Source organism: Microcaecilia unicolor, chromosome 12, assembly GCF_901765095.1.
Source record: "Microcaecilia unicolor chromosome 12, aMicUni1.1, whole genome shotgun sequence".
Taxonomy (NCBI): domain Eukaryota; kingdom Metazoa; phylum Chordata; class Amphibia; order Gymnophiona; family Siphonopidae; genus Microcaecilia; species Microcaecilia unicolor.
Genome location: NC_044042.1, coordinates 109,724,984 through 109,869,162, shown reverse-complemented (window position 1 = coordinate 109,869,162; position 144,179 = coordinate 109,724,984).

The following is a 144,179-nucleotide window of genomic DNA, read 5'->3' as shown; positions in this document are numbered from 1 at the left end:
TGCCTCCCTCCCCCAACACCATCCCTGACATCTGCTATTTTTTATACTTTGTACAGCACAAAGGGAAGTGCATTTCTTTCTATTTCTCTGGTGCTTTTCTATCGCATACCATGTAAAATTAGTTTATCTTGTTGGGCAGAATGGATGGACCGTACAGGTCTTTATCTGCCGTCATTTACTATGTTACATGCAAGGCTGTCTTCTTGAGGTTTCAGTTTAATTTCTGTCTACATATTTTTATTTCTACTTTGTGGTGAGTTATTCTGTATGTGGTATCTGTGTTCTGCTTGTGTGACCGAGACTAGGTATTCAGTTAGCATGAATTTTGTATTGACTGATTTGAAGTAATTTGGCTTATTCAGTTTTCTCAATAGATGCTATAGTGGCATATTTGCTGACTGCCCTGTTGTAAATGTCACTGCATGCCATTGGCCGGAAATTCTATATGTCAGTGATAAATACTTCTGTCCGAAAAAATCTTTTGATGATCTAGCTGTCTGCCTTTATTTTCTGACAATTGTTATTGTTAGTGGGGTTCCTTAGGGGTCTGTGCTAGGACCGCTGCTTTTTAATATATTTATAAATGATTAAGAGATGGGAGTAACTAGCGAGGTAATTAAATTTGCTGATGACACAAAGTTATTCAAAGTCGTTAGCTCGCGACAGGATTGTGAAAAATTACAGAATGACCTTACGAGACTGGGAGACTGGGCGGCTAAATGGCAAAAGATGTTTAATGTGAGCAAGTGCAAGGTGATGCATGTGGGAAAAAAGAACCCGAATTATAGCTACGTCATGCAAGGTTCCACGTTAGGAGTTACGGACCAAGAAAGGGATCTGGGTGTCGTCATCGATAACACACTGAAACCTTCTGCTCAGTGTGCTGCTACGGCTAGGAAAGCGAATAGAATGTTGGGTATTATTAGGAAAGGTATGAAAAACAGGTATGAGAATGTTATAATGCAGTTGTATCGCTCCATGGTGCGAGCGCACCTTGAGTATTGTGTTCAATTCTGGTTGCCGCATCTCAAGAAAAATATTTTAGAATTGGAAAAGGTGCAGCGAAGGGCGACTAAAATGATAACGGGGATGGGACGACTTCCCTATGAAGAAAGACTAAGGAGGCTAGGGCTATTCAGCTTGGAGAAGAGACGGCTGAGGGGAGACATGATAGAGGTATATAAAATAATGAGTGGAGTGGAACAGGTGGATGTGAAGCGTCTGTTCACGCTTTCCATGCGATGGGGGCATGCGATGAAACTACAGTGTAGTAAATTTAAAACAAATCGGAGAAAATGTTTCTTCACCCAACGCATAATTAAACTCTGGAATTCATTGCCGGAGAACGTGGTGAAGGCGGTTAGCTTCGCAGAGTTTAAAAAGGGGTTAGACGGTTTCCTCAAGTCCATAAACCACTACTAAATGGACTTGAGAAAAATCCACAATTCCAGGAATAACATGTATAGAATGTTTGTACGTTTGGGAAGCTTGCCAGGTGCCCTTGGCTTGGACTGGCTACTGTCATGGATAGGATGCTGGGCTCGATGGACCCTTGGTCTTTTCCCAGTGTGGCATTACTTATGTACTTATTATTATTCATTCAATTTGGTTATATAGAGGAGGGGGTGTTAAATAATGATCCGTCCCAGATGTCAAATATGCCCAGGCCCCCCAAATTTCCTCTGGGCCCCTGGTTTTGCTGGCAGGGGTTAAGAAGTCTTGTTCAGTGCCAGTCTCCGGCGCCGTCACGTTTCCTGCCCTGCTCTTTCCCCTCACGTCCAGCACGCTCCTTTTGGTGAAACTGAGCATGCTGAATTTCACTAAAAAGAGCGTGAAGGACATGAGGGGAAGAGAGAGCAGAGCAGACAATGCAGCGGCACTGGAGACCGGTGCTGGACAAGGCTTCAGCTGGCTGGAGTTGGGGACCCCCGCCAGCCTAGGTATTTACTGCGGCAGTGGGTGGGGACTGACAGGACGGCGAGGCAGCAGCGGCAGGGCAGCAGACCAAAATGTACCCACCACCACCTCAGGCTATGGCCTCCTCCCACCATGAGGTTTGGCTAAGCCCCTGAAATACGCTAAGTATGCCATTGGTCAAAACAGAGAGATAAGATGGGAATCTGAAATAATAGGCCTTGAGTACCAGGCAGAGTATCTTAAACCAAATCCAGTATTGAATGGAAAGCCAACACAAGCCATGGAAGGGGGTCACAGAATCATATCTGCAGGCACCACAGAAGACATGAGCAGTCATATTCTGCAACATCTAGAGATGCTTAAGATGATATTAGTAATGGACAGAAGATTTAATGGACTATCTGGCAGGAACCCAAGCTTTCCCCTCCCCATTTTTCAATCCTAGTGTAGGCCCCTGATTCAAAGTCACAGACCACAGCTACCACTGGAGCCAAATCAACGTACGCTCTTGAATCCAGCTCTTGGGCCAGCCAAGGAAGGGCACTTTTAAGTCAAGGTGGTGTACTACCTGAAGGAGGACAAAATTATTTGTGGAATGCAGCTAGGTGACTCCTGCAGAAACCTGCCAAGTGGCTTCTGACTGTCCTTACCAAACAAAGCCGTGGGGCTAACTGAAAAACCAAAGGGAAACTAAGGCCAAGAGAAGAGAAAAAAGCTGTGTGAAAGACCTAAAATATGCAGTGAGCTTCAGAACAAAGTCATGTAACATAATAGCTCAAATGTTTGTGATGCGGGCAGGATGTGCACAGGTGTAACGCACATTCCTAAGAAGGACTGCCAACCATTTCATGCTGATCCAAGACTGGATTTATTCCCACTGCATGTAGCTCCTCCTGCTTTGTTAATAACCAAATGAGGGTCCTGAGGTGGGCAACAGCAGTTATTGACTGTCTTACTATGATATAATGCACCTTTTTCAACTATTTTATATTGGGGAAATATTCAGGTGGCAGCAGTGAACATTTTGCTGACCACTCCTGGCGTTATTCCTGGATATTCAGTGCCAGGCAATGTCCTTTTCCTTGGCAGGGATGAGACTATGGAATATGTTACCACAAGATCTAACCCACATATCCCCCCACTTCTCCTTCAGGAAGGCCTTGAAGACTTATCTGTTTGACAAATAGTTAGGTATTATGTCAACAGTTTCAGACCACCCGTGTAACTGTATGCGGCAGCGGCGGCCAAAAAGGCAAACAGTATGCTAGGAATTATTAGGAAAGGGATGGTGAATAAGACCAAAAATACTATAATGCCTTTGTATCGCTCCATGGTGCGTCCGCACCTTGAGTATTGGATTCAATTCTGGTTACCCTATCTCAAAAGAGACAAAGCGGAATTAGAAAAAGTTCAAAGAAGGATGACCAAAATGATAAAGGGGATGGAACTCCTCTCGTATGAGGAAAGGCTAAGGAGATTAGGGCTCTTCAGCTTGGAAAAAAAGAGACGATTGACATCTACAAAATCCTGAGTGGTGTAGAATGAGTAGAAGTAAATCTATTTTTTACTCGTTCCAAAAGTAATAGGCAGCCAACTCTGGAACGCCATACCTCGACACATCTGAAAAACCACTGAGCATCTACCCTTCTGAAAACTGCTGAAGACTTACCTCTTCAAACAAGTCTACGACCCGTCCTAACTCTCAAACACAACTCCACTCCACTATATCACCCACACTCCAATCCCTTCAACACATCTCTTACCACTGTCCCACTCAATGTAATTATCCCACTCTATGAAATTATGCCGTCCCTGTGACACTTTGTTCCATACTTTGTATCATTTCTATGACACATCGTACCATACTGAACCCACTGAACCTAATCTAAGTAATTATGTCATCTCTTTGATACATTGTCTCCATCCCTGTATTATCTCTGTGATACTTTGTCATCTCTTTGATACATTGTCTCCATCCCTGTATTATCTCTGTGATACTTTGTCATCTCTTTGATACATTGTCTCCATCCCTGTATTATCTCTGTGATACTTTGTACGCCGCACTGAACCTGCTATTAAGCGGGAACGAGCGGAGTATAAATGCCACAAATAAATAAATAAATAAATAAAAAGACTAGGGGACACTCGAGGAAGTTACATGGAAATACTTTAAAACAAATAGTAGGAAATATTTTTTCACTCAACGAATAGTTCAGCTCTGGAACTCTTTGCCAGAGGATGTGGTTACAGCAGTTAGCATATCTGGGTTGAAAAAAAGGTTTGGACAAGTTCCTGGAGGAACAGTCCATAGTCTGCTATTGAGACAGACATGGGAAGCAACTGCTTGCCCTGGGATTTGTAGTATGGAGTGTTGCCACAATTTGGGTTCCTGCCAGGTACTTGTGACCTGGCTTGGCCACTGTTTGGAAAACAGGATACTGGGCTAGATGAACTATTGGTTTGACTCAGTATGGCTACTCTTATATTCTTATGATTTCTTCATCCTATTACCATTTCTCGAGATGTCACTTTGCTCTATATGAACAACTTCACTTTCCTTATTGTAAACCGCTATGAATCCTTTATGGAAAAAGGCAGGATATAAGAATCCAACAGCATAGAATAGAATGTCCGGGCTTCAGAACTGAATATCTGAATTTTGCAGAGCTGGCTAATGATTAGCCAGTTAAGTCAGTATTCAGAACATAAGCAGCAATGGGTTGCCACATAAAGATAGGACTGGTGAAGTGCTGGAAAGCGAGTGCTGACTCCCCAAAATAGCTGGTTTTCACTTAGGCTCTAATCACTAATTAAAGCACCACTGAAAATTAGCAGACAGCCCCAAACAAGCAATATAGCGGACAGTGGTCGTTTCTGGCCAGTTAAATCATTTTGAATATCGGCTAATATAATTTAATAATGTTTCTTCACTCAACATGTAATTACACTCTGGAATTCGTTGCCAGAAAATGTGGTAAATGTGGTTAGCTTAGCGGGGTTTAAAAAAAGGTTTGGACGGCTTCCTAAAGGAACAGTCCATAGACCATTATTAAAATGACTTGGAGAAAATCCACTGCTTATTTCTGGGATAAGCAGCATAAAATGTATTGTGCTGTTTTGGGATCTTGCCACGTGACCTGGATTGGTCTGTTCCAGTATGGCAACATTTATGTACTTATGTAAACTTCTCTATTGTTTCCAAGTTTATTGAATGTTGATATACCACCAATGACATACCTTATGGCAGTTTACAATGATAAAATTAAAATTTCATTTGTAAGTAGCAACTTACGAAGGGGGTATTATTAACTATAATAAACCATATACCATTGGATTGCAACACTTACATACTACCACATAGGTACATTTTCATAAACAAGAATTCTCTCTTCTCTGGAAAGGCTGGAAGTAATTCATTAAATATTCAGCAACTGGTGGCTGTGCTAGGTTCATTTTCCTTCACGCTTTCTAATTCACAACTGTATATATACTGACTTAGCTGATAAGAGAGTTACTAGGCTAGTGTACTTCATACATGGCAAAAAAAAAAAAAAAAACAGAAGAACAGCAACCCTTGCAGTCAACACAGACAAGTCAAACACAGCGAGGGCGACAAAGGATTGAACAGCAGACGAGTCGTGTTTTGGCCAAAAAAGGCCTTCCTCAGGAGTCTTGGATAACCACTAAATGAAAATTGGACATAATAGGCATTACTGAGACCTGGTGGAAGGAGGATAACCAGTGGGACACTGTCATACCGAGGTACAAAGTATATCGTAGTGATAGGCTGGACCGGACTGGTGGAGGGGTAGCACTGTATATTAACGAAAGCCTTGACTCAGATAGATTACAAATTCAGCAGAACACAGATCACACCTTTGAATCATTGTGGGTAGAAATTCCATGTATAAAAGGGAAAAGGACGGTGATAGGAGTGTACTACCATCCACCTCGCCAGGATGAGCAGGTAGACGCAGAAATGATAAAAGAAATCAGAGACGCAAACAAAATGGGCAATGTGATAATAATGGGTGACTTCGATTACCCAAATATAAACTGGGTAAATGTAACATCAGGACACGCTAGAGAGGTACAATTCCTTGATGAAATCAAGGACAGCTTTATGGAGCAGCTGGTGCAGGAGCCGACGAGAGAAGGAAAAATTCTAGACTTGGTCCTTAGTGGAGCGCATGATCTGGTGAGGGACGTTATGGTACTGGGGCCGCTTGATAACAGTGATCATAATATGATCAGTTTTGATATCAACCTTGAAGTAACTATACATAGGAAGTCAAATACGTTAGCGTTTAACTTTAAAAAAGGAGACTATGAAAAATGAGAAGAACGGTTAAAAAAAAAAAAACTTAGGGGGACAACTGAGAGGATAAAAACTGTACAACAGGCATGGACGCTGTTCAAAAATACCATCCTGGAGGCCAAGGCTAAACATATTCCGCAAATTAGAAAAGAAAGACGGAAGTCCAAAAGACAGCCGGTGTGGTTGAAAAGTGAGGTGAAGGAAGCTATTAGGGCTAAAAGAAACGCCTTCAGAAAATGGAAGAAGGAACCGTCTGAAAATAGCAAGAAGCAGCATAAGGAGTGTCAAAGCAAATGCAAGGCGCAGATAAAGAAGGCCAAGAGTGATTAAGAATAAAAGATAGCATTAGAGGCAAAAAAACATAGCAAAATTTTTTTTCGGTATATTAAAAGCAGGAAGCCAGCAAAAGAATCGGTTGGGCCGCTGGATGACCGAGGGGTAAAAGGGGCGATCAAGGAAGATAAAGACGTAGCGGAGAGATTGAATGAATTCTTTGTTTCAGTCTTCACCAAGGAAGATTTGGGTGGGATACCAGTGTCGGAAATGGTATTTCAAGCGGACGAGTCGGAGAAACTTACTGACTTCACGGTAAACCTGGAGGACGTAATGGGGCAGTTCGGCAAACTGAAGAGTAGCAAATCTCCTGGAACAAATGGTATTCATCCTAGAGTACTGATAGAACTGAAAAATGAGCTTGCGGAGCTTCTGTTACTGATATGCAATTTATCCTTAAAATCAAGCGTGGTACCGGAAGCTTGGAGGGTGGCCAATGTAACGCCGATTTTTAAAAAAGGTTCCAGGGGAGATCCGGGAAATTATAGACCAGTGAGCCTGACGTCGGTGCCAGGGAAAATGGTAGAGGCTATTATCAAAAACAAAATTACAGAGCACATCCAAGGACATGGATTACTGAGACCAAGTCAGCACAGCTTTTGTGTGGGGAAATCTTGCCCGACCAATTTACTTCAATTCTTTGAAGGAGTAAACAAACATGTGGACAAAGGGGAGCCAGTTGATATTGTGTATCTGGATTTTCAAAAGGCATTTGATAAGGTACCTCATGAAAGGCTACAGAGGAAATTGGAGGCTCCTGTCCTATTGTGGATTAAAAACTGGTTGAAGGATAGGAAACAGAGAGTGGGGTTAAATGGGCAGTATTCACAATGGAGAAGGGTAGTTAGTGGGGTTCCTCAGGGGTCAGTGCTAGGACCGTTGCTTTTTAATATATTTATAAATGATTTAGAGATGGGAGTAACTAGCGAGGTAATTAAATTTGCTGATGACACGAGGTTATTCAAAGTCGTTAACTCGCGACAGGATTGTGAAAAATTACAAGAGGACCTTACGAGACTGGGAGACTGGGTGGCTAAATGGCAAATGATGTTTAATGTGAGCAAGTGCAAGGTGATGCATGTGGGAAAAAAGAACCCGAATTATAGCTACGTCATGCAAGGTTCCACGTTAGGAGTTACAGACCGAGAAAGGGATCTGGGTGTCGTCGTCGATAATACACTGAAACCTTCTGCTCAGTGTGCTGCTGCGGCTCGGAAAGCAAATAGAATGTTGGGTATTATTAGGAAAGGTATGGAATACAGGTGCGAGGATGTTATAATGCACCTTGAGTATTGTGTTCAATTCTGGTCGCTGCATCTTAAGAAAGATATAGTAGAATTGGAAAAGGTGCAGCGAAGGGCGACTAAAATGATAGCGGGGATGGGACGACTTATGTACTACAATTATACACGATGTCTAATACCTTGCTGCTTGGACCTCATAGAAGGATCATGGACATTAGTACATAAGTATTGCCATACTGAGAAGGACCAAAGATCCATCAAGCCCAGCATCTTGTTCCCGACATCGGCCAATCCAGGTCAAGGGCACCTGGCAAGCTACCCAAACATTTTATACAAGTTAATCCCGAAATTGTGGATTTTTCCCAAGTCCATTTAGTAGCAGTCTATGGACTTGTCCTTTAGGAAACCATCCAACCCCTTTTTAAACTCTGCTAAGCTAACCGCCTTTACCACATTCTCCAGCAACGAATTCCAGAGTTTAATTACACGTTGAGTGAAGAAAAATGTTCTCCAATTCGTTTTAAATTTACTACATTGTAGCTTCATCGCATGCCCCCTAGTCCTAGTATTTTTGGAAAGCGTAAACAGGCTCTTCACACCTACCCGTTCAACTCCACTCATTATTTTATAGACCTCTATCATATCTCCCCTCAACCACCTTTTCTCCAAGCTGAAGAGCTCTAGCCGCTTTAGCCTTCCTCATAGGGAAGTCGTCTCATCCCCTTTATCATTTTCGTCGCGCTTCTCTGCACATTTTCTAATTCCACTATATCTTTTTTGAGATGCGGCGACCAGAATTGAACACAATATTTGAGGTACGGTCGCACCATGGAGTGATACAAAGGCATTATAACATCCTCATTGTTGCTTTCCATTCCTTTCCTAATAATACCTAACATTCTATTTGCTTTCTTAGTCGCAGCAGCAAACTGAGCAGAAGGTTTCAACGTATCATCAACGACGACACCTAGATCCCTTTCTTAGTCTGTGACTCCTAACGTGGAACTTTATATGATGTAGCTATAATTTGGGTTCCTCTTTCCCACACGCATCACTTTGCACTTGCTCACATTAAACATTACCTGCCGTTTAGATGCCTGGTCTCCCAATCTTGTAAGGTCCGCTTGTAATTTTTCACAATCCTCCTGCGATTTAACGACTTTGAATAACTTTGTGTCATCAGCAAATTTAATTACCTCACTAGTTACTCCCATCTCTAGGTCATTTATAAATATGTTAAAAAGCAGCGGTCCCAGCACAGACCCCTGGGGAACCCCACTAATTGCCCTTCTCCATTGAGAATACTGACCATTTAACCCAAGTAAACTCAGTAACAAAGAAAATGTTCTATTCAATGTGGAAGCACAAACGATTAAAACCTTTCTTCCCAAGAGCAACCTTTCGATATCTAATACAATCAATGGTCCTAAGCCATGCAGATTTGCAACGGAATCTACACGAGCTGCAAGGAACAACTCATGAAAAAATTACAGACCGCCCAAAACACAGCAGCCAGGCTGATATTCAACAGAACATGCTTCGAAAGTGCCAAACCTCTTCGAGAAAAGTTGCACTGGCTCCCAATCAAAGAACGGATTACCTTCAAAATCTGCTCCTTAGTCCACAAAATCATATACGGCGTAGTCCCAGGTTACATGACAGACCTTATAGACCTACCAAGAAATGTCCTCTTCTCTTGGAACTTCTCAGAAAAGGACTCTCTGCAGTGTAAACCGGAAAAGGACAGACTTAAAGATCTCACTATGTATATATTGGAAGAAAGATAGGAGAGGGGAGATATGATAAAGACATTTAAATACCTATGCGGCATAAATGCAGAGGAGGCAACTCTCATTCAATTGAAAGGAAGCTCTGGAACGAGGGGGCACAGCATGAAAGTGAAAGGGGATAGGCTGAAAAGTAACCCGAAGAAATACTTCTTAATGGAAAGGGTGGTGAATTCATGGAATGGCCTCCCAGTGGAACTGGTGGACACGAAAACAGCTTGGGACAAATACATAGAATCTCCTAGGGAGTGATAGGGAAATAGACGGCATGGGTGGGCAGGAAGGATAGGCTATATGGTCTTTATCTATGTTTCTATGTGTGAGTGTGTGTGTGTGTGTGTGTGAGGATGTGGGTGAGGGTACATCTGTGTGTGTGTGTGTTTGTATGTTAGGGTGTGTGTGTGTGTGTATGTCTGTGAGAGAATGTGTGTATGAGTGTGTGCGAGGGTGTGTGTGTGAATGTGGGTGGGTTTACATGTGTATATGTGAGGGGATGTGGGTGTGTGTTTGTGAGGGTTTGAGTGTGGGTGTGTGAGTTTGTGAGTGGGTGTGGGTATATGTGCAGGTGAGTGGTGGGTTTGGATGTGTGTGTGTGAACATGAGGGTTTGAGTGAGGGTATGTTAGGGTGTGTGTGGGGAGGTGAGTGGCTGGGTTTGGGTGAGGGTAGGTGTGTGTGTGTGAAGAGAGAGAGAGAAAGAGAGAGAGAGTCCCTTTTGAGGAGTTCCTTCCAAATAAAAATATAAATAATTATTCCAATTACTGCTAGAGTAAAATGTAATACCAAACCTGCCAAGTGACTCCAGAGAACCTTTATAACCTTGCTAGTGGATTTGGACTCCAGTAAAAGAAATTCACCAGTCTCCTGAAAGTTGCCAAATAAAAAGGCAAAACAAAACAAAAGACAGTCACCCCCCTTCTAATCTCATCTCTCTGTCACAACATTTTGGGATAGTGGGCAGAGGATTTGCTGCTGCAGAGGATGGCGCGTGGCAGACAGAATATAATTCCATTGCCATTTTAAAGGTCCTGTTGGTTTCCAGCCTCTGTTAATGAAAACTGATCTGACTAAGCCAACTCTACTCTTTAAAATGACTTGCATGGAGTCGGTGAGTAAATACAGTCAGGGTCTCACTTCTAATTGACTTTTGATTTGCTGCTAATAATTTGGACCTCTGGGATAGAGTAAATAAGAGAGAGTAAAGAACCGTCCTCAGAATTCACCGTCACTGTTAGACATGATTGTATGGACAACCTGTCTACATCTCATTACATTTCAAGAGTCCTTGGGAACAGCTAAAGTGATGTGAAAAATGCTTTATTGAATAACTGAAGCAGTGCTTTTCCTAGCAGAGGTTTCAGCAATAAAACATAGTTTCTGATCCACTAAGAACTTGCATAGCCAGGGGAAGCTGAGATCCATTTTCAAAGGCATTTAACCACATTTAAAAGAAATTTAGGGAGAGGGAGGAAAACAGAGCACGCCTACATTCGAATGGTTATGTTTATTAAAAACTTGCTATACTGCAAAATACCAATAAAAAAAGGATCTAAGTGTTTTTCAATGAACTCAGAAAAACGCCAATTTCAGATAGGACAGAAAAGACACAGATTACAGCAATCCAATCAGGGAACATCATCTAGTCTGTACACTGGTACGGGGTTGGAACCCAGTAGGGAATATATCACACAGAATTTTGGAAAGCATCAGCCTTTTGAAATTGGTCTATTGAATCCTCCTTTGTCATTGGTATGACCCCTGACGCAGGTGCGGTGGCACCGAAACATGGCCCGTGTCGGGTCTTTCTTCAATCAAAATTCACTATTAAAGGATTTTTTAAATGAAAAAATTGTGTTCCCTTTCGTTTTTAAAGGCCCTTTGTGCTGTATTTTTGTGCTTGGTCTCTTTTTTTTGTACTTGGTCCCCTCTCTTTGTTACATTATCTTCACTTAACATGTAATTAAACTCTGGAATTCATTGCCAGAGAATGTGGTAAAGGCGGTTAGCTTAGCGGGGTTTAAAAAAGGTTTGCCCGGCTTCCTAAAGGAAAAGTCCATAGACCATTATTAAAATGACTTGGGGAAAATCCACTGCTTATTTCTGGGATAAGCAGCAGAAAATGAATTGAACTTTTGGGGGGGATCTTGCCAGTTATTTGTGACCTGGATTGGCCACTGTTGGAAACAGGATGCTGGGCTTGATGGACCTTTGGTCTGTCCTAATGTAGCAATACTTATGTACTTAACAGCCATACAAAAAAGAAAAAAGGGGAAAAATTGCTCCACAACAGAATTTTGACAGGTGGCCAGAGAAAACCTGAATTAGCACAAAGCTTGTTGAAAGAAATAGGCTTTCAGAAGAGCTTTAAACCTTGAGAAGGATACCTCATTGCACAGGATTCCAGGGAGACTATTCTAAAGAGAGGGTGTAAGACAGGAAAAAGTTGAGTGACGGGTATGTGGAAAGGCTGAAACAGCTTGGGCTCTTCAGCTTGGAGAAAAGATGGCTGAGAGGAGATATGGTAGAGGTATATAAAATACTGAGTGGAGTGGAATGGGTAGACGTGAATCTCTTGTTTACTATTTCCAAAAATACTAGGACTATGGGGCATGAAATGAAACTACAAAGTAGTAAATTTAAAACAAATTGGATAAACGTTTTCTTCACTCAACGTGTAATTTAACTCTGGAATTTGTTGCCAGAGAATGTGGTAAAAGCAGTTAGCTTAGCGGGGTTTAAAAAAGGTTTGGCTAGCTTCCTAAAAGAAAAGTCCATAAGCCATTATTAAAATGGACTTGGGGAAAATCCACTGCTTATTTCTGGGATAAGCAGCAGAAAATGTATTGAACTTTTTTGGGATCTTGCCAGATACTTGTGACCTGGATTGGCCACTGTTGGAAACAAGAAGCTGGGCTTGATGGACCTTTGGTCTGTCCCAGTATGGCAACACTTATGTTCATGAATAATGTGTCTAGGATTGGTTATCACTAGTCAATTAAAATCGAGAGATGTAAGGACACGGGCAGGGGTATATGGGGTGATCAGATTGGCAAGATAAGAGGGGTTCCCCATGTAGTACAGTTTATGCACAGGAATAAGAATTTTGAAAACAAAACAGAATTTTAGAGGGTGCCGGTGTAAGTAGCAGAGGTGAAGCATGATCTCATCTCTTTGCATTGCAAAGGAAACAGGCAGCATAATTTTGAAGGGTTTGGAGTCTTTTGACTTGGGAAGAAGGTAATCCTGCATAGACCACATTACAGTACTCAATTCAGGATACAAGTAAAGCGTGAAGCGCAGTATGTAACGATTGAAAATCAAGCATGTGACGAATAGTGCGTAGTGAACGTAAAGTTGAAAAAAAACAAGTCTGATTATTTCTGAAAAATGTATGCAGGCTATTTGACTCCTTCACCAACTCAAGAACATGCTTTCAATGTGCATGCTTTTCTCTTTGCTGAATTTTGTAGAATGCGCCTGGATTCAAAGCATCACATCATTTCCAATGACGCCAGCTGTTTGAAAGGCACCTTCACGAACAATCAGAGCTGCCAATTGGTCCAGCTGCAAATCTGAGCAAAATATCATTTCACTCAAAGGATAGTTAAGCTCTGAAACTCATTGCCAGAGGATGTGGTAACAGCAGTTAGCACATCTGGGTTTAAAAAAGGTTTGGACGAGTTCCTGGAGTGTCTGGATTGGCCACTGTTGGAAGCAGGATACTGAGCTAGATGGACCATTTGTAATGCTTTCCGCAAGGAGGTGAGCCCTTGTACTCGATGAGGGAAACCCCTCACCGGGCTGTCGGTTAAAACCGTGAGTTGCCCCTGTGTCTCCCACCGTTCCCCAGGGGTTGAGCCACTGAGTGCGGGTAGCCAACAGCAGAGAGAACAAAGTCCACAGGGTTAGATCAGGCAGCAGAGAACAGAAGATCCAGGGACAGGCAGTGGTCAGTACCAGGCAGCAGACAATAGCAGATCCAGGAACAGGCAGAGGTCGGTACCAGGCAGCGGTCAGTAGCAGGTCCAGGGACAGGCAGAGGTCGATACCAGGCAGTGGTCAGTAGCAGGTCCAGGGACAGGCAGAGGTCGATACCAGGCAGTGGTCAGTAGCAGATCCAGAAGCACTGCAACTAATCAGCGAACTGAGTAGAAGCCGAAGCACGGAAGGACTGAGGGCAGAGTCTTAAATAGTGTAGAAATTAGGCCCAAACTAGCACAGCTGAAATCAAGATGGCTGCCCCATCGGTGACTCTCTACGCCCAAATATGGGCTTCCTTCCTGAAGCTGCCCTACTCCAAGATGGCTGCCATAACTTAAGCTGCCCCCTACTAAGATGGCCGCCCAAACCTGGAACAAGCCCAAAACCAAGATGGCCGTCCGGCCGTCCGATCCTCGGTGCCCATACTCTGCATAGACAGGGAACGTGACACCATTGGTCTGACCCTGTATGGCTGTTCTTAAGTACAGGAGGGAGACTTCTTGGCCAGTCCTTGTTTTCAATGTACATCCCAAATCAGTGTGGCATTTGTAGTTCTCATAATGAAGATGTCTCATAATGGAGATGTTTTTCAGGACTGGCTTACAGTGGCAATCCTAGCCGGCATGACACCAGGGGCGGAGCGCCGATGCGCCCCGCCCCCCGGGTGCAGCGCGGCCCCCCCCCCCTGGCGAAATGACACCACCCCCCGGGTGCACGCTGCTGGAGGGGGGGTGCCGCGGCGTGCGCCTGTCAGCTGAGTTCGCTGACTTCGCTAACCGCTGCAGCTGCCTCTGCCGGAACAGGAAGTAACCTGTTCCGGGGCAGAGGGAGCTGCAGCGAAGTCAGCGAACTCAGCTGACAGGCGCGCACCGCGGCACCCTCCCAGCGGCGTGCACCCGGGGTGGACCGCCCCCCCCCCCCTTGGTACGCCACTACTGGCTTAAAATCTCCCTCCTGAAACTGGATAACTTGTCAGCTCTGAAAAACAGATAAACTGGGAGGCTCTGTAAAGTTCTTCTACAACTAATCTGTCACTTCTGATCCATTTACTGAAGTTAATTTTATTTTTAGCCACATTTCTGTCAACTGGCTCCTGAGTTGCCCCACCAGGTTGATCCAGTCCTGGGTTTATCCCATTGCATGCAGGAACTTGTAGTCTTGCTTTTCTTGAGGATTGCAATTCTGAAATAAGAACTACAAGTCTCTGCTTGGAATGGAGTAAACCCGGACTGGATCAATCCTGTTAGGGAAATTTGGTGGTTGAAGATTTCACTGGAGGTCACCTTTTGTGACTGTCAGGGGACGCTGTCTCTAACCCAGTGATTCCGAAACCTGTCCTGGGAGAACCCCAGTCAGTCAGGTTTTCAGGATATTCATAATGAATATGCATGAGATTGATTTGCATACACTGCCTCCTTGGTATGCAAATCTATCTCATGCATATTCATTGTGGATATCCTGAAAACTTGACTGGCTTGGGTTCCCCCAGGATAGATTTGGGAACCACTGCTCTAAGCATTGGTCTGCGCTCATGATCGCAGGTATCAATGAGGGGATGAGGGAGGGTCCCATAGCCCAGGATAGTGTCTTAGACGTTAGGGGGCAGAGTCTGCTTTTGAACTGCTGGACTGTGACTTTTGAATTTGTTTGTATGGATTTCTGGACCTTGTAATTCTGTTGTACTTTGCACTGTTCATGTGTCAGGATCTGCCCGAACTGATTTTCCCTTTGCCATTAAGTAACATAGTAACATAGTAGATGACGGCAGAAAAAGACCTGCACGGTCCATCCAGTCTGCTCAACAAGATAACTCATATTTGCTGCTTTTTGTGTATACCCTACTTTGATTTGTACCTGTGCTCTTCAGGGCACAGACCGTATAAGTCTGCCCAGCACTATCCTCGCCTCCCAACCACCGGCTCTGGCACAGACCGTACAAGTCTGTCCAGCACTATCCCCGCCTCCCAACCACCAGTCCCACTTCCCACCACCGGCTCTGGCACAGACCGTATAAGTCTGCCCAGCACTATCCTCGTCTCCCAACCACCAGCCCCGCCTCCCAACCACAGGCTCTGGCACAGACCGTATAAGTCTGCCCAGCACTATCCCCGCCTCCCATCCACCGGCTCTGGCACAGACCGTATAAGTCTGCCCAGCACTATCCCCGCCTCCCAACCACCGGCTCTGGCACAGACCGTACAAGTCTGCCCAGCACTATCCCCGCCTCCCAACCACCAGCCCCGCCTCCCAACCACAGGCTCTGGCACAGACCGTATAAGTCTGCCCAGCACTATCCCCGCCTCCCAAACACCGGCTCTGGCACAGACTGTATAAGTCTGCCCAGCACTATCCCCGCCTCCCAACCACCAGCCCCGCCTCCCAACCACAGGCTCTGGCACAGACCGTATAAGTCTGCCCAGCACTATCTCCGCCTCCCAACCACCGGCTCTGGCACAGACCGTATAAGTCTGCCCAGCACTATCCCCGCCTCCCAACCTCCAGCCCCGCCTCCCAACCACCGGCTCTGGCACAGACCGTACAAGTCTGCCCAGCACTATCCCCGCCTCCCAACCACCAGCCCCGCCTCCCAACCACAGGCTCTGGCACAGACCGTATAAGTCTGCCCAGCACTATCTCCGCCTCCCAACCACCGGCTCTGGCACAGACCGTATAAGTCTGCCCAGCACTATCCCCGCCTCCCAACCTCCAGCCCCGCCTCCCAACCACCGGCTCTGGCACAGACCGTACAAGTCTGCCCAGCACTATCCCCGCCTCCCAACCACCAGCCCCGCCTCCCAACCACAGGCTCTGGCACAGACCGTATAAGTCTGCCCAGCACTATCCCCGCCTCCCAAACACCGGCTCTGGCACAGACTGTATAAGTCTGCCCAGCACTATCTTCGTCTCCCAACCACCAGCCCCGCCTCCCAACCACAGGCTCTGGCACAGACCGTACAAGTCTGCCCAGCACTATCCCCGCCTCCCAACCACCAGCCCCACCTCCCGATCTTGACTAAGCTCCTGAGGATCCATTCCTTCGGCACAGGATTCTCTAATAGTATTATTTTGGAATCACCCCAACCAGGTGTTTGTCTAGGGATGGGCAGCCCACAAATATTCATTTTGTTTCCTGTGTCATTCGCAGCATTGTTCACTTCATTTAGTTTTGTTTTAGTTAGTCTTCATTTTCATTTCATGGTTACGAATGCGCCCTCTTTGCAAATAGTGCATGCTGTTATCGGCAAATGAAAAAGTACAATGTTGTGCTTATTCTGCTAGTTTTCATTTGTTATGACATGTAACGACTTGGGATATGTCACTGCAAACAACAACCCATTCCTAGTATTGTCTATCTCAGTGGTTCCCAAACCCTGCAGAGCTGCCAAGTCACCCAGTTCCAGGAGAGGGATTCTAGCCGATCCTGGATTTCTCACAACCCCATCTTCAGGTGTTATGGGTACAGGTTAAATACTTGGGTATCTGGCTCAATAAAGAATAAAATTAATAATATAGGGGTCAATATTCAGAGCAATGTAACCGGCCAGAAATGGCTCCTGGCTGCTTAAATTGCTTGGTCAGTTTGAGCAGGGACTGTTTCTCTATGTCAAATGTTCAGCGCTGCATGCATCTGGTAGCGCTATATAAATGCTACAAGCCGTAAAGTCCGTTACAACGGGCAAAATTTCTGTTGTATGTAATGAAATAGCAAATCGGGCAAGATTTTTTATTTGTGAAATGTAATTTAAAAGTTGATGAACGTAATGTCAGTTAATGTGTACAGTACACTTTTATATACTATGTTCTTTGTGTAAACAGCATTAGATCCTTCAGAATTTGAACCTTGTTATTGTTTGACTTATGTGATTTTCCATGTCCCTTATTGTTCAGAGAGAGAGAGAGCGTCTGTCTGAGAGAGCATCTGTCTGAGTGAGAGAGAGAGTGTCTGTCTGAGACAGAGAGAGAGAGAGTGCATCTGTCTGAGAGAGAGAGCGTCTGAGACAGAGAGAGCGTCTGTCTGAGAGAGAGAGCATCTGTCTGAGTGAGAGAGAGAGAGAGCGTCTGTCGGAGAGAGTCATCACCATTTCTCCCTTCCACTCCATGACCACAGTCTCCCTTGTGTTTTTCATCCCCAGCATCTGTCCCTCTCAAATATCTCTCTCTCTGCCCTCCTTGTATCAGCAATTTTTCCTGCTCTCCTGAATCACTACCCCTCCCCGTGCTCCCCTTTCTCTCTCTCTCTGTTCACTCCTGAACCCTCACTCCTCTCCCCCCCCCCCACACAGTCCACATTCTCTCTCTTCTTATACCTCCTCCTCTCAGCCCTCTGACTTCATCTTTAGTGCTGCAGGCATGCTGAAAGGAACAGCATGCCTTTATAGCTGCAGAGCTAAAGGCAAAAATTGGAAAACTGACAGGAGCAAGTATAAGGAGAGAGAACCACTGCTGCTGCCTACAGCCTCTCCAGTCTTGCCCCGGACCCAGTGGTTACTTCTGGGAGTGGGAAGGGGGAGCTGTTCCACTGTAAGCACAGCAGCTCACCCCCTCACTGACAAATGACGGCGATTGAAAGCGGGTCCCAGGAGTGAACGACCGAGCAGGGAAGGCAGTGGGAAGACTCACCGGAGAGACGGAGGCGAAATGTCGGAAAGTAATGAGCGAGTCACACCGTAAAAAAAAACCCAAAAGTGTCAAGAGCAGCACTACCTGCCCCCAGGGAAAGGAGGTGGCCTGCCAGGTGTAACATAGTAGATGACGGCAGAAAAAGACCTGCATGGTCCATCTAGTCTGCCCAACAAGATAAACTCATATGTGCTACTTCTTGTGTATACCTTACTACTACTACTACTATTTAGCATTTCTATAGCGCTACAAGGCATACGCAGCGCTGCACAAACATAGAAGAAAGACAGTCCCTGCTCAAAGAGCTATGTAATAAAAGTAAGCCAAGTATAGGACAATCAAGCCATTGTGACATCACTGATGAGGTTGGCTCTTATTGGTGGCCTGAGGCATTATGACATCACAATATTAGCTCTGGTTACAAGAGACTACTACTACTACTATTTATCACTTCTATAGCACAAGGCATACGCAGCGCTGCACAAACATAGAAGAAAGACAGTCCCTGCTTAAAGAGCTTACAATCTAATAGACAAAAAATAAATAAAGTAAGCAAATCAAATCAATTAATGTGAACTGGAAGGAAGAGAGGAGGGTAGGTGGAGGCGAGTGGTTACAAGTGGTTACGAGTCAAAAGCAATGTTAAAGAGGTGGGCTTTCAGTCTAGATTTAAAGGTGGCCAAGGATGGGGCAAGACGTAGGGGCTCAGGAAGTTTATTCCAGGCGTAGGGTGCAGCGAGACAGAAGGCGCGAAGTCTGGAGTTGGCAGTAGTGGAGAAGGGAACAGATAAGAAGGATTTATCCATGGAGCGGAGTGCACGGGAAGGGGTGTAGGGAAGGACGAGTGTGGAGAGATACTGGGGAGCAGCAGAGTGAGTACATTTATAGGTTAGTAGAAGAAGTTTGAACAGGATGCGAAAACGGATAGAGAGCCAGTGAAGGGTCTTGAGGAGAGGGGTAGTATGAGTAAAGCGACCCTGGCGGAAGATGAGACGGGCAGCAGTTTTGAACCGACTGGAGAGGGGAGAGGTGACTAAGTGGGAGGCCAGCAAGAAGCAGATTGCAGTAGTCTAAACGAGAGGTGACAAGGGTGTGGATGAGGGTTTTGGTAGAGTGCTCGGAATGAAAGGGGCAGATTTTACGGATGTTGTAAAGAAAGAAACGACAGGTCTTGGCAATCTGCTGGATATGAGCGGAGAGAGAAGAGTCAAAGATGACCCCAAGGTTTCGAGCTGAGGAGACAGGGAGAATGAGAGAGCCATCAACAGAAATAGAAAACGGGGGGAGCGGGGAGGTGGGTTTGGGGGGGAAAATGAGAAGCTCGGTTTTGGTCATATTTAATTTCAGGTGGCGTTGAGACATCCAGACAGCAATGTCAGACAAGCACGCTGAAACTTTGGTTTGGATGCAAGGTGAGATATCAGGGGTAGAAAGGTAGATTTGGGAGTCATCAGCATACCTTGATTTGTATCTGCCATTTTCAGGGCACAGACCATAGAAGTCTTGCCCAAAACTAGCCCCACCTCCCAAACACCAGCCCCGCCTCCCAATCTCGGCTAAGCTTCTGAGGATCCATTCCTTCTGAACAGGATTCCTTTATGTTCATCCCACGCATGCTTGAATTCCACTACCGTTTTCATCTCCACCACCTGCCACGGGAGGACATTCCAAGTATCTACCACTCTCTCCATGAAAAAAATACTTCCTGACATTTTTCTCGAGTCTACCCCCCTTCAATCTCATATCATTGTCCTCTAGTTCTACCGCCTTCCCATCTATGGAAAAGGTTCATTTGCGGATTCATACCTTTCAAATATTTGAACGTCTGTATCATATCACCCCTGTTTCTCCTTTCCTCCAGGGTATACATGTTCAGGTCATCAAGTCTCTCCTCATACATCTTGTAACGCAAATCCCATACCATTCTCATAGCTTTTCTTTGCACCGCTTCAATTCTTTTTACATCCTTAGCAAGGTATGGCCTCCAAAACTGAACACAATACTCCAGGTGGGGCCTCACCAACAACTTATACAGGGGCATTAAAACCTCTTTTCTTCTGCTGGTCACACCTCTCTCTATACAGCCTAGTAACCTTCTAGCTACGGCCACCGCCTTGTCACACTGTTTCATCGCCTTCAGATCTTCAGATACTATCACCCCAAGATCCCTCTCCCCATCCGTACCTAGCAGACTCTCACCGCCTAACACATACGCCTCTCTTGGATTTCTACTCCCTAAGTGCATCACTTTGCATTTCTTCGCATTGAATTTTAATTGCCAAACAATGATGTCCATAGCTGATTCAGACACACTCCTTGTTGGTGCCAGTGCCAACCAAGGGTCCCACAAGCCTTATCTCATACTTGTGTCATTGTAAATTTGTCTTACCTACTTCACCCCCAAAAGATGACGTGCAGATGTTCTCTGTAATGTCAGTGTGTCCTTGAGCTGCAGGAAACGTTCAGGTAGCCATGACAGTATTGCTCTAAAAAGATGGTTCTTGGCCTGCTCAGAGTTTGGTTCATAGGCCTCAGTACACAAAGGGTGATCCTGGTGTATCACCCTTTGTGTACTGAGGCCTATGAACCAAACTAACCCTATGAACACCCCTACAAACCCCTTGTGACAGTCTCATACTACTATCACTAAGTGTCAGGTTTACATATAAAGCAGTATGTGTGGCCACAACCCCATGATCTTGGCCAAACAGAACTGTGTAACCCTCCCCCTGCCCCCAAGTTCACAAAGGTTGTAACCCCATTGGAGTTCTGACCCACAGTTTGGAAAGCTCTGATATAAGGGCATATAAATTCCATATAAGTTCTTTCTGGAAGTTCATAGATATAATATGTATAGGCAACTTATGATGGTGTGCCTGGAAATTGTTTTTAATCAGGCTTGTGACACCAGTACAACTGGAAATATTTTGGTATCTTTGTTACATTTTCTTGATTTTTGATAACGTTTTTTGATACTTGAGAATCCCTCTCTCTCTCTCCACATGATGCACTGAATCATCACTTATCGTTCTACTGTCAATGCCATTAACCCAATTGTTTGATCTTGGCTTCAGATGTACTGCTCTTAACTGCGAGGTGTGCGAGGGGGGTTAGAAAGAGCGGAGGGAAAACACCAGGATATTTCGAGGGAGGGGACACAGTAAGTCAGCATTTTAAACTTGTAGTACTGCAACTGGGGAAAATTGGTTACAAAGCAGCCGTTCACCACGTCTTCCCGCTTTCGGCTGACTTGCTCAATTCTGGTGAGCGATGTGGTTGGGACTCTGGAGAGACCTGTGACGTGCTTTTCTGCGCATGCACGGCACGTAGTAGTAGTAGTATATTCAGCGGCACAAGGGCTTACAGCTTCTGAATATTACCACAGACCGCTAAACTCAAAGGCAGCTCTTTTGTGGATGGTCTGGGGAGGAGTCAGCACATATGTAGACCTGCCAAGTCTCCCGCTTTTGCAGGTTATCTCCTGCATTTCCGTTGGTGACCCGGAATCTCCCGCTGAGCAGCTTCTCCTTTCAGCAGCAGCAGGAGATGCCTTAATAAAACATCATCTCCTGATGTTGCAGGACCAGTCTCATGATAAAAGCTGTGGGACTTGTCCCGTGGCAACAGGAGATAATATTTTATTAAGGTGTCTCATGCTGCCTCTGCAAAGGGAAGTTACTGCTGGCACTTCATGAAAGGCTACAGAGGAAATTGGAGGGTCATGGGATAGGAGGAAATGTCCTATTGTGGATTAAAAACGGGTTGAAGGATAGGAAACAGAGAGTGGGGTTAAATGGGCAGTATTCACAATGGAGAAGGGTAGTTAGTGGGGTTCCTCAGGGGTCTGTGCTAGGACCGCTGCTTTTTAATATATTTATAAATGATTTAGAAATGGGAGTAACTAGCGAGGTAATTAAATTTGCTGATGACACAAAGTTATTCAAAGTCGTTAAATCGCGACAGGATTGTGAAAAATTACAAGAGGACCTTACGAGACTGGGAGACTGGGCGGCTAAATGGCAGATGATGTTTAATGTGAGCAAGTGCAAGGTGATGCATGTGGGGAAAAAAGAACCCGAATTATAGCTACGTCATGCAAGGTTCCATGTTAGGAGTTACGGAACAAGAAAGGGATCTGGGTGTCGTCGTCGATAACACACTGAAACCTTCTGCTCAGTGTGCTGCTGCGGCTAAGAAAGCGAATAGAATGTTGGGTATTATTAGGAAAGGTATGGAAAACAGGTGTGAGGATGTTATAATGCCGTTGTATCGCTCCATGGTGCGACCGCACCTTGAGTATTGTGTTCAATTCTGGTCGCCGCATCTCAAGAAAGCTATAGTAGAATTGGAAAAGGTGCAGCGAAGGGCGACTAAAATGATAGTGGGGATGGGACGACTTCCCTATGAAGAAAGACTAAGGAGGCTAGGGCTATACAGCTTGGAGAAGAGACGGCTGAGGGGAGACATGATAGAGGTATATAAAATAATGAGTGGAGTGGAACAGATGGATGTGAAGCGTCTGTTCACGCTTTCCAAAAATACTAGGACTAGGGGGGGCATGCGATGAAACTACAGTGTAGTAAATTTAAAACAAATCGGAGAAAATTTTTCTTCACCCAACGTGTAATTAAACTCTGGAATTCGTTGCCGGAGAAAGTGGTGAAGGCGGTTAGCTTAGCAGAGTTTAAAAAGGGGTTGGACGGTTTCCTAAAGGACAAGTCCATAAACCGCTACTAAACAGATTTGGAAAAATCCCAAATTCCAGGCATAACATGTATAGAATGTTTGTACGTTTGGGAAGCTTGCCAGGTGCCCTTGGCCTGGATTGGCCGCTGTCGTGGACAGGATGCTGGGCTCGATGGACCCTTGGTCTTTTCCCAGTATGGCATTACTTATGTACTTATGTTCCACAGGCTGCCTCAGCAAGATGTCAGCAGTGGAGCTGTCAGCAGGACAGGGCAGGGCTATAGGCGGGCTGGTGCCATGCCCTAAATCTCCCACAGGAAAAGCTGGCCCCCTTAGCAATATTCAACACTTAAAATGTCTAGGTTTAGCAATTAAATTGGCCACATAAAAGTCAGTCCTGTCTTTATGTGGTGTTGCTTAGATAGCTAAATGAATTTTGCACTTAACCACTCAGGAAATAGCAGGCCACAGAAGTCCAGATACTCAATGCCGATGCCAGGACATGCCCAGTATTGAAAACTGGGAATAATTTCACCAGTGGTTAAAAAAATGCTCTCTGCTACCGGCTAAATATCTACCGTACAACTGAGGTTGGTACTCACTATTTACTTTGATGGGGTAAATTAGAGACAGTTAAAATGGTTCTCACCCCACCTGCCCCCACTAAATTAATTATATAATCATGATGCTTCCCGGATTATGTCCAACAGAATTGTATAAACACATTGACTCGAAACTGACCAAATTTTTATGGAAAAACATCAATAGAAATCAAACAAAATAAAGATGGAAAAGAAAATAAGATGATACCTTTTTTTATTGGACATAACTTTACATTTCTTGATTAGCTTTCGAAGGTTGCCCTTCTTCGTCAGATCGGAAATAAGATCTGACGAAGAAGGGCAACCTTCGAAAGCTAATCAGGAAATGTATTAAGTTATGTCCAATAAAAAAGGTATCATCTTATTTTCTTTTCCATGTTTTATTTTGTTTGATTTCTATAGATTCTACATGGAATGTTGCTATTCCACTAGCAACATTCCATGTAGAAGTCGGCCCTTGCAGATCACCAATGTGGGCGCGCAGGCTTCTGCTTCTGTGAGTCTGACGTCCTGCACGTACGTGCAGGACGTCAGACTCACAGAAACAGAAGCCTGCGCAGCCTTCTACATGGAATGTTGCTAGTGGAATAGCAACATTCCATGTAGAATCTCAAATAGTAGCAACATTCCATGTAGAACCTCCAATAGTAGCAACAGAATCTCCAATAGCAGCAACATTCCATGTAGAATCTCCAATAGTATCTATTTTACTGTCATAGTAATGCTTGAAGGTTTTCACTTATATACACTGTCAGCACATTTGCTTATTTCCGATCTGAGGAAGAAGGGCAACCTTCGAAAGCTAATCAGGAAATGTATTAAGTTATGTCCAATAAAAAAGGTATCATCTTATTTTCTTTTCCATGTTTTATTTTGTTTGATTTCTATAGATTCTACATGGAATGTTGCTATTCCACTAGCAACATTCCATGTAGAAGTCGGCCCTTGCAGATCACCAATGTGGCCGCGCAGGCTTCTGCTTCTGTGAGTCTGACGTCCTGCACGTACGTGCAGGACGTCAGACTCACAGAAACAGAAGCCTGCGCAGCCTTCTACATGGAATGTTGCTAGTGGAATAGCAACATTCCATGTAGAATCTCAAATAGTAGCAACATTCCATGTAGAACCTCCAATAGTAGCAACAGAATCTCCAATAGCAGCAACATTCCATGTAGAATCTCCAATAGTAGCAACATTCCATGTAGAATCTCCAATGGTATCTATTTTACTGTCATAGTAATGCTTTGATGTTCCTCTCATATATACTATCTGCTACCACATTTGCTTATTTCCGATCTGAGGAAGAAGGGCAACCTTCGAAAGCTAATCAAGAAATGTATTAAGTTATGTCCAATAAAAAAGGTATCATCTTATTTTCTTTTCCATGTTTTATTTTGTTTGATTTCTATTGATAACCTTAAGAGTGGACTAACACGGCTACCACACCTCTCTACTTATGGAAAAATAAAAATCCTAGGGTAATCTTAAAAAGTCTGAAAGCTTCTGAAGAAAAGGGGAGAGGAAGTTTTCTCCGATTTCTACTCCTATCATATAGCTTATCAAGCTTATAGCTACGTCTTGCAAGGTTCCGCGTTAGGAGTTACGGATCAAGAAAGGGATCTGGGTGTCGTCGTCGATGATACGCTGAAACCTTCTGCTCAGTGTGCTGCTGCGGCTAGGAAAGCGAATAGAATGTTGGGTGTTATTAGGAAGGGTATGGAGTCCAGGTGTGCGGATGTTATAATGCCGTTGTATCGCTCCATGGTGCGACCGCACCTGGAGTATTGTGTTCAGTACTGGTCTCCGTATCTCAAAAAAGATATAGTAGAATTGGAAAAGGTACAGCGAAGGGCGACGAAAATGATAGTGGGGATGGGACGACTTTCCTATGAAGAGAGGCTGAGAAGGCTAGGGCTTTTCAGCTTGGAGAAGAGACGGCTGAGGGGAGATATGATAGAAGTGTATAAAATAATGAGTGGAATGGATGTGAAGCGACTGTTCACGCTATCCAAAAATACTAGGACTAGAGGGCATGAATTGAAGCTACAGTGTGGTAAATTTAAAACGAATCGGAGAAAATTTTTCTTCACCCAACGTGTAATTAGACTCTGGAATTCGTTGCCGGAGAACGTGGTACGGGCGGTTAGCTTGACGGAGTTTAAAAAGGGGTTAGATAGATTCCTAAAGGACAAGTCCATAGACCGCTATTAAATGGACTTGGAAAAATTCCGCATTTTTAGGTATAACTTGTCTGGAATGTTTTTACGTTTGGGGAGCGTGCCAGGTGCCCTTGACCTGGATTGGCCACTGTCGGTGACAGGATGCTGGGCTAGATGGACCTTTGGTCTTTCCCAGTATGGCACTACTTATGTACTTATGTACTTATAAGCTTGCTTTGACTCCTTTTGGTTAACTACTGATAAGGACATATATCTAAACCAACCTGACAGTTGACTAAATGCAAATATAGCCTGGAGAAACAGGGGTGATATGATACAGATGTTCAAATATTTCAAAGGTATTAATTCGCAAACAAACCTTTTCCAGAGACGAGAAGGCGGTAGAACTAGAGGAAATGAATTGAGGTTGAAAGGGGGTAGACTTCCTGACATTTTTCCTATTTTTTCACCATGAGGGTGGTAGATACCTGGAATGTCCTCCTGCAGGAGATGGTGGAGATGAAAATGCTAACGGAATTAAAAAATGTGTGGGACAAACACAAAAGAATCCTGTGTAGAAGGAATGGATCCAAAGAAGCTTAACGGAGATTAGGAAGCAACATCAGTAATTGGGAAGCAAAGCCAGTGCCAGGCAGATTTCTACAGTCTGTGCTCTGATCGTGGCTGGACAGATTCAGATTCAAAAGTTGGAGAACAAGGCCAGTGCTGAGCAGACTTCTATGGTCTGTGCCCTGATCGTGGCTGAACAGATTTGGTGGGCTGCAGAGAAGCTTTTCAGGGGCTTTGAGGACAACTTCAGAAATTTAGAACAAGGATATGGCTGGACAGACTTCTATGGTCTATGCCCTGAAAATGGCAAGGACAAGCCAAGACCAGGTATACACATATGAATTATCACATACCATATGTAATGAGTTTATCTTGTTGGGCAGACCGGATGGACCGTACAGGTCTTTATCTACCATCATCTACTACAGAGGAGGAGTAGCCTAGTGGTTTGTCTTCTAAACTTTGGACAATAACTTTATGCTAGATACACAAACTGCTCATTTAGAAAAATAAAAACAAATTGGATATTACTAGGTGGCAAACGCTGAACATAGCACTTTGGCACAACTTGCAATTTAAAATAAACCACACAACAATTATATGCCGTTCTTAGCAAAAAGATGGAATCTGGTCACTAAGAGGGAAGTTATCAAGGTATAATAAAAGGCTAGCTTCCAGCACACCTTGATTTGAGTGGAGGAGTGGCCTAATGGTTGGGCCCTGGCATCCTGGGTTCAATTCCCACTGCAGCTCCTTGTGACCCTGAGCAAGTCACTTAACCTTCCATTGCCTCTGTAAAAGAAGCCCTTGGCTTTTGTACCTAAGCCTTGCTAGCAATTCCCACGCGGCAAATGAGGAAGCCTAAAGGAATTGAATGGGCTTCCTCTCATTTGCCGCACCAAGAATAGGTAGAGCGGCTTTGTAAAAGGGGCCCCAAGATTGTAAGCAGTCTAGGGACAGAGAAAGTACCTGCGTACAATGTGTGATTGTCCTCCACCATGAACTTTTGATGGTTAAGTGGATTATAAATGCCAAAATTAACTTAAATTTAACACAGGAGTCAGAAACCTGCGGTATAATAATCCTACAAGTGTTAATGAGTAAGTCACCTGGCAAGAAGGGTTATTCTAATAGTCCAGTATTGAGGCTCCCAGACTATAGCAAAAAGGGGCCAGTGCTGTTGGCCCTGCCCCCTCCAGTCAAGCCCCCCCCCCACCCCCTGATCACATCTCCTCCCTCCAGTCAAGCCTTCCCACCTTACCCCAATTACACCCCTGAACTCCAATCAACCCCTCCCCCTCCACCACCATCCATTAAGACGTAGTAGCCCTGTACCTGATGGTCCAGTGGCTGTTGAGCAGGAATGATCCCAAGCCGCTGCTGCCCTGCTGGCACCATTTCCAAAATGGTGCCCCCAGCTGTAGGGGCATAAAACAGAAACATGCAATAGTGTAGCAGATCGAGCCTAATGGTTAGTGCAGTGACCTGAGAACCAGGGGAATTGAGTTTGATTCCCACTGCAGCTCATGGTCTATACTATGTAAACCGCTTTGAATGTAGTTGCATTTTTAAAGGTAATCAATAGAAATAAAACAATTTCCATTTCCCTTGTGTATAAAGTCCCATTTCCCTATTTGAGATTCTACATGGAATGTTGCTAGTAGAGGAGTAGCCTGGTGGTTAGTGCAGTGGACTTTGATCCTGGGGAACTGGGTTTGATTCCTACTGCAGCTCCTTGTGACTCTGGGCAAGTCACTTAACCCTCCATTGCCCCAGGTACAAATGAGTGCCTGTATATAATATGTAAACTGTTTTGATTATAACCAAAGAAAGATCAAGTCCCATCCCCCTTCTGCCCAATTTTCTTCCTACCACAATTCCCCCATTGATCTCAGGCTTTTCACACAATCCTTTGCAGCTGAGGATTCTCTGTGTTTATCCCAAGCCTTTCTTCCATTCTCTTACCAGTTTTGTACAACAGAAGGACGTGATGGAAAGTTACTACCATATCCCTGCTTCCACCAGCTCTGTGGGCTCACAGTATTATCATCAGGATCTCAATCGAAAATAATCTTTGCAGGAAATGTCTCTCAACACTAACAGACAAGAGTAATAATAACGCAAAGCTCAGCCTCACCGGCTCTGTCGAACACTGATATTCCTGCACATCTTAGCGCTTTACATCCTAAATCTTCATTCATTCCATCTGTCAACCCAGACGCTTCCACAATTATGTTTTCATTATATTTTAATTTAATTCAAATAATAAAAATGTCTGTGCATCCTACTTTGCTCACATAACATAATCATAAATTAAAATCTAGCTAACTAATGAGTGGCAGAGCAAAAATCTCTGGAGAACAAATGGGAAAATGGAAATGATTTTTTTTTCAACAGATTGTAAAACCCATTTAGCTACTTTAAAAAATGACAAAATGGATAAAAACTACCACACAAAATGGGCCTGTTTGAAACCAATTACTTTACACATGCACAAAGGTTAACTAGCGTCTATTGCAACTTGGTATTTACAGTGGCTGCCTGTACAGTTTTGAGTACAGTTCAACAGGATTCTTATTAACCACTATATCCCCAGAAAGAGGGCCCGATATGGTTTACAGAACAATGAATTGCATAACAAAGAAAGCCATCAAAATAAAACTTCTGTTCAAAGATAACAACATAGTAATTAAACAAAACTACCCAAAGTGCTTTCTCTTATTCTTCAGACTTTATATTCTATTGCTCCGTGGTATATGAAAAAGTCATTGGTGATTTACCAGCCATTGAGATGTGAATCGGGCCATGCGCCACTCTGTTCGGGGGTTATGCGGAAACCAAGGCTGCAGCTTTTTCAGTAGCAGCACCACTGATGTGGAATGCACTTCCGGGTACTTTATGAATGCGTGAGCGTTTTATGCAGCGTAGAAGCAATTATTGTATTTTTAGATTGTGGAAGAGAGTGTTTTTATCTATATTTTTGATTCGTTGGTATTTTGATTTGTTTTATGTTATTTATTATATGTGTTTAACATAATTTTATTTATTTGGATGTATTTATTACCGCCTTTTTGAAGGAATTCACTCAAGGCGGTGATAATCCGCCTAGGTTATAGGTAGATTAGAAGTTTTAAAATAAATACATTTGTAACTCTGTCTGTTGTTTTGTTCAGCTAGGTTCTCATTCACCAGGCGTTTCCCTCTAGAGATACAGAACTGAATTAAGGCCTCAGTTAATCAGGCCCCTAGGATTGTGTACTGTCCACACAATGAAGACTTTGCTCCAGCCTGGATGAGGTGACATCTTGTTCTGCAAGGCAAACTCTCTTGACAGTCTAAGTCACCACCATACATTTTAATAATGCCATTTGGAAATGTGATGCGGAAAACCTGGCTTTGGGGCCCAGGCTGGGTTTTGATCCCCAGACCAGCTGGCCAGAGATGGAGATGATGTGAAGGTAACACAGTCTCTGGGAAAGGAATCTCAGCCAGCAAACAATGGTGGAAGTGAGGACATTTCTCTGACATGTTTTTAAAGCATAGTGACCCCACTTTGAGGCAGTTCTTAAGGAGGAAAAGACATTATTCATCAGAGACCATCTTGTCACCAATGAAAGCAACGAAAGGTGTTGCAGCTCACCCTGGGAGCAGAAGTCAACAATATTCCAGTGGCTCCGAGACAAGCTTTCTAATGGAAATTTGTGGACTCGAATCAGCCATAATTGGCTTGCTGTGATTGTACATGCTGCATGTGTCTTTCAGACACATAAATAACTATAAATAACTATAAATCTGTTTAGACCAATATAGTTAATAGTTATTTAATGTTTTGCTCTCTATTTACTGATGTTTATTACATAGAAAGGCACCTGCTAATGTTGCAAGTCTTTCAACATACGAGTCTGAATCCCAGGCGCCAAGATTTCAATCATGCATAGGTGAATACAGACTAAACTGTTTCTTTTTTTTTTATTTGGCTTTTCTAATCCTTTAATCCATGTACTGCTGGTGCCAGGTTATCGGGTTTTCCATCAGTAGAAGAGCAAAGGGATGGATGCTCTTGCTTCACAGCCAGCCTGTCCTCTGTGAATGAGGGAGAAACATGGAATATGCCCAAGACATAGTCAAATAAACTAAGAGGTCACAGGGCGCAACTTGGCACTATAGGCTGAAAGCAAATTTTGAGCCGCAGAAAAGGGTGCAAGGCTGCTACTGGGTTCATTTCCACTGCAGCTGCTTGTGACTCTAGACAAGTTACTAGATACAGTACATCAACCAGCTAGAAGGATGCTTGGGTGCATAGGGAGAGGAACAGCCAGTAGGAAAAAAGAAGTGATGATGCCCCTGCATAAGACTCTGGTGAGACCTCATTTAGAATATTGTGTACAATTCTGAAGACCAAACGTTGAAAAACATATAAACAGAATGGAGTCAGTCTAGAAGGTGGCTACTAAAATGGTCAGTGGTCTTCATCATAAAGCATATGGGGACAGACAAAGATCTCAATATGTATACTTCAGAATAAAGGTGGAGAAAAGGAGACATAGCAGATGATGGCAGAGAAAGTCCTGCACGGTCCCATCCAGTCTGCCCAACAAGATAAACCCATATGTGCTACTTTTTGTGTATACCTGACCTTGATTTGTATCTGCCATTTTCAGGGCACAGACCATAGAAGTCTGCCCACCACTGGCCCCGCCTCCCACCACCAGCTCTGCCACCCAATCTTCGCTAACTTCTGAGGATCCCTTCCTTCTGAACAGGATTCCTTTATGTTTATCCCACGCATTTTTGAATTCTGTTACCGTTTTCATCTCCACCACCTCCCGCATTCCAAGTATCCACCACTCTCTCCGTGAAAAAATACTTCCTGACATTTTACTTGAGTCTGCCCCCCTTCTATCTCATTTCATGTCCTCTAGTTCTACCGCCTTCCCATCTACGGAAAAGGTTCGTTTACGGATTAATACCTTTCAAATATTTCAACTTCTGTATCATATCACCCCTGTTTCTCCTTTCCTCCAGGGTATACATGTTCAGGTCAACAAGTCTCTCCTCATACGTCTTGTAATGCAAATACCATACCATTTTTGTAGCTTTTCTTTGCACCGCTTCAATTCTTTTTACATCCTTAGCAAGATACGGCCTCCAAAACTGAACACAATACTCTAGGTGGGGCCTCACCAACGACTTATACAGGGGCATTAAAACCTCCTTTCTTCTGCTGGTCACACCTCTCTCTATACAGCCTAGCAACCTTCTAGCTAAGGCCACCACCTTGTCACACTGTTTCGCCGCCTTCAGATCCTCAGATACTATCACCCCAAGATCCCTCTCCCTGTCCGTACATATCAGACTCTCACCACCTAACACATGCATCTCCCATGGATTTCTACTCCCTAAGTGCATCACTTTGCATTTCTTCGCATTGAATTTTAATTGCCAAACCTTAGACCATTCTTCTAGCTTCCGCAGATCCTTTTTCATGTTTTCCACTCCCTCATGGGTGTCCACTCTGTTACAAATCTTAGTATCGTCCACAAAAAGGCAAACTTTACCTTCTAACCCTTCGGCAATGTCACTCACAAATATATTGAACAGAATCGACCCCAGCACCAATACCTGAGGCACTCCACTGCTCACCTTTCCCTCCTCCGAGCGAACTCCATTAACCACCACCCTCTGGCGTCTGTCTGTCAACCAGTTCCTAATCCAGTTCACCATGTCAGGTCCTATCTTCAGCCTGTCTAGTTTATTTAAGAGCCTCCTGTGGGGAACCGTGTGAAAAGCTTTGCTGAAATCTAAGTAGATTACGTCTATACCACGTCCCTGATTCAATTCTCCGGTCACCCAGTCAAAGAATTCAATGAGATTCGTTTGGCACAATTTCCCTTTGGTAAAACCATGTTGTCTCGGATCTTGCAACTTATTGGCTTCCAGGAAATTCACTATCCTTTCCTTCAGCATCGCTTCCATTACTTTTCCAATAACCGAAGTGAGCCTTACCGGCCTGTAGTTTCCAGCTTCTTCCCTATTACCACTTTTGTGAAGAGGAACCACATGCGCTGTGCTCCAATCCCATGGAACCTCTCCCGTCTCCAAGGATTTATTAAACAAATCTTTAAGAGGACCCGCCAGAACCTCTCTGAGCTTCCTCAATATCCTGGGGTGGATCCTATCCGGTCCCATGGCTTTGACCACCTTTAGATTTCCTAGTTGTTCATACACACTCTGTGAATGGTGCTATATCCACTCCATTCTCTGTAAAGCTCTGCGTATGACTGGTAGCGCTATAGAAGTGATTTATAGTGGTAGTAGTAGTAGTAATATGCTTTTGCCAGTCCATCGCAGTCCTTCTCCAGGATTTTCTTCTGTGAAAACAGAACAAAAGTATCTGTTTAGCAAATTTGCTTTTCCTTCATCATTATCTACATAGCAGTTCGCAGCATCTTTCAGTCTCACAATTCCCTTTTTAGTCATTCTCCTTTCATTAATATGCCTGAAGAAATTTTTGTCACCCCTCCTTACATTTCTAGCCATTTGTTCTTCCGCTTGCGCTTTCACCAGATGTATCTCTCTCTTGGCTTCCTTCAGTTTCATCCGGTATTCCTTTCCGTGTTCCTCTTCTTGAGTTTTTCTGTATTTAAGGAACACCAACTCTTTAGCCTTTATTTTCTCAGCCACTTGCTTGGAGAACCATATCGGTTTCCTTTTTCTCTTGCTTTTATTTACTCTCCTTACATAAAGGTTTGTGGCCCTATTTATAGTTTCTTTCAGCTTGGACCACTGCGCCCTTCCACTTCTCGTACGTCCTCCCAGCCCATCAGCTCCTTTCCTCAGGTATTCCCCCATTTTACCTAAGTCAGCATGCTTGAAATCCAGGACTTTGAGTTTTGAGTGGCCGCCCTCCACTTCAGCTGTTATATCAAACCAAACTGTTTGGTGGTCAGAGACAGAGACATTTAAATACCTACTCAGCATAAATGCACAGGAGGTGAATCAACTGAAAGGAAGCTCTGGAACCAGGGGCATAGAATGAAGGTGAAAGGGGACAGAATCAGAAGAAACCTGAGGAAATACTTAGTCATGGAAAGGGAGGTGAATTTCTGGAATGGCCTCCCAGTTGAAGTGGTAGAGACAACATAGTAACATAGTAACATAGTAGATGACGGCAGAAAAAGACCTGCATGGTCCATCTAGTCTGCCCAAGATAAACTCGTATCTTGAATTTGTACCTGTCTTTTTCAGGGCACAGACCGTATAAGTGTGCCCAGCAGTATTTCCCGCTTCCCGACCACCAGTCCCGTCTCCCATCACTGGCTCTGGTACAGACCGTATAAGTCTGCCCTCCCCTATCCTAGCCTCCCAACCACCAACCCCTCTTCCCCCCACCTGCTCCGCCACCCAATTTCAACTAAGCTTCTGAGGATCCATTCCTGCTGCACAGGATTCCTTTATGCATATCCCACGCATGTTTGAATTCCGTTACCGTTTTCATCTCCACCACCTCCCGCGGGAGGGCATTCCAAGCATCCACCACCCTCTCCGTGAAAAAATACTTCCTGACATCTTTTTTGAGTCTGCCCCCCTTCAATCTCATTTCATGTCCTCTCGTTCTACCGCCTTCCCATCTCCGGAAAAGATTTTTTTTGCAGATTAATACCTTTCAAGTATTTGAATGTCTGTATCATATCACCCCTGTTCCTCCTTTCCTCCAGGGTATACATGTTCAGGTCAGCCAGTCTTTGGTCATACGTCTTGGAACGCAAATGCCATACCATTCTCTTAGCTTTTCTTTGCACCACTTCCATTTTTTTAACATCCTTCGCAAGGTACGGCCTCCAAAACTGAACACAATACTCCAGGTGGGGCCTCACCACTTCCTTTCTTCTGCTGATCACACCTCTCTCTATACAAAAACAGTATCTGTATTTAAGAGAGCTTGAGAAAAGTACAAAGGGTCTCTAAGGGATTGAAAGGGAGAGTAGATGGCATGAATGGGCAGATTGGATAGGCCATATGGTCTTTATCTGCCTAGATCTTTCTCTGTTTTTATGTTTCTTTGACCTGGCTATTCAAATAGGCAGGTAGAATAGGAGAGTAGGTATCTGCTGTTTATTCGAGGGAGGGAGAGTGACAGTCATTACTGATTTGCTATTGTGATTTTTTAATTTGAGATTTTATTACTCATTATTCATGCTGGGACTTTTTAATTTAGGAGGAAAGGAATGGTGCATGATTAGTAGTTTTTTTGAGGCAGGAGGTTTATTTCATAAACAATTAGTTGCAATTCCTGGTGTGGTAAAAACAGCTTTTAATAGCATTGGAAGCATGGCTACTTTATAACTTTATGAGCTGGAATCATTTTAGTTAGAAAGACAGCATATAAATGTAAAGAAAGACATTTTGGTGATATATAAAGAAAGAAATGGCATAACATTACTGGCATGGATGTACGAAGAAAAGGAAGAGAAGGGTCAAGACATAAGAACATAAGCGTTGCCATACTGGGACAGACTGAAGGTCCACCAAGCCCGGCATCCTCTTTCCAACAGTGGCCAATCCAGGTTACAAGCACGTGGCAAGATCCCAAAAAAGTGCAATACATTTTATGCTGCTTATCCTAGAAATAAGCAGTGGATTTTTCCAAGTCCATCTTATTGTTTTTTCACTTACCCAGTGAAGTGAGGGCAGTGGCGTAGGAAGCGGGGGGCGGGAGGGGCGGTCCGCCCCGGGTGCACGCGCTCAGGGGGGGTGCCGGCCCCGCTGGTTCCCTGCTCTCTCTGCCCCGGAACAGGTTACTTCCTGTTCCGGGGCAGAGAGAGCAGGGAACTAGCGGGGCCAACGCAGCTCCGAGTGACATGCACTCGGGGCGGATCGGCCCTCCTGCAGGTAAGAATGCTGTCCGGGGGGGGGGGGGGTGTGCGCCGCAGAGGGGGGGTGCGCAGCGGCGACCTGCCTCGGGTGCCATTAGCCCTCGCTACGGCACTGAGTGAGGGGGCTGCTTCTGGCTCCAAGGTTACAGGCTAGGAAGGGGAGGGGGTTCAGAACTGTATCAAAAAAGTATGTGTGGAATCTGAATTTTCAAAGACTTACAAGTATAAAGATTGTCACTCATGGGAATAACTTTGTATCCTTTTTTGCAATGGGTAAAGTTACAACTGCATTTTAACCCAGACCTTCAAACTTGAGTTGTGTGCTTATCTTTTTTTGTTTTGGAAAATTGGGCTGGTTTGGTGTGAGCTTTTGTAAGCAACTGCCTAGATTTTAGGCAGCAGGAATGTATGTAAATGCCAGTATTTTAATCGATTACACGTGCATGTAAATGAACAATGTCTGGCTATGCTAAGGCTGCCAACTGGATCCAGATTCACAGGACAGGGTTGATTCAAGCCTGGGTTTACCCTGGTGCATGCTGGGACTTGTAGTCTTGCTTTTCTTAGGGAATGCCATGGAGAAATGAGAACTACAAGTCCCTGCATGCAACAGGGTAAACCCAGAGCTGGATCAACCCTGTCCTGCGAATCTGGATCCAGTTGGCAGCCTTAGCATAGCCAGACATTGCTCATTTATAAGCGTATGTAATCGATTATACGGTTAAGTGCTATATTCAGGACTTAAGTGCATCAACTAAAGGCCGGTGCTGGGCTGGCTTGTACAGTCTGAGTCCCACATAACGGTCTGGTTTAGGATGGGCTGGAGAGAGCTTCCATGGAAACTCCAATTATTAGGAATGTGAGGACAGTGCTGGGCTGACTTTTACGGTCTGTGTCCTAGAGACACTAAAGAAAGACCATGATTAAGTATATAATATCACATGCTAGACCTGTTTGACTTGCCACCCAGGAATGCTAAAAGATCATCCCGCACATTCCGTAATCTTCACTTCCCTAGTTGTAAAGGGCTAAAATACAGACTCACAGATGTGTCCAGCTTTTCCTACATTTATACTCAGTTGTGGAACGCATTACCGCTTACCCTAAACAATTTACGAACTAACCAACTTTTGTAAATCTCTGAAGACCTATCTCTTCAACAAGGCATACCACAACGATCAAGGAATGTAAAATGTAACACATCATCACTTTACTTGATATTCTGAATTGTTTTTTTTCCTATATCTGTTCATCCAACACTACTATGTCATCCATGATCTCTATGTAACACCAATTGTTATCTCCTACTCATAGGCGGTCGATGGCCCAACTGTTTGGGGAGGCTAAAGGGGGCGGGGTTAGGGGTGGCGCTTAAATCCATAATTGTCTGATAACGCACAGAAAAAAATAAATAAATAAAATAAAAGTCACAATTAATACCTTTTACTAAATTTAGATATTAGATATGTATCATATATCAAAGAATAAAGTGGTTGCTCAAAGCATATTCTAACCACAATCGCTCAACTGCAAAACACTATGCACAACTTTGTGCAAAAACACACTCAGAACCTTACTGTACCATAAATATTACACTGGGCAGAACCTAATACACCAATATACCACCCATACGGAAAATGCAGACCGTCAACAATATGAAACAAGGGATCATATCACAATTCTCATGTACAGCCACAAAACACCCTGATTCATGTTTAATGTGGGATAAAATGCCATAAATAAGTAAATAAATATAAACTTTTAATGTTCAGCATCTGATTCTCAAAGTGGACATATTCCAAACACTATAATGAAAATAAAATGATCTTTTCTACCTTTGTTGTCTGGTGACTTTTTCTGATCATGCTGGCCCAGTATCCGATTCTGCTGCTATCTCTTTGGTATGAACTCTCATGTACAGGTCAGGAAGTCATCCTCGTTAAATATCTCCCTGGCAACCCAGGACACTTCCAGCCAACCCCCCCCCCCCCCCCCCCCCCCGCTCTTCCAGTAGTAAGGTAAACAAATTAAACCATAAACCAATTTCTACAACTGGTTACACAACGCTTTCACTGCAGCTCCTGCTGTGAGGATGGAGGTAAATCAACAATTTAAACCCCCCAGAGCAGCGGGACTCCACAGTTGATCCATCCTGCTGCAGCAGGGGAGGCTTAGCCTCCCCAAGCCTCTTATACTGGGCGCCTATGCTCCTACTCTGGAATGGCAAATGCCACAACAGAGCATTGTAAGCCACATTGAGCCTGCAAATAGGTGGGAAAATGTGGGATACAAATGCAACAAATAAATAAATTTAATCTTAGATTGATAATGAATGTGAATGTTGGGCAGAATGGATGGGACTGTTCACCATTTCACCTCCACCTGGCTTATAAGTGCAGAGCCAATGGCAGAGAGATATTAAAAACACCCAGGAATGAACAGTCTGTAGGAGGTCACCATCCTTGGGGCAGATGTGTATACTGTAAATTTTCATTGACCGCCAATTATATACCTATTCCAGGGACCACTAATTAATTTTATTTAATGTATAGTATCACATGTCAGAGTCATCAAGTTGTGTATTGTATTATGCGACCCTGCCATCTGTATTATATAGGTAAAACAAAGAGGAAATTGAAGCAGAGGGTGGCCAAACATATCAGTAATATAAAAAAAAATTGAAAATGGAGGTTCCCTTGGTGTCTCATTAGGTCTCCGCAGGTCATACCGTACGTAGGTGACTTAAGATTCACTGCATTGCTTCAGGTCATTTTACAAAGAGGGGGGCAACATAACATAAAGAAGATTTATTGTTCATTGGATTACCATGGTCCTTAGAGGGTTAAATTTGGAGGTGGAATGGTAATTCAAGCAAGATATCTGATTAATTGCACATGCTATTGATCCATGGAATTCGTTTCCAGAGAATGTGGTAAAGGCAGTTAGCTTAGCGGAGTTTAAAAAAGGTTTGGACGGCTTCCTAAAGGAAAAGTCCATAGACCGTTATTACTACTACTACTACTTAACATTTCTAAAGCGCTACTAAATGGACTTGGGGAAAATCCACTATTTCTGGTATTTTGGGGATCTTGCCGGGTATTTGTGACCTGGATTGGCCACTGTTGGAAACAGGTTCGATGGACCTTTGGCAATACTTTTGTACGCTGCGTAGGCCTTGTAGCGCTATAGAAATGCTAAATAGTAGTACCGTGTTTCCCCGAAAAAAAGACATCCTCCGAAAATAAGACCTAGTAGCGATTTTGCTACATTTGTAAATATAAGGCCTCCCCCCGAAAATAAGACCTAGCAAACTTTTTTTTTGCAGCAGGGCCGCCGAGAGCCGGACAAGACCGCCCCTCGCCCCCCCACCCGAGGTTGCCCCCCCACCTGAGGTCGCCGGGCCCCCCCTCCATCCGCCCTCCGTCACTAACCTTAAACTCCTTTCACCTTCGCAGCGCAAGTTCCCAGCAGCAAGCAGCAGCAGGGCAGACCTCTCCTTCCTTCCATGCCCCGCCCTCGCCTGACGTTATGGTACGTCAGGCGAGGGCGGGGCATGGAAGGAAGAAGAGGTCTGCCCTGCTGCTGCTTGCTGCTGGGAACTTGCGTTGCGAAGGTGAAAGGATTTTAAGGTTAGTTCCGGAGTGACGGAGGGCGGGTGAGGGGGGGGGGGCCCGGCGACTTCGGGTGGGGGGGCGACCACGATCCCAGGAAAATAAGACATCCCCCCCAAAATAAGACCTAGCACGTTTTGGGGAGGATAAATTAATATAAGACAGTGTCTTATATTCGGGGAAACACGGTAGTAGTAGTAGTAGTACTTGGTTTTGGATGTAGTCTGTGAGGGCAATCTTGCTCAAGGGTTTGCGGTCTCCATGAGATGGGTGTGGACGTTTTCCCTCCAGTAAGCAGCTATAAGATTGTTGCTTTTGTTTTAATTTAGATTAATGGTATTTATATGATATATCATGGTTGCGTGATGAATGTTTTATGTGTGTGTTCTTTCAACAGGTTTCAGTGCGAAGAAATGCAAAGTGATGCACTTAGGGAATAGAAATCCACGGGAGACGTATGAGTTAGGCAGTGAGAGTCTGATAGGTACAGACAGGGAGAGGGATCTTGGGGTGATAGTATCTGAGGATTTGAAGGCAACGAAACAGTGTGACAAGGCGGTGGCCGTAGCTAGAAGGTTGCTAGGCTGTATAGAGAGAGGTGTGACCAGCAGAAGAAAGGGGGTGTTGATGCCCCTGTATAAGTCGTTGGTGAGGCCCCATCTGGAGTATTGTGTTCAGTTTTGGAGGCCGTATCTTGCTAAGGATGTAAAAAGAATTGAAGCGGTGCAAAGAAAAGCTATGAGAATGGTATGGGATTTGCGTTACAAGACGTATGAGGAGAGACTTGCGGACCTGAACATGTATACTCTGGAGGAAAGGAGAAACAGGGGTGATATGATACAGATGTTCAAATATTTGAAAGGTATTAATCCGCAAACGAACCTTTTCAGGAGATGCGAAGGTGGTAGAACGAGAGGACATGAAATGAGATTGAAGGGGGGCAGACTCAAGAAATATGTCAGGAAGTATTTTTTCATGGAGAGAGTAGTGGATGCTTGGAATGCCCTCCCGCGGGAGGTGGTGGAAATTAAAATGGAAACAGAATTCAAACATGCGTGGGATAAACATAAAGGAATCCTGTTCAGAAGGAATGGATCCGCAGGAGCTTAGCCGAGATTGGGTGGCAGAGCCGGTGGTGGGAGGCGAGGATGGTGGTTGGGAGGCGAGGAAAGTGCTGAGCAGACTTATATGGTCTGTGCCAGAGCCGGTGGTGGGAGGCGGGACTGGTGGTTAGGAGGCGGGGATAGTGCTGGGCAGACTTATATGGTCTGTGCCCTGAAGAAGAGAGGTACAAATCAAAGTAGGGTATACACAAAAAGTAGCAAATATGAGTTTATCTTGTTGGGCAGACTGGATGGACCGTGCAGGTCTTTTTCTGCCGTCATCTACTACGTTACTATGTTTAATTTGCTCCTCCTGAAGATGCATAGCGAAATGCGGTCCCGCATTTGTAATGTTGAGCATTACAAATGGCGGTGCGGCGACCGAGTTGGTGCCACATATTATGTGATTTGATGATTACATTGGTTTTAGTGATTTCAAGATTATTTGTGAGCGGCTACATTGAAATCCGATGACTACAGTGGATGTACAAAGCTAACGGGGAGATATCCAGTGATTTTAAAAAGCTGCATTTTTGTGGTTCAGGTTGTAGAGCGATTTACAAAGACACACTGCTGGATTTGGACTCCCTCTTTGGAGTTTATAAGACAGTTTTGTAGCAAAGGGACCCATCTCCACATCAGGAAGAAAAATCATTTTTAATACTTGACATTACTAAAGAGAGAGAGAGAGAGTCTTTTTTTTATTATTATTATATTCTGCAAGATAAAAGGAATGGATTGATTTATTTTTCAAAAGAACATAGGGTTTTAAAGAAATCCAACATAATTTTCTGGAGGTCGGCCTGTGAAAACTAGTATTTAGTGGCTAATGGTGTTCTAAAGCATTTCTTGATGCTTTTAGCGAGAAATTGTTTGGCAGTTCATTCTTTCTGTGCTTTAACAGCAGAATACGTTTTCTTTTCCTGCCCCTGTGTCCCCAGACTTGGCTTCTCGGTGCAGTAACAATTGACAAAGATGGTCAGTCAATAGCTGAATCGAGTGGGGGTAGGGATAGTAGGAACGAGAGAATACTTCCATACAAAATTCCACTTGAACTGCAGATTTGAAGGGTTATATCAGTCATATCAGCACCATTGCAGTGCTAAAAGTCTGCCACCGGCTAAAATACTGCAGGGGGATACTAGCATGACAAATATGCCCTTCAGCTCTAAAGTGGTGCAGGCCAAGGGTGTGCAGCCGTGCATCAGAACTGAATTATCTAGTGTACCTGAGTGTAACTCATCTCAAGCTACTACTGAAAAAGATGTGAGCTATATGCAAGGAAATAAATACAATAAGCTACACATACCACACTGACTCTCTCTTACCTAGCACAGGCTGAGGGAAAATTGAACTGTCAAGTCCATGTCTGCGTTGAGGGCAGAACCAGGACTGTATCTGGCTGTCTTGAGCAAATGGACCAAGTAAGGTAATAAGGTTGCAGTCTGGGCCCATTGGCTTGGTAACAGCTCTCTCTGCCTCTAATGTTCTGTTGTCTTTTAGGATAAATGACACATATCTTAACATTTTTGTTTTTCAGGTAAATAACTCCAAGCAGTGATTTAGCAGCAGTAAAAGGGGTCTATGAATGTTCTATCTGCTTCCATGATGACATTTGCCGTTACCTCATCTGCGTGGGAGACGCTACAGTAATTCATTGACTGGCTCAAGTCCCAGACTCTCCTCCATTCAGACAGGAAAAAAAACACTGAATGTAAGTCACTTGTCAGTCACAACTTGTTTTTCTTAGTCTGTAGATGCTTTGGAGCACAGTTAATAAAGCTGCATGGGCTTTAGCTAATGAGTGTGGCTATCGACTGCGTGACCCAAGTAGGGTGCAAGGCCTCTCATAAGAACATAAGAGTAGTCATACTGCGTCAGACCAGTGGGCCCATCTAGCCCAATATCCTACTGCCAACAGTGGCCAATCCAGGTCACAAGCACATGGTAGAATCCCAAAGAGTAACAAGATTCCAGAATCCTAAAAAGTAGCAACATTCCATGCTACCAATCCCAGGGCAAGGAATGGCTTCCCCATGTCTCTCTCTCTCTCTCTTTCCTCTGCCATCCTCCACCTGCTTGTACCCCCCCCCCCCCCCCCCCCCCCCCAAATATGATTCTCTGTCCTATCACCTCCTATCCTCTGCCTTGGAACAATAGAAATCCTATCTACCGGGCTGGCCCAGATGGTAATGCTAATCCCATCTGGGAGCTTCCATTACTCAGATCTGCCAGAGCTGAGGAGGGCAAGAGCTCATTGCCTGAGAATGAGCCCTAGATGGTTGAAGTGAAAGAATCAGGTTACATGGCCCTGTCCCAGGATGTTCACCACACCAAAGGAGTACATTCAAGGGAGTGAGAGTCTATCAAATAGAGAATGAAGGCTCATAGTGTCAGATCCCCCAGCTTGATTTCAAGACAAAAAAGGGAGCAGGAGAGAACAGTCAGCTTCATAAAGAGAGAAATATTCCCATCCCCCCACCTTTGGTACAAGGTAGGGAATTGTCATTACCTAGGCAAGGAAAATGGGGAAAGGTTCAGGACCTCAGGTTTACCATAGGGGGTGGACAATAGCTAAGGGGTCCTTTTACTAAGCTACCACTACTACTACTAATCATTTCTAAAGTGCTACAATATGTACGAAGCATTGTATACTTGAACATGAAGAGACAGTCCCTGCTCGACATAGCTTACAATATAATCAAGACAGACAAACAGGACAAATAAGGGATAAGGGAATTACTAAGGTGGGAATGATAAAACTGAACAAGTGAATGGGGGTTAGGAGTTAAAAGCAGCTTCAAAAGGGTGGGCTTCTAGCCTAGATTTGAAGACGACCAGAAATGGAGCTTGAGGTACTGGCTCAGGAAGTCTATTGCAGGCATATGGTGCAGCAAGATAAAAGGAACGGAGTCTGGAGTGTGTGGTGGAGGAGAAGGGAGCAGATAAGAGAGATTTACCCAATGAACAGAGTTCCCGGGGAGGAGTGTCCGAAATGGCCTTTGTGCACCCTTTTGCAGGTCTTTCCAATGCATGAAAGCCATTTTCACTGCAGGCATAAAATGTAATTTTTCAATTATTTAATTGTTTGATGTTATCAATAAACTATTTTTAACCGTACGTCCATCTCTGCGTTTGGAAAGAGCCTACCTTCCCCACTCCTCTGCTGTTCCATTGGACTTCTTTTGTGGGAATCTAGTGCACCTCCACACCTCGTGTGGTCTCTTCCTTGCTGCATTAATGGCCATTACCATTAGCACACGGCCATTTAAAAAACTGCCAGATTAGCAGTTACTGTCACCTATTTAGGAGGCGGTAAGGCCTCTGGCGTTAACCATGCACTAACTAGTTAGAGATAAATTCTATAATTGATCCTTTTACCAAGCGGCGGTAAAAAGGACCCTGTGGTACCGGTGGGGGCCGTTGTTGTCACGTGCCAGAGCCCTTTTTACTGCAGCGGATAAAAAGCCCCTAAAAAAAAAGATATGACTATGCGGTAAGATTATTCTTACTGTGCGGCCATGAGGGGGGGGGGGGGGGGGAAGCACTTACCACCACCCATTGATAACCCAGCAGTGTGCAACACTGATTACAGCTGGGCTAGGACTGTGCTAGAAATTAAGGAATTAATTTTTTTAGCGCCAGAAACGGCACATGCTCGAGGCGGAACTACTGCCGGTGGCCACATTGGGCCGGCAGTAGCTCCGGGTTGGCAAGTGGCAACCCTTTAGTAAAAGGGCCCCTCAGTGTGTCTAACAATTGACACCAAAAATGTTATGCACTGAGTGCTATCCTATAAAGGGTATGTGTTCTTTATAGAATAGCGCTTGGGACATAAACCACACCTAACTTTAGGCGCTGACAATTATGCCTGCTAAAAGAAGGTGTAAAGGCTGCCACCTAAAGGGGTCTTTTGCAAATGTGCACTAGTGCTTGGAGCGCACGCTAAGTTAAACACTAGACACACCCATATATTTCTATGTGTGTCTCTAGCGTTTAGAACATGTTTATGTGTGCTAGTGTTTACTGCACCTTAGTCAAAGGACCCTCTCTGTTATTTCCATTTCTGCCTGTTTATTTGTATTAATTGCTGTTTGCTTTATATTTGAATACTCAAAAATGAGGTACAAATTTAGCATCACAAGTGGTTTATGGTAATATAATAAAAATGTATAGTTAATAACCAGAAATCATGAGCCTAGTACTATATCCCTCAAATCCCCAGCCTCAAAAATGTGTAGATAAAAGAAAGCAGATTAATGACACATTATTAAAGTCTATCTAATCTAAAAATTATAAACTAGAAGAAAATAAATAGGGAACGGAATACAGACATGAAAATGAGTCTAATGGATCATGTGAACTCGCACAGCCCAGTGTCCACTCAGGGGGTCTATGTGCTACTGCCAATGTGTAAGAAAAGGAGCAATGCTTGGTGGATACTTGGAATGCCCTCCCATGGGAGGTGGTGGAGATGAAAACAGTAACGGAATTTTAAAATGCATGGGATAAACACAAAGAAATCCTGTTCAGAAGCTTAGCAGAGATTGGGTGACAACACCAGTAATTGGGAAGCAAAGCTAGTGCTGGGCAGACTTCTACAGTCTGTGCCCTGAAAATGGCAAGGACAAATCAAGGTCAGGTATACATATAAAGTAGCTCATACAATTAGTTTATCTTGTTAGGCAGACTGGATGGACCGTGCAGGTCTTTATCTGCCGTCATCTACTATGTTACTATGTTGTTGAAAGGGAGGTGCTCCCTGATGAGCTTAACTTCTCTTGAAAGCATATTCCATGAAGCAAAATGAAAGACATACATTTAGTTATTTATATATTTAGTTATTGGGATCGCTACCTCCTTTATAAAAAGAATAAACCAAGACAGTGTACAAATGGTACAGCATGACATAAAACTTACAATTTCGTTAACAATATAAATGACCAAATATAAACAAATACAATAAAGGAGGTACACTTAGACTCGGCAAATTTGAACCTAGTAATTGGACTAACATGGTACAGTATCAGAAATAGATACATTTAACAACACCATAGAACAATCATATAACAGAAAAATGATAAAAAGTTACCACAATACAAATGATACCATAATATTTATTTGTAGCATTTATACCCCGCTCTTTCCCGCTCGATAGGTTTAGTGTGGCTTACATGCTATGGTACAAAGTAGCACAGAGGTAATACAAAGTATGGAACAAAGTATCCGAGATGACATAATTACATAGGGTGTGGTACAAAGTATCACAGAATTAATACAATGCAAGAGACAAAGTATCAGAGATGACATTGTTACATAGAGTAGGTCAATAGTAAGAGATGTGGGGAAAGGAATTGGTGTTTGGGTAATACTAGTGTTGTGTAGTTGGGTTCAAGAGTTAGGATGGTTCATTTGGGTAGGCTTGTTTGAAGAGGTACAGTGGTGGAAATAAGTATTTGATCCCTTGCTGATTTTGTAAGTTTGCCCACTGACAAAGACATGAGCAGCCCATAATTGAAGGGTAAGTTATTGGTAACAGTGAGAGATAGCACATCACAAATTAAATCCGGAAAATCACATTGTGGAAAGTATATGAATTTATTTGCATTCTGCAGAGGGAAATAAGTATTTGATCCCCCACCAACCAGTAAGAGATCTGGCCCCTACAGACCAGGTAGATGCTCCAAATCAACTCGTTACCTGCATGACAGACAGCTGTCGGCAATGGTCACCTGTATGAAAGACACCTGTCCACAGACTCAGTGAATCAGTCAGACTCTAACCTCTACAAAATGGCCAAGAGCAAGGAGCTGTCTAAGGATGTCAGGGACAAGATCATACACCTGCACAAGGCTGGAATGGGCTACAAAACCATCAGTAAGACGCTGGGCGAGAAGGAGACAACTGTTGGTGCCATAGTAAGAAAATGGAAGAAGTACAAAATGACTGTCAATCGACAAAGATCTGGGGCTCCACGCAAAATCTCACCTCGTGGGGTATCCTTGATCATGAGGAAGGTTAGAAATCAGCCTACAACTACAAGGGGGGAACTTGTCAATGATCTCAAGGCAGCTGGGACCACTGTCACCACGAAAACCATTGGTAACACATTACGACATAACGGATTGCAATCCTGCAGTGCCCGCAAGGTCCCCCTGCTCTGGAAGGCACATGTGACGGCCCGTCTGAAGTTTGCCAGTGAACACCTGGATGATGCCGAGAGTGATTGGGAGAAGGTGCTGTGGTCAGATGAGACAAAAATTGAGCTCTTTGGCATGAACTCAACTCGCCGTGTTTGGAGGAAGAGAAATGCTGCCTATGACCCAAAGAACACCGTCCCCACTGTCAAGCATGGAGGTGGAAATGTTATGTTTTGGGGGTGTTTCTCTGCTAAGGGCACAGGACTACTTCACCGCATCAATGGGAGAATGGATGGGGCCATGTACCGTACAATTCTGAGTGACAACCTCCTTCCCTCCGCCAGGGCCTTAAAAATGGGTCGTGGCTGGGTCTTCCAGCACGACAATGACCCAAAACATACAGCCAAGGCAACAAAGGAGTGGCTCAGGAAGAAGCACATTAGGGTCATGGAGTGGCCTAGCCAGTCACCAGACCTTAATCCCATTGAAAACTTATGGAGGGAGCTGAAGCTGCGAGTTGCCAAGCGACAGCCCAGAACTCTTAATGATTTAGAGATGATCTGCAAAGAGGAGTGGACCAAAATTCCTCCTGACATGTGTGCAAACCTCATCATCAACTACAGAAGACGTCTGACCGCTGTGCTTGCCAACAAGGGTTTTGCCACCAAGTATTAGGTCTTGTTTGCCAGAGGGATTAAATACTTATTTCCCTCTGCAGAATGCAAATAAATTCATATACTTTCCACAATGTGATTTTCCGGATTTAATTTGTGATGTGCTATCTCTCACTGTTACCAATAACCTACCCTTCAATTATGGGCTGCTCATGTCTTTGTCAGTGGGCAAACTTACAAAATCAGCAAGGGATCAAATACTTATTTCCACCACTGTAAGTCTTCAGTAGTTTCCGGAAGGGTAGGTGTTCAATGGTTTTCCTGATGTGTCGAGGTATGGCATTCCAGAGTTGGCTGCTTATAACAGAGAAGTTGGATGCGTAGTAGGTTTTGTATTTGAGGCCTTTGCAGTTGGGAAGATGGAGATTGAGATATGTTCGAGAAGATTTGAGCCAGTTCCTGTGTGGAAGATCGATCAGGTTGGACATATAGCTTGGAGATTCGCCATGGAGGATCTTGTGGATCATTGTGTGGGCTTTGAAGTTTATGCGCTCCTTGATGGGGAGCCAGTGAAGTTTTTCCCGTAACGGTGTCGTGCTTTCGAATCGTGATTTGCCAAAGATGAGTCTAGCTGCTGTGTTTTGGGCAGTTTGGAGTTTTTTCATAATTTGGGCTTTACAACCGATGAAGATGCTGTTGCAGAGTCGGCATGGGTGAGCACTGTGGATTGTACTAGATTGCGGAAAGTTTTCTGTGGGAGGAATGGTTTTACTCTTTTCAGTATCCACATCATGTTGAACATCTTCTTCGTCGTGGCTTTTAAATGAGTTTCTAAAGTTAGGTGTTTGTCTAATGTTACTCCTAGAATTTTTAGATAGTCAGATATAGGGATTGTAACGTCAGGGGTGGTCAGGGTGGTTGGGATCTGAGTAGCGTGTTGTGATGAAAGGATTTGGCATTGAGTTTTTTCTTTATTCATTTTCATCTTGAAAGCGTTGGCCCATGATGTTAGGATGCTCATGGCAGTGGTTATTTTCTCCGAGATTTCTGTAAGGGTGGATTGGAAAGGGATGAATATGGTGACGTCATCAGCGTAGATGTAGGGATTTAGGCCATTTTTAGATAGGGATATTGCTAGAAGAATCATCATAAGGTTGAAAAGGATCAGGGATAGGGGTGAGCCTTGGGGGACTCCGCATTTTGATGACCATGCAGGTGATACTGATGAGGTTGATTTAACCTGATAAGATCTGGTGGTGATAAAACTTTTTATCCACTTGATGATGTTTCCGCCGATCCCTAGTTTGTCCAGTAGTTTCGTAAGAATATCATGGTCTACCATGTCAAATGCACTGGATAGGTCGAACTGCAGAAGAAGTATTTTGTTGCCAATTGAAATTTCTTGTTTGAACTTAGTTACCAGGGTGAGTAATACTGTTTCTGTACTGTGTGCAGGTCGAAAACCCGATTGTGATTCATGTAGTATGGAGAATTTTTGTATGAATTCGTTAAGTTGGGAGGTCACTCTATTTTCCATCAGTTTGGTTAGAAGAGGGATGGAGGCCACAGGTCGATAGTTGGTGATGTCATTCGCTGGTTTTGGGTTTTTTTTCGGTATCGGTGTAAGTAGAATATTGCCGTGTTCGGAGGGGAAGGAGCCTTGTTGAAGTAGAAAATTTAAGTGGGTGGTGAGTTCTGTAATAAATTGTTCTGGTGCATTTTTCATCAGATAATTGGGGCACGGATCCAGGTGGCAATGAGACTTGGAGAGTTTGGATAGTGTGGAGGAGATTTCCTCGGTGGTGAGAGGAACGAAATTTGTCCAGTAGTGATCTGCTGGGACCTCTTCAGAGTCAGGGTCTAGTTCGTCGAGGAAATTGTCAATATTGGTGTCATCTTGTGGAATTGTTTTGCACAGATTAGTGATTTTATCGTTGAAGTATTTGGCCATCTGGTCGGTGGATGGACAGTTTGAGGGTGAAGTTGTAACTGGGTTCGTGTTAAGAAGGCTTTTTATGATTTTGTATTGTTTTTTTTATGTTTGTTCCTGTGGTTGTGATTTGTTTTGTGTAGTAAGTTCTTTTGGCTCGTTTAATGTCATTCTTGTATTTCTTTTGTGTTTGTTTCCAAGCGTTAAGGGTGTTATTTTTTGATTTGCTCCAGATCTTTTCAAGAACATTCATATAACACAATGTCAGCATAATATGAATGGAAAACCTAATAGGTACACATTAGAACATAGCAACATAGTAACACAGTAAATGACGACAGATAAAGACCTGAATGGTCCATCCAGACTGTCCAACAAGATAAACTCATTTTACGTGGTATGTGATACTTTATATGGATACCCGAGTTTGATTTGTCTTTGCCATTCTCAGGGCACAGACCGTAGAAGTCTGCCCAGCACTGTTCTTATACTAAAAGTTCTGAAGCTAACGTCGAAGTCCCTTAAATTTATACTCCATCCCATCCATATCTATTCAGTTATGATCAGGGAGTAGACCGTAGAAGTCTGCCCAGCACTGGTTTTGCTTCCCAATTACCGGCGTTGCAACCCAATGTCTGCTAAGATTCCACAGATCTATTCCTTCTAAACAGGATTCCTTTGTGTTTATCCCACGCATGTTTGAATTCCATTACCATTTTCATCTCCACCACCTCCCGCAGGAGGGCATTCCACATATCTACCACCCTTTCCGTGAAAAAAAACTTCCTGATATTACTCCTGAGTCTGCCCCCCTTCAACCTCAATTCATGTCCTCTAGTTCTAACATAGTAATATAGTAAATGATGGCAGATAAAGGTCTGAATGGTCCATCCATTCTGTCCAACAAGATAAACTCATTTTACATGGTATGTGATACTTTATATGTATACCCAAGTTTGATTTGTCCCTGCCTTTCTCAGGGCACAGACCGTAAAAATCAGTCCAGCACTGTTCCTGTACTAAAAGTTCTGAAGCTAACGTTCACAGACCCTTAAAATTTACACTCCAGCCCATCCATATCTATTCAGCTACAATCAGGGCACAGACTGTAGAAGTCCACCCAGCATTGGTTTTACTCTCCAATTACTGGTGTGGCCACCCAATCTCCGCTACGATTCCATAGAGCCTTCTAAACAGGATTCCTTTGTGTTTATCCCACACGTTTGAATTCCATTACCGTTTTCATCTCCACCACCACCTCCCACGGGAGGGCACTCCACATATCATAACAGACCTCTGTAAGCCACATTGAGCCTGCAAATAGGTGGGAAAATGTGGGATACAAATGCAATAAATAAATAAATAAATATCTACCACCCTTTCAGTGAAAAAATACTTCCTGACATTACTCCTGAGTCTGCCCCCCTGCAATCTCAATTCATATCCTCTAGTTCGGTAGAAAAAGGTTCAATTGCGGATTAATACCTTTCAAATATTTGAATGTCTGTATCATGTCACCCCTGTTTCTCCTTTCCTCCAAGGTATACATGCTCAGGTCGGCAAGTCTCTCCTCATACGGTTTGCAACGCAAATCTCATACCATTTTTGTAGCTTTTCTTTGCACTGCTTCCAGTCTTTACCGCCTTCCTGTCTCCAGAAAAGGTTTGTGGATTAATACCTTTCAAATATTTGAATGTCTGTATCATGTCACCCCTGTTTCTCCTTTCCTCCAAGGTATACAATGTTCAGGTGGACAAGTCTCTCCTCGTACGATTTGAAATGCAAATCCCATACAATTTTTGTAGCTTTTCTTTCCACCGCTTCCAGTTTTTTTTACATCTTTAGCAAGATACAGCCTCCAAAACTGAACACAATACTCCAAGTGGGGCCTCACTAACGACTTGCAGAGGGGCATCAACACCTCCTTTCTTCTGCTGGTTATACCCCTCTCTATACAGAACATTGAAATGACATATTTCCATATTTATAACCTGTTTTAGTAAAAGTAGGTTACAATGAAACATACAGAATTAAAAATTCAAAAACACAAAACCACAACAATCATCATCTGATACTCCATGCTTGAATATAATCAAAGAGTATCATCCCCCCCAGAAAAGCCTTCCCAAAACAGTGAAGCTTTTATGTATCACTATATTTTATTAAGTAAACTACTTTGTCCTACTGGTTAGTAAAAGCGTTATATCCTGAATCAACAAACATAAACATACCAGTTCCACTCCACTCAGTATTTTTTTAGACCTCAATCATATCTCCCCTCAGACGTCTCTTCTCCAAGCTGCAGAGCCCTAGCCTTTCTTCATATGGGAATCCTTCCATCCCTTCAATTATTTTGGTTGCCCCTTTCTCACTTTTTTTAGATCTAGTGACCAGAATTGCACACAGTACTCAAGGCGCATCTCACCATGGAGCAATGTGGAAGCATTATGATGTTCTTTGTTATTTATTTATTTATTTATTGCATTTTTATCCCACCTAATCCCACCTATTTGCAGGCTCAATGTGGCTTACATAGTTTTGTTATGACATTGTCATTCTAGAATATCAAATACAGTTAGTCGTGTGCAGAGAAGAAAGAGGAAGTGATTAGACGGGTAATTGTAGAAGTGGATTTTCGTAGGTGGTTGGGTTGGGAAATTGGATCGGTGAAGCTATTAGTTCTCATTGTAGGCCTTGTTGAAGAAGTATGTCTCCAGAGATTTGCGAAAGTTATTTGCTTCGACAATTGATTTCAGGTCTGTGGGTAGAGCATTCCAAATCCACATGCTCGTGTAGGAGAAGGTGGTGGCATGCATCAGCTTGTATTTTAGTCCTTTACAGCTGGGGAAGTGCAAATTGAGAAATTTGCGGGATGTTCTTATGGCGTTTCTGGGAGGTAGGTCCACTAGGTTCAGCATGTAGATTGGGGCGTCAGCGTGAATGATTTTGTGTACCATCGTACATATCTTGAACGCAATGCGTTCCTTAAGTGGGAGCCAGTGCAGTTTCTCTCTTAGGGGTTTTGCACTTTCATATTTAGTTTTTCTAAATATGAGTATGGCGGCAGTATTCTGGGCTGTTTGGAGTTTTTTTGATAGTTTGTTCTTTGCAGCCTGCATATAGTGCATTGCAGAAATCCAGATGGCTTATTACCATTGACTGTACCAGGGTGCGGAAGATGTATCTCGGGAAGTATGGTTTCACTCTTTTGAGTTTCCACATGGTGTGGAACATCTTTTTCCTCGTGTTCTTCACGTGGGTATCGAGAGTGAGGTTTCGATCAATAGTAACTCCGAGAATTTTCAGGTTTTGTGAGACTGGAAGAGAACAGTATGGTGTGATTATGGTAGAGAAGTTTTTTTGTGTTATGTTGGGAGGTGAGTACAAGACATTGTGTTGTTTTCTGTTTACCTATTCCTTTCCTAATAATTCCTAACATTCTGTTTGCATTTTTTTTAAAGTCCTATGGGATAAAAGTTTAGAAATCTGCTGTTAATTGCAGGGGACTAGATACTGTACTTTTTTTTTTCTCTCTGCGGCAGGTTTTATATTCTAGCTAGAATGTGATGATGTATCCTAGCTAAAATATAAAAACATATCTATCTATTGCAGTGCCAAAAGGCACTGCTGTCAGTGCACAGCCTGCTGCTATTAAGGGATCCAGCTGTTCAATCCTTATTCCTCAGCCGCGTTTGTATACAGATGGCAAATAGTCCAACCACTTTAATATTCGATTAAAGCAAATCTCCGAGGGACTCACTGACAATGCATAATGTCTACATATGACTTTGGTGTTTCTGTGCATTATTAGAATGCCTGTCAAAACAAAAACAAGGGTGGTAGAAATCCTTCCAGCTACTTCATCCCTTTAGCCCTGAAAGATAAAGAGTTTTATTTTACCCAGTAAATGGAGGAAGAAAATCAAGGACCTCAAAACCCCATGGCTACTTGCTGACCTCCCACTTAGTCACCTCTCCAGTCGGTTCAAAACTCCGCTGCCCGTCTCATCTTCCGCCAGGGTCGCTTTACTCATACTACCCCTCTCCTCAAGACCCTTCACTGGCTCCCTATCCGTTTTCGCATCCTGTTCAAACTTCTTCTACTAACCTATAAATGTACTCACTCTGCTGCTCCCCAGTATCTCTCCACACTCGTCCTTCCCTACACCCCTTCCCGTGCACTCCGTTCCCTGGATAAATCCTTCTTACCTGTTCCCTTCTCCACTACTGCCAACTCCAGACTTCGCGCCTTCTGTCTCGCTGCACCCTACGCCTGGAATAAACTTCCTGAGCCCCTACGTCTTGCCCCATCCTTGGCCACCTTTAAATCTAGACTGAAAGCCCACCTCTTTAACATTGCTTTTGACTCGTAACCACTCGCCTCCACCTACCCTCCTCTCTTCCTTCCCGATCACATTAATTGATTTGATTTGCTTACTTTATTTATTTTTTGTCTATTAGATTGTAAGCTCTTTGAGCAGGGACTGTCTTTCTTCTATGTTTGTGCAGCGCTGCGTATGCCTTGTAGCGCTATAGAAATGCTAAATAGTAGTAGTAGTAGTAGACCCATTTGGTCAATAGGCAGCACAGTCAGACTTAAGCACTTTGAATGCTCTTGGGCAAAGAGCATTTTTTGCAATCTTTTTTTAGAGGGCCAATGCAAGGGTACCAGGCTTCTTAGGGCAGTCATGCCCACTTACTGATCAGACCACACTTGCGTTACTTGCTGATGTTCCAAATTTTCCTTAAGGCAGGAACCACGAGAATGGTCAAAGCTCAGTCACAGGAGTAACACTTCTCAAAGCTGATCTTGTACATCATGTACAGGCCCTAAGACCACAGGTTTTCAATGTTCTCACAGTGCCAGTCTCTAGTTGCCATTTGGCCAACCAACCCCTCCCCATCTCCAAATTGTAGACACCCTAGGGACAGGGAACTGCCTAGGTTCACCGTGCTTTTTTTGTAAGCCAGAGGCCTTGACTAAATGTTCTGCTGTGTGAATTCAAGCTGACCCTCAACATAATGCTTCTTTGAAAAAAGATCTGCTGAATGCAATGGCCTCCAACACCTAAATCTTCTTGAGAGAGGCTACTGATACATACCCAAAATATAGTTCATTCCCTAGGGAAAAAGCTGCACCAAACGTGACTACATCTGTATGATCCACCTTCTTTCTCCTGGCAGTCCAACCAAGGGCAGTGCCAGTGGTCTAGCAGTTTGCAGATACAATACACAGTTTACAAAAAAAACATATCATGGGGTGAAAACAGCATAGGGGTCCCGGAGCACACACTCACTGTATTTCTACCCTACTGGCCTGACGCTACTCTTTTGCTATACCCCATGAAACCAAGAGGAACCTGAAAGGTGTAAATAATGCAAAAGAAGTTCAGTTTTGCCAAGGGAATTCTAAAACAAGGGAACATGATTTGAAACTGCAAGAAAGAGAAACAGCAGGAAATATGTTTTCCTGGAAAATGGAGTGGAAGTGTGGAAGATCTCTCAGGCTGGATGATAGCAACTGAAATAGTAACAGAGTTTAAGAGAGCCTGAGAAAAGCACAGAGGATCCTTGGCTCCTAAAAGAGGAGATGAGCCAGAAGCACCACATGGTGGCATAGGTCTGAGAATTCATAACAATTTGGTCACCTCAATCAATAGTGGGTTTTCCGTCTACCTGAATGTATGGCAAGGAGGTTAATACGCAACATGCAAGTTCTAGCAGAAACACAAGTGGCCATGTGGTCAGGTTTATCTGATAGACAGCAATGGTAAAACTAATTAGCAGCTGGGTGTGTCTGGCAGGTTACAACTCCTGTAATGACTAGATACGTTTGGGAAGCTCGCCAGGTGCCATTGGCCTGGATTGGCTGCTGTCATAGACAGGATGCTGGGCTCAATGGACCCTTGGTCTTTTTTGTTGTTGTTGTTACATTTGTACCCCGCGCTTTCCCACTCATGGCAGGCTCAATGCAGCTTATGTACTTATGTACATAGAAACAGATGCTCACCAACTAAGGGGATAATTATATAAGGGACCTGGCAATTCTCTACGTGGGCACCTTCTTCAAGGCAGGCCGATGCAGCGTGGGGAGTGCCTAGTCTGTAATGGTTTCCATTTTGGGACATGGCAGAAAGGAGGGGCAAAGAGGAAGACAGGAATAACAAGAGAAATCTTGAGAGCAGGAATCTTGTCTACACATCCCTTGTTTTAATTATGCATCTCCCCAATTGAATATCGATTTCCATGCATGGCCAGACTGAGGGACAGGGCAATTTCATGGAACAGCAAGTAGGACAATTTGTTTAAAACAAGTAGGACTGTCCCACATAAAATGGGACAACTGGCTCCCCACCCTAGTCATGGGCTCAAACGTCCACAGAGCCAGTGTGACAGGGGTGTAGCATCCAGACTGGTTCAGTCTCTTTGACCTCACCTAATTGCCTTGCAGTACCCTGGAAACTGGTTTCAAATCCAATCTCAAATGCATTGCATGCAAGTTCAAAACAGGTTTTAAAAAACCCATTGACTAAGTAGATTAAAGGTGGTGTGCAAGAGGTAGGTTTGTAATATCAGAAGTCACACATTTTCTCTCAGTCCCCAGTGCACATGCTTTTCTGGAGAGCAGTTAGTGAAGGTCCCTTTCAGAGAGACAGTGACAAGCTGTGCCATCCTGTGCACGTTAATGAATTCATTCACACACCCCTCCCCCCACCCCAGAACAAGATCATGAATCACCCAGGAAACGAGTAACAGAGACGATTCATATTCTTTCATTTCATACAGGACATAAGTTGCATGGCACCATGGAGGCAAACAATGAAACGCAGTCCCCACAGGGTACACCATGGCCATTTTTATCTTAAGCAGAGATATACAATGCCAGATACATGCAGAATGTCACAGCTGCTTTCCCTTTTCATCCATGGCTGCCTCCAACCATCAAGTTCCAAAGTCTTTCCAGTCGCAGCTCTTCACCAGCTGGCAATTTGGGGGCCCTCCTTTCATTATTTAATCAGTCCCTGCAGTCCGGGCGAATGTGCCCACGGCTACTGTATGTGGCGCTGCCGGTAGGCAATTCTAAATTGTTCTTTATGATATAAATGCCCTGCCAAGCCCAGGGTTCTGCCTCTGTGATGTCACAAGGTTGCCTAGCAGCAGACCATAAAAGATATTCAGACTCTTTAATCTCCTCCCTACGCCCTGCTGCGCTTCACGTTAGCAGGTCTGCTCAGAATTCGAGACAAAGCTGGAGCTAATTAGCATAAGCTAATTTTAAGCAGGTTGTGATTCCATATATTACAGTATCGCCCCTGGAGCTGTTCTACTAGACAAGAACTGAATAGCACCAATGCATTTTTAAAAAAATGATTTTCCAATACTCCTGTGGCAGATAGCATTCCCGGGTGCCTACTCTCAAAGCTAAGAAAGGTTTAATGTCATTTATCTTATATGTACAGCATCACCAGTGCACTCCATACCATGTGAGAAAATTCATCTGGTCATGATGTTCCCAAACAGCTTACACGCTAATGAAATAGTTTGATGACTTTTTTTCTATACAGCTGCACAGACGTCAGTGGATTGGATCTCCAAGTTCCCATCTGTGGGCCCTTTCCACCTTGCCATGAGTGTTGAGCCATATAGGGAAGGATCTTGGAGAAATGGGACTTGGGTGGTGGTGCACCTCTGTGCCTGAAGCAAGCTTGCTGACTATTTTCCTCATTGATTGCCCTATGAAAAATCAGAATAAATGCATGCGAAACTAAGACTGGATCAACTTGTTTGGCTGTGCTGGGGTGAGATGGTAACCATAGGTGGATCCCGGTATTGTTGCTACCCGTTCAGCCAGTTAGAGTCCTTTGGTTTCTGAGTGGGGCTGTTTTTCACCCCGATTTTGTCAACTAAAACCATTCCAATTCAGTAAATCCTACACCCAGGCAGAGCTGGATAATGGATGGGGCCTTAAGTATTTAGTGTAACCCATTTTTGGTAAGAGGACCTACACCAGAGCTGAGACGGGAAATTTTCCGACAGTAAGGGGCAATTCTATAAAGTGTGGCCAAATTCTATAACAGCATCTGACAGATTCCATTATAGAATTCTAGCACAACTCAACATTCAGGAGTGCCCACTTACCTAGCGGGTGACAGTATTCTATAACTTAAGCATGTAATTGTTTGACACACCCATGTGCCTCCCCCTGTGAACGTTGCTTTGCAGTTACGCACAACAGTGACATAGCCATGGAGGACCTTGGGGGCCTGGGTCCCCCACTTTGGACTCAGGCCCGCTCCAAACCTGCAGTACCTGTTAATGGCTGGTGAGGATGCTAAAGCCCCCAGTCAGCCAAAGAAATTCACTACTGAGCTGTTCCCGTCCTCCTCTTCAGTGTTGCCAGGTGGGCGGTTTTACCGCCCAATTGGGTGGTTTTCCGCGACCCGCCGCAGGAAATTTTTGCCCGCGGCGGGTTGCGGTTTTTTGGGCTTCTTTTCTGTCTTTTGGGTGGTTTTTTAGGCGTTTTTTTCGGCCGCGGGGGCGGGGTTAGTGACGTTCTGGGCGGGGCCGATGACGGGGAGGCAGGGCCGATGACGGCGGGGGCAGGGTTGATGATGGCGTGGGCGGGGGTGATGACGCGGGGGTGGGGGTGTCAGGGGCGGGGTTTGAGTTTGGGCGGGTTTTGGGCTGGATTTGGGCTCCTTTGGGTGGGAAAAAATTTTCCACCTGGCAACCCTGCTCCTCTTGCTGTGCAGGAAACAGGAAGTCAGCAGCGTGCCTCCAGCCACCAACACCAGGATGCAGGGCTTAATTTCTGGCAGAATGGCCTGGAACACAGTTTCAACATTTCTTTTCAGTATCCTGGGAAGCAGTAGTGTTCTGCTAAATCCTCTCCATTCCCTTGCGAGGAACAGGACAGGAGGGGGTGCCTGCCCTACAGCACAGCAGAGAACATTCATTCTGCTCCCTAATCGAGCCCTTATAATAACCTAGTAACATAGTAAGTGACGGCAAATAAAGTCTTTAATGGTCCATCCAATCTGCCCAACAGTCACATTCATTATCAATTCAAGATTAAATAAACAATGAAAGTGATATTAAATATTTTATCATGGTCCTTCTTTGGTTTCTCAGACACAGACCAGAGAAGTCCACCTGGCTCTGTCCTTATGTTCCAACTACTGGAGCTGCCATCAAAGCTGACTCCAGCCTATCCAAATCTGTCATGTCAGCTGTGGGACACAGACCATAAACGTCTGCCTGGCACTGACCTCAAGTCCCAATTTACTGGAGTTTCCACCAAAGCTCTCTCCAGCCCATCCTAAACTGGATTGCTATATACAGGACTCAGATCATATAAGCCAGCCCAGCACCGGCCTTTGATGATACATTCAAAGTTGCCATCTAAGCACATGCAAACACATATGCAACCCATGCAAAACCATACATTTAAGTTGACATGGAGTGGAGGAGTGGCCTAGTGGTTAGAGTGGTGGACTTTGGTCCTGGGGAACTGGGTTTGATTCCCACTGCAGGCACAGGCAGCTCCTTGTGACTCTGGGCAAGTCACTTAACCCTCCTTTGCCCCAGGTACAAATAAGTACCTAAGCCGCATTGAGCCTGCCATGAGTGGGAAAGCGCGGGGTACAAAATAAATAAAAAAACACACATGCAGCCCTTTACATTTTTTTTATATCATTCATTTTCTAATTAGAGATCCTCTGTGTTCATCCCACACCTTTTTGAATTCCACTACAGTTCTTTTTTGTCCACCACCTCCCTCAAGAGGACATTCCAGGCATCAACCACCCTCTCCGTAAAAAAGAATTTTCTGACATTACTCCTAAGTCTGGCACCCTGCAACCTCAATTCATGTCCTCTAGTTTTACCACTTTCCCTTCTTCTCCTGTTCCCACCTGCCCCACGTCTGCCTTTATCCTCCCCAGCTCTACAGTTCCACTTCTTTTCTGTCTACAAATTAAGGCCTGCCGGGACTCCTCATGAATGCTGAGTTCACGCAAGAAATGGGCATGCTCGGAGAGTCCACTTCACTGGCTCCCTATCTGTTTCCGTATACAGTTCAAACTCCTCTTATTAACCTATAAGTGCATTCACTCTGCTGCCCCTCATTACCTCTCCACCCTCATCTCTCCCTACACTCCTTCCCAGGAACTCTGTTCACTAGGCAAATCTCTCCTAATTGTTGTACCCTTCTCCTCCATCGCTAACCCCAGACTCCGTTCCTTTTATCTCGCCGCACCTTATGCCTGGAATAAACTTCCTGAGCCATTACGTCAAGCTCCATCCCTGGCCGCCTTCAAATCCTGGCTAAAGGCCTACCTGTTTGATGCTGCTTTCAATTCCTAACTTGTCACCTGCTCGTAACCTTTATCTTGTCTTCCTCTCTTCAATAGTCCCTTTTCCCTATGTATCCTGTCTGTCTGTCCTGATTTAGATTGTAAGCTCTTTTGAGCAGGGACTGTCTTTTCTTCATGTTCAACTGTGAAGCGCTGTGTATGACTGGTAGCGCTATAGAAATGATTTGTAGTAGTAGTAGTTCTGGAGTCGGCGGCTGGATGCACGCCTCCAACTTCCTGTTTCCTGCAGCAGCAAGAGGAGGAGGGTAGCAGCTTTGAAGTGAATTTCTTTGGTTGGTGGGGCCTTGGCATCCCCACCAGCAAAAGTATTTTTAACATGCCCCTCCAGTTTACCTCTGGGCCTCCTCAAAATTGGAGAGTTAGCTACACCCCTGACGCACAGTATGACTTGCAGGTTCACATTATAGCAAACCACTGTACATACATAAACCACTTACGTGACTGAATCCCATATTCACATACGTGAGCACTAGCATTCTATAATCTTAGCGTGTAAATGGTGCTTACACTGAGGTACTAAATGGTATAGAATTAGGGGATAAGTGTCCCATTCAGAAAAGGACTAGTGTTCAAGTGTGCACATCTTAGAAGCATTTTCAAAGATATATGGCTTCCTGTGTGTTTTCATACTAAAGAAGGAAAAGGCAGGACACATGGACATTCCTTCTGCTGGTAAGTTTAGGTTGGTGTTTTATCTTGATAAATCCATATACCTATATGGAAACTGCTCTTGTGCCGACACCAGAATTTAATGAACTCAATTAAGACTGAAATGATATGTTGCCATTTATAGTCTGGTTTTATGAGTACAATTAATTCAAGTTGCTGTTAGTTTTTCTTGGTTTTGGATTTATTTGTTGTAGGCTTGTATTATATATTATTGTGTATGTTTTGGGACCCACTAAGGACATTGGATTTGCAGGATACTAATATATAAAATTTAAAGTAAAACTGGTTCATTTCTTTGTATGTCTTCATCTATTCTCTGCAGCTTGCCACACTGTCTTCCCAAGCACTGCCACTCTATGACTCGTCTGCATGTGTCCTGGGACTTTCTTTGCCATTGGGCAGAGATAATACAAGCTCTGATCTAGGACATGTTAGCATTTCTTTCTCTCTTCTTCCCCTGTTGTAGTTTATTCGTTCTGTTTGATCGTTACAGCCAGTCTTTTACTTGTCTCTTTAAACATGTTTTAAAAAAGAAAACATTTCTGTGGGGATTATTTGTCATTGGCTCTAACCCAACAAAGGAAGTGCATGCCCTTGAGAACCGAGATCAAGCAGCTAACAAACTGTCCTCTCTGAGGAAATTTCAGAGAACGATAGGAGATGCATAACATAGTAACATAGTAGATGATGGCAGAAAGAGACCTGCACGGTCCATCCAGTCTGCCCAACAAGATAAACTCATATGTGCTACTTTTAGTGTATACCTGACCTTGATTTGTATCTGCCATTTTCAGGGCCCAGCAGTAGCCCCGCCTCCCACCACCGGCTCTGCCACACAATCTCGGCTAAGCTTCTGAGGATCCATTCCTTCTGAACAGGATTCCTTTATGTTTATCCCACACGTTTGAATTCAGTTACCGTTTTCATCTCCACCACCTCCCTCAGGAGGGCATTCCAAGTATCCACCACTCTCTCCGTGAAAAAATACTTCCTGACATTTTTCTTGAGTCTGCCCCCCTTCAATCTCATTTCATGTCCTCTAGTTTCCATCTACGGAAAAGGTTCGTTTGTGGATTAATACCTTTCAAATATTTGAATGTCTGTATCATATCACCCCTGTTCCTTCTTTCCTCCAGGGTATACATGTTCAGGTCAGCAAGTCTCTCCTCATACGTCTTGTAACGCAAATCCCATACCATTCTCGTAGCTTTTCTGTGCACCGCTTCAATTCTTTTTACATACTTAGCAAGATACGGCCTCCAAAACTGAACAATACTCCAGGTGGGGCTTCACCAACGACTTATACAGGGGCATTAAAACCTCTTTTCTTCTGCTGGTCACACCTCTCTCTATACAGCCTAGCAACCTTCTAGCTACGGCCATCGCCTTGTCACACTGTTTCATCGCCTTCAGATCCTCAGATACTATCACCCCAAGATCCCTCTCCCTGTCCGTACATATCAGACTCTCACCGCCTAACACATACGTCTCCCATGGATTTCTACTCCCTAAGTGCATCACTTTGCATTGCATTGGATGGGATTCTTGATCAGAACTGGCAGCAATGTTAGCTGTTGCATTTCTTGCAAATGTTACCTCTTGCTCCTTTACTGCCCTGTTGAAACAGGTCAAAAAATAAATAGAGGTTCAGTCTATCCAAGTCTGGGGGCAAGACAGCATCCATAAAAAGAGATGATCAACTTTATAAATCTTTAGTGGAGGCCAGCAGTGGTCCTCTGCAACTTACAATATGACAAATGACCTGTATCAGGATAGAGGTTCCATTCTAACCAAATTCTACCGCCTTCCCATCTCCAGATAAGGTTCATTTGCGGATTAATACCTTTCAAATATTTGAACGTCTGTATCATATCTCCCCTGTTTTTCCTTTCCTCCAAGGTATACAGTACATGTTCAGGTCAGCAAGTCTCCCCCTCGTACGGTTTGCAATGCAAATCCCATACCATTTTCGCAGCTTTTCTTTGCACCACTTCCAGTCTTTTTACATCTTTAGCAAGATACGGCCTCCAAAACTGAACACAATACTCCAAGTGGGGCCTCACCAACGACTCGTAGAGGAGGATCAGCACCTCCTTTCTTCTGCTGGTTATGCCCCTCTCTACGCAGTCTAGCATCATTCTGACCATGGCCGTCGCCTTGTCGCATTGTTTCTTCACCTTCAGATCCTCCAACACCAACACCCCAAGGTCTCTCTCCTGAGTCAAGCTTACTAATCTCTCCCCTCCTATCCGTTATCTCTCTTTTGGGTTTCCGCACCCCAAGTGTATCACTCTACACTTCTTGGCATTAAATTTTAAGTACATGTGTCACAAAAGTACACATGTATGTAGTGATAGTACTCTGATATTAAGCTATATTCCCCTGAGTTTACAGGATTGTTATTAAATTTTAACTGCCTTCATTCAATGTACTCCAAACTGAGTTTAAATCTGTTTGATATTTATTAAACGACATATGTCCACAATCCTTCATAATATCTGCGATATTCACATCCACATGCCATCATTCAAACCATGTGTACTTTATTTGCAAATACATTTAGATGTGCCCATCATATATAAATCAGAAAACTGACTTTTTGCTCACATATAGTCCATATAAAGTCTTATATATCAAGATTTCACGAGGCAACAATTGTTCTTCAAAAAACCTGCTGCACAGTCCATCTTCCGATATTTAGCATCATTTTAGTTGCATTAAACCCATCACTCTCTCACAAATAATGTAGGTATACTCCTAGGTGAGAACAATGTTCTGCCTGTGGAAGGCTGTCGAACAGATACTTATGCAGAAATTCACTCCAGCTGAGTGTCTTTACTGGTCCAGGTCCTCAATGCGAGACCGCATTTTGTATTTCCTTCTTCAGGAGGAGCCATATGTCAGAATCTAACACATCACAAAACCAGTAAAACAAACGTGAACACATCACTCATTCATTACTCCACATTATCAAATTACTTAATGTGTAACCATATGTTTTAGCTGCTTACCATCGGGACTCTATTCCAAGCATGAGCTGCCAAGCATCACCTCAAGACTTCAGAAACCGCCCTAAGAAACGGCAGGGAATTTATATTGTACTAACCCCGCCCCCTGGGCGTGACGCTAAAATGCGTCACACCCATTCAATTTCAAGATTAAGTCCCCTGGGGGAAACTGTGTTCCACTAGTAAATGTAACGTTGTTCAACATTAAATAATTGAAAGCTATCATTCCCACCTCTGGCAGACCCCTCCATCTGGACTAACACAACGCATTTTACATCATCAATATTATGTCCCTTGGCGATCCAGTGATTAACCAACGGAGTGTCTTGTTTACTATTCCTGATATTACTGATGTGTTCTGCTAGTCTATTTTTTAGCTTTCTTTTAGTATGCCCTATATAATAAAGTGAACAAGGGCAGATAATACAATACACCACCCTTTCACTGTTACAGTTGGTATTCATTTTTAGATAGAAAGGTCTACCAGAACCGGGAATCGCTATCCATGTAGTGTCCATGGAGTGCTTGCAATATACACATTTACCACAAGGGGAATGGCGCCATAAATCGAATCTGGGGGAGCTGTTAAAGTGGTCATGGCAGTATGCATTGCAAGCCAAGCTAAACACGCTGTGATTGGCTCAGAGACTTCCAGGTCTCTCAGCTGATTGAAGCACTGCCAAAAAAAGACGTTTTTATTATTATGGGGCCAAAATGGACATTTTTTTCGGATGGGCGGCCTCAACTGTACTGTTCTGGATCGAGCCGCATCGGAGGGCACGGCGGCACAGGGAGACATATTTGGCATGCGCAGAGTAGCCAGCATAACGCTTGGCTGATCTGCGCATACTCAACCGGCCGACTATCCGACTGTTTAACGACAGAATAGAGAATGCAAGTGAGCTACAACAAGCAGCTCATTTGCATTCCTATTCTTTGATGCATACCCGTTCCTTACCGATTCGCTAAGGGAATCGGTAAGGAAAGGGCTTTAATGAGTCTTTAGTGCATCTTGCCCTAAGTGAGCAACACTCCACCCCCTTCCCATCTCTCCAGGGCAGAGCAGCTGAACAGCAGCTGTTTACCAAATCCTAAATGTGATGATAGGAACCAACACGGTGGGTGTTGTGGGTGCTTGAGCACCCTCCCCCCCAATAACGTGCTTGGTAGCTGGAGTAACACCCAACATAGATGTTTACCCCTGAATTCCATATATGGTGACCAGAGTGGTGTGCCCAAGATGCACACACAATTTGAATAATGAGCTATATTTACTAATAATTGGGTGCTAACATCCAATTTATGATGCTAATAGGCACACATTTCACTTTGCCCATGCATCTGACTTCACATTATTCTATAAGGAACGGTGCCTAACACTACAATTCTCTGTAATAATTGTGGTGCTTTAGTTTCAAGGCCAAGCATCTGGAGACTTAAAGCTTGTCATATCTGTCTTCAGCTCACTAGTTTAAAACAGGAGCTCAGCAAAGTAAAGCAGAAATTGAATGCACTTAAAGCAACTTCTAGGACTGCACAAAATCATACCAAATTCTCACCACTGCCTCAAAGGATAATACCACCTAAGAATATATGGTTCACAGTAGGCTCAGGCAGGCTTCGTTATGTGACACAGAAGCATCCGCCCTCACAAGCGTTGCCCCTACAGAATTCTTTTGCTCCACTACAGCACTGTGATGTTCCTGAAAATAAAACTGAGGCGGAAGAAAAAGAAAAAGCAAGGAAGGTGGCACAAATAGATATGAAGGTACCCAAAGAGAAAAGACACCCCCAAATCACTAAAACCGAAATACATACTAGGAAATGTAGATGGAAAGCGATGACCACAAATGCTCGCAGTCTAAGCAATAAAGTTCATGACCTTCAAGCCCTGATGTTGGAGGCAGACTTGGACATAGTTGCAGTCACAGAGACATGGCTCAACGGTTGCAAACATACCAGGCTATAATCTTTTCAGGAAGGATAGAGAGGGGCGTAAAGGTGGAGGAGTAGCTCTGTATGTGAGAAATGATATCACAGCGACTGAAATGACAGGGAACTGGGGAAAGGAAGAAGCGATATGGATCACCTTAAAAAGAGAGGATAGAACCTCTGTCCACGTGGGTGTTGTCTACAGACCCCCGACACAATTGGAGGAACTAGATAAAGATCTGATAGCTGATATTCAAAAGTTGGGAAAGAAAAGAGAGGTGCTGCTGTTGGGAGATTTCAATTTGCCAGATGTAGATTGGAAGGTTCCATCTGCAGAATCGGAAAGAAGTAGAGAGATCGTGGATGCTTTTCAAAGTGCTTTGCTCAGACAAAAGGTGACGGAACCCATGAGGGAGGGAGCGACGCTAGATCTGGTACTCACAAATGGGGATAGTGTATCAAATGTCCGAGTGGGTGCCCATCTGGGCAGCAGTGACCATCAAACGGTTTGGTTTGATATAACAGCTAAAGTGGAGGGCAGCCACTCAAAACTCAAAGTCCTGAATTTCAAGCGTGCTGACTTTAGTAAAATGGGGGAATACCTGAGGAAGGAGATGATGGGCTGGGAGGAAGTACGAGAAGTGGAAGGACAGTGGTCCAGGCTGAAAGAAGCTATAAATAGGGCCACAAACCTTTATGTAAGGAAAGTAAATAAAAGCAAGAGAAGAAGGAAACCGACATGGCTCTCCAGGCAAGTGGTTGAGAAAATAAAGGCTAAAGAGTTGGCGTTCCTGAAATACAGAAAAACTCAAGAAAAGGAACACATGGAGGAATACCGGATGAAACTGTAAGAAGCCAAGAGAGAGATACGACTGGCAAAAGCACAAGCGGAAGAACAAATGGCTAGAAATGTGAGGAGGGGTGACAAAAATTTCTTCAGGTATATTAGTGAAAGGAGAATGACTAAAAAGGGAATTGTGAGACTAAAAGATACTGCGAACCGCTACGTGGATAATGATGAAGAAAAAGCAAAATTTGCTAAATAGATACTTTTGTTCTGTTTTCACAGAAGAAAATCCTGGAGAAGGACCGAGATGGACTGGAAATAGTACAAATGAGAATGAAGTGGATAGAGCACCGTTCACGGAAGAAAGTGTGTATCAACAACTTGAAAAGCTAAAGGTGGACAAAGCCATGGGACCGGACGGGATCCTCCCCAGGATATTGAGGGAGCTCAGACAGGTTTTGGCGGGTCCTCTTAAAGATTTGTTTAATATATCCTGGCAGACGGGAGAGGTTCCGAGGGATTGGAGAACGGCGGAGGTGGTCCCTCTTCACAAAGTGGTGATAGGGAAGAAGCTGGAAACTACAGGCCGGTAAGCCTCACTTCGGTTAATGGAAAAGTAATGGAAGCGATGCTGAAGGAAAGGATAGTGAATTTCCTGGAAGCCAATAAGTTGCAAGATCCGAGACAACATGGTTTTACCAAAGGGAAATCGTGCCAAACGAATCTCATTGAGTTCTTTGATTGGGTGACAGAAGAATTGAATCAGGGACGAGCTATGGACGTAATCTACTTAGATTTCAGCAAAGCTTTTGACACGGTTTCCCACAGGAGGCTCTTAAATAAACTGGATGGGCTGAAGATAGGACCCGAAGTGGTGAACTGGATTAGAAACTGGTTGACGGACAGACGCCAGAGGGTGGTGGTGAATGGAATTCGCTCGGAGGAGAGAAAGGTGAGCAGTGGAGTGCCTCAGGGATCGGTGCTGGGACCGATTCTGTTCAATATATTTGTGAGTGACATTGCCGAAGAGTTAGAAGGTAAAGTTTGCCTATTTGCAGATGATACTAAGATCTGTAACAGAGTGGACACCCGGGAGGGAGTGGAAAACATAAAAAGGATCTGAGGAAGCTAGAAGAATGGTCTAAGGTTTGGCAATTAAAATTCAATGCAAAGAAATGCAAAGTGATACACTTAGGGAATAGAAATCCACGGGAGACGTATGTGTTAGGCGGGGAGAGTCTGATATGTACGGACAGGGAGAGGGATCTTGGGGTGATAGTATCTGAGGATCTGAAGGCGATGAAACAGTGTGACAAGGCGATGGCCGTAGCTAGAAGGTTGCTAGGCTGTATAGAGAGAGGTGTGACCAGCAGAAGAAAGGGGGTGTTGATGCCCCTGTATAAGTCATTGGTTAGGCCCCACCTGGAGTATTGTGTTCAGTTTTGGAGGCCGTATCTTGTTAAGGATGTAAAAAGAATTGAAGCGGTGCAAAGAAAAGCTACGAGAATGGTATGGGATTTGCGTTACAAGATGTATGAGGAGAGACTTGCTGAACTAAACATGTATACTCTGGAGGAAAGGAGAAACAGGGGTGATATGATACAGACATTCAAATATTTGAAAGGTATTAATCCGCAAACGAACCTTTTCCGGAGATGGGAAGGTGGTAGAACGAGAGGACATGAAATGAGATTGAAGGGGGCAGACTCAAGAAAAATGTTAGGAAGTATTTTTTCATGGAGAGAGTAGTGGATGCTTGGAATGCCCTCCCGCGGGAGGTGGTGGAAATGAAAACGGTAACGGAATTCAAACATGCGTGGGATAAGCAGAAAGAAATCCTGTGCCGAAGGAATGGATCCTCGGGAGCTTAGTCAAGATCGGGAGGCGGGGCTGGTGGTTGGGAGGCGGAGATAGTGCTGGGCAGACTTATACGGTCTGTGCCAGAGCCAGTGGTGGGAAGTGGGACTAGTGGTTGGGAGGCAGGGATAGTGCTGGGCAGACTTATACGGTCTGTGCCAGAACCAGTGGTGGGAAGCGGGACTGGTGGTTGGGAGGCAGGGATAGTGCTGGGCAGACTTATACGGTCTGTGCCAGAGCCGGTGGTGGGAGGCAGGGATAGTGCTGAGCAGACTTATATGGTCTGTGCCCTGAGGAGCACAGGTACAAATCAAAGTAGGGTATACACAAAAAGTAGCACATATGAGTTATCTTGTTGGGCAGACTGGATGGACCGTGCAGGTCTTTTTCTGACGTCATCTACTATGTTACTAGCCCGTAATTCTAAATGGGATGAGGCCATGGGCGTGTTAGGGCATTTCAAAAACTTAAACACGGAAAAATTATACAATACGGCCGCAGTGTACCTAACTTGGGCACCAACATTTACACTGGGTTTCAGCAAGCACAAGTCTGGGGCCTAATGTTAGACACGGGAATTGTCACTAAGCGAGATTCTATTCAAGCTGCATTCCTTTAATAGAACAGCCATCTGCATCAATTTTTTTGGCACCCAATTTTGAGCACCATTAACTGAATCTGGCCCTCAGCTCCCTGAGCCCTCCTGTCCTAGAGGTGACAGGCTCTATATCCTGTGCTCAACCCCTGTAACATAGGCAGCCGAGACCCTTCGGGCTTAATGGTATTTGTGATACAAAATAACAACAGGAAACATGGTATTTCTTAAAATGGCACAACTTGGCCGCAGCTTTATTTTAATTCCAATCATCATAACCCTGGGTATACCCAAGCCAATCAATCTTCCGGCTTACTATCCATTAGCAAGACTGGCCAACTAGATACAGAGCTCCCCGCAGCACAGCAAGGGAGCTCAACCGTAAGCGCAGATACCACGGCTGCCTAGCTTACTCCTTCAGGCTTCGGTACCCCACCAACAGCCTGGGGTAGCAAAGCTTGCCCCGGGTCACCCCCACCATCAGCTGCGGCCTGTTGTGCTGGGATCACAGTTTCTAACACGTTCTGCAAATCGTCATTAAATAGGTCATTTCCAATCGCGGATAGGTGAGTCCCATCCCTCCAAAAGAGCCCTTCGCACATCTCTTCGGCCCAATCGTGTGTCACCTGTCATCCGCCCATGGCCACGACCCAAGTCGCGATTTGCCTATTCACTTTCTTTCTAGGCCTGCCCCACAGTTTCCAGTGTTTGTGATGCCATCTAAGGATTATGTCGGAACAAATTATGATGGTATGGGGAAACAGGTTAGCAATTATGGACAGATCCCGCTTAATAGCACAGACCACTTCGATGCAGGGGACGGTTCCGATGTCTTTCCCGCCTAGGTGTATGACCATGGCTACAGGGGAGGCCAAGTTGGCTGCTTGTCGTTGGAGCACTGGGACCAACTGAACCCATTTCATACCTCCGACTCCCAGCCAATGTATTCGTCCACTCTTACCAATATGGCTACCCTGTAAGCCTCTCCTCTCAGTTCAGGACTCCCTAGGACTACATTTCCCATAACTTCTTGAGAAATCCCCCCCCCCCCCAAATGAGGACGTCTGATAACGCTAGAAAAATGGATAGAGACCCAAACACGGAGTGGCTATTGAACCCATGATAAAGGAAAGAAAAGGGGCCAGAGAAGCTTTATTTTTGCAGTGACTGAGATTGAAATTCTCCCAAATTGGAGAATTGGGTGGAGGAGTAGCCTAGTGGTTAGTGCAGTGGACTTTGATCCTGGAGAACTGGGTTCGATTCCCACTGCAGCTCCTTGTGACTGTGGGCAAGTCACTTAACCCTCCATTGCTCCTGGTACAAAATAAGTACCTGAATATATGTAAACCGCTTTGAATGTAGTTGCAAAAACCTCAGAAAGGCGGTATATCAAGTCCCATTTCCCTTTCCCTTCCCCAAATTAAACACTCGGCCAAAGAGGGAAATACAAGTAAAACACATCTGAAATAAAGGAATATATCATTCCATCTGTTTTCTTAACCGCTGGCCAAATTAAAAATAAATACAAACCGACTTGGGTTGATCTATTCTATAGGTTTAACATTGTTGGTGATGGACTTCCGGTCGGGACATGAGCTGAGCAGCAGCGTGTGGCTCGAGCTCTGAGACCCCTGTCCAAAAATTTAATCTAATCGGAAGGTGCCCAAAGTCAGATCTTGCAGAAAGTGGGGTAATATATGGACAAATACCTCAGCAGGTCTCCATTAGCGATGGCACAAAAATCGGCGAAAAAAGAGAAAATAAAGACGAACGCGCAGGAGACCAAGATGGCGGAAATACCCGCTCCGCAAACGGAAGGCTTTTCGGAAGCACAACTCCAGCAAATCACGATGGCAGTAGCGAAGGCATGGGACCCGAAATGGGCGGCAGTAGAGCACAAGTTGGAAGAACTTAATACAAGGTTAGATGGAGTGGGCATTCGAATGGGGGACCTCGAAACCCGAGTGTCGGCCCTGGAAGATGAAGGGCGCGGATATGGCCCAGACATAGCCACCCTCACAAAACAGCTCCACGAATACCACAACAAATTAGAGGATTTAGAAAATCGCTCCAGGAGGAGCAATATACGGTTGGTGGGGATACCAGAAACAATTCCTGAAAAGAATTTAACCACCTGGCTTGAAACATGGCTAGCCAAAGAACTAGCATTAACAGACACCATGGGGCCGTTCATAGTAGAACGAGCTCACCGCGTGGGACGCAAGGCTGAAGAACAAGCACGCCCGCGAGTAATTATAGCCAAGATATTAAACTATAGGCATCGGATGGAGATTTTGCAGGGATTCAGGATGCGGAGGGACTCTGACACATGATGGGCACAAAGTATTAATTTTTCAAGATTTCTCGACTGAGGTGTAACTGCGGAGGCGACAGTACCATCCGTTATGCTCTGCACTTGTGAATAAAGGCATAAGGTTTTCCCTCCAATTCCAAGCAACTTTGCGGATGTTAATCCAGGGTCAGTGGAAATCATTTAAAACGGTGACAGAAGCAAATAAAGCAGCGCTGGAAGAAGGCTTACTAGAAAAAATCTAGTGGTAACGCGATTCAGCAAGGCACCAGAGAAAAGGTACATTGGACAGAGTGGGCAGGGGCCTCATGTGCCTAGGGGGTCACTTCTCCACAGACAGGCTAGACCTGGAGCGAGAGAAGGGGGGTTTAATAGAGAGGGGGGGAGGAAAGCGGGAGGGGGGTGGGGGAGGAATAAGGAGGATAGAGGATATGGGGGGAAAAGAAATAGTAAGGATAGACAAAGGTAAAAAGATAGGGGTAAACAACGGGTTAAGCGGACTGCCAAATAGAACATACGAGGGGGAAACACGGGTAGCAGAATTAGCAGATAAACCAACCATAAGAGATCACAATGCCGGTTAGATTAACAACCTGGAACGTCGGGGGGATTAACTCCCCGATCAAACGAGCTAAAATCCTGACGGCCCTGAAGCGTCATAACGCGGACATAGCATGTCTGCAAGAAACACATTTATCAGACCTAGAACATGTCAAGTTGAAGAGGAGCTGGGTGGGGGAGGTGTTTTCCTTGGAGGCCCTCGGGAAGAAAGGAGGGATTGCAATTTTATTTAGGAAAGGATTAACATATAAGGCCTCCCGGGAGGACTCTGGGGAAGACGGGAGATATTTAATATTAAAAATATGGCTATCCGGTATGGAACTTATTCTGGTAACAGTCTATGGGCCGAACATTCATGACCCCTCATTCCTGAGGTCCCTGATGGCCAAATGTGCTAAATATAATAACAAAAGACTGGTAGTGGTGGGAGATTTTAATTTAGTGCTTAACCCTCAAATGGATTGCTCAAACAGAGACTCTTCCCATCACCTAGGCACAAGGGCTAGAGAATTAGGGTCGTTTTCTAAAACACTTAACTTGATCGACGCATGGAGAACATTGCACCCGACTGAAAGAGAGTATTCTCATAGGTCTAGAGCCCACGACACATTAAGTAGGTTGGATTATATTTTGATAGACAGTTTAACACTACCGCATTTAATAGGGGCAACCATTGGCCCGGAAGAAATATCAGATCATGCGGCCGTATGGATAGATTTAGAGCTGCAAGCAGATAACCAAAGTGGGAGAGGGTGGAGATTCCCGGCATACTTATATACGGATGAGAAATTTATCAAATATTTACATATGAAATGGGAAGACTACGCCCAGAACAATAGACAACATGTTCAGACGCAATCAGTCCTCTTCTGGGAAGCGTCTAAGGCGGTCTTGAGGGGGGAAATCTTGGCATATTGCAGCAAAAAGAATAAAAGTAGAGCAGCAGGAATCCTGTTATTAGAATCCAGATTGAAAAAAGCTCAGAAGAGATATACCCAGAATTCAACCAAGGTAAATCTAGACACAATGAAGTCACTGCAAATTGCCTTAAATACTAAACTACATGAAATTGAAAATAGATCGGCTCTATACTATAAATACAGACTCCATAGATTTGGGAATAAATCGGGACGCTTGTTGGCAGGAGTAATTAAAGGATGGGGGGGTTCTAGGACAGTGACCACAATACGGAATAGTCAGGGTAGGTTAACCAGCAACCCTAAAGAAATAACCCAAGTCTTCACTGAATATTTTCAGACTCTGTACACTAACCAAACACAATTATCAGAGACAGCTTTAAATGATTATTTGAGAAACGTTAGGATACCACAGATTACTCAGCAACAGCGGGAAGGCTTAAATTTGCCATTAACATTAGTAGAATTACAGAAGGCAATAAAAGAGTTAAAATTAAGATCAGCCCCAGGTCCAGATGGGCTATCAGGGGAGTATTATAAACTAATACCACCACAGGCACAAGCTCATCTACTAGCTTATTATGAAGAAGTGATTGAGATGGGAGAACTACCCGCACATGCCAATGTAGCATATATAACATTGATTCCAAAGGCGGGCAAGTCACCAGAAAGACCAGGGTCCTACAGGCCCATCTCACTGCTGAACGTAGAAGTCAAATTATTAGCAAAAATTATGGCAGAACGTTTGGCGCAGTGCTTGCCTGACCTGGTGGGCCAAGACCAAGTAGGGTTTATTCGGAGAAGGCGGGCAGTACACAATGTTAGAAAGCTACTGGTGGCCTTGTCGGTATGCAAGACAAAAAAAATACCGGTGTGGATACTAAGCTTGGATGCCGAAAAGGCGTTTGACCACGTCAATTGGGAATACTTGGAACAAGTACTGAAAAGAATGGGAATCACGGGATGGTTTAGGGAGGTAATAAAATCATTATATAATAACCCGAGAGCCAGTGTAATTGTCAATGGGGGGAAGGGCAATGAATTTCGGATTAGCAAAGGAACTAGACAGGGTTGTCCGCTCTCCCCACTCCTTTTTGTACTGGCATTAGAACCACTATTAAGAACTATTGTGGCCAATCAAGAAATACAGGGAGTTACAGTGGCGGGCCGGCAAATAAAAGTGCTGGCCTACGCAGATGACCTGTTATTGGTATTAACTGATCCAGCACACTCTCTGGGCTGTTTATTACAGGAAGTACAGAGGTTTGGAGAAATCTCGGGGTTTAAGCTAAACATCACGAAATCTTGTGTTCTTCCGGTGGGCACAGAAGGGGTGGAGAGGTGGACAGGTACGCAATCATTACAGTGGACGGAAGAACCCATAACATACCTAGGGGTAAAGATACCGGCAGATCTCAGACAATTATATACCATAAATGTAGTTAAACTGCTAAAAGAGACAGAAGACAGATTGGGCATGTGGGGATCCCTGCCTATCTCACTATTAGGGCGGATAGCCTTATACAATATGTGTATAACCCCGAAGTGGTTGTACGTTTTTCAGACACTACTACTGTTCCTGAAGAGACAAGACGAACAGAAACTAAATCAGTTGGTACAACGTTTTCTGTGGCGAGGGAGGAAACCACGCCTACCAGTAACTACATTAACCATCCCAGTTGAATATGGGGGCCTAGGATTGTTAAGTGTGAGGCACTTGACAGTGGCCAGTGGAATGCGACACATCAATGACTGGTTCAGGGGGACGACAGAATTTTCTAACACAGATCTGGAATTACAGCTGGAACCAAGGTGGCATTTCACAAATTATCTACACGTAGGAGGGACAGTAATTCCAGAAATCTTGACATATGCAATGATAATGCCCACTACAAAAGCAGTGTGGAGATGGATATGTAAGCTACATAAATTCTCCGCCAACGTCACACCCTTCCAATCTATATGTGGCAATATGGACTTTGAACCGGGACAGATACAGTGGGGGAAATAAGTATTTGATCCCTTGCTGATTTTGTAAGTTTGCCCACTGACAAAGACATGAGCAGCCCATAATTGAAGGGTAGGTTATTGGTAACAGTGAGAGATAGCACATCACAAATTAAATCCGGAAAATCACATTGTGGAAAGTATATGAATTTATTTGCATTCTGCAGAGGGAAATAAGTATTTGATCCCCCACCAACCAGTAAGAGATCTGGCCCCTACAGACCAGGTAGATGCTCCAAATCAACTCGTTACCTGCATGACAGTCAGCTGTCGGCAATGGTCACCTGTATGAAAGACACCTGTCCACAGACTCAGTGAATCAGTCAGACTCTAACCTCTACAAAATGGCCAAGAGCAAGGAGCTGTCTAAGGATGTCAGGGACAAGATCATACACCTGCACAAGGCTGGAATGGGCTACAAAACCATCAGTAAGACGCTGGGCGAGAAGGAGACAACTGTTGGTGCCATAGTAAGAAAATGGAAGAAGTACAAAATGACTGTCAATCGACAAAGATCTGGGGCTCCACGCAAAATCTCACCTCGTGGGGTATCCTTGATCATGAGGAAGGTTAGAAATCAGCCTACAACTACAAGGGGGGAACTTGTCAATGATCTCAAGGCAGCTGGGACCACTGTCACCACGAAAACCATTGGTAACACATTACGACATAACGGATTGCAATCCTGCAGTGCCCGCAAGGTCCCCCTGCTCCGGAAGGCACATGTGACGGCCCGTCTGAAGTTTGCCAGTGAACACCTGGATGATGCCGAGAGTGATTGGGAGAAGGTGCTGTGGTCAGATGAGACAAAAATTGAGCTCTTTGGCATGAACTCAACTCGCCGTGTTTGGAGGAAGAGAAATGCTGCCTATGACCCAAAGAACACCGTCCCCACTGTCAAGCATGGAGGTGGAAATGTTATGTTTTGGGGGTGTTTCTCTGCTAAGGGCACAGGACTACTTCACCGCATCAATGGGAGAATGGATGGGGCCATGTACCGTACAATTCTGAGTGACAACCTCCTTCCCTCCGCCAGGGCCTTAAAAATGGGTCGTGGCTGGGTCTTCCAGCACGACAATGACCCAAAACATACAGCCAAGGCAACAAAGGAGTGGCTCAGGAAGAAGCACATTAGGGTCATGGAGTGGCCTAGCCAGTCACCAGACCTTAATCCCATTGAAAACTTATGGAGGGAGCTGAAGCTGCGAGTTGCCAAGCGACAGCCCAGAACTCTTAATGATTTAGAGATGATCTGCAAAGAGGAGTGGACCAAAATTCCTTCTGACATGTGTGCAAACCTCATCATCAACTACAGAAGACGTCTGACCGCTGTGCTTGCCAACAAGGGTTTTGCCACCAAGTATTAGGTCTTGTTTGCCAGAGGGATTAAATACTTATTTCCCTCTGCAGAATGCAAATAAATTCATATACTTTCCACAATGTGATTTTCCGGATTTAATTTGTGATGTGCTATCTCTCACTGTTACCAATAATCTACCCTTCAATTATGGGCTGCTCATGTCTTTGTCAGTGGGCAAACTTACAAAATCAGCAAGGGATCAAATACTTATTTCCCCCACTGTATATGGGACATTTCGGAAGTGGAAGCGACGAGGGGTGGTATACCTCCTCCAAGTACTAACCACAGAAGGCAAGATTAAGAACTTTGCGGAATTGCAAGGAGAATATGGATTGCCCGACAAAGACAGATTTCATTACCAGCAGCTAAAACACTATGTACATTCTTTACCGTGGGAAGATCTCACGGAGGATGTACAAATAGAAATGTCAGATGCATTTTCCCTGGCAGCTCAGCAGGAAGTACCACTTGCATTTCACCACAGGTATATCAGAGATACGGCCGCAGAATTGGATTACAAAAAACTAGCGCAGCAGTGGAGTGCAGATCTGATGCAGACAGTAACAGAGGCACAGATAAAAGCACATATCCTGACCATGAGGCACGCCACTGCAGCCGCACTACACTGGGAACCGCAGTACAGGCTGGCTGTGCGGACATATATAGCGCCCAGACAAGCTTTTCATATGGGTGTGTCACCCTGGGGATCATGCCCCAGATGTGATTGTGCTGGAGCAACCTTGGGTCACATGATATGGAACTGCTCAGCAGTGGTGGAATTTTGGAAAGGATTGCTCGCTTATGTATCACAATTGTGGAATTCACCTTGGATTTATGATGTGGCGATTCTCTTTGGTCATTTCAGACTAAGCAAACCAACACAGAGGGGATATACAGAATTTGCTTCAAAGACGGTTATAATTGCTAAGCAAGTTATTCTGGCCGAATGGCTCTCGCCCAGGCCACCATTCAGACAACAGTGGAGAACACGAATGTTGATGTTGATGAGAGTAGAACGGATGGGCGTGAAGAACTGGGAATCGATAGAAGGGAAGAAATTTGAAGCGTGTTGGAGTCCCCTTTTAAACACGCTCCCGCAAGCAGCCCGCAGTTACCTGATAAACTTCTAAATGGGGAGGATGAAGAAGACGGTGGAACAGGGAACATGAACAGACAGAGTTGGAGGTTTTGGGAAGGGGAGCATAGGCTCTTTGGTTAAGGACTAAACAAACCCAATAACCAAGAAGAGAAGGAGGAAAAGGTGACGAGGGAGAGGGGGGAAGGGAAATGGAGGGGGGGGAGGGGAAAAAAGGAAATAGAAAAATCAAGATTTGTAACAAATGTAGTAGATCTTAAAAGTGGTGCACATATGAGTAAAAGGAAATGCTAATTCAAGTTGAGTTATTCACATTGATGTTAATGGGTTGAATAAATTAAGTAGAATTGGTAATAGAGACGAAGTAAGAGCCATAGAGAGAACTAATATAAAAACCTGGACTCAGACATGTATGTACCTGAAAAGAGAATGTAACCGAAGTAGAGCTTAGGATCAGGTAGAGGAAGACCTAAAAGACTAAGACAGAGAGAACGGTTTCAATATAAACAAAAGAGCTCAGAGTTATGATCAGGATTACTTTGACCTGTAGCAGATCTTATGTAATATGAATACATGTGTGTTTCAATGTTGAATATTGTAAATTTGAGCACTTAAACATAACATTGTTGGTGATATCTAATATGAGACTTCAGACTTTGTTGACATATTTAAAGAGATCACAATCTATTAAAGTCTTACCCGTGCTTACCCCTGCTGCCAATATGCACAGATCCCCACATACCGGAGGGGGGATCACAACACGACAAACCCCTAATGTAACTGCCGCGTGGAGAGAAGAACCGGCGGCCATCCCCTATGTCCTACCCACGTTCCTATACCAGGACCGCAGAGGTAGCGCAGCATGGTCTGGAAAATTAAAACCACGAAAACTCTGACGGCATGGATGGCAGCCATGGGATTTCCACCAGCCACCTCAGGATTGAAAGTTTTGCTTACCGTGCACCGCTGCCAATGGGAAGGGGGTTGCTCGCACTGCGCCGCTGCTACTGTCGGGGCTGGGGCTGCACGAGTCCCGATAGATGATGGCCGCCGTCTGAATCAAGCGCTTCCGTGCGGTTTTGCAGTGCAGGCCGCGGAGGTGAGAAGCTGCTTCCCCACTGCCCATGCAAGCTGAATGCCCAGACTCGGGGTTATATACCCCTTTTTCTCCCCACCCATCCCAGCGGGGTGCCACCACATGGTGGGAAGATTTCCCGCTGCTCCCTGCTCGCACCCTGCTGGGACCTTCGCGCATGCCCCCATCGGGGCACGGCGCCATGTTAATGGCGGCTCCGTGCACCCGGGGGGGGGGGGGGCACTGTGCCTTGCTTAATGCTCCATTCCTAGAGATGACAGGCTCTCTATCTGTGTCCATCCCCTGAGCCCTCCAGTCCTAAACGTGACAGGCTCCGTTTCCTTGTGCTCATCCACAAGACCCCTCCAGTCCTAAAGGTGACAGCTTCTGTCTCTCCCTGTCTGTATTCTGACCCCTCTAGTCCTGGAAGTGACAGACTCTGTATCCCTATGCCCATCCCCTGGGACCTCCAGTCCTAGAGATAACAGGCTCTATATCAGTGTCCATCCTTTGAACCCTCCATTCACTTCCTAGAGGTGACAGGCTCTTTATCCCTGTGCCCATTCCTTGAATTCTCCATTCCTAGAATGACAGGCTGTATATTTTGCTTTGGACAGCAGTAGAAACATGTTTTAAATAAATAAATCTGTACTTCCATCTGCTGAGCCCTCCAGTCTTAGCTGTAACAGACTTTTTGATAATCTATTATTTATTTAAACTTGGTATTCTGCTATATCACTGGTGCCATACAGTAGATAGCCCAAAATTAAATCAGACAGAAAGTAATCTATCAAAAGAGCAATAAATCCAAGTAACTCCTCTCCCCTACTGGCCACATATGCTCGCTTGCCTAGTCACATAAGACCATAAGAGTAGCCATACTGGGTCAGACCAATGGTCCATCTAGCCCAGTATCCTGTTTTCCAAACAGTGGCCAAGCCAGGTCACAAGTACCTGGCAGAAACCCAAATCATGGCAATACTCCATACTACAAAACCTAAGGCAAGCAGTACCTTCCCATGTCTCTCTCAATAGCAGACTATGGACTTTTCCTCCAGGAATTTGTCCAAACTTTTTTTTAAACACAGATGCACTAACCGCTGTTACCACATCCTCTGGCAAAGAGTTCCAGAGCTTAACTATTTGTTGAGTGAAAAAATATTTCCTCCTGTTTTATTTATTTTTTTTTAGATTTTGCTCACACCTTTTTCAGTAGTAGCTCAAGGTGAGTTACATTAAGGTACTCTGGATATTTCTCTGTCCGAGGAGGGCTCACAATCTAAGTTTGTACCTGAGGCAATGGAGGATTAAGTGATTTGCCCAAGATTACAAGGAGCAGCAGTGGGATTTGAACTGGCCACCTCTAGATTGCAAGACCGGTGCTCTAACCACTAGGCCACTCCTCCAGTATCCCCTAGTCTTTGTACTTTTGGAACAAGTAAAAAATCAATTTACATCTACTGGTTCTACACCACTCAGGATTTTGTAGACCTCAATCATATCTCCCCTTATCCGTCTCTTTTCCAAGCTGAAGAGCCTAGCCTGCGTATCAGCCTCAAACATCCTCATACTAGGCGACATCAACTTACACCTAGAAGATGACACCTTACCAAATACACGAGAATTCAAAGAATTCCTAAAACTCTGGGATCTGCAAACACCTAACATACAACCAACTCACGAAAAAGGACACACACTAGATATCATACTCGCTAACACAACATGGACACCCACATTATGGTCAGACCACCATAAAGCAAATGTCACTCTTTACTGGCGAAAAATACAACTAAACACAAACACCAAACATAAGCGAACAACCTACACTACGAGAGGAAAAATAGACCCCACAACATTCTGGCAACAGATCTACCAGAACGGATGGACTACAAACGCTGACACCACCCAATTCCTCCAAGAATGGGACGATATAAGCACAAGAACATTAGACAAAATTGCCCCAGTCCAAACTAGAACATCACACAGGAAAAATGCAAATCCATGGTTCACCAAAGAGCTAAAAAACTAAAAACACAAGTCAGGAGACTAGAACGAGCTTGGAACAAAAAAAGAGACGAACAAACACGAAACGACTGGAAACTACTCCGAAGAAAATACAAATATACCATAAAACAGACAAAAAGACTACACTACAAAACATTAATAGGACCAAACTACAAAGACACACATAAACTCTTCAACCTCGTGAACAAACTGTTAGACACCACACCAGTTACAACCAACGGCAAAGATACACCAAGTGTTGACAACCTTGCGACATACTTCAAGGAGAAAATTATACTACTATGACACAAAATACCCGCCAGCCCTACAGAATACACCACTCTTCTAGATTGTCTAGATCCAGAAGAAGGAACACACCCAGCAGACAGAACCTGGACCGAATTTGAACTACTGTCAGAAGACCTCATCTCGATAACTCTCAAAAGATATGCCAAATCCAACTGCAAACTAGACATATGCCCAAATAGCCTCATGAAATCTGCTCCTCAACAATTCATAATAGACCTAACAAACCATATAAACCACATGCTACAAAATGGACTCTTCCCAAAAGAAAAAGGAAAAATCTTACTCACCCCAATTCCTAAAGATACAAAGAAAAACACGAGCGAAATAACCAACTACAGGCCAATAGCATCCATACCACTAATAACCAAGATAACTGAAGGTATGGTAAACTAAACAACTCACAAACTATCTAGACAAACACTCAATACTCCATGATGCCCAATCAGGATTCCGTTCAAATCACAGCACAGAAACAGTATTAGTCACCCTCATGACCAAATTCAAACAAATAATTGCAACTGGCAACAATATACTCCTCCTACAATTCGACTTGTCAAGCGCCTTCGACATGGTTGATCATGGAATCCTACTACACATACTTGAATACTTTGGCATAGGAGGAAATGTCCTGAACTGGTTCAAGGGGTTCTTAACCATGCGTTCGTATCAAGTCACATCAAATTCAACCACGTCCAAAGCATGGACACCTGAATATGGAGTCCCACAAGGATCACCTCTCTCACCAACTATATTCAACCTAATGATGATCCCTTTAGCAAAACTCCTATCAAACCACAACCTCAACCCATACATATACGCCGACGATGTGACAATATACATCCCATTCAAACAAGATACCAAAGAAATCTCCAACGAAATCAATCAAAGTCTACACATCATGAACACATGGGCAGATGCATTCCGCCTGAAACTAAACGCAGAAAAAACCCAATGCCTGATACTCACCTCCCAATACAACACAAATGAATTCAACGCAATAAACACACCAACCCTAAACCTCCCAGTCTCAGAAACGCTAAAAATCCTTGGAGTCACCATCGACCGCCACTTAACACTCGAAACCCACGCAAACAACACAACCAAGAAGATGTTCTACTGCATGTGGAAATTGAAAAGGATAAGACCATTCTTCCCAAGATACGTCTTCCGCAGCCTAGTGCAATCCCTCGTCCTCAGCCACCTGGACTACTGCAACTCACTATACGCGGGCTGCAAAGAGCAAATACTGAGGAAACTTCAAACAGCCCAAAACACAGCAGCCAGGCTCATCTTCGGAAAACCAAGATATGAAAGGGTAAAACCACTACGAGAGAAACTACATTGGCTTCCACTTAAGGAACGCGTTACTTTTAAAGTTTGTACACTAGTCCATAAGATCATCTACGGCGAAACCCCAGCGTACATGTCTGATCTAATAGACCTACCACCCAGAAACGCTAAAAGATCATCCCAAACACACCTAAACCTCCACTTCCCCACTTGCAAAGGCATGAAATACAAGACGCTGCACGCGTCAACCTTTTCCCACAAGAGCCCGCAGGCTTGAAATACACTACCGCGCAACCTGAGAATGATTGACGATCAAGCTTCCTTCCGTAAACTACTAAAGACTCACCTGTTTGAACAAACTTACGGAAAGAGCCAACTCACATAGAGTCCATACTCACTATTCATCAATGCAATTTACATCCACTTTGATCCCTCATCCCTCACCCCAGTCTATCATACACTTATCCACGGAACTATGGACACCATATGTCTTTGTCTAACACTATCCTTTAGCTTCCCATTGTCCCCTTCCAATTATTTCTATGTTGATGTCCTATTGTCATATTCCTAATTTGATATTTGAATGTCTTGTATATCTTTGCACAATGTAATCCATAACCAAAATGTAACAAATGTATTTCTATTATTCATATCCTATTGTAAGCCACACTGAGCCCGCAAAAAGGTGGGAAAATGTGGGATACAAATGCAATAAATAAATAAATAGCCTTTCCTCATACGAGAGGAGTTCCATCTCCTTTATCATTTTGGTCGCTCTTCTTTGAATCTTTTCTAATTCCACTATATCTTTTTTGAGATACGGCGACCAGAACTGGATGAGGAAATATACTGGGAAAAGCTTGTGAAAAAGCTGAGATTTTAGCTTCTACCTGATAGAGTAAATAGCTAGGCTCCAGTTGAGTATCATGTGGAACCTCATTCCCTAAAGAGCAAAACAAACAAATGAAGTCCAGCGAGTAAACTGAAGCTTATCTAGTAGAAGAGAAAAGACCATTAGTAGGAAAGAAACATAACAACCGTGCAGATGATAGAATGTTAGTAAATCAGATTTTCGATGGGAAAAGTAGGGTTGAAGAATGGGTTTTGAGTGAAGTAGCCACCTAGTGGTTAGTGTAGCGGACTTTGATCCAGGGGAACTGGGTTTGATTCCCACTGAGACATTTCAAACTGTGTTTGTTGCTCCTATTTACATCATGCTTAGTACTTGACAGTACTAATTTGCAATCTTTTCTCTGATTTTTATTTTTACTTAGGGACACCTGATCTACTATGGTCTCTTTTGCAACCTCACTATCAGGATACCCTATCTTCCCTGTTTTGGTGATATCTTTGAAAGATACCTTATCCCGAACCATGCGCTTCTGAGTGACTGTCAGCCTTCCCCCCATTTCTAGTTTAAAAGCTGCTCTATCTCCTTTTTAAATGCCGATGCCAGCAACCTGGTCCCACCCTGGTTAAGGTGGAACCCATCCTTTTGGAATAGGCTCCCCCTTCCCCAGAATGTTGCCCAGTTCCTAACAAATCTAAAACCTTCCTCCCTGCACCATCGTCTCATCCACGCATTGAGACTCCGGAGCTCTGCCTGTCTCTTTGGCCCTGCGCTTGGAACAGGTAGCATTTCAGAAAATGCTACCCTAGAGGATCTGGATTTGAGCTTTCTACCTAAGAGCCTAAATTTGGCTTCCAGAACCTCTCACCCACATTTTCCTATGTCACTGGTACCCACATGTACCAAGATAGCTGACTCCTCCCCAGTATTATCTAAAATCCTATCTAGGTGACGCGTGAGGTCCGCCACCTTTGCACCAAGCAGGCAAGTCACCAGGCAATCCTCACGCCCACCAGCTATCTATATGCCTAATGGTCGAATCACCAACTACAACAGCTGTCCTAACCTTTCCCTCCCAGGCAGCACTTGGAGACATATCCTCGGTTCAAGAGGATAGTATATCCCCTGATGGGCAAGTCCTGGCTACAGGAGTACTTCCTACTTCACCCAGTGTGATGCTGTCCTTCTAGGAGACCTCCCTCCTCCAAGGTAGCACAGGGGCTGCCAAACTGCAGATGGGACTTCTCTACAACATCCCTGTAGGTCTCCTCTATGTACCTCTCTGTCTCCCTCAGCTCCACCAAGTCTGCTACTCTAGCCTCAAGAGAACGGACACGTTCTCTGAGAGCTAGGAGCTCTTTGCATCGGGCACACACATATGACATCTTACCAACTGGGAGATAATCATACATGTGACACTCAATGCAAAAGACTGGATAGCACCCCTCTCACTGCTGGACTGCTGACTCCATCTTAGTGTTTTTGAATTTTTCAATAATTTAAAACTTACTACAGTATTAAGGATATTAGCAAACTATTAAAGACTCATCTCTTTGAAAAAATCTATCGAAAGGATCAAAACACTTTCCTAGAGGAGAGACAGAAATCTACTCCATAATTCAGTCCTTTCTTCTCTTGCAATATGCATGGGGATCATTTTACTACTACTACTTAACATTTCTAGAGCACTACTAGGGTTACGCAGCGCTGTATAGTTTAACAAAGAAGGACGGTCCCTGCTCAAAGGAGCTTACAATCTAAAGGACGAAATGTCAAGTTGGGGTAGTCTAGATTTCCTGAATAGAGGTATAGTGGTTAGGTGCCGAAGGCGACATTGAAGAGGTGGGCTTTGAGCAAGGATTTGAAGATGGGCAGGGAGGGGGCCTGGCATATGGGCTCAGGGAGTTTGTTCCAGGCGTGGGGTGAGGCGATGCAGAAAGGGCGGAGCCTGGAGTTGGCAGTGGTGGAGAAGGGTACTGAAAGGAGGGATTTGTCTTGAGAGCGGAGGTTGCGGGTAGGAACGTAAGGGGAGATGAGGGTAGAGAGGTAAGGAGGGGCTGCAGATCGAGTACATTTGTAGGTTAGTAGGAGAAGCTTGAACTGTATGCAGTACCTGATCGGAAGCCAGTGAAGTGACTTGAGAAGAGGGGTGATATGAGTATATCGGTCCAGGCGGAAGATAAGCCGTGCAGCAGAGTTCTGAACGGACTGAAGGGGGGATAGATGGCTAAGTGGGAGGCCAGTGAGGAGTAGGTTGCAGTAGTCAAGGCGAGAGGTAATGAGAGAGTGGATGAGAGTTCGGGTGGTGTGCTCAGAGAGGAAAGGGCGAATTTTGCTAATGTTATAGAGGAAGAAGCGACAGGTCTTGGTTATCTGCTGGATATGCGCAGAGAAGGAGAGGGAGGAGTTGAAGATGACTCCGAGGGTGCGGGCAGATGAGACGGGGAGGATGAGGGTGTTATCAACTGAGATAGAGAGTGGAGGGAGAGGAGAAGTGGGTTTGGGTGGGAAAATAATAAGCTCGGTCTTGGCCATGTTCAGTTTCAGGTGGCGGTTGGACATCCAGGCAGCAATGTCGGATAAGCAGGCCGATACTTTGGCCTGGGTTTCCGCAGTGATGTCTGGTGTGGAGAGATAAAGCTGGGTGTCATCAGCATAAAGATGATATTGGAAACCATGAGATGAGATCAGGGAGCCCAGGGAAGAGGTGTAGATTGAAAAAAGAAGGGGTACAAGGACAGATCCCTGAGGAACTCCAACAGAGAGTGGGATGGGGGTGGAGGAAAAACCATGAGAATGTACTCTGAAGGTACAGTGGGAGAGATAAGAGGAGAACCAGGAGCGGACAGAGCCCTGGAACCCAAATGAGGACAGTGTGGCAAGAAGTAAATTGTGATTGACAGTGTCAAAAGCGGCAGATAGATCAAGGAGGATGAGGATGGAGTAGTGACCTTTGGATTTGGCAAGGAACAGGTCATTGCAGACTTTAGAAAGTGCCGTTTCTGTCGAGTGTAAGGGGCGAAAGCCGGATTGAAGCGGATCGCGGATGGCATGAGAGGAGAGAAAATCAAGGCAACGGCTGTGAACGGCGCGTTCAAGTATCTTGGAGAGGAAGGGTAGGAGGGAAATGGGGTGGTAGTTGGAGGGACAGGTAGGGTCAAGTGATGGTTTTTTGAGGAGTGGTGTGACTACAGCATGCTTGAAGGTATCAGGGACAGTTGCAGTGGAGAGAGAGAGGTTAGGATATGACAGATGGTGTGGGGGGGTGACAGTAGGTGAGATGGTGTTAAGTAAGTTGGTGGGGATGGGGTCAGAGGAACAGGTGGTGCATTTTCTGGTTGTTTCCAGACTTTTCCCCAATTTTGTAATATTTTTTCTCTTTGTTTCAAACATTTCTGTTAATAAACATTTTTAAAGCCTCTTAGAACTTTCTAATGCATACTAATCAACTTAACAGGTGTTCATTTGTAGGTTAACATGCATTAAATCACATTAGCGTGCAGTAATTTTTTTAAGGGGAGCAAATGGACTGAATTTGTGATAACAAATGCACATTGCTACTCTCCTTCTCATGTACCGATGGGCTAAATTAAGAAACACAGACATCTGAAGAGAGACTGAACATCTTTCTGAAGTCTCTTTGGCAGGATTCCCATTCATTTAGTTTTTGGAAAACAGTCCTGAAAGGGACACACTGCTTTCTGTTCATTTGAGGTGTGCTTCATTTGATAGTTTAGGACTCAGTGGAGAAATTAACTTAAAGTATTAACGAGTTCTATTAAGAGTCATCTGCTATAGCTACTTGGAGAAAGCACCTGGCAGTTCAAAATATCTTTTTGCTATTTCTAAATCAGGAGTGACCAATTCTGTTCCTCAAGATCCAAACAGAAGACTGGCTGACAGCTGCAATGAATAGTTTATAAAGGAAATAAACATTAGGAATAAATAAAAAATACAAGTTTTACAAAGCTATCATTAGATGCCTGGTCCATAAAATAATCACATTTCAGTTATGTGCAGGTTACACTTATGGTACATTTTGTTTTAAAATACAATGAGCATTTGAAATACACTGCATATAATAAGCATCATCTAATTACCAGGCAGACATCACAATGACAGTATAGTACTTTTTGTTTCCAGTACAAGCAGTGGAAAATGGCACTTTATTAAGGCGTCTCCTGCTGCCGGGGGGGGGGGGGGGGGGAGGTGTCTTGTTGGCACAGTGGCCACAGAATTTTGGTGAGCCAGGGAGTGGAGCGGGGCTGGGGATGTGCCTTAAAATCTCCCTCTAAAAAAATAAGGTCCTCTTGGCAGCTCTGCCGGCAGACCCAGTAGGTTTCAGGGTGCTCTAGCCCAGTGTTTCCCAAGTCGGCCCTGGATGCACATAGTTTTAGGCACTGGGATATCAACTCCTACCCTAGCTGAGATAATATTTAACCATCTCTCTCACCTCATGTGCACCTTTCTTTAAATTAATTCCCTTACTTTCTAACTCCTCTTACTCTCTTACCTATCTATATGTTCCATCTTTGCTTATACCGTTCACTATCAATTATAATGTTCTATTACCTATTGTGTTGACATTGTAAGTAGTATACTATCCAGCTTATAATTGAAAAAGAAAAACGCCTATATTGCGACCCAAATCGGGAGATAGACGTTTATCTCACAAAAACGAATAAGCGGTATAATCGAAAGCCGAATTTGGACGTTTTCAACTGCACTCCGTTGCGGATGCAGACAAAGTTGATGGGGGCGTGTCGAAGGCGTGGTGAAGGCGGAACTGGGGCGTGGTTATCAGGCGATCAGAGATGGGCGCCTTTCGCTGATAATGGAAGAAAAATATGCGTTTTTAGCGAGAATTTAGGGCACTTTTCCTGGACCCTGTTTTTCCACGAATAAGGCCCCAAAAAGTGCCCTAAATGACCAGATGACCACTGGAGGGAATCGGGGATGACCTCCCCTGACTCCCCCAGTGGTCACAAACCCCCTCCCACCACAAAATATGCCGTTTCACAACTTTTTATTTTCACCCTCAAATGTCATACCCACATCCCTGGCAGCAGTATGCAGGTCACTGGAGCAGTTATTAGGGGGTGCAGTGGACTTCAGGCAGGTGGACCCAGGCCCATCCCCCCCCCCCCCATCTGTTACACTTGTGCTGGTAAATGGGAGCCCTCCAAACCGCCCCCCAAACCCACTGTACCCACATGTAGGTGCCCCCTTTCACCCCTTAGGGCTATAGTAATGGTGTAGACTTGTGGGCGGTGGGTTTTGAGGGGGATTTGGGGGGCTCAACACCCAAGGGAAGGGTTCTATGCACCTGGGAGCTCTTTTACCTTTTTTTTTGTTTTTGTAAAAGTGCTCCCTAGGGTGCCCGGTTGGTGTCCTGGCATGTGAGGGGGACCAGTGCACTACGACTCCTGGCCCCTCCCACGAACAAATGCCTTGGATTTATTCGTTTTTGAGCTGGGCACTTTCATTTTCCATTATCACTGAAAAACAAAAACGCCCAGCTCACAAACTGTCGAATAAAACATGGACGTCTATTTTTTTTCAAAAATACGGTTCGGTCCGCCCCTTCACGGACCCGTTCTCGGAGATAAACGCCCATGGAGATAGACGTTTTTGTTCAATTATGCCCCTTCTATGCCATACTTTGTATTATTTGAATATTTTTTACTGCTGTAATTGTCTATTGCTCATGTTTGATTTATTCTTACTGTACACCGCCTTGAGTGAATTCCTTCAAAAAGGCGGTACATAAATCAAATAGATAAATAAACTAAGTGTATTCTATATACCATGCCTAAATCTTATAGAATACGCTTAGGCAAAAATAATTTCCATGTGGATTTTCCAGGTGCCTATATAGAATCTCCCCCATAGCCTATTCCACTAGTCCAGTTTAGAGTACCATCGCCTGAACCAAAATTTAAAAATGCTTTTCCTCAAAAAGTGTACGGATTCTTCTAAGACAATGTAACTATAAAAAAAAGTAGTTTTAATAACTCTGTCAATACGTGGCTTCAGAGATAAAGATGGGTCTAAAATGACTCCGAGAATCTTAGCAGTAGTTTCCAACTTTTAACATAAGCCTATCAGGAAAAGATAATTCTGAAGGGATATTGTGGCTTACCTGGTCTAACCAGTGCAGCTTTGTCTTGTCTCTATTAAGTTTAAATCCGTGTGCTGAACTTAATATTTCCAATTTTCTTATACATGATGTGAACGGCAAAGATAAATGTAATACATCCTGGATCGGTATTAATAAAAACATATCATTGGCATATGAAAAAAAATTAACACCAATAGACAAGAAATTGTAACAGAAAGATGTCATGTATACATTAAAAAGCACCGACGATAGCAGAGAGCCCTGTGGCAGTCCACATGGTGGAGTCCAGCTAGCTGAAATATTATCATATTTGGGTGTCATTTACTGAATCTACTCCTCAATGTCCAGGGCTAACTGGGCATATTCAGCGGCACTTAACTGGATAGTGACGCTGAAAATGCCCAGTTAGAGCCTAAGCCAAACCCAGCTAATTTGTGGCCAGTCTGGAACAGAGTTGGCACTTACGTGGTGAAGTGCTGAAATTCTGTGCTTAACCATGTAAGCACCACATAAAACACAGTCCTATCTTTAAGTACTGACTACTGCACTTAACCATATGTTTTAACTAGCAGCATATGCTGGCTATTCAATACTAACGCCTGGACATGGCCTGATACTGAACATTTGGAGATAAAGCCGGTAGTGGACAAAAAAAATACTGAACACTGTCAGCTAAATATCTACCCCGTTGCATTTTAAAACCTTTTGTACTCTGCTTAGATTATACAGGTTCTAAATTTAAACACATGCTCCACAGAGAATCACTTGGTGAGTGAGATATCTCCTCCGGATGCCGTCTTTGACTCCCATTTCCACTGCCCCCAGTAATTCCGCCCACATGCAAGACTGGAAGGGTAGACATAGTTGGTTCAAGCAGATGGCAGAGAACCTGGGAAGCCGGGGCTCTTTGTAACCTTGCTCATGTCACTTCACCCTCCATTGCTTCAGGTGAAAGCTTAGATTGCAAAACAAATGTCCTTCTAAAAGTTACCTCTCAAATAAATTATATATCTGTAGCATTTTTGGGTGTTTAGCTCAAGAAGGGGAAGCATGCTTCTTGTATTTCTATTTATCCCAAACAGACAGTTTGAAATACTCTATTTTGTCACAACTGTTATTATCCAATACATTTATGTGATAATAACCTGGTTGGTCAGTTTACTCGTCTTCAAAGTTTATGTGGCACAGTCCATGATTTCAATAACCAAGTAATATTTACGAGGCAACAGTTTCAGGAGAAATGTTATCCTGAATCTGTTATAAATTCAGCTTACCAACAGGCAAAAAACACAAATCAAGATATTTTGTAGAAATGTGGGGTGTGAAGGAGTTTGTGGGATGGTGACCCATCCCCTTAAGAATACATCACAGAATCAGAAACACCTTAAGCCCCATAGTCCCACCCAAAGAGGAAGTGACACAGAAGGGGTGGAACTGGGAGGGCAGCTGCCAGGCAAAGTTGCCAATTCCGTGGTGGCCAATCCAGGTCACAAATACCTGACAAGATCCCAAAAAAGTACAAAATATTTTATACTGCTTATCCTAGAAATAAGCAGTTGATTTTCCCCAAGTCCATTTTTTTTTTAACTTGAAAAATTTTTTATTGCATTTTGTTATAAATGTACATACATCACCATGTAACCTTGAATCAACAGCAATTATTATAACTTTCTCACATGTATGCCTCAATATTCACCTTAATCAGTTGCATACCGTGTTACATTTTATCATCTATTTACCAACAGAACCATATAACTTTGAGTAAACATCCATTGTGCTAGCTGTCTCTCCGTTGTGCCTCATTACACACTCTGATCAGCTATATTGGGTTGCTTCGTTTCCCGTCAGTTACATGTACATTCAACAGACCATAACTGACTTCCCTCCCCAGATCTTGGAGGCTTAACTTTGTTGCAGCAGGCAGACTATCTCTTGTCTACGATATGTCTTCCCGTGTTCAACTCTAGAGTCCCCCCCTGCTCCTTGTACCTTCTTCCCGTCATTATTGCCCCCCATGTATTTCCCCAGTAATTATGCCTATATATAGGATTTCCCCCTCCCTTCCTCCCTCTAAGTATTGCCCCCTATTCCCCCCTCCCCTTCCCTGGAATGCCTATCAACCTCTTTAGAGATGCTCTATCATGTGTTGTACCCTTTCCCATCCCTTCCTGCGTTTAAGTTCACCCTCCCTTCTATAGACCGTTAATCTCTCCATGTACCACAATTGCCTTACTTGGACTTTCCATTCCCCTATATCGGGGGTGTCCACGGACTTCCAGCCACACGCAATGAGACACTTTGCTGCTGCCAGTCCCCAGCGCATCATTTTACTCTCTTCCCACACCTCTCGTTCATTGTGCATTCCCAATAAGCAGGCCTTTGGATTACACACCAGGGATACCCCCATAGTCTTGACCAGCATTTTCATCACTGCCTGCCAAAATGGCGCCACCCCCGGGCAGGTCCACCATACATGTAGAAATGTGCCTATCTGTGACCCGCATCTCCAACACTTTGCTGAGGTCCCGGGGTACATTTTTTTCAACCTTTCTGGTGTGTAGTACCACCTCGTGAGGACTTTATAGGCATTCTCTTGTATCAATACACAAACTGAGGCCTTCTGAACGTCCCCACATACGTGTTCCCATTCCTCCTCTGTGAAGTGACAATGTAAGTCCCTCTCCCAGGCTCCCTGGAATGAGTATGCCCGCTCTTCCTCCCCCTGGAGGTAGCGGTACACCACTGAGATGGACCTTGGGACTTTTCTCAACAGGCTCCACAAGTTTTCCAACCATTCTCCCTCCCGTGGTGTTCCTCCCCTCCATCCCTGCTTCCCCATAAAATGTACTAATTGTGTATGCGCAAATCTTTCTCCCTCAAGGATCCCATATCTATCTCTCATCTCCTCAAAGGACCACAAGCCACTCCCATGCATCCCATCTCTAAATCTCTCCACTCCCCTCCGCTCCCATCTAGCAAACGTAGCATTCTCCCTACCCGCTATGAATTTAGGCTCCCACCTAAGGTGAGCCAGTGATGACACCGCCGCTGGGCGCCCCCTTCTTCTCCTCAACATTCCCCATATTGCCAATAGATGACCTAGAAAAGGGTTGCCCCTCCCTCTTTGCCCTCTCCCCAATACCTCAGAAGTCCACAATAATGACCTCAACGTCCTCTGTGGCCAGTAGGCTTGTTCCACTTGGATAGCAGGCTTCTCTATACTCCGTTCCCAATCCAGGATCATCTTCAATTGAGAGCCCCAGTAGTACCACTCAAAATTGGGGACCGCTCTCCCTCCCCTCTCCTTTCCCCCCCACAAGACCCTTCATGCCAGCCGCGGTCTCTTGTTTCCCCCAATAAATTTCAATATGGTACTCTGTAATCTTTTGAGAAATGCTTTCGGCACCACAATTGGCAGTGTCTGGAAGAGGAACAATATGCGTGGTAGTACATTCATTTTAATCACAGCCATCCTCCCGCACCATGATAGCCATTTGGTTTTCCATCTTAACATGTCATTTTGTATCTGCTCTTGCAAGCATCCGTACTTAAGCACAAATAACCTCTCTAGGTCCCCCGGCAATTGGATCCCTAGGTATCTAATTCTGTGTCTCGCCCACTTAAACTCAAACCGGACTCTTAGCTCTGTCTCTTCCTCCTCCCTTAAGGAGACTCCCAAAATCTCACTTTTGTCCCTATTTATTTTGAGCCCTGCATATTTCTCATACTCTTCAAATATCCCCAAGATAATCGGCAGAGTGAACCCCCGGGTCCTTTACATATAGTAACATGTCATCAGCAAACATCGCTACGCGGTGTTCCCGGTCTCCAATCCTCATCCCTCTTACCCCCGGGTGGTCTCTGATCGCCACGGCCAACGGTTCCACATAAAGGGCAAAAAGCAGTGGGGACAGCAGACACCCCTGCCTAGTGCCTCTACCAATCGAGAAAAAGGGTGAGTAAACCCCGTTGATATTCAGGCATGCCTTTGGGCTCTTATACAGTGCTTCCACCCAGCGACTAAAATTTCCTCCCAGGCCCATTCTCTGGAGTACTGCCCTCAAGAAGCCCCAATTCACCCTGTCAAAGGCCTTTTCAGCATCTATCGACAATATAGCTACCCCTGTTTTTGTGCGCTGTGCCTCCCACATCAAGTGTAGCGTTCTTCTGATGTTATCTCCTACTTGTCTTCCTGGTATAAAACCGGCTTGGTCCGAATCTATTAGTGTAGGTAACAGTCTGCCCAATCTGTTGGCCAATACCTTAGCTATGATTTTAGCATCCACATTGAGTAAGGAGATGGTTCTATAGGACCCATACTATGTCGGGTCTTTCCCCGGTTTAGGTATGACTGTCACTCCCGCCTCCATCATTGATCTCGGGAGCTCCCCTCCCTCCAGTACCCCATTACCTCAACAACAGCGGGCTGACCAACTCTCGAATTGTTTATAGAATCTTGCTGTAAATCCATCTAGTCCAGGCGCCTTACCATTGGGTAATTTTAGAATGACCCCCGTGATCTCCCCCTGGCGCATTGGTTCCTCCATCCTTTGGCGCCCCTCCTCATTCAAGCTCTGGAGAGGAAGCGAGTCGAGGTATCCCGCCACCGTCTCCGGGCATTCTCCCTCTGGAGCTCTATACAGGCCTTTATAATAGCTGAGGAATCCCTTCTCTATGTCGGGGTCCGTATACAGCCACTCTCCCATACCATCTTTAATTTTTTGTATCTTAGATTTTACCCGTTTCGCTCTCAAACATCTGGCCAGCATGGCTCCCGATTTGTTAGCAAACTCGAAGAACTGCTGCCGGATTCTCGTCCTCATATATTCCACCTCCTCCATCTGCCCCTGCGCTAGCTCCCCCCTAGTTTTCCGGAGCTCCTCCCACACCCTGGGGGACGGATTTCTCTGGTGCATTCGTTCTAGTTTGCATAATCGTTGTCTCAATTCCATCCTCTTCTGTCCCTGCTCCCTCTTTTTCCTTGCTCCCCATTTAATCAGTATACCCCTCACCACCGCCTTTATTGCGTCCCACAGTACCCCATCCCCTACTTCCCCTGTATCATTTATTCTCCAGTACTCCTGCAGACCAGTCTTAACTTCCTCCCTCACTTGTTCCTCTCCCAGGAGTGACTCTCCCCAAGTCCATTTTAATAATGGTCTATGGACTTTTCCTGGTTAATATTTATATTGATCATATTAATATTCATATTTACCTTAATATTCATATAAACCTTAATATTTATATTAATATTGTGTTATTTTTAAGCTACTTTTGGACTGGAAAATGTTTTGCCATCTGGCAACACTGCTGCCAGGAAGTATAAAAGGCAGGGCCAGAGCTGAGTTAGAGAGGCCCAGAAGAAAGCAGTGATACCCCACGGTATACACCTCCCCCACCTATGTGTAAACTACAGCGATTACAATCAGGTAGGCCAAGTCCAACTTGGAACTTCGCAGACTTTGTATTTTGACCAGAGTACTTGATAGAGCTTGCACTAGTAATTGAAGAGCCAGGCCAGAGTTAAAAAGAGTGTACTGTTGTGCCAAAAGACACGATTATATGATGTGGCCCTGCAGGAGCAGGCCACCTGAGGACATTGTCACATCAGTGGCATTCCAAGGGGGGGCGGTGGGTGCGGTCCACCCTGGGTGCATGCCGCTGGGGGGGGGTGCCGCGCGCGCCTGTCCTCCGTTGTTCCATGCTTCTCTGCCCCGGAGATGAAGCATGGAACAACGAAGGACAGGCACGCGTGGCACCCGGCATGGGCGGGTTCCTTCGCGGGGGTGTCCTTTCGCCGGGGGGGGGGCGGGACGCATCGGCGATCCGCCCCAGGTGCCAGCCCCCCCCCCCCCCCAGGAACACCACTGTGTCACATTCAAGGATTTTGCTTTGAGTTTGCCTTCTTCCTCCCTGTGAATTAAACAGGACCCCTTGCCCAACTCCTTCAATGATTATTTGCCTTTACCTGCAACACCGCTGTCTGGTCTGTCTTACATGGGCTCCAGGCCCGCTACCACCTAGGGAAAAGAAAAATCAGCTTTAACTTGTTTTACCTTATCCTCAACGTGCATTTTTGCTAAAGAAAATCTTCATGAAGATTGGTATCTCCCTAAGGATACATTTGATATTTTAGTCATCCCTGCACTTTACTTTTCAGTGATGAGAATTGTAGACATTTTAAATGCAATTTGTGAAGATGCCCCAGAATTAAAAGATTTTATACACCTGCAGTTAAAGTTTTGGCATAAGTTATGGACAAGAACAAATTGTAATACTAGTTGGGGTTATGTAATCATGCATTAAAATTTACAATGGCAAAACTATTCAAGGAAACAGTGTCATTACTAGGACTTTGGTGGACAGAATTACATACCATGAATAATTTGAAATTTTTCATAGCACGGTTTGCATGGGGAAGATTTTTCAAGATATTTAAGCAAAAAAAAAAAAGAACAGGAGTATATTTTTAGATATACTCTTAAATTAGTGGTTCTCAAACCTGGTCCTGAAGGTTTTCAGGATATCCACAATGAATATTCATGAAAGAGATTTGCATGCAGTGGAGGCAGTGCATGCAAAGCAGGGCCGTGCCGATGCGGTAAGCGAAGTAAGCACCGCAGGAGGGCGCCGCCGCAGTGCTTACCCTCGCCCCGCCGAGGCCTTTAAATCTTTCACTTGCAGTCGCAGCAGCGTCTGTGAAAACGGAGCACTGCCGACGTCTCCCTTCTCTTGCACTCGTTGGTTCCCTCAGTGTCCCGCCTTCTTCTGACGTCAGAAGAAGGCGGACACTGAGGGAACCAAGAGCGCGAAGGGAAGGGAGACGTCGGCAGCACTCCGCTTTCACAGACGCTGCTGCGACTGCAAGTAAAAGATTTAAAGGCCCCCAGGGCGCGCAGCGATCATCTTCACGGGGGGGGGGGCGCGCGCCAACTGTTCTTCTGCGGGGGGGGGCGCCAACATTTCATCTGCGGGGGGGCGGCATAGACCCTTGGCACGGGCCTGATGCAAAGGGCCTTACTCTGTCCCTGAACGCCCCAAAATAGATGGTTTTTCTCTAAGCACTAACCAGCCACCTTTGCAGGCACTAACCAGTTAACCACCCTTCAACATCTTCAGTCCTTCTGTGACTGTTCTCTTGTGCTTGACTGCTTAAATATTTTAAATTTAAATGCTTTACTTTTTGTCTATTAGATTGTAAGCTCTTTGAGCAGGGACTGTCTTTCTTCTGTGTTTGTACAGCGCTGCGTACACTTTGTAGCGCTCTAGAAATGTTAAATAGTAGTAGTAGTAGTAAGTGTCACCGAAAATGACAGGAGCTGTTTCTGGCCAATTAAATCACTTTGAATATCAACCCCATATGTTTTACTGATAATTATTACAAAATATTTTTTTCTTTATTATAGAATGGTTCCCGATGAAGCTCCCTGTTTTAGGGTGAACCAGTGCTTTAGTTGGACATGATCCAGGAAATATTTAGCTAATGGCAGAGGTTCTAGAGGTTGTGGCAGCAGGTTTGAAGCCAGAATCCCCAGGGCAAGATCAAGTGGTTACGGTAGGCCTGAAGGGGTGGAAGGCCCCTTTGAGAGTGGGCAATGCTAGAATGGACAGGGAGGGAAGGGGGTTGGCTCTTGGGGGGAAGGAGGGGCAGGACCAATGCTCTCTTCTGAAGGGGGGGAGCCCAATGCTCTTGAGGAGGAGGAGGGAGAGAGAGGGAGCCAAAGCTCTTTGTGTGGGGGTGGGGGAAGAGGGGACCACAGTATATTCAGGCTGATATCCAGAAGTTACCTGGGTATTAGTCGACATTCAGTAACCAGTCAAAGATAGGACTGCTTTTTATGCAGTTACCAATCCGGACTCTGGCACTGAGTATCACTGGTGCCTGAAAAAGTTCTGGTTTCACCCAGACTCTGCTCTTGAACAACCTGGGCACTATCCAGATAGTACAGGAGTGGTCAGTGCCGATATTCAGTGACACTACATAGTAACATAGTAGATGATGGCAGAAAAAAGACCTGCACGGTCCATCCAGTCTGCCCAACAAGACAACTCATGTGTGCTACTTTTTGTGTATACCCTACTTTGATTTGTACTTCTTTTTGTTTGTTACATTTGTACCCCGCGCTTTCCCACTCATGGCAGGCTCAATGCGGCAGGCAATGGAGGGTTAAGTGACTTGCCCAGAGTCACAAGGAGCTGCCTGTGCTGGGAATCGAACTCAGTTCCTCAGTTCCCCAGGACCAAAGTCCACCACCCTAACCACTAGGCCACTCCTCCACTCCTATTTGTGCTCTTCAGGGCACAGACCGTATAAGTCTGCCCAGCACTATCCCCGCCTCCCAACCACCGGCTCTGGCACAGACCGTATAAGTCTGCCCAGCACTATCCCTGCCTCCCAACCTCCAGTCCCGTCTCCCACCACTGGCTCTGGCATAGACCGTATAAGTCTGCTCAGCACTATCCCTGCCTCCCAACCTCCAGTCCCGCCTCCCACCACCGGCTCTGGCACAGACCATATAAGTCTGCCCAGCATAATCCCTGCCTCCCACCACCGGCTCTGGCACAGACCGTATAAGTCTGCCTAGCACTATCCCCACCTCCCAACCTCCAGCCCCGCCTCCCACTACCGACTCTGCTATCCAATCTCAGTTAAGCTCCGGAGGATCCATTCCTTCTGAACAGGATTCCTTTATGTTTATCCCACGCATGTTTGAATTCCGTCACCGTTTTCATCTCCACCAAGCATCCACCACTCTCTCCATGAAGAAATACTTCCTGACATTTTTCTTGAGTCTGCCCCCCTTCAATCTCATTTCATGTCCTCTCGTTCTACCGCCTTCGTATCACTGGTGCCTGGAAAAGTTCTGGTTTCACCCAGACTCTGCTCTCGAACAACCTGGGCACTATTCAGATAGTACAGGAGTGGTCAGTGCCGATATTCAGTGACACTATTCGGTTAAGTATCTCCTGCCTGGTTAAACCACTTTGAATTTTGATCCCAGTTTTTCCTTAGTATTTTGGAGTTGGACCCTTTAAGTTATAAATCAAAATTAAACACTTGTTTTGCATTGGAATTATGTATTAACATGTTTTAACTCACCAAAAGAGCATGCCCAAGCAGCAGGTCATGCTCCTTGGGGTGAGACAATGGAGGAAAAGGAAAGAAGGTTTTTTGTTTTTAGGTAAGAGTTTGAGAGGTCTAGTGAGGGTTTGGTTTTGGGTTTTAATTCAGCAAAGTATGGTGTGTGTAGGGGAGGTGGGGGAACCGATACTGGTGGTATGGGGATGGAGGACTCAGCAGAGGTGAGATAGGAGGGTGCAGAGGGAAGGTAGAGTTTTAGTTAATTGTGGGGTTTTGAGAAGGGAGGCGAGGGGCAGGGGTTGGGGGAGGATTTAAGAATATTGTTGAATTGTGGGGTAAGTCAGTGTTGTTTGCTCATTTGGTAGAACATTTGGACTCACAGCTTCGTTTCCTAACCAAACCTTAGCTCCGGGAAGGGGAGGAGAATATTCTTACTGCTGATCTACAAGTTAATTTACAGTTGTAAAAATTGGGGGGGTGGTGGTTTTTCAAGAGGTATTGGGCCGCAGCAAATGTTTTGCCCGTTTTTACAATATTCGGACGTGTTTAAGGTGACTTCCTTGGGTCCATTTTATGTTGTGTTATTTTATTGCCCTCCGTCCTTAACTAATGCTGTTGGGATTTTGTTTTACAGAGTATTGCAGATTTTTTCAACAGTTTGTGAACTTGATTCTTGGGGATTTTAATGTGCATAGAGAAGGTGGGAAGGATGTTATAGCTTTTCCATTTTTAAGTTTTATGGCGGATTTAAGGTTTCAATTAATGAGTCAAGGGGGTACCCATATCGCAGGGCATGCCTTGGATGTAGTGTTCTAGAGGGAGGGAAGGGGTTATTCAGTAAAATCTTCTCCACTTGTTTCATCTACATGGTCTGATCATTTAGCGGTTCTGTTTAGAATGGGGGGGGGGGGATTGAGGGGACAGAACTTGGGAATAGTTGGTAATAGGGAGTTGGTTAGAGATTTTTCTGAGGTTGACTTGGATGTGTTGCCTCCACTGTACAGTGAATTCTCAGCTGAGTTTTTTGGGGGGGAGGGTGGTTCCTTGGGGGAACAGGTATTAGAGTGGTCCCAGGTTATGGAAGCCGTGGTGGAGGTCAGTCCCTTGGAGGTTGGGGGGGGGGCGAATTGTTTGATGGGAAAACAATGGTTTCTTTTGGAATTGCTCTCGTTAAAGAGGCAATTGAGAGCACTGGAGAAAGACTAAGGAAGAGGTTGATAGATTAGTCTTGGAAGAGCAGCAGCATTTTTATGCAGCCCAAGTTAAAGGGTGCCCTCAACTCAACTCAGGAAGTTTTTCAAATACTACAGGGAATGCAGATCACTGTGCGTGCTAGGTTGAGTTGTTAGCAGGGTGTTTTTTTCATCAGAAGATAGGTGAGCTGCGGGAGGTGGTTTTAGTTGAAGAGAGGCAGGATGAAAGGGAAGGTAAATTTGATTGAGATTGGGAGGAGAAGGTACAGAGAGTCTAGAGGGGCAGAGGGTGTATGGGGGTGTTTAGGTACCCTATAAGGGAAAGTTTTGAAAACTGTTTGAGAGGGTTACGGGAAGGTCTGGGGTTAGAATATATGCCTGGGACATGGATTGAAACCTCTCCTGTATGAGATGGTTTGTAAGAGCTTGGAGGAGGGTATAGTGACAGAGGAATGGAAAAAGGCAATGGTACGCCCAGTACTAAAGGATAAGATCAAAGATGGTACACTATTTCTGGGATAAGCAGCATAAATGTTTTCTATTTTTTGGGATCTTGGCAGGTATTTGTGACCTCAATTGGCCACTGTTGGAAACAGGATGCTGGGCTTGATGGACCTTTGATCTGTCCCAAAATGCCAACGCTTATGTACTTAATTACAGGCCAATTTAGAATTTATGCAACCTTGCAAAGGTGACTGAGAAACTAGTTTTGCAACAACTGTTGGAGTATATAAGGCATACTGAGGCCCTTAGTCCATTTCAATCAAGGTTTCGGAAGGGCCATGGGACGGAAACACTTTTAGCCCTCTTGCTTTCCGATGTTAGAGATAGTTCAGATTCTGGGAAGGTGGCTCTGGTGTTCTGTTTGGACCCGGCATCCGCTTTTGATGTCCTGTAAGGGTTTATATTTATGCAGATGACATTCTTTTAGTAGGATATTATCATCATCCCCCGCTGTAGATTTAACATCAATGAATAATTGTTTGGTATCTATTGCGGATTGGTTGAAGACTCAAAGATTGATATTGAATGTAGGGAAGACCAAGGCTTGTTGGTTGTCAGGACATTTGACCAGCCCAATGGAGATGCCTGAATCTTGCAGGTGATACATATTGGATTTAAAGCTTTGCAGATGTTGCATGTAGCAAGATCATATTTTAATATCGACAGTGCATGTTTTTTTTTGCACTCTTTTGAGATTGCAAAATTGGATTATGGATATGTGATTTATTTAGGCTTGCCTAGATATTTATTAAAGAAATTTGAGGACATTGCAAAATGCGGCTATTCGTCATTTAGGATGAGTGGGCATTAAGTAGCACTTTACACCTTTGTATATCCAGTATCACTGGCTGCCATTGGACTACAGAATTTTATATAAAATTTTGATAAATTGGAGAAATAATAAAATTATATATTTGTAGTAGATGACTGTTGTCTAGTTATGCACAATGTCAGTGTTATGTATGCTACTTTTCTCCTGTGTATGTTTGATTGTGCAGAATATAAATTTTTGAATAAAATAAATAAATAAAACTTACATGCTACGGGGCCTGTTTTATAACAGCACATAGGTACCTTTATTTATCTTTATAATATAGATGTCTTTCTGGACTTCTCACATAGGTCTGGTTTTACAGCAGTGTTGGCAGAAGTGTTTTTGGATATGAAAGTACCGTATCTATCCCCTAACTCTGTTGGGAAACCGAAGAAAGTGCAGAAAAAGCTCAACATTAGATGCTGCCTTACAGCTAGTCTGCTGATGCTTCCCCAAGTGATATCTGCAGATGAAGAGGAAGCAGGGCATCGCAGCCTGAAAAATTAATTTAAAAAAAAGTCAATGGGTTCCAGCACAGAGGACAAAAGGACAGTTTTTTTAAACAAAATGGAGGGCAAACTTTTAATTGAAGGTATTGGATTTCTATGCGCCTCAGGGCTTACCATGTAATTTAACAAACTTTTTAAATTCATATCTTTCCTCCTTTGCATGGAAAGATAGATTTTTTTTTTTTTTACTTGCTATAGTTCACTAGCAGAAAGTTGGTAGTTGGGTTGAGTGATGTGTCTGATCCCACCACTGAAGTCCCAGATGCTGATTATCAGGGAGCTTATGCCCAAGCAGATGAGTTTTGCCAACCTGACCAGACAAGGGTCAGTAAATGCCATTGGATTTGGAACTAGCTTACTTTGGGAACTGCCCCCTGTCGATGCTCCTGATACTTTCCATTATGTGTAGCTGCAGCAGAGCTCAGATGCTTTCATGCCGCCACACAATCTCAAGACTAAGCAGCAAAAGTGGGAAAAAAATCTTCTCCAAATGTTTCAACTTGATCTAGTTTTCAAAGGGTGATGGGTGCATTCTACTTTAAAAAACTGCCACAGCTACAGGGACCTTTGTACCTACGTTTAGTGCTGATAGGTTTTCTAGGATAGATAAAATTAATTTGAAAACACAATTTACATGCACTATTAACCCGACCTACCCAGCCCAAAACTCTCAGAAATATGTGGGCTATGGAACTATGGACATACTTTTAGTTAAGTGCAATTTTCAGATGGCCAATCTACCTAAGTAAATGTCTTTGAAAATTGCCTTTATTTATTTATTTAGATTTTGCTCACACCTTTTTTCAGTAGTAGCTCAAGGTGAGTTACATTCAGGTAAACATAGTAACATAGTAGATGACGGCAGAAAAAGACCTGCGTGGTCCATCCAGTCTGCCCAACAAGATAAACTCATATGTGTATACCTTACCTTGATTTGTACCTGCCTTTTTCAGGGCACAGACCGTACAAGTCTGCTCAGCAGTATTTCCCGCCTCCCATCACTGGCTCTGGCACAGACCATATAAGTCTGCCCTCCATTATCCTCGCCTCCCAACCACCAACCTCTCTTCCCCCACCTGCTCCGCCACCCAATTTTGGCTAAGCTTCTAAGGATCCATTCCTACTGCATAGGATTCCTTTATGCATACCCCACGCATGTTTGAATTCCGTTACCGTTATCATCTCCACCACCTCCCGCGGGAGGGCATTCCAAGCATCCACCACTCTCTCCGTGAAAAAATACTTCCTGACATATTTTTTGAGTCTGCCCCCCCCCCCCCCCCCTTCAATCTCATTTCATGTCCTCTCGTTCTACTGCCTTCCCATCTCCGGAAAAGATTTGTTTGCGGATTAATACCTTTCAAGTATTTGAACGTCTGTATCATATCACCCCTGTTCCTCCTTTCCTCCAGAGTATACATGTTCAGGTCAGCAAGTCTCTGCTCATACGTCTTGTAACGCAAATCCCATACCATTCTTGTAGCTTTTCTTTGCACCGCTTCCATTTTTTTAACATCCTTCGCAAGGCACGGCCTCCAAAACTGAACACAATACTCCAGGTGGGGCCACACCAACGACTTGTACAGGGGCATCAACACTTCCTTTCTTCTGCTGATCACACCTCTCTCTATACAGCCTAGCAACCTTCTCGCTACGGCCACCGCCTTGTCACACTGTTTCGTCGCCTTCAGATCCTCGGATACTATCACCCCAAGATCCCTCTCCCCCCCCTCAGTACCTATCAGACTCTCACCACCTAACACATAAGTCTCTTGTGGGTTTCTACTCCCTGAATGCATCAATTTGCATTTCTTCGCATTGAATTTTAATTGCCAAACCTTAGACCATTCTTCTAGCTTCCTCAGATCCCTTTTCATGCTTTCCACTCCCTCCCGGGTGTCCACTCTGTTGCAAATCTTAGTATCATCCGCAAATAGGCAAACTTTACCTTCTAACCCTTCGGCAATGTCACTCACAAATATATTGAACAGAATCGGCCCCAGCACCGATCCCTGAGGCACTCCACTACTCACCTTTCCCTCCTCCGAGCGAACTCCATTTACCACCACCCTCTGTCGTCTGTCCGTCAACCAGTTCCTAATCCAGTTCACTACTTTGGGACCTATCTTTAGCCCATCTAGTTTATTTAAGAGCCTCCTGTGGGGAACCGTGTCAAAAGCTTTGTTAAAATCTAAGTAGATTACGTCTATAGCACGTCGATGATTCAATTCTCCAGTTACCCAATCAAAGAATTCAATGAGATTCGTTTGGCACGATTTCCCTCTGGTAAAACCATGTTGTCTGGGATCTTGCAACTTATTGGCTTCCAGGAAATTCACTATCCTTTCCTTCAGCATCGCTTCCATTACTTTTCCAATAACCGAAGTGAGGCTTACCGGCTTGTAGTTTCCAGCTTCTTCCCTATCACCACTTTTGTGAAGAGGGACCACCTCCGCCGTTCTCCAGTCCCTCGGAACCTCTCCCGTCTCCAAGGATTTATTAAACAAATCTTTAAGAGGACCCGCCAGAACCTCTCTGAGCTCCCTCAATATTCTGGGGTGGATCCCGTCCGGTCCCAATGGGAGGAGTGGCCTAGTGGTTAGGGTGGTGGACTTTGGTCCTGGGGAACTGAGGAACTGAGTTTGATTCCCAGCACAGGCAGCTCCTTGTGACTCTGGGCAAGTCACTTAACCCTCCATTGCCCTATGTAAGCTGCATTGAGCCTGCCATGAGTAGGAAAGCGTGGGTACAAATCTAACAAAAATAAAAATAAAATATACACCTGTTTAGTATTTTTCTGTCCCAGGAGGGCTCACAATCTAAGTTTGTACCTGAGGCAATGGAGGGTTAAGTGACTTGCCCAAGATCACAAGGAGCAGCAGTGGGACTTGAACCAGCCACCTCTGGCTTGCAAGACCTTTGATCTGACTATAAACAGATTGGGCCTCAGGGCTGTCACATCAAGTTGTCCAAAGTTTATTCCTGGTGCAGTTTCATAGACCTCCAGCTTTCGTGTCACATCTTTGCCTATTTTTGTCCCAGGCTTCTTCAATTTTGTTAGTGCTTTGGTTTAAAAATGTGTGCGAGTGACAATTTTGGATTTACAGAGGCAAATGAGTGATTGGCACAACTCCTTACCCTGGAAATGTGGGTTATGCAAATGATCAGAAATGACAGCCCTCCTTTCAACAATGACAGGCAGGATTACCCCCTGTTGTGTTAGACCTTAGTACCACTGAAAATAAACCTGATCCCTTCCAAAAACAAAAAAGAAACTGGTAGATGGGACAGTGAGGGGAACAAAAGCATTGCCTGCATCAAGCACACCTGTATCTCGTCTAAGGATTCCATTAAAGGTGTGCTGTACAAGTTTGATCTCACCATTTCTTTTCTAATTTAATGTCTATCAGGTCGGCAGCGGCTGTAATAATACTGTGAATCAATAAATAAACAGTATGACAGAGTTCAGGCCTAAAATACTCATGCCTCTGAGATCTAATGGAAACAGGCATCACAGCAGTAGCAGCAGGAATTGAATCATTCCATCTAATAGACTGTGACAATCACTCAGATTCTACAGGTCTAATTTACAGCCCATTTAATAACTCAAACTCATGAAACCTATTTGAGAAAGGTGAAAAAAAAAGGTGTGCATATATTGTAAAACAAAACCTGAAATTAATAATGGGCTACATTAATCTACCTGATTAATGGCTAAAATGGCTAAAGATGTTAAAAGAAGTGACAAGACCTTTTTCAGATATATTGGAGTAAGGAGAAAAGATAGGAATGGAATTGCAAGACTGAAAGATGCTGAGAATGGCTAAACAAAGACTTCTCTTCTGTGTTCATAGAAGAAAATCTTGGAGAGGGACCTTGGTCAGCTGCCGAGGCAGTATCGTGTAATGGAATGGATATTGTGCCGCTCATGGAAGAAAGAGTTTATAAACAGCTTGAGAACCTGAAAGTGGACAAAATTATGGGACAGGATGGGATACATCCCAGGATACTGAGGGAGCTCAGAGAAGTCCTGGCATGATCTCTTAAGAATTTAATAGATCTTTAGAGATGGGAGAAGTTCCCCAGGACTGGAGATGAGTTGATGTGGTCCCTTTTCACAAAAGTGGAAACAGGGAAGAAGTGGACAACTACAGGCTGGTAAGCCTCATGTTGGTGGTGGGAAAAATAATAGAATCACTGGAGAAGGAAAGGATAGTTAACTTTCTAGAAGCCAATGGATTACAGGATCCGAGGCAACGTGGCTTTACCAAAGGAAAATCCTGCCAAACAAATCTTATTGACTTCTTCGACTGAGTGACCAAAGAATTAGATGAAGGACACACTGTAGATGTAATCTACCTGGATTTCAGCTGTCACGTCTGTGGCCGTGACCACCCTCAGACTTACCTTATTTCTGGGGGTCAGCTTCTAAGCTGGCTTCTGCCTATCCTTTCTGGAGTAGTTTTCCTTCTGTGTGCTGGCTGCTTCTAGCATGGCTCTAATTACTCCACTCTACTGCACCTGGGGGTGCTGCCTGTGTACCTCTGTCTCCAGCCTGGCTCTGTTTGCTCCTCTGTGCTGCACCTAGGTATTCTAAGTCTCTCTATGTTCTGTATGCGCTCTGCCTGCTCCTTGGTTTGTGCTCCTCTCACCCGCTGGTGGCCAGAGCCAGTGGCTGCCATAGTTTGTCTTGCTGTTCCTACCCATTCCAGACTTTAGCCCAGTCCGGTCCGGTTCTTCCAGGCTGCCGGACTTGTCTCTCTTGTTTGTGCCTGGACAGCCTCCGTAGTTGCTTACTGATGGCTGCAGCTGCTCCTCAGGTGTTGAAGGGTTTTATTAATCACTTAGAGACTGCAGCCTTTGCATCGTCTAAGGTCCCTGGTATGTTAGAGTGCTCTGTGCACTGCTACCTTGTCCAGTTCAGTGTGAGTTTCTAGCTTGTTACTAGTAGCTTGGGCATAGCTTTTCTTGTTGGCTTGTGTACAGCTTTACTAGTTCTCCTGTGTGTTGTGTTGTGTGAGTTCCTAGCGTGACTAGTTAGCTTGGGCATAGCTTTCTTGTTAGCTTGTGTACAGCTTTACTAGTTTTCTTGTGTTTAGCTTTCTGGTTTTCCTGTTTGTGTTTTTTTTTTTGTTACATTTGTACCCCGCGCTTTCCCACTCATGTCAGGCTCAATGCGGCTTACATGGGGCAATGGAGAGTTAAGTGACTTGCCCAGAGTCACAAGGAGCTGCCTGTGCCTGAAGTGGGAATTGAACTCAGTTGCTCAGTTCCCCAGGACCAAAGTCCACCACCCTAACCACTAGGCCACTCCTCCACTCCACTCCTTCCTTTGCTTCTGGAGCTTCAGCCCTAGTCCTGTCCGCTGCCAGTACTCCTTGCTACTGGAGCTCCAGCCATAGTCTTGCTACTTGACCTGACCATTGCCTGAATCTGACTACTCTCTGCCTGAACCCCGATACTTGCTGCCTGCTGCCTGACCCAACTACTGCCTGAACCCGGATATTCTCTGCCTGTGGCCAGACCTGACTATTGCCGTAACCCGGACATTCCCTGCCTGTCTGCCTTGCTTTCGCCTAGGTGCCTGGGGGCACTTCTGTATCTTGATTCCTGTTGTTCCTGCTTGCTAGTTCCAGTTCTGGTTTTCCTGTAAGCCGTACCGGCTGCCCGAACCTGAGGGCTCAACCCTTGGGGAACGGTGGCTAAGCGTAGGTGAAGCCTAGGTCCAGTGTGTTCCTGTCCAGTGGGTTCTGGTCCCATGTGTTCCAGTCCAGTGGGTTCCAGTCCAGTGCTCACCCGTCCGGTGCGTTCCAGTCCTGTGTATTCCAGTGCAGAACTCCAGTCCGGGATTCCAGTCCAGCCTTGCCTCATCTCTGCTTTGAAGGTGACCTTGCCTGCCACTGCCGCTCCATGGTAGTGGTCCAAAGGCTCACAAACCCAGTGCTTCCAGGGAAGAAGCCTGACAGAATGCAAAGGCCATGAGTCCAGCGAGATCATCCGTCCAGCGGGGCTTGCTGCCCATGACCTTGTTCCTTAGGGACAATCCGGACGTAGTTCTTAATTTGTGGTCGGATCCCTATATCAACCCAATTTTTTCTGTGAATCATTTTTTGACCCTCCGCGATTACCGGAAGAAACTTTTGTCTGACCCAACCCTGAGAGATACTTTGGAAGCGGCAGCCGAGAGAAAGCGTCTCCAGTGGCGTCTGGTCCGCCATAGCCCAGTTTCTGATATTGATCCTTCTACTCTGCTTTTTGAATTCCGCCTCAGACTTCTCGAGGAGCCAGTACTGCGGGATACTCCTGAAGCTGAGGCCAAAAGAAGATGCCTTGGGATTCCTCCGCTCAGGACTCCTCAGCAGAGCAGCCTGCGTTACCATAGTGGGTTAATTCCTATTCAAGATTCCAGTCCACCGGCGCTGAGTCCAGTCCGAGGGGAGTTTCAAGCGGAGCCTTCGAATCCCGTTCGAGTTAAGCCTCAGAGTTCAGTCCGAGGGACGGTCCTGACCAGGTCTCTGAGGTCAGGCTGAGTGGGACGTCGGACCAAGCCTCTGATTCCAGTCCAAGCGGTGCCGCCACCTAGGCGCCTGAGTCCAGTCCAGGGGGTGCTTCATACTGAGCCTCTGATTCCAGTTCAAGTAACACTTCCAGTTAAGCTTCTGAGTCCAGTCCGAGGGAAGCTTTCGGTTGAGCCTCTGATTCCTGCTCAAGTGGTGCTTCTGGCCGAGCCTCCAGTCCTCGTTCAAGTGGCACACCCATTGAAACCCCTGAGTCCAGTCCGAGGGGTGCTGCTGACGGAGCCTCCGAGGCCTATGCAAGTGGCGCTCCAGGTCGAGCCTCCGTTTCTAGTACAAGTGACCTGTCCAGTCAAGCCTCTGAATCCTGTTCGAGTGGCGCTTCAGACCGAGCCTCTGATCCCTGCCCAAAGGGTATGTTCTGCCAAGCCTCAGCTAAACTCCAGTCCGGGTCCCAGTCCAGGTTCAGCTCCTGTTCAGAGTTCCTGTCCAGCGGGTTTCGGTCCCGTGTGTTCCAGTCCAGTGTGTTCCAGTCCAGTGGGCACCCGTCCGGTGCGTTCCAGTCTTGTGTATTCCAGTACAGAACTCCAGTCCGGGGTTCCAGTCCAGCCTTGCCTCGTCTCTGCTTTGAAGGTGACCTTGCCTGCCACTGCCGCTCCACGGTAGTGGTCCAAGGGCTCACAACCCAGTGCTTCCAGGGAAGAAGCCTGACATCAGCAAAGCCTTTGATACGGTCCCTTCACAGAAAATTTACAAGCTGAGAAGACTGAACTTAGGACCCAAAGTGATGAACTGGATTGTTTATCAATGGGACATTAGCATTACTGGTAAATGGAATTGCTCGGAGGAAAAGAAGGTGAGTAGTGGAGTGTCTCAGGGGTTAGTGCGGGGGTCAATTCTATTTCATATATTTGTGAGAAACATTGCTGAAGGGTTAGCAGGAAAAGTTTGCCTTTTTGCAGATGACACAAAGATAGCCAATAGAGTGGATACCCTGGAGAGAGTACAAATCATGAGAAGGGATCTTCAAATGTTAGAAGATGGTCAAGGGTCTGGCAGTTAAAATTTAATGGCACCAAAATGTTTTGCTTGGTTTTAATTGATTTTCGTTTTCTATTGTGTATAAATCTACCAACTTAAAGAAACCTATACTTCAAATGTCTGTTACAAACTATTATAATAATTGTGTGATTAGTACTCAGTATTGGGTGTATTACACTTGACCAAAGTCACATTGTATGTAATACCACCATCATAGCACCATGGTCCATCCCTGCTTACTGGTATTTACTATTGTGTTATTCAATAGTCCATTTTTCACTATAAAGCTTACAATAATCGCCAAAGTTTCACTTAGCTTTAAGTGGTAGACTTCCTCCAATGCGATGGTATGCTGTTCTCTGGTATAACTTCCAATGGTGATCTCCCTCCGGTGCAGTGGTATGCTGTTTTAAATTAATATTGGTCCAGTGATACTACAGGTACTACTGCCACCTGGCCAAGACGAGCAGATGGACGCAGCAATGACAAGGGAAATTAGGGAAGCAAATAAAAAGGACAATCAATGTAATATTAATGGGTGACTTCAATTATCCGGATACAGACTGGATTAATGAAACATCGGTACACACAAGGGAGGTGAAATTTCTTGATGAAATCAAGGATGGCTTCCTGGAACAGCTGTTCAGGAGCCGACAAGAGAAGGAAAAATACTAGACTTAATCATTAGTGGAGCTCATGATGTGGTGCAGGGGGTAACGGTGCGAGGGCCACTTGATAACAGTGATCATAATATGATCAGTTTTGATATTGGCTATGAAGTAAGTGAACTCAGGAAATCAAATACACTAGCATTTAACTTTAGAAAAGGAGATTACAATAAAATGAGAACGATGAAAAAAAGACTGAAGGGTGCAGCTGGAATCAGGCGTGGATGCTGTTCAAAAACACCATCCTAGAAGTACAGGACTAATATATTCCTCGTATTAGAAAAAGAGGAAAAAAGACCAAACGTCAGCCGGCGTGGCTAAACGGTAAGGTAAAGGAAGCTATTAGAGCCAAAAAACAATCCTTCAGAAAAATGAAGAAGGGAACCGACTGAAGACAATAAGATAAAACATAAGGAATGTCAAGCCAAATGCAAAAAGGAGATAAGGAGGGCTAAGAAGAACTTTGAAAAAAAGTTAGCGTTAGAAGCAAAAACACATAGCAAAGTTTTTTTTAGGTATATTAAAAGCAGGAAACCGGTTAAAGAATCGGTAGGGCCGCTGGACGACTGTGGTGTTAAAGAGGCGATCAGGGAAGACAAAGCCGTAGCGGAGAAATTGAATGAATTATTTGCTTCAGTCTTCACTGAGGAGGATTTGGGAGGGATACCGGTGCCGGAAAAGGTATTTGAAGCAGACAAGTCAGAAAGACTAAATGATTTCTCTGTAAACTTGGAGGATGTAATGGAGCAGTTCTGCAAACTGAAAAGTAGTAAATCACCGGGCCGGATGGTATTCATCCCAGAGTATTAATAGAGCTGAAAAATGAACTTGTGGAGCTACTGGTAGTGATATGCAATTTATCACTAAAAACAGGTGTGGTACCGGAAGATTGGAGGGTGGACAATGTAACGCCAATTTTTAAAAAGGGTTCCAGAGGAGATCCGGGAAATTATAGACCGGTGAGTCTGACGTCGGTGCCGGGAAAAATGGTGGAGGCTATTATTAAGAATAAAATTAAAGAGCACATACAAAAGCATGGGCTACTGAGACAAAGTCAGCACGGATTTAGTGATGGGAAGTCTTGCCTCACAAACCTACTGCATTTTTTCGAGGGGGTGAACAAACATGTGGACAAAGGGGAGCCGGTGGATGTTGTGTATCTAGATTTTCAGAAGGCGTTTGACAAAGTGCCTCATGAAAGACTCCAAAGGAAACTGGAGAGTCATGGGATCGGAGGCAGTGTACTATTATGGATTAAGAGCTGGTTAAGATAGGAAGCAGAGAGTAGGGTTGAATGGTCATTATTCTCGATGGAGAATGGTAGTTAGTGGGGTCCCTCAGGGGTCTGTGCTGGGACCACTGCTTTTTAACATATTTATAAATGACCTTGAGATGGGAGTAACTAGTGAGGTAATTAAATTCGCAGATGACACAAAGTTATCCAGGGTCGTCTCGTCGCGGGAGGAGTGTGAAAGATTACAAGAAGACCTCTTGAGACTGGGGGATTGGGCGTCCAAATGGCAGATGAAGTGCAACGTTGACAAGTGCAAAGTGATGCATGTGGGAAGGAGGAACCCGAATTACAGCTATGTTATGCAAGGTTCTGCTTTAGGAGTTACGGACCAAGAAAGGGATCTGGGAGTCATTGTGGACAGGACGTTGAAATCTTCAGCTCAATGTGCTGCGGCGGCTAAGAAGGCGAACAGAATGTTGAGTATTATTAGAAAACAGATAGAAAACTAACATGAGGATGTTATAATGCCGTTATATCGCTCCATGGTGCAACCGCACCTGGAATATTGTGTTCAGTTCTGGTTGCCTCATCTCAAAGATATAAAGGAATTGCAGAGAAGGGCGACAAATGATAAAAGGGATGGGATGACTACCCTATGAGGAGAGATTAAGATGGCTAGGACTCTTTAGCCTGGAGAAAAGGTGGCTGAGGTTTACAAGATAATGAGTGGGGTAGAGCGGACAGATGTGAAGCGTTTGTTTACACTTTCTAACAATAATAGAACCAGGGGACACAAGATGAAATTAGAATGTGGTAGGTTTAAAACGAATCGGAGAAAGTTTTTCTTTCTCAGCGCGTAGTTAGACTCTGGAACTCATTGCTGGAGAAGGTAGTGATGGCAGCTGGCCTTGCTGAATTTAAAGGGGGTCTGGATAGATTCCTGAAGGAAAAGTCCATTGTTCGTTATTAAATTTTGGGGTTTTGCCAGGTTCTTGGGGCCTGGATTGGCCGCTGTCGGAGACGGAGTGCTGGGCTTGATGGACCTTGGGTTTTTTCCCAGCATGGCGGTGCTTATGTGTAGTGTGGCGCTATTTATAATACCATCTCCCTTAAACCTCCCTTGCTTGTTTGCGGGTTTGGTGGATTTTTGAGGCTTGGTGCCAGGACAAGGAGATGACTACTCTTTGGGCATTGGTAGCGGAGATTTTGGATTTTTTTCAGGGAGGTCTTGAAAGGGGACTGGCCTTGGCTTCCCTAAAGGTATAGGTTTCTGCCTTAGCCTGTTTTCAGGGCCCTATTGGGGGCAACCTCTTATCCTCTTTGCTGGATGTAAGCCGGTTTCTGAGAGGAGTGAAACTGCTGCACCCTCCTAGTTGTCTGATGGCTACTCAGTGGGACCTTAACCTTGTTTTGTCCGAGTTGCTTTCAGCTCCTTTCAAACCTCTCAAGTTCTTCTCTCAAGGATCTGACATTGAAGATGGTCTTCTTGGTGGCCATTTCGTCCACACACAGAATTTCTGAGTTGCAGGCTCTGTCTTGCCGACAGCATTTCCTGCAGGTGTTTCCAGAAAAGCTGGCTCTGCAACCAATTGCATCCTACTTGCCCTATGTGCTTTCGTCTTTTCATGTCAACCAATCCGTGGTGCTGCCAGTTCTGGGCGATCCGAAAGGGGTTAAAGCCCAGCGACAACTTTTCCACCTGGATGTGCAGGTGTTTGTTGGCCTTCATGGTGGCCATAACAAGGGTGCTGTGGTGTCCAAGGTGTCAATCGCTCGTGGGCTTAAGGAAGTCTTGGCTTACATTCTCGGGAGTCAGCCCCACTAAATAGACCTGGCAGGCTTGGACCGCCCACCGGATAGCTAGACATTCTTTCTCAATGTTTGAGTAATTAGTCTCATGAGGCAGCAGCTTCCTACTCAGGTACATTATCAGATGTTCTTCTCCTTGTTGTTCCTGAGACAACACCGCTCCTAGCCCTACCCCTGAGGCATCCGTTTGCAAGACAAAGACTTTAGAGAAATCAACTGCTTTCAGCACTGGCTCATGACACAAGGCTTTTTTTTTTCAGGACATCCAACGCCTGTTTCTCCTCCCATCCCCACCTCAACTGGTGCGGGTTACTACTCTTCAGCATGTCAGTGAGGGGGGTGGACAGGGTGGAAAAGTGGGGAATGAACCTTCGATAATACCCAATAAGTCCTAAAAAAAACCCTTCAACTGTTTTTTCTTGTACCGGGTTGGGGAAACTCCTGTATACTTTTGACCTTATCTAAGAGTGGCCGCACCTCCCCTTGACCCACCCTATAGCCTAGGTATTTCACCTGACGCTGGGCAAAGTGACACTTTTGGGGGTTCAGCGTTAACCCAGCTTCCCTAAAGGACCTCAGGACTACCCAGACCCACGCCACATGGGTTCCCCAGTCCTTACTGTGAATTACCACGTCATCCATGTAGGCTGTGGCGTACATTTGATGGGGGTCTTTGCACCCGGTCTAGCAGGTGCTGGCAACTAGCCGCCGCCGAGTTTAATCCGAAAGGTAATCGAGTAAACTGGTACACCCCTAGGGGAGTACTGAAGGCCGTTTTAGGGCAAGCCTCCTTTGAAAGGGGTATCTGCAAATACCCCTTGGTCAAGTCCAGAGTGGTGAGGAAACGGGCCGAACCTAGTCTATCCAATAGCTCATCTATATGAGGCATAGGATAGGCATCGGTCCTGGAGATAATGTCAAGCTGACAGAAGTCAATACAGAACCTCCAGGAACCATCAGCCTTAGGTACCAACACCACCGGACTGGACCAGGGGCTATTAGACTCCTCAATTACCCCAAACCCCAGCATTTCCTGTACTTGCCTACAGACCTCCTGTCTCTTCTGCGGGGACAACCTATAAGGCCTCTGTCTAATCACCCTCCCCTCCTTCGTTACAATTTCATGCTCTAGAAGCCCCGTCTGTCCTGGACACGGGGTGAAGACATCCCCAAATTCCTCCAGAAGCTGTTTCATCTCCCATTGTTGAGCGGGCTCCAATTGGGAATTAATCTCGGGTACCCCTGGCTGAAAAATATCATTTATCTGCGGACCTACAGTGGTGGAAATAAGTATTTGATCCCTTGCTGATTTTGTAAGTTTGCCCACTGACAAAGACATGAGCAGCCCATAATTGAAGGGTAGGTTATTGGTAACAGTGAGAGATAGCACATCACAAATTAAATCCGGAAAATCACATTGTGGAAAGTATATGAATTTATTTGCATTCTGCAGAGGGAAATAAGTATTTGATCCCCCACCAACCAGTAAGAGATCTGGCCCCTACAGACCAGGTAGATGCTCCAAATCAACTCGTTACCTGCATGACAGACAGCTGTCGGCAATGGTCACCTGTATGAAAGACACCTGTCCACAGACTCAGTGAATCAGTCAGACTCTAACCTCTACAAAATGGCCAAGAGCAAGGAGCTGTCTAAGGATGTCAGGGACAAGATCATACACCTGCACAAGGCTGGAATGGGCTACAAAACCATCAGTAAGACGCTGGGCGAGAAGGAGACAACTGTTGGTGCCATAGTAAGAAAATGGAAGAAGTACAAAATGACTGTCAATCGACAAAGATCTGGGGCTCCACGCAAAATCTCACCTCGTGGGGTATCCTTGATCATGAGGAAGGTTAGAAATCAGCCTACAACTACAAGGGGGGAACTTGTCAATGATCTCAAGGCAGCTGGGACCACTGTCACCACGAAAACCATTGGTAACACATTACGACATAACGGATTGCAATCCTGCAGTGCCCGCAAGGTCCCCCTGCTCCGGAAGGCACATGTGACGGCCCGTCTGAAGTTTGCCAGTGAACACCTGGATGATGCCGAGAGTGATTGGGAGAAGGTGCTGTGGTCAGATGAGACAAAAATTGAGCTCTTTGGCATGAACTCAACTCGCCGTGTTTGGAGGAAGAGAAATGCTGCCTATGACCCAAAGAACACCGTCCCCACTGTCAAGCATGGAGGTGGAAATGTTATGTTTTGGGGGTGTTTCTCTGCTAAGGGCACAGGACTACTTCACCGCATCAATGGGAGAATGGATGGGGCCATGTACCGTACAATTCTGAGTGACAACCTCCTTCCCTCCGCCAGGGCCTTAAAAATGGGTCGTGGCTGGGTCTTCCAGCACGACAATGACCCAAAACATACAGCCAAGGCAACAAAGGAGTGGCTCAGGAAGAAGCACATTAGGGTCATGGAGTGGCCTAGCCAGTCACCAGACCTTAATCCCATTGAAAACTTATGGAGGGAGCTGAAGCTGCGAGTTGCCAAGCGACAGCCCAGAACTCTTAATGATTTAGAGATGATCTGCAAAGAGGAGTGGACCAAAATTCCTCCTGACATGTGTGCAAACCTCATCATCAACTACAGAAGACGTCTGACCGCTGTGCTTGCCAACAAGGGTTTTGCCACCAAGTATTAGGTCTTGTTTGCCAGAGGGATTAAATACTTATTTCCCTCTGCAGAATGCAAATAAATTCATATACTTTCCACAATGTGATTTTCCGGATTTAATTTGTGATGTGCTATCTCTCACTGTTACCAATAACCTACCCTTCAATTATGGGCTGCTCATGTCTTTGTCAGTGGGCAAACTTACAAAATCAGCAAGGGATCAAATACTTATTTCCACCACTGTAGCTCCTCCTCACGTTCTTCCCTGGATTGGGCTTGCAATCCCTCCCTTGCGATCCAGGACTTCATCATGTTCACATGGAAGGTTTGAATGCTTCCCTTTTCACTGGCCACCTCAAACGTGAGGGGTCCAAGTCGCCCTCTCACTGTCCACGGCCCCCTCCACCCACCCTCAAATTTATGGGGTGACTCTGACACTAAGATCAAGACTCAGTCCCCTTCCTTAAACTCCCGCCATTGAGTTCCTCGGTCATAATAGGCTTTCTGCTATTCTTGACTATGCCTCAGATTTTCCTGGGAGTACTCCCATAATCTATTGAGCGTCCCTTTCAAGTCCTGCAAGTAGGACACTACTGATTTGTCCACTGACTCTGGAGGGACCCACTGCTCCTTTAAGATGTCCAAGATCCCCCTTGGTCGCCTCCCAAACATCAATTCAAAGGGGTATACCTCCAAGGAGGCTTGGACACTTTCCCGAAATGCATAAAGCATGAAGGGTAGGAGCTTGTCCCAGTTCTCCTGCTTTGAGCCCAAGCCCCTCTTCAGCATTCCTTTAAGTGTTTTATTAAACCTCTCCACCATCCCATTAGTCTGTGGATGGTAGGCTGAGGTACGAATATGCTTGATCTGGAATGCTTCCCAAACCTGTTGCAAAGTGTGGGACATAAAGTTTGACCCTCTATCAGTTAACACTTCCCTGGGGAATCCCACCTCACAGATTTTAATTAATTCAGTGGCAATCATCTTGACGGAGATATTCCTCAACAGCATAGCCCACGGAAAGCAGGTAGCCATATCCATAACTACTAACACATAGCTATACCCTTTTCCTGACTTGGTAACTGGTCCAATAATGTCCATAGCCATATGGGCTATGGGCTGGCCCACTCTGGCAAGGGACATAGGGGTGCTCGTTGGGGCACACTGTCCGCTACCTTCTGGCAATTGGGACAGGACTGGCAATACCTTTCCACCTCCTTATAAATGCCCGGCCAGTAGAATCAGTCTAATACCTGAATTAGGGTGGCTTGGGTTCCCTTATGCCCCACAAGGGGGTGGTCATGGGCCATCCGTATCAACAAGGGCCTAAATGCCCGGGACACTACTAGTTGTTTCCCCTTTTCCGGTTTCTCCCAGGTGGGCAGGATTCGGTACAATATTCCCTCTTCTACTAGGAAGCTTGGGGAACTCACCCCTCCCTCTTTGCGAGCACCCTCCCAGGCATACTCCAGTGTAGGGTTGACCTCCTGTTCTCTAGAACAATGGGGAAACTGCTCCTTAAGCGACCCTGCATCCCTAGGTAGGTAGCTCTCCCTTTGTACCCGTTCCAAAGCCTCTCTCCTTTCCCTTTGCTCCGCCCTTTTTTTTGTTTTTTCTTTCTGGGTCTTCCCCGGGGCTCCTAGTACCCCCTCCTGGAAAGGGAAAATCTGGGCCAAGCCCGGCTCTGTCTCTGATTCCCCCCGAGCCTGAGCTCAGGTAGTTACCATCACTTCCTTCCTTCCCAAACATTCCGCAAACGGGGGCCAGTCCCTACCCAAGATCATTTCCTGAGGGAGCTGGGGCACAACAGCTATCACCACTCTTAGCCTTCCTGCAGGCCCCTTGATGCTCACCCAATGGTGTGCGTACCGGGTGCTGACTCCATGGATACATTGGATATTCACCTCTCCCTCATAGGTCTCCCCTCGCTCTCCTTTTTTCGCCCTTATCTTCTCCTACAGCATCCTTGAAACCATGGATTGATCTGCCCCAGAGTCAAGTAGGGTCACCACCGGGATTCCCTCCACCTCCTGGGTATAACCTGAATTAACCCTGGGGAAGCTCCGCGAGGTCCACTCCACCCTACCCGGACAGCTACTCCAGAAGTGTCCCTTTTGCCCGCAGCAATAACACAGCCTGTCCTGAGCCCCTCCCCTTTTCCCTTTCCTGAGCCCAAAGACCTTGGGATAGGGAGGGGATAGCCCTACCTCAGGTAGTCCACCCTTAACCTCGGGAGTAGCAGGCCTCGGGACGCTCGGAGAGATGGAGGCTTGCTTCTCCCCTTCCTGGGTCCCTCCCTGGCCTACCCCAATGTTGGGCCTCCATACAAAACTCCAGGCCTAATACTGCCTCCTCTAAGGTCTTGCACCCCCTCCTCACTACCGATACCCTTATGTCCCCAGGTACAGACTGTAAGAATTGTTCTACCACCACCTCCTGCAGTATATCCGCAGTTGTACGCCTCTCAGGCAGTGGCATAGGAAGGGGCGCTCCGGGGGGGGGGGGGGTCGCGCCGTGCTGCACCCGGGGGGGGGGGGGGGGGTGCGCAGCAGCGACCTGCCCCGGGTGCCATTAGCCCTCGCTACGGCACTGCTCTCAGGTTCTAGCCACCTCTTAGCCAGGTCCACCAACTTGGTCGCCAGGGCCCTAGGGGATTCCCATTTGCTCCATTGTGTGGACCTAAATTGTCTCTGATAGGCTTGAGCACTCAGCCCATACCTATCCCTAATGGCATCCTTCAGTTTCACATAATCTGCCGCCTCCATGGGTGGCAAATCCCAGAAAGCAGCTAGAGCCTTCCCGGACAGGGAAGAAGCCAACCGAATGGCCCACTGTTTCGGAGGCCACCTCGTCACTCCGTCCACCCTCTCAAAGGCACATAAAAAGTCATCCACATTGTCTCCTTCTGACAACTTGCCCCAGGTAAGCCACTTCATTGACAAAGGTCCTCCTATACCTCCTTCAGATGGGCTCCGGCTTTGCTCTCCCGCTCCACCCGAGCTCCCCTGAGGACTGGGGCCCCTCTGCATGTAATCCTGGAACATGTCTAACTCCGGTTGCTGCTGGGCCCGAGTGGCTGCCAAAGATTCCCCGATCATCTTTTCTGCTAATTCCTGCTGTTTTTGGAATTGTAGCGTCATCCACGTAAAAATCTCCTTGGGATCCATACCTCTCTCGGGCCACCACCTGTGGGAAAGGAAAACACATAGACCTCCAAGTGTGGCACCACTTCTCCAGGTCCCTCCCCCAGGACCCACACTCACCGCCTCCCTTGCCCTCGATTCTGCTTACCAGAACCAGAAACGGGTCTGGGCCTGTCTCTGCATTGGCTCTCCCCACATCGCTGAGGTTTCTTGGCCGCTGCTCCTTCGGACGGGCTCCCTGCCCCTTTCCATGTGGAAGTTCGCTGACCGGATCCCACCACTGCCACCACTTGTGAAGGATCCCTCCACTCCTTTAAGGGAAACTCTGGCCTCCAGCCCAAGTTATACGTATGATAATCCACCAAGATACAACATCCCCAAGATGTGCCCTCCAACCTGGGGTATGTCAGCAGCACTATTTCAGCACAGCTCCCGAAATATATAGTCAGGAAAATAACTCCAGCAGTTCAAGAATGTAATTCCAAAACCAAACAGTTAACCCCCCCCCCCCCCCAGTAGTTTTAATAATGCAGTTCCAAAAGCAAAACAGTTCAGGAATTTCAACAGCTTCAAAAATGCAGTTCATAAACACCCAGCTCAGAAATCCCCCATCAGTTTCAATAATGCAGTTCAATACAAACAGGGCATGAATCTCAGCAGTCACAATGATGCAATTCAAAATAAGCAGTTCAAAACCAAACCGCTCATGAATCTCAGCAGTCACAATGATGCAATTCAAAATAGGCAGTTCAAAATAAGCAGTTCAAAACCAAACCGCTCATGAATCTCAGCAGTCAAAATGATGCAATTCAAAATAGGCAGTTCAAAAACAAAGCTCATGAATCTCAGCAGTCACAATGATGCAATTCAAAATAAGCAATTCCTAAAACAAAAACCGTTCCAAAAAAAACAAGCAGTTCAAAGAAAACAAAGCACTTCCAAACAGGCAGTTCAAAAACAAGCAGTTTAAAAATCCCACCAGCAGTTCAGAGGGAGAGCCTCCAGGGGTCCTACCCTTCTCTGGCCAGCTCTATCTCTTGGGTTCCTCCCACTTGACCCCCACGCTTCCTGGCTCCTCCACGATAGCCACTGCCTTCCCTTTTTTACCAAGACCCTGCAGCAAGCGGTTACCTGCTGTTTGAACTTTCCACCTTTGGATCTTGCCATAGCTGCAATATCCATCGGCTCCTCTTGCCTCACTTCCTCCTCCTTTTCTTCCCCCTTCCATTCCATGGGCTCCCCACTCCACCCATTCTCCAGCTGATCCTCCTCCCCCTGATCAGTTCTGTTTAGAGGCTCCCCCTCCATTCCTGGCCTCCCGAGTGTGTCTTGGGTTTCACCTTTACCTGCCTTTCCCTTGGGCTCCACTGGGGGTTGCCAGGATAGAAAGTCTTTGATTCTGTTGTAAGACCTCCTCCAGGGCTGCTGGGAATCATAGTTTTTACCCTGCCTCCAGCCCTCTGGGGAAAATGATCTATGCCTTCTCCTGACATGTGGAACTCCCTGAGCTAAGAATCTGGGTTGTCCCCTCCTCTGGGCCTTATCTTCTCCGCAAGTACCCCCCCCCCCCCGTTCCCTTATCCCCTTCTTCACAGTAGTTGGGGGGGCTACTCCTTGTTCATTGGGGGGTTGGTTGCAGTGGTGAGTGTGTTTCTGTTCTGTTTCCAAGTCCATATGTAATTCTATACAAGTGTTTCGCTCTCGGCAGCTTTGCATAAGTCGCAGTAGCGGTCCGAAGGAGAGAACAATTGCAAACGGGGTCTAGCTATCTGTTTTGGTAGTGACATAGTGGCTGCCTGGGTGAAGGCACAGGTCTATTGTACAGGACTTAGAAATTGTGTTCTCAGTCTCCATCTGCTGATAGGCGAGCATAACCCACATGTCAGCAGCTGGACCACTCTGGAGGGCCTAAAGGAAAGAAAATTAGCAGGTAAGACCCTTCACTATCAATTATAATGTTCTATTATGTATTGTGTTGACATTGTAAGTAGTATACCATGCCATACTTTGTATTGTTTTTAAATATTCTTACTGCTGTAATTGAGTATTGCTCATGTTTGATCTATTCTTACTGTGCACCGCCTTGAGTGAATTCCTTCAAAAAGGCAGTAAATAAATCCTAATAAATACATAAATAAATAAATAAAATAAATAATTTCTCTTTTTCTACAATTAATCCATTTTAACACTCCCCTGATACAGGCATTTTATACTACAATATGCAATCAAAATTTCAGTTTTCATTTTAAAGCAGTTTTTTTTTTCTTCCATAGATTGTTACTTTTGTGATTTATGATATCCCCAATTTAATTTCACATTTCTAACCTACTTCTTCAGTGGTAACCTCCCCCTCTCCCCCCCCCCCACCCCCACAATTCAAAGCAGCTTACAATAACTTCCCACTGCAAATAAAACAAAGCACGCACAAACACCTCACTGGTTAATCCAATGCAAAATCCAGCTCACAATTCTTACAACTAAAATAGCAATTGCACAAATTACATACAGTGGGGGAAATAAGTATTTGATCCCTTGCTGATTTTGTAAGTTTGCCCACTGACAAAGACATGAGCAGCCCATAATTGAAGGGTAGGTTATTGGTAACAGTGAGAGATAGCACATCACAAATTAAATCCGGAAAATCACATTGTGGAAAGTATATGAATTTATTTGCATTCTGCAGAGGGAAATAAGTATTTGATCCCCCACCAACCAGTAAGAGATCTGGCCCCTACAGACCAGGTAGATGCTCCAAATCAACTCGTTACCTGCATGACAGACAGCTGTCGGCAATGGTCACCTGTATGAAAGACACCTGTCCACAGACTCAGTGAATCAGTCAGACTCTAACCTCTACAAAATGGCCAAGAGCAAGGAGCTGTCTAAGGATGTCAGGGACAAGATCATACACCTGCACAAGGCTGGAATGGGCTACAAAACCATCAGTAAGACGCTGGGCGAGAAGGAGACAACTGTTGGTGCCATAGTAAGAAAATGGAAGAAGTACAAAATGACTGTCAATCGACAAAGATCTGGGGCTCCACGCAAAATCTCACCTCGTGGGGTATCCTTGATCATGAGGAAGGTTAGAAATCAGCCTACAACTACAAGGGGGGAACTTGTCAATGATCTCAAGGCAGCTGGGACCACTGTCACCACGAAAACCATTGGTAACACATTACGACATAACGGATTGCAATCCTGCAGTGCCCGCAAGGTCCCCCTGCTCCGGAAGGCACATGTGACGGCCCGTCTGAAGTTTGCCAGTGAACACCTGGATGATGCCGAGAGTGATTGGGAGAAGGTGCTGTGGTCAGATGAGACAAAAATTGAGCTCTTTGGCATGACCTCAACTCGCCGTGTTTGGAGGAAGAGAAATGCTGCCTATGACCCAAAGAACACCGTCCCCACTGTCAAGCATGGAGGTGGAAATGTTATGTTTTGGGGGTGTTTCTCTGCTAAGGGCACAGGACTACTTCACCGCATCAATGGGAGAATGGATGGGGCCATGTACCGTACAATTCTGAGTGACAACCTCCTTCCCTCCGCCAGGGCCTTAAAAATGGGTCGTGGCTGGGTCTTCCAGCACGACAATGACCCAAAACATACAGCCAAGGCAACAAAGGAGTGGCTCAGGAAGAAGCACATTAGGGTCATGGAGTGGCCTAGCCAGTCACCAGACCTTAATCCCATTGAAAACTTATGGAGGGAGCTGAAGCTGCGAGTTGCCAAGCGACAGCCCAGAACTCTTAATGATTTAGAGATGATCTGCAAAGAGGAGTGGACCAAAATTCCTCCTGACATGTGTGCAAACCTCATCATCAACTACAGAAGACGTCTGACCGCTGTGCTTGCCAACAAGGGTTTTGCCACCAAGTATTAGGTCTTGTTTGCCAGAGGGATCAAATACTTATTTCCCTCTGCAGAATGCAAATAAATTCATATACTTTCCACAATGTGATTTTCCGGATTTAATTTGTGATGTGCTATCTCTCACTGTTACCAATAACCTACCCTTCAATTATGGGCTGCTCATGTCTTTGCCAGTGGGCAAACTTACAAAATCAGCAAGGGATCAAATACTTATTTCCCCCACTGTACAATGAAATAAAAATTTCACCCTCCCTTAAATATTTACATGCTGTTCTACATTAAAAAAAATAAGCAATGCCATACAGGTTCAGACCGAAAAGTATCCTGTTTCCAACAGGTTCCATTCAGGTCACAATTACCTGGCAACATCCCAGGAGAATAAAAACAGATTTCATATGCTTTTCCCAAATATATGCAATGGATTTTCCCTAGTTCATCATAATAATGGTTTATGGACTTTTCTTTCAGGTACTTGTCCAAACCTTTTTTAAAACCTGCTAAGATAACTGCTTTTACCACATTCTCTGGCAAACTCCAGAATTTAGTTACACATTGAGTAAAGAAATATTTTCTCCAATTTGTTTTAAATTTACTACTTGGTAGATTACTACTTGCTGTCTCTTAGCATCTTTTTGTTTGTTTGTTTCCTTCTTCTGTGGTGGTATTGTTTCCCTCCTTTTGTTTCTAGAGTCTATATTTGTGCTCCCCCACTGCACTAGCTTCTGGACAGTGAACCCATACATGACAAAGTTTACAACCTCACTTGAATTTGTGCCTTGACTGCTTGTTTTATTTCACAGTGATTTTCTGGTAATACTGACTGTTGAACATTGTTGATATAATCTGCAAATCAAATGAAAAGGGAATTCACATTACTTCAGCTGACCTTTCAGGCAGGAATGTGTTGGCCACACAATTTTATGAATGCGAACAATGAATGGAATGAAAGTACTTGAGATTCAAGGGCTTAACAGTTTATACCCAGTTTTATCGATCTTGAGACAAAATTAATGTTTTCCATGAAAAGTTAAAAGGCTCAAAATCAGGAGTCATCCAGCTGTGTTTAATTATAGGAACACTAGTAAAAGAGGCCCGTTTCCGACAGAAATGAAACAGGCGCTAGCAAGGTTCCATGCCCCCCTCCCTACCTCTGTCTCTCTCCTCTGAGTTCCAGGACCCCCTCCCCTTTGAGTTCGAGGACCCCCCTCTACTCCACTCTGAGTTCTAGGATCCCTCCCCTCCGAGTTCCACACCCCCATTCCTCCCTCCCTCCCTCCCTCTCTCTCTCTCCCCTCCGAGTGCAAGCACGACCTGTCCTCCAGCAGCCCCTCGCCTTCCTAAGTGCCGGCAGTAATTTAAAAATTCTTACCTCGGGGTCCAGCGTCAGCAGTGAAGGCGAGCGGCGCTTCAGACTGTCTCCCCATCTGTCTCAGCTCTGCCTCTGGTCCCGCCCTTCCGGAAACAGGAAATGAGGGTGGGACCAGAGGCAGAGCTGAGACAGATGGGAAGGCAGTCTGAAGCACCACTCGCCTTCACTGCTGACGCCGGACTCAGAGGTAAGAATTTTTAAATTACAGCCGGCATGCAGGAAGGTGAGGGGCTGCCGGAGGGCAGGTCGTGCTTGCACTCGGAGGAGAGAGGGAGGGAGGCGCGGGGGCGTGGAACTCAGAGGGAGGAGAGGGGGCGTGGAACTCGTAGGGAGGAGAGGGGGATGCAACTCGAAGGGGGGGGGTCCTGCAACTCAGAGGGTAGGAGAGGGAAGGAGGGAGGGGGCATGGAACTGAGGGGAGGGGGCTGGGAGGAGAGGGGGAGGAGGAGAGGGGGCCTGGAACTCGGAGGGAGGACAGGGGGGAGAACAGGGGGGAGGGAGGGGGCGATTCTCTACTCACCTCCAACGTTCTGTGGCTGGCATCCCTTCCCTCTCACTGATCCGCCCTCTGATGTCATCGCCAGGGCGGATCAATGGGAAGTGTGTTACGAACTAGAGAGTTGCACGGGGACAGAAATCTTACCCATCCCCGCCCGTCCCTGCTAGAATCTCACCCATCCCCACCCGTCCCCACTGGAATCTTACCCATTCCCACCCATCCCCGCAAAAATTTAACCCATCACAACCCGTCCCCACCCGTCCCCGCAAGAATTTAACCCATCCCCGCAAGACTTTAATGGCACATAAAAGAAAATTCTGGTCAGCTCCCTCAGTCTCTCTCTGGATTTGAGCCACATCACTGTAGGCAAGGAAGGAATGGAAGCTGAAACTTAGAACACTCTGGTGTGCACATGTAAGATTTGTCTCTGATTTCTAGCACTGTGTGCTGAGAGGTCACCACATGCACTGTGAGGAAGGGGGGGATAAGCAGAAGTGCCAGGGGAGAAAAGGTGCCCTTCTTCCAAAGGGGAAAGAGGGAGACTACAGAAACTACCGATCCCAGAAGGCCGAGCAGGGCCGGGGGAGGGAGGAGAGGAGAAACTACAAGTCCCAGGAGCCTGAGTTGAGGAGGACACAGGAGAGGGAGGACTTGACCTCGCAGAGGAGCCAGGGGGAGGAGGCTGATTGGGAAATGAGATCTGAGGAAGGGAATGAGGAACACCTGCTGGGGGAGGGAGGGACCGAGCATATGGACTGGCAAGTGGGAGAAGAGGGGGGGGAGCAAGAGGAGATGGATATCTCAGCTTTTGCTCGTGGCCAAGAGGGGAGACTGAAGAAAAGTAAGTCCTGGGAAAACACACAGTATGAGTTCTAGACCTAGGCGGGAGGTTGTCAGGAGTGAGTGCTGACAAATGAGGGAGGTGGGTCTCTGGGTTTAGCTGAGAAGGCATTGCTAAACCTAGGGGAATTCATACAAGAGTGAGGAAGTTGGGACTGGATATTATTTGAACTGCAAAACTGAACTTTAATGTAGAACTCTGCATTGGGTAGAGCAATGAACTGAAGGGGCCTGTGCCAGGAACAGGACCCGTACAGAGGCATTTTTGCTTCTGGTAGCCTGGCTGGGGAGAAGCCAGGGATCATACCGGTGGAGTTACAGGCCTAGAACGGAGAAGGCTTGGTCTGCTCAAAGGTAGATGACGACTGGCTAGAGTGAACCTAGCAGAAGAAGCCTGATCTGTGTTCGAATAACCGCTAGGAGGACTACTAGCGGGACAGGAAGCTTACAGCACGCACCAGTAGGTCAGGTGTCAGACCTGAGGTCTGCGCATCAGCCCGGGAGCAAAGAGGATTAATTGTAACATAGTAAGTGACAGCAAATAAAGACCTGAACGGTCCATCCAGTCTGCCCAATAGTCACAGTCATTATCAATTCATGATTAAATCGAGTTTGATGATATATACTTTCTTTCGTGTTTCTGGAACATAGACCATAGAAGTCTATCTGGCCCTATACTACTATTCCAACTGCTGGAGTTCTCGTTGAAGCCCACTCCAGTCTATTTGTCTTCTCATTTGTGGGATACAGACCGTAAAAAATCTGACCAGCACTGTCCTTATGTTCCAGCCACTGAAGTTGCTGTTTAAGCCCTTTCTAGCCCATACTAAACCAGACTGCCATATATTAGACACAGACCATACAAGTCTGTCCGGTATCGGCCCTAGTTAATCACAGCCAGAGTCACCATCTAAGCGTCACTTGAAACATCCACACACATGCAGCCATTTAAGATTAGGAGTTTTATAACTTCCATTTTCTAATTGGAGATCCTCTGTGTTCATCCCAAGTCTTTTTGAGTTCCATCATCATTTGTGTCTCTACCACCTCCTTAACGGAAGACTTTCCACATTTGTGCTGTTAAAGCAAGGAGGAAGAGGAGGAGGAGCAGGAGACAGCACTCAAGGTACTCGGTAGATGAGAGGCTGATGCAGTGCAGCTTACACTTCCACAGGAACCCCGCAGAACTGCTTCCGTCCCCACGGGAACCCCGCAGGACCTGCTTCCGTCCCCGCGGGAACCCCGCAGAACTGCTTCCGTCCCCACGGGAACCCCGCAGAGCTGCTTCAAATCATTGCCCATGTTCAAATCATTGCTCAAAGCCCACCTCTTCAATGTCGCCTTCGGCACCTAACCACTACACCTCTACTCAGGAAATCTAGACTGCCCCAACTTGACATTTCGTCCTTTAGATTCTAAACTCCTTTGAGCAGGGATGGTCCTTCTTTGTTAATTTGTACAGCACTGCGTAACCCTAGTAGTGCTCTAGAAATGTTAAGTAGTAGTAGTAGTACATCAACCAGCTCACCTTTATCCACGCATTCTTACTTTTTTTGAGATCTTGACTATCTGTTTTACTGTATAGTTGTCTGGAGAATGTTCCATTTTTTGACTGGTTGGTTGTAGTGGGCTAAGATTCCAATGTAATGTAACAACCCTCACTAGAACTTATTCAATTCTTGGATTCCTCATTATCTATAATAATCAAGTCCTTCTGAAATGCAAACTGTCCCTTTAACAGATCTACCAGACTCTCAGCCAAGATACACATGGATTTACTAATTTATTTATTTATAACATTTGTATCCCACATTTTCCCACCTATTTGCAGGCTTAAATAATTCCGTAAATGGTGATTACCAGTTCTGGATAGGAGAAATACATAGTTGGGGTAAAGGGACAAATTAGGTTAGCTTACAAGAAGAAAGTTCGTCCTATGATAAGAGCTAAAGGTAACATGAACATTTTTGAAATTGAATTCATTTGTACACACCCAATGGCAAGAGCATGTGTGTCTTATTAATCTCTCTCCTCTGGGCAGGCTTTAATAATAAACATCAAGAAAGAGAGAGACATGATCTGTCAGTATTATGGAAGAACAGGAAAACAAAGAGGATAGGTGAATTGCCCAAGGTTAATCAGACAGCCGAAGAGTGGTGATTAAGACAGAAGCATTAACACCTTCTAGATCTGTTTAGTAGCAAAATACAGTAACATGATGGTCGAAAGCAGTATTTGTGCGTGCCTGTCTATTTAGAGGCAGCCAAAATAATCTCATTGATCAGCCATTATGATTATGAATGCCACTCTGCTTCAAGCGAAGACTCAGATTAATCAAGAATTTTGTCCTCTGTTTTGGGCTCATGTAAGTATAAAATACTGTAAAAATTTAGGTGCAGGTTATAGAATAGCGTATAAGTGTTTTTCTTGCCGTGCCAATTTTTAGATGCTGTTTGTAGAATTCAACCCTAAAGGTGAGAGAGTAGTGGATGCTTGGAATGCCCTCCCGCGGGAGGTGGTGGAAAAGAAAACGGTAACGGAATTCAAACATGCGTGGGATAAACATAAAGGAATCCTGTTCAGAAGGAATGGATCCTCAAGAGCTTAGCCGAGATTGGGTGACAGAGCCGGTGGTGGGAGGCGGGGCTGGTGGTTTGGAGGCGGGGATAGTGCTGGGCAGACTTATACGGTCTGTGCCAGAGCCGGTGGTGGGAGGCGGGGCTGGTGGTTGGGAGGAGGGGATAGTGCTGGGTAGACTTATACAGTCTGTGCCCTGAAGAGGACAGGTACAAATCAAGGTATACACAAAAAGTAGCACATATGAGTTTATCTTGTTGGGTAGACTGGATGGACCGTGCAAGTCTTTTTCTGCCGTCATCTACTATGTTACTATGTTTTAGGCTATCAATGCTGCCTCACTGTTATGTGCCACTAACCAAAAAAAAAAAACCCACATCCTTGGCTTGGTGCATGTTATCATCCACACAGCCTTGACAGAATTAGCTTTATTACTGATGCCTGTCCAGGCTTCATTCTCTTTCATTTTTCTTTCTGCTGTAGACCCAATTATTTTTGTGTGTATGTAGCCACGCGTCTTCCTGCAGTTAATGACAAATCATGTTGTGTCAGCATCACCTGAGAAGATAAACATTCAAACTATTTCCATTTTCAGCTTGCAAGGACTGATGTCAATTGGTAACAGTTCCCAAGTACTACGTCAGAGTTGTTAATGATTATGCTATTGTCAGTATATCACTTTTGATTTTCTTACCACATCTTGTCTTAAGTAATGTAGTGTAGTGGCGCTATTTGCTTATTTGGAAATGTGAAGGAGGAAGGTCAAGAACCAAAACCCACCTCCCCGCTCCCCCCGTTTTCTATTTCTGTTGATGGCTCTCTCATTCTCCCTGTCTCCTCAGCTCGAAACCTTGGGGTCATCTTTGACTCTTCTCTCTCCTTCTCTGCTCATATCCAGCAGATTGCCAAAACCTGTCATTTCTTTCTTTACAACATCATTAAAATCCGCCCCTTTCTTTCCGAGCACTCTACCAAAACCCACATCCACACCCTTGTCACCTCTCGTTTAGACTACTGCAATCTGCTTCTTGCTGGCCTCCCACTTAGTCACCTCTCCCCTCTCCAGTCGGTTCAAAACTCTGCTGCCCGTCTCGTCTTCCGCCAGGGTCGCTTTACTCATACTACCCCTCCCCTCAAGACCCTTCACTGGCTCCCTATCCGTTTTTGCATCCTGTTCAAACTTCTTCTACTAACCTATAAATGTACTCACTCTGCTGCTCCCCAGTATCTCTCCACACTCATCCTTCCCTACACCCCTTCCCGTGCACTCCGCTCCATGGATAAATCCTTCTTATCTGTTCCCTTCTCCACTACTGCCAACTCCAGACTTCGCGCCTTCTGTCTCGCTGCACCCTACGCCTGGAATAAACTTCCTGAGCCCCTACGTCTTGCCCCATCCTTGGCCACCTTTAAATCTAGACTGAAAGCCCACCTCTTTAACATTGCTTTTGACTCGTAACCACTCGCCTCCACCTACCCTCCTCTCTTCCTTCCCGTTCACATTAATTGATTTGCTTACTTTATTTATTTTTTGTCTATTAGATTGTAAGCTCTTTGAGCAGGGACTGTCTTTCTTCTATGTTTGTGCAGCGCTGCGTATGCCTTGTAGCGCTATAGAAATGCTAAATAGTAGTAGTAGTAAGTGCCGCTATGTTTCTATTTAATGCAAGGGTTCTCATTCCTATCCTCGGGACATACTCAACCAGTCAGGTGTTTAGGATCACCACAATGAACAGGTAAAAGGTAGATTTGTATACAAAGGAGGCAGCGACACAAAAAGCAGAAGAAATCTATATGAAGATGAATTTATTTAACCAACAATTCCCGACACAGGCCATGTTTCACCGACACATGGGCTGCCTCAGGGGCAAATTATGTTGAGAACTGGATACCTCTTCACATGTGTTGTGACTCATATGACTTGGATATAACAAAGCGAGGGAACGAAGTACAAACTAAAGTCCAAACAAAAAAGCACCACCACAGGCTTTAAAAATGGAACACAGTTCTTTAATGAATGAGCCTTGACAAAAAGACCCGACTCGGGCCGTGTTTCGGTGACTAGCACCTGCGTCAGGGGTCACAGTGATGACGTGGAAAACTTGGGGAATAACTCAAATATATTCCTCTACAATATATTATTCCTTACCCCACGTCTCATATAGTAAAAGCTACAATGCTACAAGGCACTTTCACTTTCTGTATCTGTAGAGGACTATATTCGAGTTATTCCCCAAGTTTTCCACGTCATCACTGTGACCCCTGACGCAGGTGCTAGTCACCGAAACACAGCCCGTGTCGGGTCTTTTTGTCAAGGCTCATTCATTACAGAACTGTGTTCCATTTTTAAAGGCCCGTGGTGCTGTTTTTTTTGTTTGGACTCATATGACTGCAATCATATGACAAGGGAATCCACACGATGGCTCTGTGAATCCTCCAGCATGAATCCTGAGAACCTGACAGGCTGTGTCCCAAAGACTGGACTGAGAACTACTGGTTTTTAGTGCATTGTATCCATCCCTTTCCTTGCTGCAGGAACTACTGGTTTAGTACGTTGTATTCATCAATTTCTTGGCTACAGAGGCGTAAGCAGAGTTGATTTAAGCACAGGTATTCACTAACTGGGATTTCCCACCTATAGGTTCTGCTGTTGTAAATCCAGCCCTAAGTGTGACGATACACCTGTTAACGTTTCAAACTCAGCACTTTAAAATAGTACATTTTCTTTTCTAGGAGCTGTCTGTAACACTTGGAAGCCTTGCTCTCATCTATCCCCATTCTGAAATTCTTTACATACTCTCTTTACTTCTGGCTTGAGAGGTCTGGTTCATCTAGTCACATTTAATCCTCACATTGCCATTTCCATCCATCGGTGGCCAACACACTTCATTCTCATTTCACCTTTAAGCAAATGACCTCATAACTTGAATGAGCTTTGATGGCAGCTTCAGAGGTTAGGAAGTAAGACCAATGTAACATGGAGGGGGATAATCGAACGGGGGCACTCATCTCTAAGGACGGCCCCATAAAGGGGCGGGGCAACCCGTATTATCAAAACAAGATGGACATCCATCTTTCATTTCGATAATATGGTCGGGGACGCCCAAATCATGAAATTTATGTCGACTTTACAGATGGTCGTCTCTGGTTTTTGGCGATAATGGAAAGCAAGGACACCCATCTCAGAAACGACCAAATCCAAGCCATTTGGTCATGGGAGGAGCCAGCATTCGTAGTGCACTGGTCCCACTAACTGAATGGAAAAAGCCCTTCCCAATCTGGAAAGGAACGGGCATGCATGAAGGAAATTGCATGCAAATGAGCTGCTCGCTGTTAGCTCATTTGCACGCAATTTCCTTCCTAAGGAGGGGAAGCGATGGCAGTTGAGGACGTACTTCCCTGCGACGGCAGTTGAGGATGATCAAAATGTGGATGTTTCTGTGAGAAGGACGACCATGCCTTTGCTATGCCTCTGACATCCTCTTTATTTGGATTTTGGATCACAAGTAGCAGCAGTGGGATTTGAGCCACCTCTAGATTGCAAGACCACTGCTTTAACCAGTAGGCCACTCTGCCACTCCTCCACTCTACTCCCTTGAAATTTGGCCATCTCTGGGGGGGGGGGCAGTTGAGGACACCCAAAATGTCTGAAAAAAGGACATCCACGCCTTTGTTATGCCTCTGCTGACACACACATACCTCCCTCCCCCAGGGACCTGCATACTGCCACCCCCCCCCCACCCCACAGGGATGGCCAAATTTCAAGGGAGTGGAGTGGAGGAGTGGCCTAGTGGTTAAAGCACTGGTCTTGCAATCCAGAGGTGGCCGGTTCAAATCCCACTGCTGCTACTTGTGATCCAAAATCCAAATAAATAAATTAAGAGGGTGTCGGAGGCATGGATGTCCTCATAGAAACAGAATATAAACAAAGCAGATCATTTAAGAGACAAAATATAATTTTTATATATTAATAAATTATATTTTGTCTCTTAAACGATCTGCTTTGTTTATTTTCCGTCTTGGAGTTTGCAGATCGTCTGCCCTTTTGCTTTCTTGGACCTTCTCACAGAAACATCCACATTTTGAACGTTCTCAACTGCCGTCGCAGAGACGGAGGCATAGCGAAGGACATACTCTTTAAAAAAAAAAAAAAAAGACAAAAGTTTTTGAAGTTGTTTTTTTTCAGGGTGGGAGGTGGTTAGTGACCACTGGGGAAATCAGGGGAGGTCATCGGGTCAGTTCGGGCACCTTTTTGATGCTTGGTCATGAAAAAAAAATGGACCAAGTAAAGTCGTCCAAATGCTCATCAGGGACGCCCTTCTTTTTTCCATTATCGGCCAAGGACGCCCATCTGTTAACCATGCCCCGTCCCGCCTTCAGTACACTGCCAACACGCTCCCTTGAACGTTCGTCATCCCCACGACGGAAAGCAGTTGAGGACGCCCAAAATCGGCTTTCGATTATGTCGATTTGGGCGACCTTAAGAGAAGGACGCCCATCTCCCGATTTGTGTCGGAAGATGTGCGCCCTTCTCCTTTGAAAATAAGCAGGACAGTAACATAGTAAATGATGGCCCAACAAGATACTTTATATGTATACCCGAGTTTGATTTGTCCTTGCCTTTCTCAAGGCACTGACTGAAGAAGTCTGCCTAGCTCTGTTCTTGTACTAAGTTCTGAAGCTAACGTCGAAGCCACTACTACTACTACTACTTAACATTTCTAAAGCGCTACTAGGGTTACACAGCGCTGTACAATTTAACATAGAAGGACAGTCCCTGCTCAAAGAGCTTACAACCTAAAGGACATGTGAACAGTCAGTCTGATAGGGGCAGTTCAAATTTACACTCCAGCCCATCCCTATCTATTCAGTCACGATCAGGGCATAGACCATAGAAGTCTGCCCCGCTCCCGTTTTGTTTCCCAATTATAGGCGTTGCCACCCAATCTTTGCTAAGATTCCACGGAACCATTCCTTCTAAACAGGATTCCTTTGTTTTTATCCCACGCATGTTTGAATTCCATTACCGTTTTCATCTCCACCACCTCCCGCGGGAGGGAATTCCACATATCCACCACCCTCTCCGTGAAAAAATACTTCCTGACATTAGTCCTGAGTATGCCCCTCTTTCAACCTCAATTCATGTCCTCTAATTCTACCGCCTTCCGTCTCCAAAAAAGGTTTGTTTGCAGATCAATACCTTTCAAATATTTGAACATCTGTATCATGTCACCCCTGTTTCTCCTTTCCTCCAAGGTATACATGTTCAGGTCAGCAAGTCTCTCCTCGTACGGTTTGCAACGCAAATCCCATACCATTTTTGTAGTTTTTCTTTGCACTACTTCCAGTGTTTTTACATCTTTAGCAAGATACGGCCTCCAAAACTGAACACAATACTTCAAGTGGGGCCTCACAAACGACTTGTAGAGGGGCATCAACACCTCCTTTCTTCTGCTGGTTACGCACCTCTCTATGCAGCCTAGCATCCTTCTGGCCATGGCCGTCACCTTCTTGTGTTGTTTCTTCACCTTCAGATCCTCAGACACCAACACCCCAAGGTCTCTCTCCTGAGTCGAGCTTACTAATTTCTCCCCTCCTATTCGGTATCTCTCTTTGGGTTTCTGCATCCCAAGTGCATCACTCTACACTTCTTGCCATTACATTTTAACTAAATACACAAAAATAGAAACCTATTATATTTCTACTTATGGTGACTAAAAGAACCCCTGTAATTGATGTAAACACAATATAGCTATATAAGTGCATTAAAATATGTTTGAAATATATTTGAACAGTGGTCAGAACTGGGTGCGTGAGTGAAGCTAACAACCAGCTTTATAGACATAACACCACTTCCTGCATCATCGCACCGTCAGCCCTCCCTTCCTATCTCAATTGCATACAAGATCTAATTGTATTAATAATTATTAGTTCTTTCATTGGACGCAAAAGACTAATAGTCCAAAAGACCAATGATTGTACTTAGCTTGGGCTGGCCTGGTGCGGCAGAGGGTGGAGTGCACTGGACTCTATACTTAAATCCCAGTGGTGTATTTGTTCTTTTTCCTTTTTTTTGTAATTTTATTATGCAGTGTTAAAAACCAAGTGGTGTAGCTACACCACTTGGCTTATTCACGAGTCTTCTCTGGGGGACCGTATCAAAGGCTTTGCTGAAGTCCAAGTAGATTACATCTAGCACACATCCTTCATCCAGTTCTTTGGTCACCCAGTCAAAAAAGTCAATAAGATTTGTTTGGCAGGATTTTCCTTTGGTAAAGCCATGTTGCCTCGGGTCCTGTAACCCATCAGCTTCTAGAAAGTTAACTATCCTTTCTTTCAGCAGCGATTCCATTATTTTTCCTTCCACCGACGTGAGACTTACTGGTCTATGGTTTCCCACTTCTTCCCTGTCTCCACTTTTGTGAAGAGGGACCACATCCGCTCGTCTCCAATCTTACGGAACCTCTCCCATCTCTAAAGATCTTTTAAATAAATTTTTAAGAGGTCCCGCCAGGACCTCTCTGAGCGCCCTCAATGTCATGGAATGTATCCCTCCCGGCCACATAGCTTTGTCCACCTTCAGATTCTCAAGCTGTTTATAAACTATTTCTTCTGTAAACGGCGCAGTATCCACTCCATTCCCAGATGTTCCCTCGGCAGCCAACCGCGGCCCTTCTCCAGGATTTTCCTCCGTGTAGTATGATTCCACCTTCCCACTCCCCCAACATTTGCAGTCATCCCATCTAATTCTACATCATTTTTCCTTAATTCCACTCTCACACCTGTCACAATTACCCCACATTTTCTCTTTTCCCCTTCTCCATTGTGTTAGATTTTCTGAAGTCTGCCACTAAGTTAATGCATTAACACATTATTGTAATAAATAAATAGACCATAGGTCCCCATTCTATGCAGTGATACCTATGTATACTAGTAATGCACACAATGTTAATGCAAAAGGCACTTCAGTAAATCTATCTAGCCAAATAACCATAGACCACTTGTTTACTGGCCTCTTTTCTGCCACTATCCTCTCCATCTCTCTTTTTAAACACCACATCTTACTATTAGGTTTATAACCAAAAAACACATTCTCTTTCTCTTACAGGTCTCAGCTTATCAGACTGCTTCATAATTGGATTTTCTAGATATCTAAGCAAGCTGCACCAGCATGCATGCTTATCAATGTACTTTGATCACGCAAATCTCATGAAGCACTCCAAAAGGGTATAGAAAAAAAATACATCATATTTCCCAACTAGGTTTGGGTTAACTAAAGCAAAAGACTTTCATTTGGTCTTAAACAGCACCATTTCTTCCAACAGGATCACTACATACTGGCAGGGGGGAGAGAATTGCTGGACATGGATAGGAAGGGTGGACAGGGGAGAGAGGAGAATCGCTGGACATGAATGGGAGGGGAAGGCAGGGGAGAGAGAACTGCTGGACATGGATAGGCGGGGAGGGCAGGGGAGAGAGGAGAATTGTTGGACATGGATGGTAGGAAAGGGCAGGGGAGAGAGGAGAATCGCTGGACATGGATGACAGGGGAGAGAGGAGAATCGTTGGACATGGATGGCAGGGGAGGGCAGGGGAGAATCGCTGGACATGGAGGGCAGGGGAGAGTGGAGAATCGCTGGACATGGATGAGAGGGGAGGCCAGGGGGCAGAGGAGACATACTGGACATCGATGGGAGAGGAGGTCAGCAAAGAGAGATTCACTGTACATGGATGGAAGCAGAGGGCAGGGGAAACAGGAGAATCAGACATGGTCATGGATAAGAGGGGAGGGAAGGAGAGAGAGAAGAATTGCTGGACATGGATGGCAGGGGAGGACAGGGGATAGAGGAGAATTGCTGGACATGGGAGGGGAGGGCAGGGGAGAAAGGAGACATACTGGACATGGATGGAGGGGAGGGAAGACAGGAAGGAGATGCAGATGGATGGGAGGGGAGGGCAGGGGAGACACGAGAAATGCTGGAAATGGATGGAGAGGAAAGCGGGAGATAGAGAATTGCTGGACATGGATGGATGGACATGGATGGAGGGAGGGGTTGGTGGGGAGAGAAGAGAAATGCTGGACTTGGATGGAGGGGAGAGAGAATTATTGCTTTATATGGATACAGGAGAGGGATGAGAGAGGAGAAATGCTGGACATGGATGGAGGGGAGGAAAGAAAAAAAGAAGATGAAGAACATGGATGGAGATGAGGGAAAGGGAAGAGAAGAGAAAAACTGCACATGGATGGAGAAAATAGGCAAAAGCTGGATCCACGTTATACCTCCTCCAGTCAATTCCGCGGAGGAGGACCCAGCTTTTACTTATGGATGTAGGGTAAGAAATGAAAAAGAAAGGAGGAAAGTACTGGGTGACTGGGTTCACATGAGGCTCTGCAAATAATACACTTTTCGCTTATTTTTGCTTATTTACAACCCAAATTTTTAGTGACTTCTGCGCAGTCTGTATTGAGGCACCAGTCTTCAATTTTACTTTGAACTTCTTTCTTTTATTTTGGCTGGAGAAAAGAACTTTTATCTTCCCTTCATATTGCAAATAACTCTCCTCATGCCCTGTGACCGGTACTGGAGCTATATTTACATCTAACCCTCCTCCTGGACAACAAAGAAAAAGCCTACAGCAACCTGCTTCAATTGGGCCATCCAAGGATAACAGAACTAGAAACCATTCATACCTACAATCCGTGAGTGATAGATTTCTTAAAACTAAAGTCAACCATTAGCCCCTACGTTAAGTTTCCAAAGAAATTCACATAGAAGTGCTAAGTACAGCCATTTATTTTCTATTGTTGGAAGCCTTTCATCTTTGACTCTCTTTGCTTGTGAAATAAGCTGGATTTACAACTGAAAAACCTCCAGAGATCCACATCAATTGGAACAAAAGACATCAGGATCAGAAACTGCTAACTAAACCCCCACTACAACTTTTGAGATAATGTTCATACCTATAACTTATACTACCTCTAAAGCTCTGTTATCTTGCTGAAGCTTCCTCAGCATTAAAACTTCCAAAATAATTTCACAGGAGTGAAACACATCCATCTACTGCATGTCTTTAATTTATTTATGTATTTATTTATTTGTATCCCACCTTATCCAACCTCTTTGCAGGCTCAAAGTGGCTTACAATACATCATGAGTAGTGGAAGAATCTTAGTAAATAAACATTTAGTATTGCAGGATCTTGGTCAGCATGATGATAATACAAAGTAATAGTATACAAGCAGATATTAAGAAACAGTTCTGAAATTAGATAGGCGAGTTGTGCATATTCACATGGGTTGATCTTTTTGGTATGCTCTATCAAAGAGATGGGTCTTCAGTAATATGCGGAAGTTTGTTCTTTCGTAGATCGATTTCAAGCTGTGCAGCAGTGCGTTCCATAACTGTGCTCAGGTAGGTGCATTAGTTTGTATTTCATTCCTTTGCAACTGGGGAAGTGCAGATCAAGGAATGTGCGGGATGATCTTTTGGCATTCCTGGGTGGTAGGTCTATTAGGTCAGACATGTAAGCTGGTGAGTCTCCATGGATAATTTTGTGAACTAGTGAACATATTTTGAACGTGATGCGTTCCTTAAGTGGGAGCCAGTGTAATTTTTCTCGTAAGGGCTTGGTACTTTCAAATTTTGGTTTCCCCTGGCTACATTCCAAGGTATAGTTATGGTCAATGACGCCTCTATCTTAAAAATTCCTGAACCTCTCAGATAATCTCTTGTTCCCCCCTCTCCACTGCCTGCAGTAATTCCAAGCCTGCACTTACCATCTAAGCAAATGCATAAAGTTAAGCAAAACAGCTGCCCTAACTTGTGCTGAGTTAATCGGGCACCAGTCTGAATTGCCCCCCACAGGGGACCGCACGAGGCAGCAGACGGCACTCGGGGAGCCCGTGTGGGTCCGGCGAATTGCACCGCTGTCATCCTCGGAGCAGGGAGAGGCATCCAAACCTCTCCCCACGGGGGACCGCACAAGGCTCGCGGGACAGCAACTACACACCCGACTCGGCCTCCTCACCCACTCGCCCACCCAGAGCAGGGAGAGACGATCGAGCCTCTCCCACGGGGGACCGCACGGGCTGTGTGGAAGCGGTCGTGCGCCCGGTTCTGCCTCCTCGCTCGACGGTTCCTCAGACGGCAGCAGGAAAGGGGAGCATTGTCCGGTGGAGCTGCCCCAGGATCATGGGAGTTATGGAGGATTGAGGGAACCGCCGAGGATGCCGAGGGCTCAGTCGACAGCACCGAGACCAGAGTGCAGCAGCAGCAACAAGAGGAGAAGGGGCAACGCGATAGCGGCCCCAGAGACAGGCTCTGAGGGGCTCAGAGCAAAACAGTAGTGGCAGCCTGAGGCTGTTGCCGCCCTCTGGTGTCTACTGCCAACATAGACACAGCTCCCAGGGTTGCAGAGTCTCTGTGCCCTGGGCAACGCGTCCGATCACCACACCATGAGTGAAGAGTCTATTATATTTTGAGATATTGAGACTTTACAACTGACAAGGCTTGAAAAGCCTGACAGTAAAAACCAAAGTAAAAACTGAATAATTGCTAGTGAACTGAAGACACCTTCAGCAGGACGGGCGTGCCTAAGAAGGAGCCTTTTGCACTGATCAATCAGAGAAGGCAGGCTTGTGAGGAGAGCAGATTGGGGCAACATGGTCTTAATAGAAACCACAGGAAATATATACCATATACAGTGGAGTGGAGGAGTGGCCTAGTGGTTAGTGTGGTGGACTTTGGTCCTGGGGAACTGGGTTCGATTCCCACTTCAGGCACAGGCAGCTCCTTGTGACTCTGGGCAAGTCACTTAACCCTCCATTGCCCCAGGTACAAATAAGTACCTGTATATAATACGTAAGCCGCATTGAACCTGCTATGAGTGGGAAAGTGTGGGGTACAAATGTAACAAAAATAAAAATAAAATAAAATAATGAATACCCTCAAACTACTCCTAATAATCTACTCCCTAACACTGATCCACTTAACACTAACCACCCCACTTGCAGAAAACAACATCATATCCATACTACACAATCATCATAGATTGATCAAATACACCACACCTCACCAAACTGTTAACAACCTAAACAAAGGAAGAACACTTGCATGCGAACAATCACAACAGAAAGGGAAATGGGACTTGACATACCGCCTTTCTGAGGTTTTTTTTGCAACTACATTCAAAGCGGTTTGCATATATTCAGGTACTTATTTTATACCAGGGGCAATGGAGGGTTAAGTGACTTGCCCAGAGTCACAAAGAGCTGCAGTGGGAATCAAACTCAGTTCCCTAGGATCAAAGTTCACTGCACTAACCACTAGGCCCAAACAAACTCACCTCAACAAAGAAACGACAATAAAAGTCCACTTAACACCAAATACAGAAGACCCATTCCAAACAATCCAAGTGGGCTACGTCAATGCCAGGTCCGCCCTAAATAAAACAGCAATACTAACAGACTGGATCATGTCAGAAAACTACTACTACTACTACTACTATTTGACATTTCTAAAGCGCTACTAGGGTTACGCAGCGCTGTACAATATAACAAAGAAGGACAGTCCCTGCTCGAAGAGCTTACAATCTAATGGACAAATGTACAGACAATCAAGTAGTGGCAGTCAAATTGGGGCAGTCTAAGGTTGGGTGCCGAAGGCAACATTGAAGAGGTGGGCTTTGAGCAAGGATTTGAAGATGGGTAGGGAGGGGGCTTGGCGTAGGGCCACAGGAAGTTGATTCCACGCATAGGGTGAGGCGAGGCAGAATGGGCGGAGCCTGGAGTTGGCGGTGGTGGAGAAGGGTGCTGAGAGGAGGGACCTACTCTTCCTCACTGAAACTTGGATCCATGACCAAAAGGACCCTATAATCCTAGATCTGTGCCCTCCAGGATACAAAATCACACACTGGACCAGAAAAGAAAAGAGAGGCGGAGGCACAGCACTAATCTAACGGTCCCACTTTACCACCGAAACCACTGCCGAGTCCATAACATTTCAACTTGAACTTGCCTCAATCAGAATCCACAACAAAACCCTACGCGATCATGTGAATTCTGTCTTGTTTTACAGACCTCCAGGTAATTGGAACGAAGGCCAGACCAACTTCATGGACTTCATTTCAAACACTTCTGTAACCAACTCCAATATACTAGTATTAGGAGAGATTAACCTCCACCTAGAAGACACAAACTCTACCAACGCACGAGAATGCAAGGAATTCCTCCACTCATGGGATCTTAAATGGTCACAAATGCAAGCAACCCATGTCAAAGGGCACACACTCGATCTCATCTCACACAATCTGTCCACAGACCAGAACCTAATAATAATAGAAATTAAATGGACAGAAATACCATGGACCGACCACTACAAACTAAACCTATCCCTAAAATGGCAGAAAAAGGGTTCACACCGTATACAAGAACACACAACCTACAGCACAAGAGGCCAAATAGACTCGGAAATATTCTGGCAACTGATATACAAAAATGAATGGACAGCACAAACGGACTCCATATACTACCTTTCAGAATGGGATAAAAGATGCAGAAGCATACTGGATGAAATAGCACCCTTACAAACAAGACGTGACAGAACCTCACGTAGGCACAACTCGATACCGTGGTTCAACAAAAAACTGAAAAAAATAAACACACAATCCAGGAAACTCCAACGAGCTTGGAAAAAAATAAAAGACGAACATGCACTCAACGCATGGAAACAAATACAAAGAAAATACAAATACGCAATAAGATAAACCACAAGGTCATACTTTAAAACTAAAATAGGGCCAGACTACAAAGACACGAAGAAATTATAACAACTCGTGAACAAACTACTAGACATCATCTTGGTCACCACAACCAATACAGACAAACCTATGTAACACGCTACCTCAGGACAACACTGATATCGAAAATTTCATCACTGGCTTGGACACAACCCCTGGTGAATACCCAGCAGACCGAACCTGGTCAAACTTCGCTCTTCTCACCGTGGAAACAGTCACCCAGGCGATTAATAGGTTCTGAAACTCTCACTGTAAATTGGATACCTGCCCCAGCTACCTAATAAAATCCTCCCCCCACTACTTCATAGCAGACCTTACATGCTTCAACAAGGTCTCTTCCTTAAGGAAAATGGCAACATCCTACTCACCCCAATACCAAAAGATCCCAAGAAAAAAATCAAACAAAATCACTAACTACCGTCCAGTAGCATCAGTCCCACTGGTGATCAAACTGATGGAAAGCATGGTAACCAAACAACTTACTGATTATATAAACAAATTCACAATATTACATGAATCACAATCAGGATTTTGCCCCCTCCATAGCACTGAAACAGTACTAATTACCCTCCTAGCCAAATTCAAGCAGGAAATAGCAACAGGCAAAAACATACTTCTCTTCCAATTCGACATGTCCAGTGCGTTCGACATGGTAAACCATAAAATACTACTAAGACTCCTAGATTACTTTGGGATTCGTGGCAATATACTTAGTTGGATCAAGGATTTCCTAACCACTAGAACATATCAAGTGAAATCAAGCTCAAACATATCACCACTGTGGAAAGCAGAATGTGGAGTACCTCAAGGATCACCACTATCACTGATCCTTTTCAACCTAATGATGACCCCACTAGCCAAATCCTTATCCAACCAAGGCCTTAACCCTTTCATCTATGCAGACGATGTCACAATATACATTCCTTACAAACGTGATCTGACAGAAATCACCAACGAAATCAAGCTCAGCTTGAATATCATGGACTCTTGGGCAAACGCATTTCAACTAAAACTCAACACAGAAAAAACACACTCTCATCCTCTCATCCCAATACAATACGAACAAACCCACAAACAAACACCCCAGATTATACCCTCCCTATCTCAGACAGCCTGAAAATTCTCGGCGTTACAATCGACCGTAACTTCACACTAGAGAACAAAAGTGAAATCTACAACAAAGAAAATGTTCCACTCAATGTGGAAACTCAAATGCATGAAACCTTTCTTCCAGAGGGAAACATTTCGCAACTTGATACAATCAATGGTACTAAGCCATGTAGACTACTGCAACGGAATTTATGCGGGATGCAGAGAACTCATAAAGAAACTTCAGTCCGTTCAAAACACGGCAGGCAGGCTTATATTTGGAAAAACGCGATTCGAAAGCGCCAAACCCCTCCGAGAAAAACTGCACTGGCTCCCGATCAAAGAATGTATTGCTTTCAAAATCTGCACACTGGTTCATAACATTATCTACAGTGAAGCCCTGGGATATATGACAGACCTCATAGACCTACCAACCAGAAACACAACAGGATCAACATGAATATACCTAAATCTCCACTACCCAAGCTGCAAAGGACTCAAATACAAATCAACCTATGCATCCAGCTTTTCCTACATAAGCACACAACTATGAAACGCATTACCAAAAGCCATGAAAACAACTTCTGATTACCTAAACTTCCGGAAATCATTAAAAACTAACATGTTCAAAAAGGCATACCCTACAGACCCAACTTAAATGCCTCTACCCTGCAACACAACAAAACCAAAGCTCGTAATGGACATATAATAACTCTTCCTCTTTATGATTCTCTTCCTCTCTACGATTCCCTAATGTGTCTGTACACACAAACCTACCACAACATTACTGTATTTGTTCATACCAGAATTGGCGAACACCTTTACGGCACTATGTAAGCCACATTGAGCCTGCAAATAGGTGGGAAAATGTGGGCTACAAATGTAATAAATAAATAAATAAATGGATAGGAAGCCCTGGAAACAGAGTTAAGAGAACAGATAGAGAAAAGCAGAATCAGAGACTGGGACCAATATGGATAGAAAAACAGTCACTAGACAACAAAGGTAGAAAAAAATCATTTTATTTTCATTTTAGTGTTTGGAATATGTCCAATCTGAGAATTTACATCTGCTGTCTTATTTTGCACTTGGTATACTGGAGCTGTAACAGCTTACAAAAATTATTTATAATGAAAAAAAATCACGTTATTTTTTTTCTCCTATACTAGTATAATATTTTCAATGATGTCTGTTTATATGCGCCATGGCTGGTATAAGGGGTGTGGCTAATGTGGGTGTGGCTATCATAGGGGTGGAGCCATATGTGGTGACCTCGCCCATGAGTACCAGCACCTTTTTTTCTACAAAAAAGCACTGAGTATAAGTAAAGTATTGTGTAGGGCTGTGTGTAAGTTGTATGCCCTGCACTCCTGTTTATAACCAAGAACTCGTCCAGAGCTTGAGTGCAATTTAGCTCCTGCTTTGAATGCCAGCAGAAGTAACTCATAACATTTCCTCAACAAGAACCAGCCAGCTCCTCCTATTTGCAGTGCAAACATCCAGCATTTGCAACTTGTAAAAAGCAGATTCCCCTTACCACTCCTCATAAACAACCCTACACAAAAAGTAGCAATTTTATAATAAATGACCATCTTTTTTAGGAGTTTACGAAAATAATTTTTCTGTCTTCTTTTCACATACAAAATTATTTATGAAGCAAGATTGTTCAGCAGCATACAATGCAGTACCACATGAAATGTAATACATTTTTCTCTTTCCTTTGAGGAAACACCATCAGAATCAAGCCTTCTCTGTTAGCAGTTTGAAATTGGACAAAATGCAGCAATTTAAGGACTTGAAGTCTGTCTACAACAAAGCTAAAAGGAGGTATGCCCGATTTTCAGAGGACAGTAACATAGATGACAGCAGATAAAAACCTGAATGTTCCATCCAGTTTGCACAATAGTCACACTCATCAATTCATGATTAAACCAGTAATGAACATGATGATATATACTTGATCATGGTCTTTCTTTGGTGTTTCTGGGACATAGACCTTAGAAGTCCGACCAGCACTGCCCTTAGGTTCCAACCACTGGAGCTGCTGTCAAAGTCCACTCCAACCTATCCGAATTCGTCTTGTCACTTGCAGGGCACAGACCATAAAAGTCTGTCTTGAAGTCTGTCTACAACAAAGCTAAAAGGAGGTATGCCCGATTTTCAGAGGACAGTAACATAGATGACAGCAGATAAAAACCTGAATGTTCCATCCAGTTTGCACAATAGTCACACTCATCAATTCATGATTAAACCAGTAATGAACATAATGATATATACTTGATCATGGTCTTTCTTTGGTGTTTCTGGGACATAGACCTTAGAAGTCCGACCAGCACTGCCCTTAGGTTCCAACCACTGGAGCTGCTGTCAAAGTCCACTCCAACCTATCCGAATTCGTCTTGTCACTTGCAGGACACAGACCATAAAAGTCTGCCCCGCACTGTCCTCATGTTCTAGCTACTGAAGTTGCTGTCGAAGCCCTCTCCAGCCCACCCTAAACCAGACTGCCATATATGGGACACAGATTGTACAAGTCTGCCCAGCACCGACCTTAGTTCTCTAAAGCCAGAGTCACCATCAAAGTGCAACTCAACACATCCACACACATGCAGCCATTTGTTTTTTTTTGTTTTTTAATATACCATTCATTTTCTAATTAGAGATCCTCTGTGTTCATCCCATGCCTATTTGAATTCCATCACCATTTTGGTTTCTACCACCTCCCTCGAAAGGGCATTCCAGGCATTAACCACTATTTCCATGAAAAAGAATTTAACATTACTCCAAAGTCTACCACCCCACAACCGTCTAGTCTAGTTTTATCATTTCCCCTTCTCTCGAAAAGATTTTGTTTCTACATTAATAGGGCTGGATGTAGTGTTGGCCAGGCACATGAAGGGTAATTCTATAGAGGAACATTTAGTTTTAGGTGTCCTTAAAGTATCTATTGGAGCCTATTCTAAAAAGTAGGCACCTACTCACTTAAACACATTCCCCCAGATTCTATAAAGGGCGCTGATATTTGTGTGCACAGCCTACTTGGTTAACGAGCCTAACAAGCAATAATTCAATGCTAACAATTATTGATGTTAATTAGCACCAATTAGCAATTGTGCCCACATCTGCCTAAGCTCAGTTCTATAACACTGGGTGCCCAAATCCCATGGAGTGCAACCCAAAAGAGGGTGTGGCCACAGGAGCAGCATGGGCTGGTCAAGGGCATTTCGATAATTTGGACGCAGTGTTATGCAATACAGAGGATATGTGCCCAACTTACTGAAACCTGGTGGTTATCCTGGTGTGCAAGTGTAAGTCTTCACGCAGCAAACAGCGCTATGAGCAGTTCTATAGAGTACTCATCCCAGAGTGTCCTTTATAGAATAGCACTGAGTACAGATTTCCTGGCATCATTTCCTGAATTCGGCCTATTATGTGCACCCATACACCCATAAAGGCTGGTATTCTGGTCATTTAGGCATGTTCTTAGCACCCAAATGCTGGCACCTTCCTTGCAGAATTACCCCCAAAAGGAGAGAACTTCACATCTAGGGCCCTAATTTAAGGTAGCAAAAATGCACCTTATCAAGCCTACTTTTCTTCATGAAATATTAGTGTTCTTATGCAAAAAACATGCCTTTCGTTTAAGGCATGATCACTTATAGCTGGTTTAAATAAGAGTATCCGAATTTAGCAAGAATATGCATAAATTATAGTATTCTATAATCTAGGTCTGTATTTGCTCCCACTGCCCAAATTCCACCCATGTGCACAGTGAATGTACACATTGTACAAACGATGCATGTACTTTTATGCCGGTCGGTATTTTATGAAGTTATTTATATGTGCAAATGACTACAATGCTAACATTTATATACACTGTGCCTAAAACTAGGCACCATGTTACAGAATTGCCCCTGATAAACAAAATAGCACAGAGAAATTATTGCACCATTTTTCAAGATGCTGTATTGGATTTTAGGTGAACAAAGGGGGACAGGGGGATGGGGAGGAAGTAGATATACTGCCTTCAAAGCGGTTAACATCCTATATCCTATATAATAAAACTCACCCTCAACGTTCTGAGGACACTGACGTCACTGTCAGGTCCTCCGGGCACTTCCTTCTGGTTCGAAGCCTTCGTGGTGGTGAAGCCACCAAAACACTGTGTTGGGGCCCCGCCCTCGCGTCAAATGTGATGATGTTGAGGGCGGAGCAATGTCAGCAGATTGAAGGTGGCGTGCCGAGGTTCGCAACAATGGCGGACGAACGCCGACGGGGTGAGTAGGGAGGGGGGGAGGTCTGGAAGGAAACCGTGCTAGCACCCGTTTCATTGCCGCAAGAAATGGGCATGTTTTACTACTATTATAAACATAGTAGTAACAT